The following is a 143,101-nucleotide window of genomic DNA, read 5'->3' as shown; positions in this document are numbered from 1 at the left end:
GATGGGCACTCCTCCCTCTCTTCCAGTGGCGAGTCCTCTAGCCCAGCCGGGTTCTGCCGGTGGGCCCAGCGGCGTCTCCTCGGTGGGGCCCATGGGTCCTCAGAGCGTGGGGAGCGGAGGTCCCAACTCGGCCGTCGGAGCCCCCGCCTCCTCGATGACTCCGCCCAACTCGAGCCGATAACGCCATTTGGCTTGAATGAGGTCCTGTAGACTCCTCGAAATGGGTGGTTTCGGGACACGGAACTCCTGGAGGATCTGCAACTCTCCCGCAGCAAGGAGTTGGGATGGGAACACCGGGCCAGCAGCAGCAGCAACAAGGTGGTACCATGCCTCAACACCACATGCATCAGTTTCAGACGGTGGGTGGAGTGGGCGGGGCGACGGGGACCCCGAACTCGATAGCGGCCGTGTCAGGAAATCTCCCCCAGGCGGCGCTGCGAGACCTCCTGAGGACGCTGCGCTCCCCGAGCAGCAGCAGCAGGTCTTCAACATCCTCCGGTCCAACCCGACCCTCATGGCCGCCTTCACCAGACAGAGAGCAGCCAGGTATCAAGGGGGTCAGGCGGCCGGGGAGGAGCAGGGGCTGTTGCCTCAGGGGCCCCCGGAGGCGTGAGGTTCAAGGGGCCGCGTGGTGCCCCCCGGCGGGCCTGGGGCGAACCAACTGGCGGCCATGGACGGGCAGCAACTGGCATTGAAATAGTATACCATATATTTGCATAATAGGGACTTTTTTTAAACAGGTCTACTGATGCCATTCAAGAAAGACCATTTGCTCACATATTAATAATAATTAAGCAATGTTAAAGCCGTCATTGATCGGCTGGGACTGACTCCGCAGGACCACCAGCGGAGGTTCCGGGAGGCAACGCTGGGACCCAAAGACCGGCCGTTTGCCTACGCACACCAGCTGAAGGACGCCGCCACCAGATGGCTACAGCCCGGGAACTCCGGAGGGGCGCAGGCGGCGGTGGAGAAGGTCGTCAGGAGCAGTTCGTGGAGGGCTGCCGACCGGAACAGCAGAGTGGGTCCGCTGTCACGGCCCCACGTCGCTGGAGGCCGCCATTGCACGGGCGGAGGATCACCTGGCGGTGCACCCCGGCGGGCAGGTGGCCAGCGACAGCTCACTGGCTCCGGCCAGGCCGACGCGACCCATACAGGCCCCAGCAAACACCGGCACCCTTCCCAACCCACAGGTAGTCCCTCAAACGCCAGGGCAGGAGTGTTGGAGGTGTGGGCGGCCCGGACACGTCTGGTGGGAGTGTCCGCTGATGGAGGTGGGCCAGGTGATCCGGGTTGCCGGCTCTCCAACACCCTCCCCAGGTCCGGGAGCGACATACCGCGTACCGGTAAGAATCCAGGGGGGTATACATCAGGCAATGGTGGATTCCGGCTGTACACAGTCTATGATCCACCAGAGCCTGGTTCGACCAGGGGCATTGTGGGTGAAGATAAGGTGTGTGCATAGGGACATTCACGAGTATCCCATAGTGTCAGCGGAAATTAGACACAGGGGGAAAAAGCATAACGTGAAGGTTGCGGTTAGCTCCCGCCTTACGCACCCCTTAATCTTGGGAACCGATTGGCCGGGCTTTGATAAGTTAATGGGGAAGGCTGCGGGGGTGCGTTCACGGCAGACAGGGTCATGCGGTGTGTGCGCCGTGCTCAGCGGTGACGCGAGGTTGTCCGACACTGCAGACAGGGAGGGGGAACCGGCGGAGCCTCCGATGGAGACTCCTCCGGCTCCCGAGTTTCACTCCATGGAAGATTTTCCACTCGAGCAGTCTCGGGACGATACTCTACGCTCAGCCTTTGACCAAGTGATACGAATTGATGGTCAGCTGGTGCGCCCTGACGCAGCGCAGACATATCCGCACTTCACATTGATCAGGGAGAGACACTGGCTGTGGTCGGAGACAATAAAGGACATTACAAAATATCACTGGCTGCTCATTCCATGTGGCTTAAAGGGGGAACCTACCAGTGACGGCTTGACACCTGTCACAATCATTGATTTCAGATCGATAAACAAGGAACAATTTGAGAAGAAGAAGAATGACTCACTGGACCCTGAATTGTAAGTTTCAACTTTTCTGCCATTCGTTGAAAAAGATGAAATCAAATATTTTTCCACGGACGTAATAATGTAATGTTCCTCCTCTCAGGCTCGTTGAATGTACTGACTGCGGCCGCCGCATGCATCAGATCTGCGTCCTTCATCATAAAACCATCTGGCCGTCGGGGTGAGCAGCAACTTCCTCAAGCTTCACGTGGAAGTGCTGATGGCGTTTGCAAAACAATGACGTCACCTTTTTCTCCTCCCTGTAGTTTTGTATGCGACGGCTGCTTGAAGAAGACAAACAAGACCCGGAAGGAGAACAAGTACTCTGCCAAACGTAAGAGGCATCCAGCTCATCCAGATGTTTCTTCTCATTCTGGGATATCTCTCTTCATGCAGATGATGCCCTGAACTTGTGTTAATCCCTCACTCAACCTCATCACATGCCGTCACACCCAAAGTCACCATCACTCAATCTTTTATTTCATACTCAGGTTCCAGAGAGTACGAAACATTCAAATAGAATAGAATACATACACAATCACAAGTTGAATACATAGAACTACGAACGCTTTGTAAAAAGACGGCTGTACCATAATGTCTGGTAGTAGAACTTAACTTTATGATGATTTAATTTTTCGGAGTTATCAACCCGGCAGATAAATTTATACATAAGATTTCTTAAAACGGCTTGTGAAGTGTTGACTCCTGCAGCCACAAACATCTCACTGGCGCTACTCCACCTCGGCCTCTTCATGAATATTCTCACGACATCATTATGAGCCACTTGAAGTCTCTGTAGGCTTTTTTGTAGTTGGAGCTCAAGTGTGCAATGTGCTCTCAACAGAGACATCTTCACGCCGTCTGTACACACTGAACCTGCGTAGAGAACGTTCTCTTGTGCATACGTCATACGACACGGTACCGACTCGACGCAACACGTCAACCTGTCAACACATCTGGATTAAACGGGTTGCTTTTTTTCCTCCCCGCTGTTTTTTTAGCAACCAACTAAACTTGAGGAAATACTTTTTTTTCAGGGTTACCCCAGACGAAGTTGGGCAGTTACTTGTTACTACATTTCACCCGTCCCCGCTCACGCCTCCGTTTCCTGTCCCGTTCTTCGTGATCCGGCTGATCGCGGCGCCCATGGCGAACGCGTTACCCCCCATCTCAGACCCGGATCCCCTGATGGCGTGTGACCTCATGGACGGCCGCGACGCCTTCCTGACGCTGGCCCAGGACAAGCACCTGGAGTTCAGCTCCCTGCGGAGGTGCATGTGGAGCTCCATGTGCATGCTGGTGGAGCTGCTGTACCGTCTGCGAGGTGAGTCGGGGGGACGCGGATACATGTTTCATTAAGACTTATTAGGAGGACCCCGAACTCGATAGCGGCCGTGTCAGGAAATCTCCCCCAGGCGGCGCTGCGAGACCTCCTGAGGACGCTGCGCTCCCCGAGCTCGCCCCTCCAGCAGCAGCAGGTCTTCAACATCCTCCGGTCCAACCCGACCCTCATGGCCGCCTTCACCAGACAGAGAGCAGCCAGGTATCAAGGGGGTCAGGGCGGCCCGGGGGGAGGAGCAGGGGGGGGCTGCCTCAGGGGGGCCCCGGAGGCGTGAGGTTCCAAGGGGCCGCCGGCGTGCTGCCCGGTGTCGGCGGGCCTGGGGCGAACCAACTGGCGGCCATGGACGGGCAGCAACTGGCATTGAAATAGTATACCATATATTTGCATAATAGGGACTTTTTTTAAACAGGTCTACTGATGCCATTCAAGAAAGACCATTTGCTCACATATTAATAATAATTAAGCAATGTTAATTCTTTTTCCCTCACATTTTTTTTTTTTTTAAATGATAAGAGTATAGATAACGGTGCTAGTATGGATACATCGTGACTATACCCGTCCTTAGTCGCCACACCAACGGTTTAAATAGTTTTAAATTCTAACTTTCCAGAGTCTGTTACAAACTGCAGGGCTTTGGTGTCCGATACGCCTTTAAATAAATAACCTGTTAATGCATCTGCACTGCTGTATTCGACGGTGTCTCCGAATATCACTTACTTGCCAGCTACATGGGCGTTCTGGATGAACACCGTGGCCGCCTCGAGGCCTTTGAGCTGAGCCACAACGTTGGGTACTACAGTACCCCTCTCCCGTAGTGCGCATGCTCGAGAGTTCGAGCCCCAGTCCCCACTGTGATGGTTCAAACTGTTGTCCGGCACGAAAACGCCATTTGGCTTGAATGAGGTCCTGTTTAGTTATCAAGCTCCTCTTTTATGGAACCAGCTTCCAATTTCAGTCCGGGAGGCAGACACAGTCACCTCGTTTAAGAGTAGACTTAAGACCTTCCTCTTTGACAGAGCTTATAGTTAGGGCTGAATCAGGTTTGCCCTGGTCCAGCCCCTTGATATGCTGCTATAGGCTTATAGCTGCCGGGGGACGTTTTAGGATGCACTGAGTACCTATCTCCTCTTTTTTCTCTCCTTAAGGATGAATTTTCATCTCTCAATCACACGTTACTAACTCTGCTTTCTCCCGGAAGTCCTTTTGACTTTACGTCTCATGGGGTCATCGGACCCTATGAGACGGCATAGATCCTATCTGCCTGATGGATCGTCTGGGTCGTGGAAATCCTGCTCATGACTACGCCACTGTCCTGTTGAGACTCCGCCCTCCTCCTCCCCACCGCCATCTGCCTGATGGATCGTGGAATATTCCTACTATGAACTATTCATACACTCTGTCATATTCATTGAATGTATTTAACTCTAAATCTGTCCTTCTGTACACATTACATCTATTGCATCTGTCCATCCTGGAGACTGATCCTCCACTGTTGCTCTCTCCAGGTTTCTTCCTTTTTCCCCTGAAGGGTTATTTGGGAGTTTTTCCTGGTCCGATGTGAGGTTTTGGGGCAGGGATGTCTATGTGTACAGATTGTAAAGCACTCCGAGACAAATTTGTAATTTGTGAAATTGGGCTATACAAATAAACTGAATTGAATTGAATTGTTGACTCCTCGGAATGGGTGGTTTCGGGACACGGAACTCCTGGAGAATCCGCAACTCTTGTGCCCGTGCATCACTTCGGTCCGCCACTACGGGGACGAAGAAAAAACTAACAAATAATCCTAACCAGCCAGTGCCAAGAGTTGTTCAACCAGGAGTGGGAACATACCCAAAATTAAAAAGTGTTTGTTACTTTTGGTTGGGGTATTCCTTGTTGTGGCAACAATTGTTTGTTTCCACAGCTTGGGTTTCCTACCCCTTTCTTTGGTTCCTTCCTAAATTTGTTCAGGCCATCGAGCCATTACAAAATTTTAAGACAATCATAGCATTCCGGAGGAATACAAACCTAAAGGACCTTTTGGTCCATGCCTCACTCCAGAGTGGAAGGCCTGCGACCAGGAACCCTCACTTCCCAAGTTCCTTTTCAACCCAAGTTCGGAGTCTCGGGCCCATTCGCCAACTCTTTCACTTAGAGTCGGCGAATCTGGTGTCCTTGCCAAAGCGGCTTGTAAAAATATATATATTGGACAGACAAAGAATACACTCCACCTCCGCCTCAACCAACATTTATATGCAATAAACCGGAGATCCCAGGCCCTATATACCCACTTTTGGGAACACGGGAGGGAAAACCTGGAGATCTCGGGCCTGGAGTCCCGGATGGGATGGTCCGGGTTCCAGAGACTGAGAGCCGAGAGGGAGTGGATCCAGAGGCTGGGAACGATAACGCCATTTGGCTTGAATGAGGTCCTGTAGACTCCTCGGAATGGGTGGTTTCGGGACACGGAACTCCTGGAGGATCCGCAACTCTTGTGCCCGGCCGCACCACGGGTCCGCCACTACGGGGACGAAGAAAAAACTAACAAACAGCACGGTGTGGGAAGAGGGCTGGATTCAGGAGATACTGATAGGCCCCTTGTTTCCTGTGCAGGACACAAAAGGCGACGATAAAAATGCAAAGAAGAAGAACAACAAGAAGACCAGCCTGAGCCGAGCCAATAAGAAGAAGCCGGGATGCCCAATGTGTCCAATGACCTTCGCAGGAACTCTATGCCACTATGGAAAAACACAAAGAGGTATGACTTATACTTATTTAAATTAGGGCTGCAACTAACGATTATTTTGATAATCGATTAATCTGTTGATTATTTTTTCGATTAATCGGATAAAAAAACAAAAACACTAATTTTCAACCCGTTATTCAAAACAGGGTCCGTACGGTCATGGAAAACCTGGAAAAGTCATGGAATTTTTAAATGGCTATGAGCAGGCCTAGAAAAGTAATTGAAAAAAATAAAATCCCAAAATGTTTGGTAAAGTAATGCAAATTTGTTTTATTCAAATGTTAATTTACACGGTATATATACGGTATGCTTTGGAATTCACATTGTTAGTTTAAATACTACATCCTCTCACTTGTTCATGTATACACAGTTTTCATTAAATGTTTAATCATGGAAATTTGGTTTAAATTCCTGGAAAGGTCCGGGAGATCCACTGGTCAGCAGTATGAACCCTGTTCACTGGTCAGCATGTGGATGAACCCTGTCACAAACAGACTGACAGCGGTTTACTCTCCTGAGTTGGCTATTTATGGGTTAAACGCCTAATACGGTGAGTGGGCGTGGCTTATCTCCGTTGCCTTTCTCCATGGAAAAATATTTTCAGCCATCCGCCACGGAATAAATAACCATGTTCTCTACGTTATCCTCTTGTGGAAATGCCACACATGTCGTGACATGTAGCGCCCTGGTGTCTGGGTTCATACCGTCACCCGGAGGCGCACTCAGCTCCGTGAATGTCTCCGACTACGTGAAGGACTTCCGCATCCAGCGCCACGAGAGCAGCAGCAGCCAATTAGATTCATCAACAGCGGAGCAGCTCAGCGCTGATTGGCTCTCACAACGCAGCGTTCCGTCTCTCGCTCCGCTCTGGTTTCTCCTGCGCCGCTCTGCGCTCAACTCAACTTTGTTTACGCTCCGTGACTTATTGAGCACCGTAATAATCGCGAGACACAACGAATCGATAATGAAATTCGTTGCCAACTATTTTAATAATCGATTTGTACCGATTCGTTGTTGCAGCCCTAATTTAAATGTTTGCATCTTATCACTTTTAAGGAATTTACAGGAGGAGAGGAACACGTAGACTGGAAGAAGAAAAAGCTACATTATTGACTTGGAATTTGGTTTTAGAAGAGCACATTTCACCCGTCCCCGCTCACGCCTCCGTTTCCTGTCCCGTTCTTCGTGATCCGGCTGATCGCGGCGCCCATGGCGAACGCGTTGCCCCCCATCTCAGACCCGGATCCCCTGATGGCGTGTGACCTCATGGACGGCCGCGACGCCTTCCTGACGCTGGCCCAGGACAAGCACCTGGAGTTCAGCTCCCTGCGGAGGTGCATGTGGAGCTCCATGTGCATGCTGGTGGAGCTGCTGTACCGTCTGCGAGGTGAGTCGGGGGGACGCGGATACATGTTTCATTAAGACTTATTAGGAGGACCCCGAACTCGATAGCGGCCGTGTCAGGAAATTCAAGATTCAAGATTCAAGATTCAAGATGTTTTATTTGTCACATACACACACAGGGTGTGCAGTGAAATGAAAGTGGCAATGCTCAGCAGGAATGTGCAAGGGCAACAAGTACACACTATTTACAAATAAAAAACAACACAATATTTACAGTAAGTGTGTGTGTGTGTGTGTGTGTGTGTGTGCCTAAGAGGGGCAGTTGTGTGGGTCTATCTCCCCCAGGCGGCGCTGCGAGACCTCCTGAGGACGCTGCGCTCCCCGAGCTCGCCCCTCCAGCAGCAGCAGGTCTTCAACATCCTCCGGTCCAACCCGACCCTCATGGCCGCCTTCACCAGACAGAGAGCAGCCAGGTATCAAGGGGGTCAGGGCGGCCCGGGGGGAGGAGCAGGGGGGGGCTGCCTCAGGGGGGCCCCGGAGGCGTGAGGTTCCAAGGGGCCGCCGGCGTGCTGCCCGGTGTCGGCGGGCCTGGGGCGAACCAACTGGCGGCCATGGACGGGCAGCAACTGGTATTGAAATAGTATACCATATATTTGCATAATAGGGACTTTTTTTAAACAGGTCTACTGATGCCATTCAAGAAAGACCATTTGCTCACATATTAATAATAATTAAGCAATGTTAATTCTTTTTCCCTCACATTTTTTTTTTTTTTAAATGATAAGAGTATAGATAACGGTGCTAGTATGGATACATCGTGACTATACCCGTCCTTAGTCGCCACACCAACGGTTTAAATAGTTTTAAATTCTAACTTTCCAGAGTCTGTTACAAACTGCAGGGCTTTGGTGTCCGATACGCCTTTAAATAAATAACCTGTTAATGCATCTGCACTGCTGTATTCGACGGTGTCTCCGAATATCACTTACTTGCCAGCTACATGGGCGTTCTGGATGAACACCGTGGCCGCCTCGAGGCCTTTGAGCTGAGCCACAACGTTGGGTACTACAGTACCCCTCTCCCGTAGTGCGCATGCTCGAGAGTTCGAGCCCCAGTCCCCACTGTGATGGTTCAAACTGTTGTCCGGCACGAAAACGCCATTTGGCTTGAATGAGGTCCTGTTGACTCCTCGGAATGGGTGGTTTCGGGACACGGAACTCCTGGAGAATCCGCAACTCTTGTGCCCGTGCATCACTTCAGTCCGCCACTACGGGGACGAAGAAAAAACTAACAAATAATCCTAACCAGCCAGTGCCAAGAGTTGTTCAACCAGGAGTGGGAACATACCCAAAATTAAAAAGTGTTTGTTACTTTTGGTTGGGGTATTCCTTGTTGTGGCAACAATTGTTTGTTTCCACAGCTTGGGTTTCCTACCCCTTTCTTTGGTTCCTTCCTAAATTTGTTCAGGCCATCGAGCCATTACAAAATTTTAAAACAATCATAGCATTCCGGAGGAATACAAACCTAAAGGACCTTTTGGTCCATGCCTCACTCCAGAGTGGAAGGCCTGCGACCAGGAACCCTCACTTCCGAATTGCCAAGTTCCTTTCAACCCGCACGCGAGTCTCGGAGCCCCGATTCGCCAACTCTTTCACTTAGAGTCGGCGAATCTGGTGTACGCTATTCGCTGTGCGGCTTGTAAAAATATATATATTGGACAGACAAAGAATACACTCCACCTCCGCCTCAACCAACATTTATATGCAATAAACCGGAGATCCCAGGCCCTATATACCCACTTTTGGGAACACGGGAGGGAAAACCTGGAGATCTCGGGCCTGGAGTCCCGGATGGGATGGTCCGGTTTCCAGAGACTGAGAGCCGAGAGGGAGTGGATCCAGAGGCTGGGAACGATAACGCCATTTGGCTAGAATGAGGTCCTGTAGACTCCTCGGAATGGGTGGTTTCGGGACACGGAACTCCTGGAGGATCCGCAACTCTTGTGCCCGTGCATCACTTCGGTCCGCCACTACGGGGACGAAGAAAAAACTAACAAACAGCACGGTGTGGGAAGAGGGCTGGATTCAGGAGATACTGATAGGCCCCTTGTTTCCTGTGCAGGACACAAAAGGCGACGATAAAAATGCAAAGAAGAAGAACAACAAGAAGACCAGCCTGAGCCGAGCCAATAAGAAGAAGCCGGGGATGCCCAATGTGTCCAATGACCTTTCGCAGGAACTCTATGCCACTATGGAAAAACACAAAGAGGTATGACTTATACTTATTTAAATTAGGGCTGCAACTAACGATTATTTTGATAATCGATTAATCTGTTGATTATTTTTTCGATTAATCGGATAAAAAAACAAAAACACTGTAATTTTCAACCCGTTATTCAAAACAGGGTCCGTACGGTCATGGAAAACCTGGAAAAGTCATGGAATTTTTAAATGGCTATGAGCAGGCCTAGAAAAGTAATTGAAAAAAATAAAATCCCAAAATGTTTGGTAAAGTAATGCAAATTTGTTTTATTCAAATGTTAATTTACACGGTATATATACGGTATGCTTTGGAATTCACATTGTTAGTTTAAATACTACATCCTCTCACTTGTTCATGTATACACAGTTTTCATTAAATGTTTAATCATGGAAATTTGGTTTAAATTCCTGGAAAGGTCCGGGAGATCCACTGGTCAGCAGTATGAACCCTGTTCACTGGTCAGCATGTGGATGAACCCTGTCACAAACAGACTGACAGCGGTTTACTCTCCTGAGTTGGCTATTTATGGGTTAAACGCCTAATACGGTGAGTGGGCGTGGCTTATCTCCGTTGCCTTTCTCCATGGAAAAATATTTTCAGCCATCCGCCACGGAATAATTAACCATGTTCTCTACGTTATCCTCTTGTGGAAATGCCACACATGTCGTGACATGTAGCGCCCTGGTGTCTGGGTTCATACCGTCACCCGGAGGCGCACTCAGCTCCGTGAATGTCTCCGACTACGTGAAGGACTTCCGCATCCAGCGCCACGAGAGCAGCAGCAGCCAATTAGATTCATCAACAGCGGAGCAGCTCAGCGCTGATTGGCTCTCACAACGCAGCGTTCCGTCTCTCGCTCCGCTCTGGTTTCTCCTGCGCCGCTCTGCGCTCAACTCAACTTTGTTTACGCTCCGTGACTTATTGAGCACCGTAATAATCGCGAGACACAACGAATCAATAATGAAATTCGTTGCCAACTATTTTAATAATCGATTTGTATCGATTTTATCGATTCGTTGTTGCAGCCCTAATTTAAATGTTTGCATCTTATCACTTTTAAGGAATTTACAGGAGGAGAGGAACACGTAGACTGGAAGAAGAAGAAAAAGCTACATTATTGACTTGGAATTTGGTTTTAGAAGAGCACATTTCACCCGTCCCCGCTCACGCCTCCGTTTCCTGTCCCGTTCTTCGTGATCCGGCTGATCGCGGCGCCCATGGCGAACGCGTTGCCCCCCATCTCAGACCCGGATCCCCTGATGGCGTGCGACCTCATGGACGGCCGCGACGCCTTCCTGACGCTGGCCCAGGACAAGCACCTGGAGTTCAGCTCCCTGCGGAGGTGCATGTGGAGCTCCATGTGCATGCTGGTGGAGCTGCTGTACCGTCTGCGAGGTGAGTCGGGGGGACGCGGATACATGTTTCATTAAGACTTATTAGGAGGACCCCGAACTCGATAGCGGCCGTGTCAGGAAATCTCCCCCAGGCGGCGCTGCGAGACCTCCTGAGGACGCTGCGCTCCCCGAGCTCGCCCCTCCAGCAGCAGCAGGTCTTCAACATCCTCCGGTCCAACCCGACCCTCATGGCCGCCTTCACCAGACAGAGAGCAGCCAGGTATCAAGGGGGTCAGGGCGGCCCGGGGGGAGGAGCAGGGGGGGGCTGCCTCAGGGGGGCCCCGGAGGCGTGAGGTTCCAAGGGGCCGCCGGCGTGCTGCCCGGTGTCGGCGGGCCTGGGGCGAACCAACTGGCGGCCATGGACGGGCAGCAACTGGCATTGAAATAGTATACCATATATTTGCATAATAGGGACTTTTTTTAAACAGGTCTACTGATGCCATTCAAGAAAGACCATTTGCTCACATATTAATAATAATTAAGCAATGTTAAAGCCGTCATTGATCGGCTGGGACTGACTCCGCAGGACCACCAGCGGAGGTTCCGGGAGGCAACGCTGGGACCCAAAGATGGTAGAGGCACTGGCACGATGGTAGAGGCGCTGGCACGATGGTAGAGGCGATGGCACGATAGTAGAGGCGCTGGCACGATAATAGAGGCGCTGGCACGATGGTAGAGGCGCTGGCACGATAATAGAGGCGCTGGCACGATAGTAGAGGCGCTGGCACGATAGTAGAGGCGCTGGCACGATGGTAGAGGCGCTGGCACGATAGTAGAGGCGCTGGCACGATAGTAGAGGCGCTGGCACGATGGTAGAGGCGCTGGCACGATAATAGAGGCGCTGGCACGATAGTAGAGGCGCTGGCACGATGGTAGAGGCGCTGGCACGATGGTAGAGGCGCTGGCACGATAGTAGAGGCGCTGGCACGATAATAGAGGCGCTGGCACGATAATAGAGGCACTGGCACGATAATAGAGGCACTGGCACGATAGTAGAGGCACTGGCACGATAGTAGAGGCGCTGGCACGATAGAGGCGCTGGCACGATGGTAGAGGCGCTGGCACGATAGTAGAGGCGCTGGCACGATGGTAGAGGCACGATGGTAGAGGCACTGGCACGATGGTAGAGGCACTGGCACGATAGTAGAGGCGCTGGCACGATGGTAGAGGCGCTGGCACGATGGTAGAGGCGCTGGCACGATGGTAGAGGCGCTGGCACGATGGTAGAGGCGCTGGCACGATAATAGAGGCGCTGGCACGATAATAGAGGCGCTGGCACGATGGTAGAGGCGCTGGCACGATGGTAGAGGCGCTGGCACGATAGTAGAGGCGCTGGCACGATGGTAGAGGCGCTGGCACGATGGTAGAGGCGCTGGCACGATGGTAGAGGCGCTGGCACGATGGTAGGCGCTGGCACGATAGTAGAGGCGCTGGCACGATGGTAGAGGCGCTGGCACGATGGTAGAGGCGCTGGCACGATGGTAGAGGCGCTGGCACGATGGTAGAGGCGCTGGCACGATGGTAGAGGCGCTGGCACGATGGTAGAGGCGCTGGCACGATAGTAGAGGCGCTGGCACGATAGAGGCGCTGGCACGATAATAGAGGCGCTGGCACGATAGTAGAGGCGCTGGCACGATAGAGGCGCTGGCACGATAATAGAGGCGCTGGCACGATAGAGGCGCTGGCATGATAATAGAGGTGCTGGCACGATGGTAGAGGCGCTGGCACGATAATAGAGGCGCTGGCACGATGGTAGAGGCGCTGGCACGATAATAGAGGCGCTGGCACGATAGAGGCGCTGGCACGATAGTAGAGGCGCTGGCACGATAGAGGCGCTGGCACGATAGTAGAGGCGCTGGCACGATAATAGAGGCGCTGGCACGATGGTAGAGGCGCTGGAACGATGGTAGAGGCGCTGGCACGATAGTAGAGGCACTGGCACGATAGAGGCGCTGGCACGATGGTAGAGGCGCTGGCACGATAATAGAGGCGCTGGCACGATGGTAGAGGCGCTGGCACGATGGTAGAGGCGCTGGCACGATAGTAGAGGCGCTGGCACGATGGTAGAGGCGCTGGCACGATGGTAGAGGCGCTGGCACGATGGTAGAGGCGCTGGCACGATAGTAGAGGCGCTGGCACGATAGAGGCGCTGGCACGATAATAGAGGCGCTGGCACGATAGAGGCGCTGGCATGATAATAGAGGTGCTGGCACGATGGTAGAGGCACTGGCACGATAGTAGAGGCGCTGGCACGATAATAGAGGCGCTGGCACGATGGTAGAGGCGCTGGCACGATAATAGAGGCGCTGGCACGATAGAGGCGCTGGCACAATGGTAGAGGCACTGGCACGATAGAGGCGCTGGCACGATGGTAGAGGCACTGGCACGATAGTAGAGGCACTGGCACGATAATAGAGGCGCTGGCACGATAGAGGCGCTGGCACGATGGTAGAGGCGCTGGCACGATGGTAGAGGCGCTGGCACGATAGTAGAGGCGCTGGCACAATAATAGAGGCACTGGCACGATAGTAGAGGCACTGGCACGATAATAGAGGCACTGGCACGATAGTAGAGGCACTGGCACGATAGTAGAGGCGCTGGCACGATAGTAGAGGCGCTGGCACGATGGTAGAGGCGCTGGCACGATAGAGGCGCTGGCACGATGGTAGAGGCGCTGGCACGATGGTAGAGGCGCTGGCACGATGGTAGAGGCGCTGGCACGATAGTAGAGGCGCTGGCACGATAGAGGCGCTGGCACGATAGTAGAGGCGCTGGCACGATGGTAGAGGCGCTGGCATGATAATAGAGGTGCTGGCACGATGGTAGAGGCGCTGGCACGATAATAGAGGCGCTGGCACGATGGTAGAGGCGCTGGCACGATAATAGAGGCGCTGGCACGATAGAGGCGCTGGCACGATAGTAGAGGCGCTGGCACGATAGTAGAGGCGCTGGCACGATAATAGAGGCGCTGGCACGATGGTAGAGGCGCTGGAACGATGGTAGAGGCGCTGGCACGATAGTAGAGGCACTGGCACGATAGAGGCACTGGCACGATGGTAGAGGCGCTGGCACGATAATAGAGGCGCTGGCACGATAATAGAGGCGCTGGCACGATGGTAGAGGCACTGGCACGATAGTAGAGGCACTGGCACGATGGTAGAGGCGCTGGCACGATGGTAGAGGCGCTGGCACGATGGTAGAGGCACTGGCACGATGGTAGAGGCGCTGGCACGATAATAGAGGCGCTGGCACGATAATAGAGGCGCTGGCACGATGGTAGAGGCGCTGGCACGATGGTAGAGGCGCTGGCACGATGGTAGAGGCGCTGGCACGATGGTAGAGGCGCTGGCACGATAGTAGAGGCGCTGGCACGATGGTAGAGGCGCTGGCACGATAGTAGAGGCGCTGGCACGATGGTAGAGGCGCTGGCACGATAGTAGAGGCGCTGGCACGATGGTAGAGGCGCTGGCACGATAGTAGAGGCGCTGGCACGATAGAGGCGCTGGCACGATAATAGAGGCGCTGGCACGATAGAGGCGCTGGCATGATAATAGAGGTGCTGGCACGATGGTAGAGGCACTGGCACGATAGTAGAGGCGCTGGCACGATAATAGAGGCGCTGGCACGATGGTAGAGGCGCTGGCACGATAATAGAGGCGCTGGCACGATGGTAGAGGCGCTGGCACGATAATAGAGGCACTGGCACGATAGTAGAGGCGCTGGCACGATAGTAGAGGCGCTGGCACTATAGTAGAGGCGCTGGCACGATGGTAGAGGCGCTGGCACAATAATAGAGGCACTGGCACGATAGTAGAGGCACTGGCACGATAATAGAGGCACTGGCACGATAGTAGAGGCACTGGCACGATAGTAGAGGCGCTGGCACGATAGTAGAGGCGCTGGCACGATGGTAGAGGCGCTGGCACGATAGAGGCGCTGGCACGATGGTAGAGGCGCTGGCACGATGGTAGAGGCGCTGGCACGATGGTAGAGGTGCTGGCACGATGGTAGAGGCGCTGGCACGATAGAGGCGCTGGCACGATGGTAGAGGTGCTGGCACGATGGTAGAGGCGCTGGCACGATAGAGGCGCTGGCACGATGGTAGAGGCGCTGGCACGATGGTATATATTATATATTATAATGTTATGAACACAATAACATAAATCATATATGTACGAATATTATAATAATATTTAACAATAACAGCGTTTAGATGTTCAGCGCTCCTAGCGCTGGATATTTATATGTCTTAATGTGGTGAACAGACACGAGGCGTTCCATGTTCAGACGTGTGTCCTCCACACGGATGAAGCAGAGTGGTTCGGTCTTCATGCTGGAGGAAGGACATCACTACCGTCTTTACGGAAATGAGATTCTTATATGTGCTCATTTTAAATGTAGAGCTGGAAGAATAAGGGAACAAGTCCCAGCAGAAGAATCTGCACCAGAAGATTCAACAGAACACACACTGTGGTCCGCCAGCTCCAGAGGAGACATCGGAGAATGATTGACAGCCGTCTTCTTTGTTTTACAGGTGATCTTTTATTTGCGGTAGTCGGTGTCAGTAACCAACAGAGGAGCCTCGCTGAGCCCAGATCCTGCTTTCTGGTCCAGGCCTCTGGTGTTGGAACCAAGAATCAGGACCCAGTTCCTTCTGGACACGCAGCGCAACAAGAGGACACGTGGACGTGTTGTTCTCTCACAGAGCGTCTGCTTCTCATCTAGAGCAGCACAGACTTCCTGGAGGGAGAAGCAAAGTGAACATGTTAGATTTAAAGTCACGGAGCCTCCAGCTCACACCCATCCGACGGGCCCACCTCTGGTGGCGGTGGGCCACAGCCTTGTGGACCTCCCTCAGCAGAGCGTCCCTGTTGCTCCGGATGTTGTCTTTGGCCGTCTCCAAGACAAACTCCATCTTCTCCTGGCTGAAGGGGAGCTGGAAGGTGGAGAACTTCTCCATCTTCTCTTTGACCTCCTCTGCATCTACAACAGCAGTGCAGACGGAATGAGACCTCCCTCCGGCTGATGTCTCCTGTGTGCGTTTGTGTCTTGTGTGTCGTCTTGTTGGTCTTCCCCTCACGAGCGTCCCCCGTTTCGTCATCTCCTTCTCGTCCTCGTCTTGTCGCTGGTCTTTTGTCAGCTCTGCATTTACGGCCAACAATAATGCGAAGCAGAACTCCATGCGTCTCCAGCTCACGTCACTGGACGACCGTGTTGAGGTGAGAAGGCTGCATGTGGCGGCCTGGAGGTAGAGCGACACGCACGTGTGTCCACAGAGCATCAGAGCGTTGACGATGTTGAATGTTGTATGCGAGTGTCGGCCATATTGTCTGCCAAGAGCATCGTTTCGTAGCTGTTGTTGACATTCCTTATGATGCAAATCCAGGAAAAGCATTCCAGGAGTGTAGCCCGTGTCAGGCCCTGTTCCGTCCCACATGTCTGGTGATGGTTCCATTCCCGTCCCCTGTGGCCCCCAGTCGTTCCCTCGGTCTTCATTAGTGTCTTTGTACATGTCGTCATGTTTTTATTTGGAGTGCTTTGCCAGTCAAAGAGTTTAGCGTTCCTTCAGCCGAGTCCTGTGGTTCCTCTGAGCCCCCCCCCCCCCCGTGACACAGGCGACACCTGGATGTGCGTCTCTCTGTTGCTTGTAGACAAAACATGGTCCTTGAATCCATCTTACTACAACATGAAGTAAGTTACAGGATTTAGTTGTAAGTTTATTATAAAATAGTTTCAGCCATAGTTCATTTTGCTTTCAGGTAGTCTTTGTGTCCGTTAGCGGCTCTGTCGGAAATCTCTTGTCTGTTTGCTTCACTACAATATTAAATATTCATGGTAGGTTGTTCTCATCCAGAGCGGTGTTGCCCGTCAGGAACGTCGTGTGTGTGGAACAGACCTCTGCAGTTCCTCCTGTTAAAGAGCGGCATGTAGATGATGGACGGCTGGCTGCCTTTGCCCTCGAGCACGTAGCAGTCCTTTGGCCACTCCCTCTCCTCCAGCATGTGCTCGTCTATCTCTGGGAACGGCTTCTTCACCGCGGCCGCGTAGTCTCTGGCTAGAGTCAGCGTCTGTGAGGAGGAGCAGAGGGAACGTCATCCTGAGTTACGCTTCATCCTCTGGAACCAAGACCCTGGAGTCAGGAGAGGCGCTCCGCTTCACACGCGAGGCGCTCCGCTTCACACGCGAGGCGCTCCGCTTCACACGCGAGGCGCTCCGCTTCACACGCGAGACCAGGGCTGCTCACACTTTCTCAGCATGCGAGCTACTTATAAAATGACCAAGTCCAAGATATCTACCAGAAGTGGTGAGCGCAAGTGATTTTTAGCGGAGCTCTATGGTAGCGAGCAGGGGAGCCGAGAAGTGGTGCTCACACTTTTTAAGCATAAAAATGACCAAGTCAAAATGATCTACCCACGACAAAAATGTGGAACATATATTTATTTTCAAATATATTGAGGACTATAATGCATGTTGATATACCTTGCATAACCGCATGAGCCAATATTACACAACACAACATAATTAACTGAAATTTTTTTGAAATTACCCAAGTTTACTTTGATGACTTGCACTGAATTGAATCAGCCAGGGATGCATAGTCCGGACAGTAGCTGCTGACAGCCAGCCTCAAGCACAGTCAGTCATGGTGGAACGGGACTTGGATTTAATCATCTTCATGTGGGAAAAGGCTGACTCACATAAATAAGTGGAGCCGAATAAAGCAGTCAAGGAGGTAGCACATTTCCTCATGTTGGGGTACTTTATCTCTGTCAGTAAGTTCCAGAACTGTCCATGAGCTCTGGACTTAAGCTCAATGTCGTCTTGTAGAGTCAAAATCTCATCTTCTACTCTAGAAGAGTTCAGTTGAAACAGTGTTGCAATTTTTGATGCGAGTGAATCAACATCAGCATCTTCCTGAACAGGATAGCACATGAATGTAGCGACTGGCTGGAGCAAAGAAAAGTCTTGAAAGCGTCTGTCAAACTCTGACAGACAATCTGCTCCGTGTAGCGTGCACCGTCACGCTGCACACAGGCCTTCCCTTGCATCACCAGCTCGGACTCCAGGTTACAGAAATTTGCCAAATCATGGCGCTGCAGCTTTGAGGAGATATGTTTCATCTTTCGTTTTAAAGCATTAACTGAGCTGATCATATTGATCACTGTTTTGTCTTTTCCTTGCAGCTCTAGATTAAGGTCACTCAACATGTTTGTCAGATCGGTTAAAAATGCCAAGTCTAACAGCCACTGACCATCATTTAGTTGCTCGTATTCTGCATGTCCAGCTACACGGAAAAACTCCTTAATCTCCGGACAGAGCTCTCGAAATCTTTGCAGGAATTTCCCCCGACTAAGCCATCTCACGTCAGTATGTAGCAACAACTCAGAGTGGTCACAGTCAGCCTTCTCCAGATGTGCACGGAATAACCGTCTTTGAAGACATCTGGCTCGAATAGAACAGGCAATCTTCATTGCCACATGATCTCTTTCATGTTGAGCATTTTAGCGCATAACGCTTGTTGGTGGATTATGCAATGGTAATTCAAGAAGTCTGGGAAAGCATCGTCCTGCCTGCACTTGGCAATAAAGCCATTCACGCGGCCAACCATTGCGGGTGCTCCATCCGTGGTGATAGACACCAATTTGTACACTGGGAGCTGAGTTTTCTCAATAAAGTTTTTAAACGACTGAAATACGTCCTCTCCTCGTGTATGTTCTTTCATGGGAAGTACTGTTCATAGCTCCTCTTTTGCAGTGATATCACTACACACCATACGAATGAAAATGCACACCTGGAAACACTCACAATCTCCGATGTCCTTCCACATTTGCTGGGTTACATCCTCAGCCATGGTTTCACAGCGCCGTGGAACTCTACTTCTTGACAACTGCAAAGTCTTGGAACAATGAGTCAGCTACTTCAACGAATGCCTCTTTTACCATCTCTCCGTCTTGGAAGGACTTCTTGTTTTTAACGATGACGTGACTCACCCGGAACGATGCTTCGGTGGCGGCTTTCGCTTTTGAATTATGGTGCGTGAACAACGACTGCTGACCGGACAACTGGGATTTTAGTTCCTTCAACTTTTTCTTTCTAAGATCGCTTTTCAGCGGGAAGTCGGTGTCGTATTTTCTATGAACAGTCCAAAAATGCCTCTCCAAATTTCCCTTCTTTGGTATTGCGACGGTAGCCCGGCAGATGAGGCAAACGCACTTTGAAAATGACATCGTGAAAAAAAAGTCCACCTCCCATTCCGTGTGAAAGTGATACGTTTTTGTCTTCTTACTACTTGATTCAGCTCCCTCACTCATTTTTGATGACCATAAGCTTTCTTTACTTAAAAAAAAAGCGAGGGCTTATAAATGGAGGTAACTCGCTGACTAGCTTGTTCGTTTTGCTGCTGCACTTAGCGCCGTTGTATGCGCGGTGGGCTGACCGTCAGCCTATCATCCATTAAAAAACAAACAAAACGTGTTGACTTCGTAGACGTCGTAGAGTCGACTCTACGGGAGCATGTGTGAACGTAACCTCGACGTCGCAGAGTCACACGCTCCACTTCACACGCTAGACGCTCCACTTCACACGCTAGACACTTCACAAACGAGGCGCTCCACTTCACACGCTAGACGCTCCACTTCACACGCTAGACGCTTCACAAACGAGGCGCTCCACTTCACACGCTAGACGCTCCACTTCACACGCTAGACGCTCCACACGCTAGACACTTCACAAACGAGGCGCTCCACTTCACACGCTAGACGCTCCACTTCACACGCTAGACACTTCACAAACGAGGCGCTCCACTTCACACGCTAGACGCTCCACTTCACACGCTAGATGCTTCACAAACGAGGCGCTCCACTTCACACGCTAGACACTTCACAAACGAGGCGCTCCACTTCACACGCTAGACGCTCCACTTCACACGCTAGATGCTTCACAAACGAGGCGCTCCACTTCACACGCTAGACGCTCCACTTCACACGCTAGACACTTCACAAACGAGGCGCTCCACTTCACACGCTAGATGGTTCACAAACGAGGCGCTCCACTTCACACGCTAGACGCTCCACTTCACACGCTAGACACTTCACAAACGAGGCGCTCCACTTCACACGCTAGACACTTCACAAACGAGGCGCTCCACTTCACACGCTAGACGCTCCACTTCACACGCTAGACGCTTCACAAACGAGGCGCTCCACACGCTAGACACTTCACAAACGAGGCGCTCCACTTCACACGCTAGACGCTCCACTTCACACGCTAGACGCTTCACAAACGAGGCGCTCCACTTCACACGCTAGACACTTCACAAACGAGGCGCTCCACTTCACACGCTAGACGCTCCACTTCACACGCCAGGCGCTTCACAAACGCAGGCGCTCCACTTCACACGCTAGACGCTCCACTTCACCGCTGGGCCAGACGCTTCACAAACAGGCGCTCCACTTCACACGCTAGACGCTCCACTTCACCGCTGACGCCGCTTCAACGAGGCGCTCCACTTCACACGCTAGACGCTTCACAAACAGGCGCTCCACTTCACACGCTAGACACTTCACAAACGAGGCGCTCCACTTCACCTAGACGCTTCACAAACGAGGCGCTCCACTTCACACGCTAGACGCTTCACAAACGAGGCGCTCCACTTCACACGCTAGACGCTTCACAAACGAGGCGCTCCACTTCACACGCTAGACGCTCCACTTCACACGCTAGACGCTTCACAAACGAGGCGCTCCACTTCACACGCTAGACGCTCCACTTCACACGCTAGACGCTTCACAAACGAGGCGCTCCACTTCACACGCTAGACGCTCCACTTCACACGCTAGACACTTCACACGCTAGACGCTTCACAAACGAGGCGCTCCACTTCACACGCTAGACACTTCACAAACGAGGCGCTCCACTTCACACGCTAGACGCTTCACAAACGAGGCGCTCCACTTCACACGCTCCACTTCACACGCTAGACGCTCCACTTCACACGCTAGACGCTTCACAAACGAGGCGCTCCACTTCACACGCTAGACGCTCCACTTCACACGCTAGACACTTCACAAACGAGGCGCTCCACTTCACACGCTCCACGCTCCACTTCACACGCTAGACACTTCACAAACGAGGCGCTCCACTTCACACGCTAGACGCTTCACAAACGAGGCGCTCCACTTCACACGCTCCACGCTCCACTTCACACACGAGGCGCTCCACAGGGCTGACGCTCTCGCTCTGCAGGGACCACATTGAGAGTGGACATGTGATCTGGGAGTTAAGTGAAAGCTGAAATAGGAACCATGACCGAGGATCTGACATGGTCAACAAACACAGACACTCTGGTGAGAAAGGCAAGGCAGCGCCTCTACCACCTCAGGCAGCTGAGGAAATTTAAAGTTTCCCAGAGGATCCTTCAGTCCTTCTACTCTGGAGCTGTAGAGAGCGTCCTGACAGGAAGCATCACAGCCTGGTTTGGCAACTGCTCCGCTCAGGACAGGAAGGCTCTGCAGAGAGTAGTGCGTTCGGCTGAGCGCACTATTGGAACTACACTCCCCACCCTGCAGGACTTGTACACCAGGAGGTGCAGAACCAGAGCCGGCAGGATCATGAAGGATCCTCACCACCCCAACAACAGACTGTTTCAGCTGCTGCGGTCAGGCAGGCGCCTCCGTAGTCACGCTGCAAGAACAGAGAGACTGAGATTCTTTCCTCAGGCCATCAGGACTGTGAACTCCGACCTCACCAGGACCCCCACATAGACCACACAACTGCCCTCTTAGGCACACACACACACACACACACTTACTGTAAATATTGTGTTGTTTTTTATTGTAAATAGTGTGTACTTGTTGCCCTTGCACATTCCTGCTGAGCATTGCCACTTTCATTTCACTGCACACCCTGTGTGTGTATGTGACAAATAAAACATCTTGAATCTTGAAACACATTTGTTGTTGAAACTTTCACTTTTAATCAGCCAATAAAATCATTCCATTGTTCAAAAAGGGGAATAGAGTCAGGAAGGAACTACAAGAAGAAAGCATCATGCAGCTGATGCGTTTGTTCAGATGTTAGCTGAACAAGTTTGAACTGAAGCGACTGACTGTTCAGCAGGTTTAGCAGTTTGTTTCACGATGGGATTCAACAAATATCTTTCATTGGCTTGAAGTGAGAAACTCTGACGGTAATAGCACTGGCAACAATTACAACCCGACCGCCACTACGACCGCCACTACGACCCGACCGCCACTACGACCGCCACTACGACCCGACCGCCACTACGACCCGACCGCCACTACGACCGCCACTACGACCGCCACTACGACCCGACCGCCACTACGACCCGACCGCCACTACGACCCGACCGCCACTACGACCGCCACTACGACCCGACCGCCACTACGACCCGACCGCCACTACGACCGCCACTACGACCGCCACTACGACCCGACCGCCACTACGACCCGACCGCCACTACGACCGCCACTACGACCACCACTACGACCACCACTACAACCTGAAATGCATCTGATCAGGGCCGTGAGAACGACTCAGGAGGGATCCCTCTTCTGGAACCGAGACTCAGAATGGATGTCTTGTGTACTCAACAACATTATAAAAGGACACAGAGAGAATAGTAAGCCTACCTCGAACACGTTGCCAGCGCTGTACTCTGGTGCGATGATGAGGTCGATGTCCCTCTTCTCTCCCAGGAATGGAGGGTAGGCGACGTTCATCAGCAGCCCCGCGTCTATGAGGTGGAATCTTTCTTGAGCGCGAAGGCAAGTTGGAACCATTGAATCTGCCCGGCAACAGAATGTAATCATTTTTCAATTCAAACACATTTCAGGAAAACTGGTTTTCATGTATGTATCTCCTTCAATATTGTAAAGCATTCACAAATAATGTAACAATGTTTTTTCATGTCACAATTTCCATGATTAAAGAAAAGACAAATGGATCAGTACTCATCCAGAGACATGGAGCACTAACGTGAGTCACATTGGTGGCTGAGCTTCAGGTCTGTTGGCTCGACACAATGAACACCTTCCAATACACATCGTGAACAAGATGCTTTGAATATGTTGACAACCAAAGGGTAAGAAGCCCTCGGGTTCAGGACAGTTCAAGGTCATCATTACTTCAGTGGATCCAAGCGGTCCCTTCACTTCACCGGCACTAACCAATCAGAACACGCGCTGTGCTACTTTGGCATAACAACACAGACAGGGAATCAAGCACCTTCCATTCCTCACAGCAGCTCTCCTGCTCCATGTGTGTGTGTGTGTGTGTGTGTGTGTCGCTCGTCCTGCAGCGCCGATGGTTCATTCTGCAACGCACTCACTGCCTCTCGATGGTTGTGACACACTGAATGCGTGCCTCCACAGCTTTAACACTTTACGGCCACAAGGAAATGGAAAAACAGATTTTCCCAAATATTAAATTTAATAGTATGAATCTTTATGATCTACTAATAACCCCCACAGGGTCAAGCATCGGGTCGAGTGCTCTGTGGACCGGGCGGCGGGCCGGGCAGGGAGCTGTGTGAGCCGACCGCCGGCAGCATGGACGAGCTCCAGGGACCTGGAGCGTCTCCTCGCGAGCGGGGAAGGAGGTGGAGCGGTAACGGCTAGATAGAGTTGGGTGCTATCTCGCTGATTGACTTGTGCTGAACACGGTTTGCCCAGAACCAAGGGGGCTCATGAGTGGACCTGGTACCAGAACACCTTGGGCCGGAGATCATGATGGACTTGTGACCCGTGTGTCTCGGACACTCAGAGAGGAGCAGAGCTGGTGACCACCAGCTGGTGCCGAGTGGACCAGATGGAGTCGGCTACGAAGACCTGGAAGCCCAACGTGGAGTGAACTGGGACCGTCTGGTGGAGGACCCGGTCCAGGAGGTCTTCAACACCTCCGGATGAACCTCACACATCCAGAGGGAGGCTGGGGACCTGGAGACAGAGTGGACCTGTTCAAAGACTCATGTAGACTCAGGCGATAGGAGCTGTGGCAAAGGTAGTCAGTGCCTGTTGCCGCATGCTGCAGAAGGAGGCCGTCAGGCCTGGTGGCTCACGGCTCGTTTGGAGCTGGGGACCTCGTCGGGGGGGGAAGAGCACTTTGACGGACTCCTAAATCAAACCAACATATCGCCTGAACAGGAGGCAGCGACTGAAGACCTGGTGGGCGTCGCCCCCATGAACCCTGGCGGAGGCCGCTGAGCTTGTCAAAAAGCCCCTTGGTGGCGCCGGGCTGGACGGGAGCTGCCCTGTGATGCTGCAGGTGCTGGACATTGGGGGGTCGGGAATGCTCCCATGGACTGGCAGACCGGGGTGGTAGATCCCATTTTCAAGAAGGGGGGCCGTCGAGTGTGATCGAACTATCGTGGTCTCTCACTACTCAGCCTCCGGGGAAAGCTTATGCCAGAGTGCTGAGAGGAGTGGAACCTCAGATTCAAGAGGAGCAGTGTGGATTGTGTCCTGGAACAGTAGACCAACTCTTTACCCTCGCAAGACTACAGGAGGCTTTTTTTATCCAACCCATCTCCATGTGTTTTATGGACTTGGAGAAGACTTTTGACCGGTTCCCTCTGGAGTTTTGTGGGGGGTGCTGCGGGAGTATGGGGTGCATTGCAACAGGCAATCCGGTCCCTGTACGAATGCAGTAGGAGCTGCGTTTGTATTCTTGGCATTCAGTCAGACACGTTCCCGTGGGTGTTGGCCTCGGCCAGGGCTGCCCTGCATCACCGGTCCTGTTGGTGACTGAGATGGCGCGGGGTGGACAGGCAGATCGGTGCGGCTGCAGTGGACCGGGCGGATCACAAAATGGGTTTCCTCCGTAGCTGGTGTGCCTCAGGGAAACGGAAAGAAGCTCAGACATCGGGAGACAACCTAAAGTTAAGGCGCTACTCGACTGTCGAAAAGGAGTCCGCTGAGATGGAGCGGTCATCTTCAGGACGCCTCCTTGGGGCCTCCCACTCAAGTTTGTTTGGCCACGCCAAAACTGAGAGGAGACCCCGGGAAAGACCCAGAACACGCTGGCCTGGGGATCCCTCAAACAGAGGGAAGCCTGGTCAGTTCCACTGTGACCCGATCCCAGATAAGCGGATGGATTCCGTTTTTTAAAGATAAACAAAGTAGCGTTTTTACCAAAGGTAATAGAAACTATTGATGAAGGGCTCTGTCGCTCACCTTGGTATTGGTAGAGAAAGTTGCTGGTTGTTCCCCACTCCCACGCTATAATCTTGGGAAGAACCTTCGTAGTAAGTAGAGAGACTGGTGAGAAACAGACCTCTTGTTAAAATGGGTTTGTTGGAGCCGTCTGGACGTGCATCTGCCGACGCTGACCCTGTGTCCGGAACGCTCCGGCCTCCAGACTCTCGCTCCAGGTCTCGACGGCCGTCAGCAGCTCGGTACGCAGCAGCTGAGAAAGACGTTTTCTTTCCTCCACACTTTTGGGCTCCAGCCACGCCGACTCACTGCGCTTCATCTGGTCTGGAAAAGAGAAGCATCGAGTGGAAGGACATCGGCATTCTGAGTCCGCCTGGACGTTTCATCACAGACCAAAACCCGTTCAGATGGGAAGGTCATGATGACTGATGGCATTTCTTCAGGCCATCTTTAGCTGTGAAGCAGCAGCTGGATCCATGTTATCTGGAGGATGTGAGCGGGGCCTTCGTCACGACTCCCACCTTCGAGTATTTGCTGCAGCTCTCCGAGGTAAGACAGGGCAGTCGGATCCTTCACGGTGCTTCTGGTCAGGGCCACGAGCTTATGAAGGCCACTGTATACACGCAGGTACTCTTCAGCAGCACTGTCTCTCTGCCCAGCCACTGACACACACACACGGCATTAGATTCATCCCTGCTGTGTCTTTAAATATCTTTAGTATGTAATAATGTCAAACTGTGTTTACCATTCAGCCAGGGAGGGATGAACTCCTTCATCGTGTCCTCATGAGCCAACGCACAGCCCAGAACACCTGCACGGTTTAAACACACACTGTGACTAATGTTATGGTACATTTAATACTTAAATACTTGCAGATATATTATCGGTTTTCTGTGAAGCAAAGGCAGAGAGTTTCAGTCGGTCACTGAAGCACACACCAGAGGTTCTATGGTTCACTCGGCTGACATAATCATAAATAGTCATATATTGTTGATATGATACTGACTGGTGTAGCTTTAAGACTCAACTTATATCTTTCTTAAAAATATTGTATTTATTGTACCCAAATATTTGTTGTGCTGTATGTTGGAATCAATGAGGTCATCAGATGTTATGTAATGATGCAATAACTACAACATTACATGATGATCAGTGTCAATAGGAACAAGGAAAACACAGATAGACAAAGAATAGACTGCTCTGCACAAAAGGAGTGAAGAAGAACATCGCCGTGGATATGAAGGTATTATATGGCTGTTATCTCAACAGAAGCCTCCTGCCATAGACTGGTTCTCTAAGAACCAAATATAAAGCATTACTTTGCCGAACAAATGTTTTCAAAGCGTGTGTCGGCACCATGGAGACAATGCCAATGGACAGTCATGAGGACCCTTATGGACACACATGAACCATAAACCAATGGGAAATACGCTCTGAAGGGACATGCAACCAGGACGCTATTTCTTTCAAATAAAAATACCTATTTTATTTTCACCAGTGTACGTAAGCCCCGTCTATGTGTTGTCCTGGCTCCTAGCTGTTTCTATGTGGAGGTACATCAAAGGGAGCCGTCCTTATACGGGCACACACACCATTGGCCAATACAGGGGACTCTGACCTTGGAGTTTGACCATATCCATCTCAGGCGTTTCCTCCAACAGCTCTCCGCTCTTGAATTTGCTGCCCAGGAGAGACGTTTCAACGAAGAGGCCCAGCTCGGTGAAGCCGGCCTCGTGAGGGCTCACCTCGAACCACTGGCCTGGGGAGACGAGCTGCAGTCAGTCACAGAGGCCATGTCATACAGGCGTGAAGAAGACTCCGCCCAGATGTCGCCTTTTCACAAAGCTAAGGGGTGTCTTGGCCCAACAACAGGCGATGTGAAGGGTCCGACAGCTGCCTCAGGACCCAGTGTGACCCGTGCATGTGGACCAGTACCTTCGATGGGACCGGAGGAGAAGCAGTGCTTCTCGATGGCGCTGTAGATGGGGTACGGGTTGGTGGTGTTCCTGCTGGCCTCATCTGAAAGATGCCGTAGGTCCATCTGATGGAAGACAATAAGAACAATCATTGATGCTGTCAAAGGTCCAGTGGGAGGAGGTTGCAGAGGGAGTGGTCATCAGAGGAGGAGGTCATTGTGACTTTGGTTTCTGAGCTGAGATGTGAAGCAGGTTCGTCCAGGTGGAGTCCAGGTATAGTCCAGGTATAGTCCAGGTGGAGTCCAGGTATAGTCTAGGTGGAGTCCAGGTGGAGTCCAGGTATAGTCCAGGTGGAGTCCAGGTGGAGTCCAGGTGGAGTCCAGGTGGAGTCCAGGTGGAGTCCAGGTATAGTCTAGGTGGAGTCCAGGTGGAGTCCAGGTGGAGTATAGGTGGAGTCCAGGTGGAGTCTAGGTGGAGTCCAGGTATAGTCCAGGTATAGTCTAGGTGGAGTCCAGGTATAGTCCAGGTGGAGTCCAGGTGGAGTCCAGGTATAGTCCAGGTATAGTCTAGGTGGAGTCCAGGTATAGTCCAGGTGGAGTCCAGGTGGAGTCCAGGTGGAGTCCAGGTGGCATCTAGGTGGAGTCCAGGTGGAGTCCAGGTGGAGTCCAGGTGGAGTCCAGGTATAGTCCAGGTGGAGTCTAGGTGGAGTCCAGGTGGAGTCCAGGTGGAGTCCAGGTATAGTCCAGGTGGAGTCTAGGTGGAGTCCAGGTGGAGTCTAGGTGGAGTCCAGGTGGAGTCCAGGTATAGTCCAGGTGGAGTCTAGGTGGAGTCCAGGTGGAGTCCAGGTGGAGTCCAGGTATAGTCCAGGTGGAGTCTAGGTGGAGTCCAGGTGGAGTCCAGGTGGAGTCCAGGTGGAGTCCAGGTGGAGTCCAGGTGGCCAGTTGATTGGAGATGGTCTCATGTTAGTTTTTGTCGAGAGAGGAAGAGTCATCATGTGTGAGCGACTGTCCATCAGTGTGAGTGAGCTGACCGCTGTGGTGTCGGTGTGTTCCTGTGAGGTCACAGGGCTTAATCCACTGCTCAAGGAATGTCTTGAGAACGTCACGCAAACACAAAGCAGACGAACATGAAACTCATTCAGAATCCAAGGCCATGTCTGTATTTCTGTGTAAATGTTTACATCACACCGCAGGTTACTTTCTGTTTTGCACAAGTTTCACGTTTTCTTCTTCTAAAAGAAATGCAGTGTAACACTAGTTCACCGGGTCATTAAACGGGTCACTTGCAGCCACATAGTCATTCTGTGCACAGACAACTTTGTTTCCATTGTTTTAACAAAGAGATTGCACATTGTATCGTGTCTGATGGAGCAATCTGGTTTACTTGAAAGTGATTGCAGTTTCTTGATTCCGTTATTTGAACACAGATGAGCAACACGGTTCAAATCAGATTCAGCAAGAACATTATTTAAGTTGTTGGGACATGAACATGTTCCTGCCTCCAAAGTGAGGAGACAAAAGAAGTTTGAGAATCACTGTTTGGTCCATTTAGTACAATGGACCAGTTTGGACCAGTTCCGAGGTCTGTGGGGGAGGGGCTACACGAGGGCTGGAGGGTGGAGAGTGTTTCAGTGAGACAGGGATGAGGGGCAGATGGACTGGATGTTACGGAGAGTCTGTTGGGCTTCTGGATGGGGATGTCCGTGAGGAGGTGGTGGCCCTGGTACCTGTTTCATGATGCCAGCCGAGGTGAAGACCCCCCAGATATCGGTGAGGGAGAAGTTCTCCTCCTTCGCCCTCTCACCCAACCAGGCCAACACCGCCTCCAGCTCCACCCCGGGGCCCGACAGCCTGGCCACCGTGGCGTCGATGTTGATGCTCCACTCCGGGTCACTGTACACGGAGGACATGGACCTGCCAGAGGAGACCTCAGTCAGGATGAGACTTCCTGACTGAACTATTGCAATCACCAAGCTGTTCCTGCCCGATGTCCAGAGATGAGGCTCCAGGTGGATTGGACCCGGTCAGAGCTTTATGACATCTATTGTTCATCTGGTCACATGACATCTAGTCACATGACATCTATTGTTCATCTGGTCACATGACATCTATTGTTCACCTGGTCACATGACATCTATTGGTCATCTAGTCACATGACATCTATTGTTCATCTGGTCACGTGACATCTATTGTTCATCTAGTCACATGACATCTATTGTTCATCTGGTCACGTGACATCTATTGTTCACCTGGTCACATGACATCTATTGTTCATCTGGTCACATGACATCTATTGATCATCTAGTCACATGACATCTATTGTTCATCTGGTCACATGACATCTATTGTTCACCTGGTCACATGACATCTATTGTTCATCTGGTCACATGACATCTATTGTTCATCTAGTCACATGACATCTATTGTTCATATGGTCACATGACATCTATTGTTCATCTAGTCACATCTATTGTTCATCTAGTCACATGACCTCTATTGTTCATCTGGTCACATGACATCTATTGTTCACCTGGTCACATGACATCTATTGTTCACCTGGTCACATGACATCTATTGTTCATCTAGTCACATGACATATATTGTTCATCTAGTCACATGACATCTATTGTTCATCTTGTCACATGACATCTATTGTTCACCTGGTCACATGACATCTATTGTTCATATGGTCACATGACATCTATTGTTCATCTAGTCACATCTATTGTTCATCTGGTCACATGACATCTATTGTTCATCTGGTCACATGACATCTATTGTTCATCTAGTCACATGACATCTATTGTTCATATGGTCACATGACATCTATTGTTCATCTAGTCACATCTATTGTTCATCTGGTCACATGACATCAATTGTTCATCTGGTCACATGACATCTATTGTTCATCTAGTCACATCTATTGTTCATCTAGTCACATGACCTCTATTGTTCATCTGGTCACATGACATCTATTGTTCACCTGGTCACATGACATCTATTGTTCACCTGGTCACATGACATCTATTGTTCATCTAGTCACATCTATTGTTCATCTAGTCACATGACATCTATTGTTCATCTAGTCACATCTATTGTTCATCTGGTCACATGACATCTATTGTTCACCTGGTCACATGACATCTATTGTTCACCTGGTCACATGACATCTATTGTTCATCTAGTCACATCTATTTTTCATCTAGTCACATGACCTCTATTGTTCATCAAGTCACATGACATCTATTGATCATCTGGTCACATGACATCTATTGTTCATCTAGTCACATCTATTGTTCATCTAGTCACATGACATCTATTGTTCATCTGGTCACATGACATCTATTGTTCATCTGGTCACATCTATTGTTCATCTAGTCACATGACATCTATTGTTCATCTGGTCACATGACATCTATTGTTCATCTAGTCACATCTATTGTTCATCTAGTCACATGACCTCTATTGTTCATCTGGTCACATCTATTGTTCACATGGTCACATCTATTGTTCATTTGGTCACATGACATCTATTGTTCACCTGGTCACATGACATCTATTGTTCACCTGGTCACATGACATCTATTGTTCATCTTGTCACATGACATCTATTGTTCACCTGGTCACATGACATCTATTGTTCACCTGGTCACATGACATCTATTGTTCATCTAGTCACATGACATATATTGTTCATCTAGTCACATGACATCTATTGTTCATCTTGTCACATGACATCTATTGTTCACCTGGTCACATGACATCTATTGTTCATCTAGTCACATGACATCTATTGTTCACCTGGTCACATGACATCTATTGTTCATCTAGTCACATGACATCTATTGTTCATCTGGTCACATGACATCTATTGTTCATCTGGTCACATGACATCTATTGTTCATCTAGTCACATGACCTCTATTGTTCATCTAGTCACATCTATTGTTCATCTAGTCACATGACATCTATTGATCATCTGGTCACATGACATCTATTGTTCACCTGGTCACATGACATCTATTGTTCATCTGGTCACATGACATCTATTGTTCATCTGGTCACATGACCTCTATTGTTCATCTAGTCACATCTATTGATCATCTGGTCACATGACATCTATTGTTCACCTGGTCACATGACATCTATTGTTCATCTAGTCACATGACATCTATTGTTCATCTGGTCACATGACATCTATTGTTCACCTGGTCACATCTATTGTTCATCTAGTCACATGACATCTATTGTTCATCTATTGTTCACCTGGTCACATGACATCTATTGTTCATCTGGTCACATGACATCTATTGTTCATCTAGTCACATGACATCTATTGTTCATATGGTCACATGACCTCTATTGTTCATCTAGTCACATCTATTGTTCATCTAGTCACATGACATCTATTGATCATCTGGTCACATGACATCTATTGTTCACCTGGTCACATGACATCTATTGTTCACCTGGTCACATGACATCTATTGTTCATCTAGTCACATGACATCTATTGTTCATCTGGTCTCATGACATCTATTGTTCATCTAGTCACATGACATCTATTGTTCATCTGGTCACATGACATCTATTGTTCATCTGGTCACATGACATCTATTGATCATCTGGTCACATGACATCTATTGTTCATCTAGTCACATCTATTGTTCATCTAGTCACATCTATTGTTCATCTGATCACATGACATCCATTGTTCATCTGGTCACATGACATCTATTGTTCATCTGGCCACATCTATTGTTCATCTAGTCACATGACCTTCATCTAGTCACATGACATCTATTGTTCATCTGGTCTCATGACATCTATTGTTCGTCTAGTCACATGACATCTATTGTTCATCTAGTCACATGACATCTATTGCTCACCTGGTCACATGACATCTATTGTTCATCTAGTCACATGACATCTATTGTTCACCTGGTCACATGACATCTATTGCTCACCTGGTCACATGACATCTATTGTTCATCTAGTCACATCTATTGTTCATCTAGTCACATGACCTCTATTGTTCATATGGTCACATCTATTGTTCATCTGGTCACATGACATCTATTGTTCATCTGGTCACATGACATCTATTGTTCATCTGGTCACATGACATATATTGTTCATCTGGTCACATGACATCTATTGTTCATCTGGTCACATGACATCTATTGTTCATCTGGTCACATGACATCTATTGTTCATCTAGTCACATGACATCTATTGTTCATCTGGTCACATGACATCTATTGTTCATCTGGTCACATGACATCTATTGTTCATCTAGTCACATGACATCTATTGTTCATCTGGTCTCATGACATCTATTGTTCATCTAGTCACATGACATCTATTGTTCATCTGGTCACATGACATCTATTGTTCATCTGGTCACATGACATCTATTGATCATCTGGTCACATGACATCTATTGTTCATCTAGTCACATCTATTGTTCATCTAGTCACATCTATTGTTCATCTGATCACATGACATCCATTGTTCATCTGGTCACATGACATCTATTGTTCATCTGGCCACATCTATTGTTCATCTAGTCACATGACCTTCATCTAGTCACATGACATCTATTGTTCGTCTAGTCACATGACATCTATTGTTCGTCTAGTCACATGACATCTATTGTTCATCTAGTCACATGACATCTATTGCTCACCTGGTCACATGACATCTATTGTTCATCTAGTCACATGACATCTATTGTTCACCTGGTCACATGACATCTATTGCTCACCTGGTCACATGACATCTATTGTTCATCTAGTCACATCTATTGTTCATCTAGTCACATGACCTCTATTGTTCATATGGTCACATCTATTGTTCATCTGGTCACATGACATCTATTGTTCACCTGGCATCTATTGTTCATCTGATCACATGACATCTATTGATCCTCCTCTGTTGCTCTCTAAAACGTTTCTTTCGTTTTTCTACCCTGAAAGTTGTTTTCTATTTCTTGGGAGTTGTTCCTGATCCGATGTGAGGTCAAAGGTCAGGGATGTCAGTGAACAGATTGTAATGCCCTCTGAGGCAAAGTTGTAATTGTTGGCTATACAAAATAATCAGAATCTAATTGAAGACAAGCATGTGTGTTGATGGTAAAGTGTGAATGTTGTTACCATGTGGACCCAGAGACTCCGCCCAGGTAGAGCAAACAGTCCAACAGGCCTTCCTTCTCCATCTGGTAGAGGGAACCCACCAGACCCACAGCTGCCCTCTGACCCCCTCCAGAGGCCAGCAGAGCGATGTGGGGAACAGAATCCTAATTGCAAACAGGAAGGAGAGACGGTGAATTTTAAATCTTATTATTATTTTACAACCTTTACTGTAAGGGTTATTTATGAGGTTATTAGGCGTTGCTGTAGAAACCTGTAGACATCTGTGGTACCCAGGACATTTTCAGGGAAACAATTATTTGCAGAATTCTGATTGTATTATTGTATTACTTTTTATTACTTACACTTCCACTGACCATCGTCTTCTGGTTCTTATAACGGAAAATGCTTTGGGACTTAAAACCTACGTTCAACTAGAGCAGTTGTAGGGCAATACTATCCTTTGCCAACAGGGGGCGTAGCGGCTTTTGCGTGACCGGCGCTGTAATTCTTGTCTTTGAGAAGCAAGTGAGGCCAAACGTCAGGACGGGCGTCAACAGGCAGCAAACAGATGTTCACTTGTTTTCACCGGCGAGTCCTCCAGCGTATGTACATGCACCTCAACTTGGTTTGGATATGTATGTAGGCCAGTATAACAGCCTGTAAGGTGGACCAGTATAACAGCCTGTAACATGGACCAGTATAACAGCCTGTAACATGGACCAGTATAACAGCCTGTAAGGTGGACCAGTATAACAGCCTGTAACATGGACCAGTATAACAGCCTGTAACATGGACCAGTATAACAGCCTGTAAGGTGGACCAGTATAACAGCCTGTAAGGTGGACCAGTATAACAGCCTGTAAGGTGGACCAGTATAACAGCCTGTATCATGGACCAGTATAACAGCCTGTAAGGTGGACCAGTATAACAGCCTGTAAGGTGGACCAGTATAACAGCCTGTAAGGTGGTCCAGTATAACAGCCTGTAAGGTGGACCAGTATAACAGCCTGTAAGGTGGACCAGTATAACAGCCTGTAAGGTGGGCCAGTATAACAGCCGGTAAGGTGGACCAGTATAACAGCCGGTAAGGTGGACCAGTATAACAGCCTGTAAGGTGGACCAGTATAACAGCCTGTAATGTGGACCAGTATAACAGCCTGTAAGGTGGGCCAGTATAACAGCCTGTAAGGTGGACCAGTATAACAGCCGGTAAGGTGGGCCAGTATAACAGCCGGTAAGGTGGACCAGTATAACAGCCTGTAAGGTGGACCAGTATAACAGCCTGTAAGGTGGGCCAGTATAACAGCCTGTAAGGTGGACCAATATAACAGCCTGTAACATGGTCCAGTATAACAGCCTGTAAGGTGGGCCAGTATAACAGCCTGTAAGGTGGACCAGTATAACAGCCTGTAAGGTGGACCAGTATAACAGCCTGTAAGGTGGGCCAGTATAACAGCCTGTAACGTGGACCAGTATAACAGCCTGTAAGGTGGGCCAGTATAACAGCCTGTAAGGTGGACCAGTATAACAGCCGGTAAGGTGGGCCAGTATAACAGCCTGTAAGGTGGGCCAGTATAACAGCCTGTAAGGTGGACCAGTATAACAGCCTGTAAGGTGGACCAATATAACAGCCTGTAAGGTGGACCGGTATAACAGCCTGTAACGTGGACCAATATAACAGCCGGTAAGGTGGACCAGTATAACAGCCTGTAAGGTGGACCAGTATAACAGCCTGTAAGGTGGGCCAGTATAACAGCCTGTAAGGTGGACCAGTATAACAGCCTGTAAGGTGGGCCAGTATAACAGCCTGTAAGGTGGACCAGTATAACAGCCTGTAAGGTGGGCCAGTATAACAGCCTGTAAGGTGGGCCAGTATAACAGCCTGTAAGGTGGACCAGTATAACAGCCGGTAAGGTGGACCAGTATAACAGCCTGTAAGGTGGACCAATATAACAGCCTGTAAGGTGGACCAGTATAACAGCCTGTAAGGTGGGCCAGTATAACAGCCTGTAAGGTGGACCAGTATAACAGCCTGTAAGGTGGGCCAGTATAACAGCCTGTAAGGTGGGCCAGTATAACAGCCTGTAACGTGGGCCAGTATAACAGCCTGTAACGTGGACCAGTATAACAGCCTGTAAGGTGGACCAGTATAACAGCCGGTAAGGTGGACCAGTATAACAGCCGGTAAGGTGGACCAGTATAACAGCCTGTAACGTGGACCAGTATAACAGCCTGTAAGGTGGGCCAGTATAACAGCCTGTAAGGTGGACCAGTATAACAGCCGGTAAGGTGGACCAGTATAACAGCCGGTAAGGTGGACCAGTATAACAGCCTGTAAGGTGGACCAGTATAACAGCCTGTAACATGGACCAGTATAACAGCCTGTATCATGGACCAGTATAACAGCCTGTAAGGTGGACCAGTATAACAGCCTGTAAGGTGGACCAGTATAACAGCCTGTAAGGTGGACCAGTATAACAGCCTGTAACATGGACCAGTATAACAGCCTGTAAGGTGGACCAGTATAACAGCCTGTAAGGTGGACCAGTATAACAGCCTGTAAGGTGGACCAGTATAACAGCCTGTAACATGGACCAGTATAACAGCCTGTAAGGTGGACCAGTATAACAGCCTGTAAGGTGGACCGGTATAACAGCCGGTAAGTCGCTGAGCGTGTCATCTCTGTACAGCTGTCAGTGTGAATGTGTCGAGTCCTTTGAAGTGTCTCTAGCTTCTGTCCACAGCAGATCTAGAATCAGTGGACGGTGTGAAGGACGGTGGATGAAGAGTGTGGTGGGGCCGGTGGATGAAGAGTGTGGTGGGGCCGGTGGATGAAGAGTGTGGTGGGGCCGGTGGATGAAGAGTGTGGTGGGGCCGGTGGATGAAGAGTGTGGTGGGGCCGGTGGATGAAGAGTGTGGTGGGGCCGGTGGATGAAGAGTGTGGTGGGGCCAGTGGATGAAGAGTGTGGTGGGGCCAGTGGATGAAGAGTGTGGTGGGGCCAGTGGATGAAGTGTGGTGGGGCCAGTGGATGAAGAGTGTGGTGGGGCCGGTGGATGAAGAGTGTGGTGGGGCCGGTGGATGAAGAGTGTGGTGGGGCGGTGGATGAAGAGTGGTGGGGGTGGATGAAAGTGTGGTGGGGCGGTGGATGAAGTGTGGTGGGGCGGTGGATGAAAGTGTGGTGGGGCCAGTGGATGAAGAGTGTGGGGGGGCCAGTGGATGAAATGTGTGGTGGGGACAGTGGATGAAGAGTGTGGTGGGGCCAGTGGATGAAGAGTGTGGTGGGGCCAGTGGATGAAGAGTGTGGTGGGGCGGTGGATGAAGAGTGGTGGGGGTGGATGAAGAGTGTGGTGGGCCGGTGGATGAAGAGTGTGGTGGATGAAGAGTGGTGGTGGATGAAGAGTGTGGTGGGGGTGGATGAAGAGTGTGGTGGGGCCAGTGGATGAAGAGTGGTGGGGCGGTGGATGAAGAGTGTGGTGGGGCGGTGGATGAAGAGTGTGGTGGGGCCAGTGGATGAAGAGTGTGGTGGGGCCAGTGGATGAAAGTGTGGTGGGGCCAGTGGATGAAGAGTGGTGGGCCAGTGGATGAAGAGTGGTGGGGCCAGTGGATGAAGAGTGTGGTGGGGCGGTGGATGAAGAGTGTGGGGCGGTGGATGAAGGGTGGTGGGGCCAGTGGATGAAGAGTGTGGTGGGACCGGTGGATGAAGAGTGTGGTGGGGCCGGTGGATGAAGAGTGTGGTGGGGCCGGTGGATGAAGAGTGTGGTGGGGCCAGTGGATGAAGAGTGTGGTGGGGCCAGTGGATGAAGAGTGGTGGGGCCAGTGGATGAAGAGTGTGGTGGGGCCAGTGGATGAAGAGTGTGGTGGGGCCGGTGGATGAAGAGTGTGGTGGGGCCGGTGGATGAAGAGTGTGGTGGGGCCGGTGGATGAAGAGTGTGGTGGGGCCAGTGGATGAAGAGTGTGGTGGGACCGGTGGATGAAGAGTGTGGTGGGGCCGGTGGATGAAGAGTGTGGTGGGGCCGGTGGATGAAGAGTGTGGTGGGGCCGGTGGATGAAGAGTGTGGTGGGGCCGGTGGATGAAGAGTGGTGGGGCCAGTGGATGAAGAGTGTGGTGGGGCCAGTGGATGAAGAGTGGTGGGGCCAGTGGATGAAGAGTGTGGTGGGGCCAGTGGATGAAGTGTGGTGGGGCCAGTGGATGAAGAGTGTGGTGGGGCCAGTGGATGAAGAGTGGTGGGGCCAGTGGATGAAGAGTGTGGTGGGGCCAGTGGATGAAGAGTGTGGTGGGGCCAGTGGATGAAGAGTGGTGGGGCCAGTGGATGAAGAGTGTGGTGGGGCCAGTGGATGAAGAGTGGTGGGGCCAGTGGATGAAGAGTGTGGTGGGGCCAGTGGATGAAGAGTGGTGGGGCCGGTGGATGAAGAGTGTGGTGGGGCCAGTGGATGAAGAGTGTGGTGGGGCCGGTGGATGAAGAGTGTGGTGGGGCCAGTGGATGAAGAGTGTGGTGGGACCGGTGGATGAAGAGTGTGGTGGGGCCGGTGGATGAAGAGTGTGGTGGGGCCGGTGGATGAAGAGTGGTGGGGCGGTGGATGAAGAGTGTGGTGGGCGGGTGGATGAAGAGTGGTGGGGCCAGTGGATGAAGAGTGTGGTGGGGCCAGTGGATGAAGAGTGGTGGGGCCAGTGGATGAAGAGTGTGGTGGGGCCAGTGGATGAAGTGTGGTGGGGCCAGTGGATGAAGAGTGTGGTGGGGCCAGTGGATGAAGAGTGGTGGGGCCAGTGGATGAAGAGTGGTGGGGCCAGTGGATGAAGAGTGGTGGGGCCAGTGGATGAAGAGTGGTGGGGCCAGTGGATGAAGAGCTGAGCAAGAGAGAGAGGCAGCCTGAGGCCCCGAGGGAGAGACCGCCTGGACCTGATGAAGTCTGGAGCCGTGGCGATGCCCCTGCAGTGCGATGCCTTGTGAGGCTACTGCAGGCCACGAGCAAGGCATCTACACACTGAAGCATGAGTGGTGCAACGTAAAGAGCTGGACGCGCATGGCTTTGTTGTCAGTCTGGAGAAACGCCATGTGTATGTCCTCGAGCGCCCCCTGGGGGCGGGCAGCGGTCCAGCAGGCCCCAGTGCAGCTGAACATGCGGACAGCAGCTCTCCCCTGAGAGGCGGGGCTAAAGCCTCCACTGAATCCACTGCAGACGTTGTGGCTGGCCTGCTGCTGCATGGCCACGTCCATGTGTTGAAGGAACGACGACGGCAGAACGCAGCTGGGCGTGTGATCCAGTCACCGAGCCTTTGGACCAACTCTCCTTCAGCCGTGGAAGTTAACGTTGCTGCTGATAAGTGACTACAACATGTCTTCATGTGTGTACACATCAGGCCTTTTGTTTATGACCTAATAATCCATCCACGTTAAAAAACAGAAGGTGGTTTTAATGAATGCGAATCTACTTGTTGTGATTATATGATAATTTCTCCTATCTTGCTCACATGACTTGAAGATGTACTAGAGTACTACTCATTCAAGGTGGTGTCTACAGTGCTCATAAAAGTCAAGCAGATGAAAGACATTTGATTTATGAAAAGAAAAGTCGTCATATATGAAACATGTGAAGAAGAACATGAGCCACTCCAAAGTAACTGTTGTCTCTGCTGAAGGAACCAAAGGAAAGAGACAGGCCATCACCACAGGGGGCAGGCGTCTTTCTTACTGCAGTACAGTTGACGGCCAGGCGGCGGAGCGACTGCAGAACCACTCGTTTCCTCTGGTGAACGTACTCCTGCTCACCAGCACACAGAGACGGGGCCTGGCGGACGGCTTTCTGGAATAATCACAGCTGAATTAGACTAAATAAGAAATAATACATACAAGTAGAGATAATTGACCATAAAAAGCACAAACTCATGTACTATCAGGGTGGGAAATCTGATAAATGGTGCAAGTTCCTGGCAAATAACTTGAGATAGACGGATGACTTAACACATCATAATTATAGCACATCATGCTGTATCCAACCCAAATGCTCTGCGATGCGTCCCTCACCTGAGACGTGGCTGTAGTCCGCTCCATGTCCATGTCCAGTCCTCTTGCTAGTAATACGGAACTACCCAAGCAGAAGCACATCACTAAGCCATGGAAACCTGTATTTCCAGTCTGCATGTTGGAGAGTGGAAGTAACCGTCAGTGTGCAGCATTTTTATTGAGCTGCTCACATGTGGAGGACCCAGAGCCCAGAGCCACGGCGGGGCCAGATCACACAGAACCTGGCTGATGTGGACCATGTGTTGGCTTCTGATGGAAGGAGCCCTCAACACCTTCCAGATGCCACGCTGTCAAGATTCCCAGGCCCGTCACATTCACTCACACTTTGTTTTACTTCTTCTCAAAACCTCTCCAGAATGGAGGGGCGGGCTTTGGCTGGTACTGGGCCCATGTGGTTTACTGGAGTCCTGATGGCTAATCAATCACAAGACCAGGAGAACCGTCTCTGGAATCAACAGGCATCGACCCATGAGGACATCTGCTCAGGTTCAGATCCTGCTTGCAGCTCTGTCTGTTTGGATTGATATATATTTACTTTAGTGATGATTGCAGCAGCTGTGGGGGCGGGGTCTATAATTGGCCTTGGCTGCCGGCTGGTTGCCAATCAGCCAGAGCAGCTGGCTGATTGGCAACCAGCCGGCAGCTGGCGCTGCTCCAATAAAAGAGCAGCAAAGAGTGGAAGGAGGGAGCACCGTTCACTGGATGCCATCTGCCTAAAAACTTTAAAAAATATAAAAAAAGAAGGAATAAAGAATGTTACTGAACCCAACCATGCTGGTCCTTCATGGAGACCTTAGTGCTGATAGAGGACTCATCTCTGTACTGGTCTTGTTAGACCTTAGTGCTGATAGAGGACTCCTCTCTGTACTGGTCTAGTTAGACCTTAGTGCTGATAGAGGACTCCTCTCTGTACTGGTCTAGTTAGACCTTAGTGCTGATAGAGGACTCCTCTCTGTACTGGTCTAGTTAGACCTTAGTCCTGATAGAGGACTCCTCTCTGTACTGGTCTAGTTAGACCTTAGTGCTGATAGAGGACTCCTCTCTGTACTGGTCTTGTTAGACCTTAGTGCTGATAGAGGACTCATCTCTGTACTGGTCTAGTTAGACCTTAGTCCTGAAGGACTCCTCTCTGTACTGGTCTAGTTAGACCTTAGTCCTGATAGAGGACTCCTCTCTGTACTGGTCTAGTTAGACCTTAGTCCTGATAGAGGACTCCTCTCTGTACTGGTCTAGTTAGACCTTAGTCCTGATAGAGGACTCCTCTCTGTACTGGTCTAGTTAGACCTTAGTGCTGATAGAGGACTCCTCTCTGTACTGGTCTTGTTAGACCTTAGTCCTGATAGAGGACTCCTCTCTGTACTGGTCTTGTTAGACCTTAGTGCTGATAGAGGACTCCTCTCTGTACTGGTCTTGTTAGACCTTAGTCCTGATAGAGGACTCCTCTCTGTACTGGTCTAGTTAGACCTTAGTCCTGATAGAGGACTCCTCTCTGTACTGGTCTTGTTAGACCTTAGTGCTGATAGAGGACTCCTCTCTGTACTGGTCTTGTTAGACCTTAGTCCTGATAGAGGACTCCTCTCTGTACTGGTCTTGTTAGACCTTAGTCCTGATAGAGGACTCCTCTCTGTACTGGTCTAGTTAGACCTTAGTGCTGATAGAGGACTCCTCTCTGTACTGGTCTTGTTAGACCTTAGTGCTGATAGAGGACTCATCTCTGTACTGGTCTTGTTAGACCTTAGTGCTGAGAGCTTGTAGTACCATGTTACTCCACTAGAGAGCTTGTAGTACCATGTTACCCCACTAGAGGGCTTGTAGTACCATGTTACCCCACTAGAGAGCTTGTAGTACCATGTTACCCCACTAGAGAGCTTGTAGTACCATATTACCCCACTAGAGGGCTTGTAGTACCATGTTACCCCACTAGAGGGCTTGTAGTACTATGTTACCCCACTAGAGAGCTTGTAGTACCATGTTACCCCACTAGAGAGCTTGTAGTACCATGTTACTCCACTAGAGAGCTTATAGTACCATGTTACCCCACTAGAGGGCTTGTAGTACCATGTTACTCCACTAGAGAGCTTGTAGTACCATGTTACCCCACTAGAGAGCTTGTAGTACCATGTTACCCCACTAGAGAGCGTGTAGTACCACGTTACCCCACTAGAGGGCTTGTAGTACCACATTACCCCACTAGAGAGCTTGTAGTACCACGTTACCCCACTAGAGAGCTTGTAGTACCATGTTACCCCACTAGAGAGTTTGTAGTACCATGTTAGCCCACTAGAGAGCTTGTAGTACCATATTACTCCACTAGAGAGCTTGTAGTACCATATTACCCCACTAGAGAGCTTGTAGTACCATGTTACCCCACCAGAGAGCTTGTAGTACCATATTACCCCACTAGAGAGCTTGTAGTACCATGTTACCCCACCAGAGAGCTTGTAGTACCATGTTACCCCACTAGAGAGCTTGTAGTACCATATTACCCCACTAGAGAGCTTGTAGTACCATATTACCCCACCAGAGAGCTTGTAGTACCATATTGCCCCACTAGAGAGCTTGTAGTACCATATTGCCCCACTAGAGAGCTTGTAGTACCATGTTACCCCACTAGAGAGCTTGTAGTACCACATTGCCCCACTAGAGAGCTTGTAGTACCATATTACCCCACTAGAGGGCTTGTAGTACCATATTACCCCACTAGAGAGCTTGTAGTACCATATTACCCCACTAGAGAGCTTGTAGTACCATGTTGCCCGACTAGAGAGCTTGTAGTACCATGTTACCCCACTAGAGAGCTTGTAGTACCATGTTACCCCACTAGAGAGCTTGTAGTACCATGTTACCCCACTAGAGGGCTTGTAGTACCATGTTACCCCACTAGAGGGCTTGTAGTACCATGTTACCCCACTAGAGGGCTTGTAGTACCATGTTACCCCACTAGAGGGCTTGTAGTACCATGTTACCCCACTAGAGAGCTTGTAGTACCATGTTACCCCACTAGAGGGCTTGTAGTACCATGTTACCCCACTAGAGAGCTTGTAGTACCATGTTACCCCACTAGAGAGCTTGTAGTACCATGTTACCCCACTAGAGAGCTTGTAGTACCATGTTACCCCACTAGAGAGCTTGTAGTACCATGTTACCCCACTAGAGGGCTTGTAGTACCATGTTACCCCACTAGAGAGCTTGTAGTACCATGTTACCCCACTAGAGAGCTTGTAGTACCATGTTACCCCACTAGAGAGCTTGTTACCCCACTAGAGAGCTTGTAGTACCATATTACCCCACTAGAGAGCTTGTAGTACCATGTTACCCCACTAGAGAGCTTGTAGTACCATGTTACCCCACTAGAGAGCTTGTAGTACCATGTTACCCCACTAGAGAGCTTGTAGTACCACATTACCCCACTAGAGAGCTTGTAGTACCATATTACCCCACTAGAGGGCTTGTAGTACCATGTTACCCCACTAGAGAGCTTTTAGTACCACGTTACCCCACTAGAGAGCTTGTAGTACCATGTTACCCCACTAGAGAGCTTGTAGTACCATATTACCCCACTAGAGAGCTTGTAGTACCATATTACCCCACTAGAGAGCTTGTAGTACCATGTTACCCCACTAGAGGGCTTGTAGTACCATGTTACCCCACTAGAGAGCTTGTAGTACCACGTTACCCCACTAGAGAGCTTGTAGTACCACGTTACCCCACTAGAGGGCTTGTAGTACCACATTACCCCACTAGAGAGCTTGTAGTACCATATTACCCCACTAGAAAGCGTGTAGTACCATGTTACCCCACTAGAGGGCTTGTAGTACCCAAATTCAACATGGCCCCCCGCATCCTCAGAACATTCTACACCAGTACCATCGAGAGTATTCTGACAGGTTGCATCACCGTCTGGTACGGGAACTGCACCGCCCTGGAGCGTAGGGCACTACAGAGGGTGGTGCGGTCGGCACAGTACATCGTTGGAGGTGAGCTTCCCTCCATCCTGGACATATACACCAAGCGGTGCGTGGCCAGGGCCAAACGGATGATGAAAGACAATAACCACCCCGGCCACAAACTGTTCACCCTTCTACCGTCAGGCAGGCGATACCGCAGTATCAAGTGCCGCACAAACAGACTGAGGGACAGCTTCTTCAGTCAGGCCATCAGGCTGCTGAACAAGGACTGAGACCCTCATTAACACTACACACCAGAACATATTCTGTGAATATCTATGGCCATGATGTATATTTTATTACATTGTTTTATATATATATATATTGTATATATATATTGTATGTATATACATATATATATATATATTGTCTCAAAAAAGTGTATATTTTATTACATTGTTTTATATATATATATTGTCATGATGTATATTCTATTACATTGTTTTATATATATATATTGTTAATACTTTCTTCTTTTTTGTGTGGATATTGTATAGTTTATTCTCATTCTTATTCTTTTTTTAGTCTGCTACTGCTGTCGGGTGTTTTGCACATAAGAATTTCACAAACCGATTATACTTGTATAAAAGGGGGATGTGACAATAAAAACTTGAAAATTGAAAATTGAATTGAAAAAAAAAAGTTAACCCACTAGAGGGCTTGTAGTACCACATTACCCCACTAGAGAGCTTGTAGTACCACGTTACCCCACTAGAGAGCTTGTAGTACCATGTTACCCCACTAGAGGGCTTGTAGTACCACATTACCCCACTAGAGAGCTTGTAGTACCATATTACCCCACTAGAAAGCGTGTAGTACCATGTTACCCCACTAGAGGGCTTGTAGTACCACATTACCCCACTAGAGAGCTTGTAGTACCATGTTACCCCACTAGAGAGCTTGTAGTACCATGTTACCCCACTAGAGGGCTTGTAGTACCATGTTACCCCACTAGAGGGCTTGTAGTACCATGTTACCCCACTAGAGAGCTTGTAGTACCATGTTACCCCACTAGAGGGCTTGTAGTACCATGTTACTCCACCAGAGAGCTTGTAGTACCATATTACCCCACTAGAGAGCTTGTAGTACCATGTTACCCCACTAGAGAGCTTGTAGTACCATATTACCCCACTAGAGAGCTTGTAGTACCATATTACCCCACTAGAGAGCTTGTAGTACCATATTACCCCACCAGAGAGCTTGTAGTACCATATTGCCCCACTAGAGAGCTTGTAGTACCATATTGCCCCACTAGAGAGCTTGTAGTACCATATTGCCCCACTAGAGGGCTTGTAGTACCATGTTACCCCACTAGAGGGCTTGTAGTACCATGTTACCCCACTAGAGAGCTTGTAGTACCATGTTACCCCACTAGAGGGCTTGTAGTACCATGTTACCCCACTAGAGGGCTTGTAGTACCATGTTACCCCACTAGAGAGCTTGTAGTACCATGTTACCCCACTAGAGGGCTTGTAGTACCATGTTACCCCACTAGAGAGCTTGTAGTACCATGTTACCCCACTAGAGGGCTTGTAGTACCATGTTACTCCACCAGAGAGCTTGTAGTACCATATTACCCCACTAGAGAGCTTGTAGTACCATGTTACCCCACTAGAGAGCTTGTAGTACCATATTACCCCACTAGAGAGCTTGTAGTACCATATTACCCCACTAGAGAGCTTGTAGTACCATATTACCCCACCAGAGAGCTTGTAGTACCATATTACCCCACTAGAGAGCTTGTAGTACCATATTACCCCACTAGAGAGCTTGTAGTACCATATTGCCCCACTAGAGAGCTTGTAGTACCATATTGCCCCACTAGAGAGCTTGTAGTACCATGTTACCCCACTAGAGAGCTTGTAGTACCATATTACCCCACTAGAGAGCTTGTAGTACCATATTACCCCACTAGAGAGCTTGTAGTACCATGTTACCCCACTAGAGAGCTTGTAGTACCACATTACCCCACTAGAGAGCTTGTAGTACCATGTTACCCCACTAGAGAGCTTGTAGTACCATATTACCCCACCAGAGAGCTTGTAGTACCATATTGCCCCACTAGAGGGCTTGTAGTACCATGTTACCCCACTAGAGAGCTTGTAGTACCATATTACCCCACTAGAGAGCTTGTAGTACCATATTACCCCACTAGAGAGCTTGTAGTACCATGTTACCCCACTAGAGAGCTTGTAGTACCATATTACCCCACCAGAGAGCTTGTAGTACCATATTGCCCCACTAGAGAGCTTGTAGTACCATGTTACCCCACTAGAGAGCTTGTAGTACCATGTTACCCCACTAGAGAGCTTGTAGTACCATGTTACCCCACTAGAGAGCTTGTAGTACCATATTACCCCACTAGAGAGCTACGCTCACTAAATGCGGGACTACTTGTAGTTCCGAGAGTCTTAAAAAGTAGAATGGAGGTCTGGATGGTGGAGGTCTGGATGGTGGAGGTCTGGATGGAGGAGGTCTGGATGGTGGAGGTCTGGATGATGGAGGTCTGGATGGAGGAGGTCTGGATGATGGAGGTCTGGATGGTGGAGGTCTGGATGGAGGAGGTCTGGATGGTGGAGGTCTGGATGATGGAGGTCTGGATGGTGGAGGTCTGGATGGTGGAGGTCTGGATGGTGGAGGTCTGGATGGTGGAGGTCTAGATGATGGAGGTCTGGATGGTGGAGGTCTAGATGGTGGAGGTCTGGATGGTGGAGGTCTAGATGATGGAGGTCTGGATGGTGGAGGTCTGGATGGTGGAGGTCTGGATGGTGGAGGTCTGGATGGTGGAGGTCTGGATGGTGGAGGTCTGGATGATGGAGGTCTGGATGGTGGAGGTCTGGATGGTGGAGGTCTGGATGAATATGCCGACTACCAACTCTTCATCCTCTCATCTTCATTGTGTTGTTCCTGTGTTTTAATGTGTGTCTAATGATTCCTTCTGGTCACATGACATCTATTGTTCTGTCCATCCTGGAGAGGGATCCTCCTCTGTTCTCTCCTCAAGGGTTCTGACCTTTGAAGGGTTGTTTGGGAGTTGTTCCTGATCCCATGTGAGGTCAAAGGTCAAAGGTCAGGGATGTCTATGTGTACAGATTGTAAAGCACTCTGAGGGGAATTCGTAATTTGTGAAAATGGGCGACACAAATAAACTGAATTGAAAACTGAATTGAATTACCGCTGTTAGCGCCCTTAGGCTGTTAGCGCCCTTAGGCTGTTAGCACCCTTAGCGCTGTTAGCGCCCTTAGGCTGTTAGCGCCCTTAGCGCTGTTAGCGCCCTTAGGCTGTTAGCACCCTTAGGCTGTTAGCGCCCTTAGGCTGTTAGCACCCTTAGCGCTGTTAGCGCCCTTAGGCTGTTAGCACCCTTAGCGCTGTTAGCGCCCTTAGGCTGTTAGCGCCCTTAGGCCGTTAGCGCCCTTAGCACCCTTAGCGCTGTTAGCGCCCTTAGGCTGTTAGCGCCCTTAGCGCTGTTAGCGCCCTTAGCCTGTTAGCGCCCTTAGGCTGTTAGCGCCCTTAGCGCTGTTAGCGCCCTTAGGCTGTTAGCACCCTTAGCGCTGGGGTCGCAGGGCAGAGCCGTGGAGAGGCAGTCCCAGAGCTCCTGTTTCCCATCGTGTCCAGGATGTCGGAGGCGGGCGTGGTCTCTTCTGATCCGATGTAGGAGGGACGTGTGGTTTCTGTTTGACGCTCCGATGCTGACGTCTGATGTTCCTTTGAGCAACAGATCCTCTTCCCTCCAGGAACGTGCTGCTGCTTGAAGCTGCTGTTCTCTGGACGTCTTCCTGCACCTTTACGAAAGTCAGGAAACATTTGGTTGAGTGGTTTGTCTCCATCAACAGACTCCGCCCTCTTTACCATCTGTTCAATCCTTCATCTACCCTCCTCCATCTTCTGCTACCTATCCCCCACTCCCTCCTTCTTTAGTTACGTATTGATCAGGTTCCCGTGTGTGTGTGTGTGTCTGTGTGTGTGTGTGTCTGTGTGTGTGTCTGTGTGCATATACAAGACTGTGGTCAATAAGAGTCAACATGGTAGCCAGGCACACATCCCCTCCCCCTCCCCCATAACCTCCTGCTCTCCTCCTCAGGTCATCGTTGTCCTTCAAGCTGCTCGTGTGTTCATGTCAGAGACTTGAACCGTCACACAGCTCTCATACGTCATGAGATGGAAGGTGGGGATGGATGGGGGAGGGGATCACCATGGCAACAGTCATGTTGCAGTCAAGACACATTGGACACTGAAGACTTTCCTCTTGATGGTCTGATAGTGAGACCTGAACCAGGTTCACCTGGTCCAGACCTAGAGATGCTGCTGGGGGACGTTTAGGATACACTGAGCTCCTCTCTCCTCTCTCCTTATGGACGTTTAGGATACACTGAGCTCCTCTCTCCTCTCTCCTTATGGATGTATCTTCATCTCTCCATCACACATTAACTCTGCTTCCTCTCCTGAGTCTTTGTGACTTTACGTCTCATTGGGTCCATTGGACCTGCTGGTCTGATGTCATGGCCCTGCTGAAGCCCCGCCCACTCCTCCTCTCTACCTCCATCTGATGGATCATGGAGGTCTGGATCGTGGTCCATGCCGACTACCAACTATTATGGTGGTCTGGTCTGGTGGTCTGATACTTCATAAACCTTGTTACTCGTTTTGATGGACAGGTTAACTTCTCTGTTGCCACATACGTGACGAGGCATTTTCACATGAACTTACCAAATCACGTGAGAGAATAGAGGTCCATGTATTCGTTGAATATTTGAGTTCATGATTAGTTGTTACTTCAAAGCATCAGCATCTTGACCGCTGCTGCCCTCTGGGCTCAGCAACAGGACGCTGCTTCAGGAGCTCCTGGACAGCAGGAACGGACTGGAGCTCAAATACATGCCAGAAAACAGTTGAGACCTGAAGGTAAATATCTTTGTATATTAGAGAATAGACAGCAGCTTCTCACACGGTGGCTGGTGAGCTGTTGAACGCCGGTCATTCAAAGACGGATGCTATTCAAACTAAATGTTAGACTCAGAAGGTACCAGACCGTGAGATGTGGCTCTTATTGGCTGAAACACGTTGATGAAACAAGGAGCACACAGCAGGTGGAGACCTGGAGACAACAGACACATGTATGGATCTATATTTATATCATCTTCCTCTTTGGGACACAGAAGCAGGTAAATAAATCACAGCGCAGGATTCCTGGGCTTCAGTCCTCCGTCTCCTCCGTGGCTGCTGGTCTTTGTCCCTCCTCCTGTGTGTCCCCCCCCCGCCCTCGCAGGGCCAACCAGGACTCTCTGTGCAGCCGCTCGCTCCGCTCCACCTCCTGCGCGGCGGGCGGCGCCGCCAGCTGCATGTGTGGAGGCAGGTGCTTGAACTCCTCCTGGTTCACGTCATAGTTCTTCATCCTGGAGTCCAGCACCCACCAGCGGCCGGCGAAGCCCACGTCCAGCAGCCGCGCGGGCAGCTGCCTCCAGGGCGCGGCCAGGTCGGAGCAGCGGGCTTCGTACAGGGCGGTGTCGGGGGCGTGGTCGGAGCGGTAGACCAGCGAGAACAGACCCGCGCTGGCGTGCCGGAGCCGGCCCTCGTTGCCCAGCTTCACCAGACTCTGCACGTGGCCGTCGGCCGCCCCGCTGCGCGTCCACGCCGACAGCAGGCCCAGCCGGTTGCAGTGCTGCAGCAGGGCGGCCTCGAAGGAGGCGCGGTCGGGCCGGGTGGAGCAGCACGCCCAGCTCCCGGCCAGCAGGGCGGCGTAGACCGAGGCCTTGAGCGGCCGCTCCCACGAGCCCACCGCCATGTCCCGACACGCCTCCCAGTAGTCAGACACCAGGCCACGGCACCAGCCCACTGCAGGGGACACAAGGAGGTCACGGGGTCACCACGGGGTCACCACGGGGAACAGGTCACCACGGGGAACAGGGTCACCACGGGGTCACCACGGGGAACAGGTCACCACGGGGTCACCACGGGGAACAGGTCACCACAGGGAACAGGTCACCACGGGGTCACCACGGGGAACAGGTCACCACGGGGTCACCACGGGGAACAGGTCACCACGGGGTCACCACGGGGAACAGGTCACCACGGGGAACAGGTCACCACGGGGTCACCACGGGGCAGTGACTACTAATAAATTCTAGGTTCTGAGGAACTCCAAAGTGATAAACTAGTGAAGAACTGAATTATACTTTAAGGACTATTTCCCCCACACAGTGACCTTAGTTTACATTCTGTGTGACGGGTCACCTTCATCTGGGCTTCTAGAAAACAACCTGGAACCTGACTCGTACACCCGTTAACCCAACACTAACTAGTATTAGTGCTCTGGTAACCCGTCACTAACCAGTGTTCTGGTAACCCAACACTAACTAGTGTTAGTGTTCTGGTAACCTGTCACTAACCAGTGTTCTGGTAACCTGTCACTAACCAGTGTTCTGGTAACCCAACACTAACTAGTGTTAGTGTTCTGGTAACCTGTCACTAACCAGTGTTCTGGTAACCCACCAGTGTTCTGGTAACCCAACACTAACTATTGTTAGTGTTCTGGTAACCTGTCACTAACCAGTGTTCTGGTAACCCAACACTAACTAGTGTTAGTGTTCTGGTAACCCAACATTAACTATTATTAGTGTTCTGGTAACCTGACACTAACTATTGTTAGTGTTCTGGTAACCTGACACTAACTATTGTTAGTGTTCTGGTAACCTGACTTAGTGTTTTGGTAACCCAACACTAACTACCATTATTAGTGTTCTGGTAACCTGACACTAACTATTAGTGTTCTGGTAACCTGACACTAACTATTAGTGTTCTGGTAACCTGACTTAGTGTTTTGGTAACCCAACACTAACTACCATTATTAGTGTTCTGGTAACCTGACACTAACTATTAGTGTTCTGGTAACCTGACACTAACTATTATTAGTGTTCTGGTAACCTGACTTAGTGTTTTGGTAACCCAACACTAACTACCATTAGTGTTCTGGTAACCTGACTATTATTAATGTTCTGGTAACCTGACACTAACTATTATTAGTGTTCTGGTAACCTGACACTAACGAAGATGGCATTCGGGCCATTTGACTTCTCATGTACCAAACCAGATGTTTCACTTGTACATTACTTATGGTGTTCAAAACAATCAAAACATTAGATATCTTTTCCAAATCAAGACAACCACACAATGGAACCGACTGTTGAAACCAAATGGAACAGCTTTAATTTGAGAAAACAGTTATTCGTAAAAAGACAGTAACAATAGAACCTGTTAACACAACTCTAGAAGGGGAGGTGGATACTGAGCCATTGATGCACTCGAGTATCACCTGGTCCAAATGATGGGGGGGGGGGCTTCGTCTGACAGGAAGTCACTCCCCAGTGTGCCACAGCAGGAAGCAGTTCTTCTTGGCAGAGTAGCAGAGAGGAACCATACACTTGGTGCAGTAAGCCGAGGTCTTGACCTTTGGCATTCCATTGTCCTTGCACCTCTTGCAGGACTTCCGGGTCCTCAGACCCCCGGTGTAGAAGGTGGGCATGCACATGTTGTACGGGTGTGATGGGGTGGGCATCAGTTTGTCTAGTGGGCATCCGGCAAACAGCAACATCTCTTTGGCCAGCTGCTCCGTGAAGGCCTTGTGGGTGAAGGGCTTGGTCTGGGCCGCGTCCTGCCTCAGCTTAAACAGCTCCTTATGCAGAAGGTAGCTGTTGACCACAGCGATGTCCACGAAGTGATTAAAGAAAGTCTTGTACCACTTCATGGTCTTATGGCGGACGCTGTAATACCCGATGAGTGCGTCTGACAAATCCACTCCGCCCATGCACTGGTTGTAGTCGACGATGCAGTCCGGGACCGGGATGCTCTTGCTTTGCCACACCCCAGCCGTCTTCACCTTCCTCTGCACCGTCTGTCCGCTGTAGGCCCCATGGATGGTGGAACACATGGCCACCTCACTTGAGTCCATCCACTTGACAAACAGGAGGTCACCACTCTGGATCCAGCGCATGTCCCCCCTCTCAGCCTTTTTGGGCAGGTCGTTCACAGCGGTCTTTGGGAAGTCGAGACGAGTTCTTTTTATGGTCCCACAGCAGCCGATGTTGCGCCGGTACAGATCGGTGAAGAGCAGCGGGCTGGTGTAGGAGCTGTTCGTGTACACCGAGTAGCCGCTGCCGAGGAGCGCAAAAGGCAAGAGGTCCACCACGGCCGAGTAACTGAGGCTCTGGACTCTGGCGGACTGACTTCTGCCGGTATAGATGCTAAAGTTCCAGGTGTAGCCGACGGAGGAATCGGCCAGCACAAACAGCTTGTAGCCCCATTTGGTGGGCTTGTCCTTGTTGTACTGCTTGAAGCTGATTTGGGCTTTGCTCGCGACAATCCGCTCATCGATGGACAGATTTTGTCGCGGCTGGAAATTCGTTTGGCAGGCGGACACGATATCTGTGTAGAGAGGCTTTATTTTGAAAAGCCGGTCGTACGCGGGAGTGTTTTTCTTCTCGTTGTTTTTTCTTCCGGGTCGCTGAGGTGGAGGGACCACAAAATGGCCTCAAAGCGCTGCCGTGACATCCTGTTCCCGGGGAAGGGGAAGTTGTACGGCCACATGTTCCTCCAGTAGTCCGCCCTGTTGTGCACCGTCACCAGGCCAGTGAAGACGACGATGGAGAGAAAGATATAGAAGTCCTTCACATCCAGCACGTCCCACTTGTACTTCAGCCCACTTCGCTTCCTCCTGGCGGCGTTGGCGTTGGTGTTCTTGATAATCGTTTTGACAACAGACTCTGAGAAGAACAGCTGGAACAGGCCAATAGGAGACCAGGCTTTGCTGCTGTCACATGTGGGGCCCGGGGCCCTTGCAGGCTTGAACCGGAGTCGGGCCGGCTTGATGGCCTCCTCCTCCCTGCCATGCCACCCGTCCTCCTCCTCCGCAGTCCCTGAAGAGGCCCTCCCACCTGCTCCATGCTTGGCTGGGGAAGAAGTTCCCAGAGAGGAGCGCCGTCTCTTCTGACCCGTCTTCTGGTGTCTCTTCCGCGGAGTGGTCTGGGGAGGTTCCAACAACCGGTTGGGTGGAAGTTCTGGGGGGTCCGTGGGGAGAGGAGGTGCTGCTGGGCCTGGATGAGGCTGAAGGAGTTCTGGAGCCGTGGGGGGAGGAGCATCCCGAGTTGTGGTCCCTGGGGCCGATGCACGGGGGGGCTCATGGTACTCAACCTCATCATCAGAACTGTAAACCCAATCGTGAAAGAAATTAATGCATTCAGTGGTTTGGTTATGAAATTGTAATATTTAAACATAAAAGCAATAATGTCATTTATAAATATTTGTATTCATGTTATGAACCAAACACGAGGCGTTAGATGTTCAACGTGTGTGTGATGTCCTCAACACGTGTGAGGCAGAACTACTGGGTAGTTCTTCATGCTTTCCATGGAGATAAGCCCCGCCCCCTCTCAGGCGCGGATGAAGGTCATGGCGCAAATAACCACAACTTGTCAAGCGAGTGTGAACGCAGTACAAGTCCGATTCTACCCCAACAACACGAAACAGAGATAGAACATTGAGAAGACATACCTGTTGCGGGAAGGACAGTAGTCACTGTCCTCGGGGAAGAGCAGATCCTCTTCATCCGAAGAGGAGTCGAGAGGACACGCCTCGTTGCCCTGGTCGGTCTCCAGCATGTCTAGGACTTGAAGCGGATGATAGTCGTTGAGTCCTCCCAGTAGGAGAGTGGTGCGCTCACTGGGATCTCAGCGGGGGATGGGACGACTACGACTAGCTCGTTGGAGCCAATAGAATCGATTGATACTGAGCCAATAGAACCGATTGATACTGAGCCAATAGAATCGATTGGTACTGAGCCAATAGAATCGATTGATACTGAGCCAATAGAATCGATTGATACTGAGCCAATAGAATCGATTGATACTGAGCCAATAGAATCGATTGGTACTGAGCCAATAGAATCGATTGGTACTGAGCCAATAGAATCGATTGATACTGAGTCAATAGAATTGATTGGTACTGAGCCAATAGAATCGATTGATACTGAGCCAATAGAATCGATTGGTACTGAGCCAATAGAATCGATTGGTACTGAACCAATAGAATCGATTGGTACTGAGCCAATAGAATTGATTGGTACTAACCAAGACAAGATTGACAGCACTGGGAGCCAATAGGATACAGAGAGGCGTGGCCATCTGTGGAACCCGATATGCTAAAAGTAACTTCCCTACACCTGACATGCACATCCCCACCTCACGTCTCCCTGTCCTCTCCTCACATCCTCATGTCCTCTCCTCACATCCTCACGTCCTCTCCTCACATCCTCACGTCCCCTCCTCACATCCTCATCTCACGTCCTCTCCTCATGTCCTCACCTCACATCCTCATGTCCTCACGTCCCCTCCTCACATCCTCATCTCACGTCCTCACGTCCCCTCCTCACATCCTCATCTCACGTCCTCTCCTCACGTCCTCTCCTCACGTCCCCTCCTCACGTCCCCTCCTCACGTCCTCATGTCCTCTCCTCACATCCTCACATCCTCATCTCACGTCCTCTCCTCATGTCCTCACCTCACATCCTCAGGTCCTCACGTCCCCTCCTCACATCCTCATCTCACGTCCTCACATCCTCATCTCACGTCCTCTCCTCACGTCCCCTCCTCACGTCCTCATGTCCTCTCCTCACATCCTCACGTCCTCTCCTCACATCCTCACGTCCTCTCCTCACATCCTCACCTCACATCCTCATGTCCTCACGTCCCCTCCTCACGTCCTCATCTCACATCCTCACATCCTCATCTCACGTCCTCACCTCACATCCTCATGTCCTCACGTCCCCTCCTCACATCCTCATCTCACGTCCTCTCCTCACGTCCTCTCCTCACATCCTCACGTCCTCTCCTCACGTCCCCTCCTCACGTCCCCTCCTCACGTCCTCATCTCACATCCTCATGTCCTCACCTCACGTCCTCTCCTCACATCCCCTCATGTCCTCTCCTCACATCCTCATGTCCTCTCCTCACATCCTCATGTCCTCTCCTCACATCCCCTCACGTCCTCTCCTCACATCCTCATGTCCTCATGTCCTCTCCTCACATCCTCATGTCCTCTCCTCACATCCCCTCACGTCCTCTCCTCACATCCTCACGTCTCCTCATGTCCCCTCCTCACATCCTCACATGTCCTCACGTCCCCTCACATCCTCACGTCCACTCATGTCCTCACGTCCCCTCACATCCTCACGTCTCCTCACATCCCCTCCTCACATCCTCACATGTCCTCACGTCCCCTCCTCACGTCCTCACATCCCCTCACATCCTCACGTCTCCTCACATCCCCTCCTCACATCCTCACATGTCCTCACGTCCCCTCATGTCCTCACATCCCCTCACATCCTCACGTCCCCTCATGTCCTCACGTCCCCTCACGTCCTCACGTCCCCTCATGTCCTCACGTCCCCTCCTCACATGTCCTCACATCCTCTCATGTCCTCACATCCCCTCCTCACATCCTCACATGTCCTCACATCCTCACATCCCCTCATGTCCTCACATCCCCTCCTCACATCCTCACATGTCCTCACATCCTCACATCCCCTCCTCACATCCCCTCATGGCCTCACGTCCCCTCCTCACATCCTCATCTCACGTCCTCTCCTCACGTCCTCTCCTCACGTCCTCATGTCCTCTCCTCACATCCTCATGTCCCCTCCTCACATCCTCTCCTCACGTCCTCACCTCACATCCTCATGTCCTCTCCTCACATCCCCTCACGTCCTCTCCTCACATCCTCACATCCCCTCACATCCTCACGTCTCCTCATGTCCTCACGTCTCCTCACATCCCCTCCTCACATCCCCTCATGTCCTCACGTCCCCTCCTCACATCCTCACGTCCCCTCCTCACATCCCCTCATGTCCTCATGTCCCCTCCTCACATCCTCACATCCCCTCCTCACATCCCCTCATGTCCCCTCCTCACATCCTCACATCCCCTCATGTCCCCTCCTCACATCCTCACATCCCCTCATGTCCTCATGTCCCCTCCTCACATCCCCTCATGTCCTCATGTCCCCTCCTCACATCCCCTCATGTCCCCTCCTCACATCCTCACGTCCCCTCATGTCCTCACGTCCCCTCACATCCTCACGTCTCCACCTCACTTTCCCGATAGCACTGAGCTACGTGTCGCTAGTTCCGGAAACTGACAACATAATGATAATATTATTTTAGTTGGTGTTTGAGTTGTGTTGATGGCTTCTTAATTCTTGTAGCCCAAGTTCTCTCGTTTAAACTAAAGTGTAATACACTGTATTTGCTCCCGTTTACTGTAATGTTGACACGGTTCTCGGGTCTACGGCTCTCCCGGTCCGCTGTGTTCGGACACCACACGTTTCACAGTGAATTGTAGAATTAAACAATCCGGCATCCACGAGGACAGCCACGTGTCCTCTAGTAACCACGACAACAGACGCCTCAGCTAGCACGGCCGCCTGTGGACCCGGACCACCGGACGGTGACCCGCCATGGCCGCCCCGCTCCTCACCTGCTTTGCTGCGTTTCATCCGCTCCCAGCGGCTGCCCGCCACCGGGGCCACCGGGGCCGCCGGGGCCACCGGGGCCGCCGCGGAGAACTTCCTCACCAGACGCAGCGCAGCCATCTCCCGGGTTGGGTCTCTGGTCTGCTCACCTTCGCCGTACTGCACGCGCACCACAAGGGGAAATGGCGCCCGGAACGTGACTCGTTTAGAATCGTCCGACAGGAAAGCAACTACTGCGCAAAGGTTCCGCTTGCGGACTCTGAAACCGATATTGCTTTTGTGTTATTAGGAACAAGATTATGGAATTAAATATTTTTTAAACTGAACAGTCATCCGATGTGTAATAACGATGTGTGCATAACTTTGCATTACTGCTGAACAAATAATTATCAACCCGTTGAAAAAGAAACGATCACGTGACATGTTTGTTGACGGGATGACGTGGACCGGAGGAGGAGAGCAGTGAAGACAGCAGTGTGGGACTTCTTTCTGTCAATGCGTCACCTGCATGTGCTGTTAGCTACGTTCATGAAACCAACGACAAGTAAGTGCGAGTGTAATCGAGCCTCACGTTAGCTCGTGACGTCACAGCGGCGGAAGGTGAACCTGCTGTGACGTGGTGCTGCTCCTTAAAGATGCCCTGTTAGCCTGTTCGCGTGTCTGACCCCAGGCTCTCCTCCTCCTAGGCCTGCTGTCTGTCTGCAGCCATGGCGAGTCCTCATGACCTTCAGTTCCAAGGTAACGATCAAAACTGCTTTGTTTTGCTTGCGCTTCTGTTTTCGATGAGCTTGTCTGACATCGTGGCCATCAAAGCAGGGTACGATCACATGACTTCCTGGGACGGATCACCTCTCAACAAGCAGACTAATGGTTTCATCCGGGTTACTGAACACCTCCCGAGGGCCATGCACAGCGGCATGTGGCAAAGGGACTTCCTGGCCCAGGCCTGCAGCGGCACCGTTTCTGTTGCTGCACCACCAGTCTTAACTGCCGTGTCTGTCTTAGAGTTCGAGGAAGCAGCAGAGCTGTTGTCTGCAGACCCGGGGGCCTCCACGCTCAGCATGTCCAACCCCCTCGCCGCAGCAGGGGACGGAGAGGACGTGAAGCTGGACCTCTCCGAGGACGAGGAGGGTCAGGAGGAGAGCTCCGAGGTGTGTCCAGGACACGTGGGGACTTGGGTCACCATGACCCGGTTCTCACCGGTCTTGATGTGTGCTTCCAGCTGTTAGGGGGACAGAAACCAGCTGGAGGCTTCTGGACCTTTGAGTACTACCAGTCTTTCTTTGACGTGGACACAGCGCAGGTACCAAGCCCTCACTCAAGAGTTTACACAGGGGGTTTCTCACGGTCAGGACGATGGCTCTGTTGACACCCATCATGTGCTGCAGGTCCTGGACCGAGTGAAAGGGTCAGTGATGCCATTACCTGGAAGGAACTTCATCAAACACCACCTGAGGAGCAACCCGGATCTATACGGTGAGCCAATGGGGACGGGTTACATCTATTTGATGAGTTCTGCTTCTTTACTTCCTCTGGATGTAAAGACTGTGGAGGTGTGAGCTCAGAGGCTGGACCATGTGGTTAGGTTGTAGCTGCAGGTAGTCAACAGAACTACAGCTCAGTCTGCATGGGTACTATAGGTACAGACACTAAGTCTGCATGGGTACTATAGGTACAGACACTAAGTCTGCATGGGTACTATAGGTACAGACACTAAGTCTGCATGGGTACTATAGGTACAGACACTAAGTCTGCATGGGTACTATAGGTACAGACACTAAGTCTGCATGGGTACCAGGTACAGACACTAAGTCTGCATGGGTACTATAGGTACAGACACTAAGTCTGCATGGGTACTATAGGTACAGACACTAAGTCTGCATGGGTACCAGGTACAGACATTAAGTCTGCATGGATACTATAGGTACAGACACTAAGTCTGCATGGGTACCAGGTACAGACACTAAGTCTGCATGGATACTATAGGTACAGACACTAAGTCTGCATGGGTACTATAGGTACATACACTAAGTCTGCATGGGTACCAGGTACAGACACTAAGTCTGCATGGATACCAGGTACAGACACTAAGTCTGCATGGGTACCAGGTACAGACACTAAGTCTGCATCGGTACTATAGGTACAGACACTAAGTCTGCATGGATACTATAGGTACAGACACTAAGTCTGCATGGGTACCAGGTACAGACACTAAGTCTGCATGGGTACTATAGGTACTGACACAAAGTCTGCATGGATACTATAGGTACAGACACTAAGTATGCATGGATACTATAGGTACAGACACTAAGTCTGCATGGGTACTATAGGTACAGACACTAAGTCTGCATGGGTACTATAGGTACAGACACTAAGTCTGCATGGATACCAGGTACAGTCACTAAGTCTGCATGGGTACTATAGGTACAGACACTAAGTCTGCATGGATACCAGGTACAGACACTAAGTCTGCATGGATACCAGGTACAGACACTAAGTCTGCATGGGTACTATAGGTACAGACACTAAGTCTGCATGGGTACTATAGGTACAGACACTAAGTCTGCATGGATACTATAGGTCCAGACACTAAGTCTGCATGGGTACCAGGGACAGACATTAAGTCTGCATGGGTACCAGGTACAGACACTAAGTCTGCATGGGTACTATAGGTACAGACACTAAGTCTGCATGGGTACCAGGTACAGACACTAAGTCTGCATGGGTACCAGGTACATACACTAAGTCTGCATGGATACTATAGGTACAGACACTAAGTCTGCATGGGTACCAGGTACAGACACTAAGTCTGCATGGATACTATAGGTACAGACACTAAGTCTGCATGGGTACTATAGGTACATACACTAAGTATGCATGGGTACTATAGGTACAGACACTAAGTCTGCATGGGTACTATAGGTACAGACACTAAGTCTGCATGGATACCAGATACAGACACTAAGTCTGCATGGGTACAGACACTAAGTCTGCATGGGTACCAGGTACAGACACTCAGTCTGCATGGGTACTATAGGTACTGACACTAAGTCTGCATGGATACTATAGGTACAGACACTAAGTATGCATGGGTACTATAGGTACAGACACTAAGTCTGCATGGGTACCAGGTACAGACACTAAGTCTGCATGGATACTATAGGTACAGACACTAAGTCTGCATGGGTACCAGGTACAGACACTAAGTCTACATGGATACTATAGGTACAGACACTAAGTCTGCATGGATACTATAGGTACAGACACTAAGTCTGCATGGGTACCAGGTACAGACACTAAGTCTGCTTGGGTACTATAGGTACAGACACTAAGTCTGCATGGATACTATAGGTACAGACACTAAGTCTGCATGGGTACCAGGTACAGACACTAAGTCTGCATGGATACTATAGGTACAGACACTAAGTCTGCATGGATACCAGGTACAGACACTAAGTCTGCATGGATACCAGGTACATACACTAAGTCTGCATGGATACTATAGGTACAGACACTAAGTCTGCATGGATACCAGGTACAGACACTAAGTCTGCATGGATACCAGGTACAGACACTAAGTCTGCATGGGTACTATAGGTACAGACACTAAGTATGCATGGATACTATAGGTACAGACACTAAGTCTGCATGGGTACTATAGGTACAGACACTAAGTCTGCATGGGTACTATAGGTACAGACACTAAGTCTGCATGGATACCAGGTACAGTCACTAAGTCTGCATGGGTACTATAGGTACAGACACTAAGTCTGCATGGATACCAGGTACAGACACTAAGTCTGCATGGATACCAGGTACAGACACTAAGTCTGCATGGGTACTATAGGTACAGACACTAAGTCTGCATGGGTACTATAGGTACAGACACTAAGTCTGCATGGATACTATAGGTCCAGACACTAAGTCTGCATGGGTACCAGGGACAGACATTAAGTCTGCATGGGTACCAGGTACAGACACTAAGTCTGCATGGGTACTATAGGTACAGACACTAAGTCTGCATGGGTACCAGGTACAGACACTAAGTCTGCATGGGTACCAGGTACATACACTAAGTCTGCATGGATACTATAGGTACAGACACTAAGTCTGCATGGGTACCAGGTACAGACACTAAGTCTGCATGGATACTAGGTACAGACACTAAGTCTGCATGGGTACTATAGGTACATACACTAAGTATGCATGGGTACTAGGTACAGACACTAAGTCTGCATGGGTACTATAGGTACAGACACTAAGTCTGCATGGATACCAGATACAGACACTAAGTCTGCATGGGTACAGACACTAAGTCTGCATGGGTACCAGGTACAGACACTCAGTCTGCATGGGTACTATAGGTACTGACACTAAGTCTGCATGGATACTATAGGTACAGACACTAAGTATGCATGGGTACTATAGGTACAGACACTAAGTCTGCATGGGTACCAGGTACAGACACTAAGTCTGCATGGATACTATAGGTACAGACACTAAGTCTGCATGGGTACCAGGTACAGACACTAAGTCTACATGGATACTATAGGTACAGACACTAAGTCTGCATGGATAATATAGGTACAGACACTAAGTCTGCATGGGTACCAGGTACATACACTAAGTCTGCTTGGGTACTATAGGTACAGACACTAAGTCTGCATGGATACTATAGGTACAGACACTAAGTCTGCATGGGTACCAGGTACAGACACTAAGTCTGCATGGATACTATAGGTACAGACACTAAGTCTGCATGGATACCAGGTACAGACACTAAGTCTGCATGGATACCAGGTACATACACTAAGTCTGCATGGATACTATAGGTACAGACACTAAGTCTGCATGGATACCAGGTACAGACACTAAGTCTGCATGGATACCAGGTACAGACACTAAGTCTGCATGGGTACTATAGGTACAGACACTAAGTCTGCATGGGTACCAGGTACAGACACTAAGTCTGCATGGGTACTATAGGTACAGACACTAAGTCTGCATGGATACTATAGGTCCAGACACTAAGTCTGCATGGGTACCAGGGACAGACATTAAGTCTGCATGGGTACCAGGTATAGACACTAAGTCTGCATGGGTACTATAGTTACAGACACTAAGTCTGCATGGGTACCAGGTACAGACACTAAGTCTGCATGGGTACCAGGTACAGACACTAAGTCTGCATGGGTACTATAGGTACTGACACTAAGTCTGCATGGATACTATAGGTACAGACACTAAGTATGCATGGGTACTATAGGTACAGACACTAAGTATGCATGGGTACCAGGTACAGGCACTAAGTCTGCATGGATACTATAGGTACAGACACTAAGTCTGCATGGGTACCAGGTACAGACACTAAGTCTACATGGATACTATAGGTACAGACACTAAGTCTGCATGGATACTATAGGTACAGACACTAAGTCTGCATGGGTACCAGGTACAGACACTAAGTCTGCTTGGGTACTATAGGTACAGACACTAAGTCTGCATGGATACTATAGGTACATACACTAAGTCTGCATGGATACTATAGGTACAGACACGAAGTCTGCATGGATACTATAGTTACAGACACTAAGTCTGCATGGATACCTGGTACAGACACTAAGTCTGCATGGATACTATAGTTACAGACACTAAGTCTGCATGGGTACCAGGTACAGACACTAAGTCTGCATGGATACTATAGGTACAGACACTAAGTCTGCATGGATACCAGGTACAGACACTAAGTCTGCATGGATACCAGGTACATACACTAAGTCTGCATGGGTACTATAGGTACAGACACTAAGTCTGCATGGGTACCAGGTACAGACACTAAGTCTGCATGGGTACTATAGGTACAGACACTAAGTCTGCATGGATACTATAGGTCCAGACACTAAGTCTGCATGGGTACCAGGGACAGACATTAAGTCTGCATGGGTACCAGGTATAGACACTAAGTCTGCATGGGTACTATAGTTACAGACACTAAGTCTGCATGGGTACCAGGTACAGACACTAAGTCTGCATGGGTACCAGGTACAGACACTAAGTCTGCATGGATACCAGGTAGATAGATAGAGATAGATATATACTTTATTAATCCCCAAGGGGAAATTTGTCGAGTCAGTAGCAGCAACACACAAGAATAAAAATAAAAAATAAAAAAACACAAAATATAAGAAGGGTTAGGGTGATCTGGCAAGAGGTGATCTGTTGTAGAGCCTCATAGCCGTCGGCAGGAATGTTCTCCTGTATCTCCTTGTGGCAGCGGAGCGTGAGGAGACGTCTGGAGAAAGTACTCCTCTGTCCCTGTAGGAGGTGGTGGAGAGGGTGGTCCGGGTTGTCCAATATGGACACCAGTTTCTTCAACGTCCTCCTCTCCACCACCTGTTCCAGGTGCTCCAGCTGGCAGCCGATGATGGAGCCAGCCTTCCTAACCAGTTTGTTAAGACGGCTGGTGTCACCGGCTCGATGCTGCTCCCCAGCAGACAATGGCAAAGTGCAGCACACTGGCCACAACCGACTGGTAGAATAACTCCAGCATCTTGCTGCACACGTTGAAGGATCGAAGCTTTCTCAGGAAAAGAGTCGACTCATCCCTTCTTGTACACAGCGTTGATGTTGGCCTTCCAGTTCAGTCGGCTGTCGATGGAGACGCCCAGGTACTTGTACTCCTCCACCATGTCCACGTCCACTCCCAGGACACTCAGAGGGGGAGGAGCTCTTCCTCCTGAAGTCCACCACCATCTCTCTGGTCTTGGCCACGTTCAGCCGCAGGTGGTTCTCATCGGCCCACTTTACAAAGTCACTCACCACTGCCCTGTACTCCTCCTCCCGTCCATCCCTAATACACCCGACCACTGCAGAATCATCAGAGTACTTCTGCAGATGGCATGACTCCGTGTTGTACTGGAAGTCACTGGTGTACAGGGTGAAGAGGAAGGAGACAGAACAGTTCCTGTGGGGCTCAACATCACTGACCACCGTTCCAGACAGCACACGGCCCATTCTGACAAACTGTGGTCTGCCTGTGAGGTAGTCAGTGATCCAGGAGATGGTGGACGCGTCCACACGGCCACGCAGCTTCTCACTCAGCAGCAGTGGCTGGATGGTGTTAAATGCACTGGAGAAGTCAAAGAAAGTGACTCTCACAGAGACACGGTTCCATCCAGGTGCGACTGAGCTCGTTGCAGCAGGTAGATGGTGGCGTCGTCCACTCCCACATGAGGCTGGTAAGCAAATTGCAGAGGGTCCAGCGATTTCACCTGCGGCCGGAGGTGGGCCAAGACCAGCCTCTCCAGCACCTTCATCACATGGGAGGTGAGGCGACCGGTCGGTAGTCGTTGAGGCCAGATGGTGCCGACTTCTTTGGGACAGGGGCCAGGCGCGTCGTATTCCACAGCACGGGACTTCCCCAGCCTCAGGCTGAGGTTGAAGAGGCGCTGCAGGACACCAGACAGCTGGGTGGCGCAGGTCTTTAGGACCCTGGGGCTGATGCCATCAGGACCTTCAGCTCTGCGCTGGTGTAGTTTCTCCAGCTGTCTTCTCACCTGGTCAGTCGTCACACAGAGAGGGGAGGTGGAGGAGCCCATTGTTATTGAGGGCTCGGTGGATGTGCAGCTCAGCAGGGGGACAGAGGGGAGGAGGTGTTTGGGAGGTGTGATGTGGAGGAGACGGGGAGGGCTGTGAACTGAACCTATTGAAAAACAGTTCAGCTCGTTGGCCCTCTCCAGGAGCCCCTGGCTGTCTCCCTCCCACCTTGAAGCCAGTTATCTGCTTCATCCCAGACCACACATCCCTTGTGTTGTTCAGCTGGAGTTTGGCCTCCAGCTTCCTCCTGTAGGAGTCCTTGCCCTCCCTGAGCTTCACCTTTAGGTTGCGCTGGGCTTTCCTCAGCTCATCCCTGTCTCCAGACCTGAAAGCAGCTTTCTTCATGTTAAGAAGCGCCTTCAGGTCCCTGGTGATCCAGGGCTTGTTGTTGGGGAAGCAGCGCACAGTCCGTGATGGGATGGTGGTGTGTTCACAGAACTTGATGTATTCCGTGATGCAGTCGGTCATACTGTTGATGTCCTCCCGTGCGGTCCACACAGCACATCCCAGTCCGTTGACTCGAAGCAGTCCTGTAGAGCGTCGTTAGCCTCCAGAGACCACCTCCTCACAGTCCTGGTGGTCACCGGCAGCCTCTTCACCAGAGGAACATACCTGGGTGTCAGCGGACCAGGTCATGATCAGACCTGCCGAGGGGAAGGGCAGTGGCGCTGTATCGTCCTTAGTATTAGCATACAGCAAGTCCAGAGTTTTATTGTTCCTTGTTGGGCAGTCTATGTATTGATGGAAGGTTGGCAGAGCTTTTTCCAATGTGGTGTGGTTAAAGTCACCAGTGATAGCCATGAATGCTCCAGGCTGATGATTCAGCAGAGCAGACACAGTGGAGTGGATGGTGTCCACAGCTTCCTCAGCGTCAGCTGATGGCGCACGTACCGACAACCACAATGGCGGACGTGAACTCTCTCGGCAAATAGTACGGGCGCATCCCCACGGCCAACAGTTCAATGTTCGGGCTACAGAAGCGCTCCTTCACGCACACATGGTCCGGATGGCACCACCGTTCATTCACATAAACAGCGATCCCGCCCCCCCTCTTCTTACCGCTCTGTGTAGCGTCTCTGTCAGCCCGAACAGTTCTGAAGCCGGGCAAAGACGCGCTGTGATCCGGATAGTCCGCGTGCAGCCACGTCTCAGTGAAACACAGGAGGCTGCTCTCACGGAAGATCCTCTCAGACATTACCAGCGCGCCGAGCTCATCCGTCTTATTCGCCAAAGACCTCACGTTCCCCGTTATGATCGACGGTACCGAGGGTTTGTATCTCCTCGTTTTAGCCCTCCGCTTGACACCCGATCTGCAACCGCGAGCCCTTCTCCGTAGCTCCAGCGGGATCACATGTCTGTCTCCAGGCAGAAGCTTCGGCCTGCACAGCGCGATCAGCTGAGCACGCGAGTAGACGACGGTCCCCGTCATTGTTTTGCTGCAGGCTCTCCGATACTCACGACAAAGTGAACAAAAGCCACAGTAGAATTATCGAAAAAAGTAGTTATGGTCCAGTGTCCGACCGTAACTAAGACAAACGTGAAAGAAAAGAAAAAGAAAAAGAGAGGAAAAGTGCAAAAAAAAGACAATAAAATAATAAGCAAAACGCCACTACTGAAACAAGCAGCCGTTGGCACAGCGCTTCCTCATCCCAGGTACAGACACTAAGTCTGCATGGGTACTATAGGTACAGACACTAAGTCTGCATGGGTACCAGGTACAGACACTAAGTCTGCATGGGTACTATAGGTACAGACACTAAGTCTGCATGGGTACCAGGTACATACACTAAGTCTGCATGGATACTATAGGTACAGACACTAAGTCTGCATGGGTACTATAGGTACAGACACTAAGTCTGCATGGGTACTATAGGTACAGACACTAAGTCTGCATGGGTACCAGGTACAGACACTAAGTCTGCATGGGTACTATAGGTACAGACACTAAGTCTGCATGGGTACCAGGTACATACACTAAGTCTGCATGGATACTATAGGTACAGACACTAAGTCTGCATGGGTACTATAGGTACAGACACTAAGTCTGCATGGGTACTATAGGTACAGACACTAAGTCTGCATGGGTACAATAGGTACAGACACTAAGTCTGCATGGGTACTATAGGTACAGACACTAAGTCTGCATGGATACCAGATACAGACACTAAGTCTGCATGGGTACTATGGGTACAGACACTAAGTCTGCATGGGTACCAGGTACAGACACTAAGTCTGCATGGGTACTATAGGTACAGACACTAAGTATGTATGGGTACTATAGGTACAGACACTAAGTCTGCATGGGTACCAGGTACAGACACTAAGCCTGCATGGATACTATAGGTACAGACACTAAGTCTGCATGGGTACCAGGTACAGACACTAAGTATGCATGGATACTATAGGTACAGACACTAAGTCTGCATGGGTACCAGGTACAGACACTAAGTCTGGATGGATACTATAGTTACAGACACTAAGTCTGCATGGGTACCAGGTACAGACACTAAGTCTGCATGGATACTATAGGTACAGACACTAAGTCTGCATGGATACCAGGTACAGACACTAAGTATGCATGGATACCAGGTACATACACTAAGTCTGCATGGATACTATAGGTACAGACACTAAGTCTGCATGGATACCAGGTACAGACACTAAGTCTGCATGGATACCAGGTACAGACACTAAGTCTGCATGGGTACTATAGGTACAGACACTAAGTCTGCATGGGTACCAGGTACAGACACTAAGTCTGCATGGGTACTATAGGTACAGACACTAAGTCTGCATGGATACTATAGGTCCAGACACTAAGTCTGCATGGGTACCAGGGACAGACATTAAGTCTGCATGGGTACCAGGTATAGACACTAAGTCTGCATGGGTACTATAGTTACAGACACTAAGTCTGCATGGGTACCAGGTACAGACACTAAGTCTGCATGGGTACCAGGTACAGACACTAAGTCTGCATGGATACCAGGTACAGACACTAAGTCTGCATGGGTACTATAGGTACAGACACTAAGTCTGCATGGGTACCAGGTACAGACACTAAGTCTGCATGGGTACTATAGGTACAGACACTAAGTCTGCATGGGTACCAGGTACAGACACTAAGTCTGCATGGATACTATAGGTACAGACACTAAGTCTGCATGGGTACTATAGGTACAGACACTAAGTCTGCATGGGTACTATAGGTACAGACACTAAGTATGCATGGGTACTATAGGTACAGACACTAAGTCTGCATGGGTACTATAGGTACAGACACTAAGTCTGCATGGATACCAGATACAGACACTAAGTCTGCATGGGTACTATGGGTACAGACACTAAGTCTGCATGGGTACCAGGTACAGACACTAAGTCTGCATGGGTACTATAGGTACAGACACTAAGTATGTATGGGTACTATAGGTACAGACACTAAGTCTGCATGGGTACCAGGTACAGACACTAAGCCTGCATGGAGACTATAGGTACAGACACTAAGTCTGCATGGGTACCAGGTACAGACACTAAGTCTGCATGGATACTATAGGTACAGACACTAAGTCTGCATGGGTACCAGGTACAGACACTAAGTCTGGATGGGTACCAGGTACAGACACTAAGTCTGCTTGGGTACTATAGGTACAGACACTAAGTCTGCATGGATACTATAGGTACAGACACTAAGTCTGCATGGGTACCAGGTACATACACTAAGTCTGCATGGATACTATAGGTACAGACACTAAGTCTGCATGGATACCAGGTACAGACACTAAGTCTGCATGGATACCAGGTACATACACTAAGTCTGCATGGATACTATAGGTACAGACACTAAGTCTGCATGGATACCAGGTACAGACACTAAGTCTGCATGGATACCAGGTACAGACACTAAGTCTGCATGGGTACTATAGGTACAGACACTAAGTCTGCATGGGTACCAGGTACAGACACTAAGTCTGCATGGATACTATAGGTACAGACACTAAGTCTGCATGGGTACCAGGTACAGACACTAAGTCTGCATGGATACTATAGGTACAGACACTAAGTCTGTATGGGTACTATAGGTACAGACACTAAGTCTGCATGGGTACCAGGTACAGACACTAAGTCTGCATGGATACTATAGGTACAGACACTAAGTCTGCATGGGTACCAGGTACAGCCACTAAGTCTGCATGGGTACTATAGGTACATACACGAAGTCTGCATGGATACTATAGTTACAGACACTAAGTCTGCATGTATACCAGGTACAGACACTAAGTCTGCATGGATACTATAGGTACAGACACTAAGTCTGCATGGGTACCAGGTACAGACACTAAGTCTGCATGGATACTATAGGTACAGACACTAAGTCTGCATGGGTACTATAGGTACAGACACTAAGTCTGCATGGATACCAGGTACAGACACTAAGTCTGCATGGGTACCAGGTACAGACACTAAGTCTGCATGGATACTATAGGTACAGACACTAAGTCTGCATGGGTACCAGGTACAGACACTAAGTCTGCATGGATACTATAGGTACAGACACTAAGTCTGCATGGATACTATAGTTACAGACACTAAGTCTGCATGGATACCAGGTACAGACACTAAGTCTGCATGGGTACCAGGTACAGACACTAAGTCTGCATGGGTACTATAGGTACAGACACTAAGTCTGCATGGATACCAGGTACAGACACTAAGTCTGCATGGATACCAGGTACAGACACTAAGTCTGCATGGGTACCAGGTACAGACACTAAGTCTGCATGGATACTATAGGTACAGACACTAAGTCTGCATGGGTACCAGGTACAGACACTAAGTCTGCATGGGTACTATAGGTACAGACACTAAGTCTGCATGGATACTATAGGTACAGACACTAAGTCTGCATGGATACCAGGTACAGACACTAAGTCTGCATGGATACAGGTACAGACACTAAGTCTGCATGGTACAGACACTAAGTCTGCATGGATACTATAGGTACAGACACTAAGTCTGCATGGGTACCAGGTACAGACACTAAGTCTGCATGGATACTATAGGTACAGACACTAAGTCTGCATGGATACCAGGTACAGACACTAAGTCTGCATGGATACCAGGTACAGACACTAAGTCTGCATGGATACTATAGGTACAGACACTAAGTCTGCATGGGTACCAGGTACAGACACTAAGTCTGCATGGATACCAGGTACAGACACTAAGTCTGCATGGGTACTATAGGTACAGACACTAAGTCTGCATGGGTACCAGGTACAGACACTAAGTCTGCATGGATACTATAGGTACAGACACTAAGTCTGCATGGGTACCAGGTACAGACACTAAGTCTGCATGGATACTATAGGTACAGACACTAAGTCTGTATGGGTACTATAGGTACAGACACTAAGTCTGCATGGGTACCAGGTACAGACACTAAGTCTGCATGGATACTATAGGTACAGACACTAAGTCTGCATGGGTACCAGGTACAGACACTAAGTCTGCATGGATACTATAGGTACAGACACTAAGTCTGCATGGGTACCAGGTACAGACACTAAGTCTGCATGGATACTATAGTTACAGACACTAAGTCTGCATGTATACCAGGTACAGACACTAAGTCTGCATGGATACTATAGGTACAGACACTAAGTCTGCATGGGTACCAGGTACAGACACTAAGTCTGCATGGATACTATAGGTACAGACACTAAGTCTGCATGGGTACTATAGGTACTGACACTAAGTCTGCATGGATACTATAGGTACAGACACTAAGTCTGCATGGGTACCAGGGACAGACATTAAGTCTGCATGGGTACCAGGTATAGACACTAAGTCTGCATGGGTACTATAGTTACAGACACTAAGTCTGCATGGGTACCAGGTACAGACACTAAGTCTGCATGGGTACCAGGTACAGACACTAAGTCTGCATGGATACTATAGGTACAGACACTAAGTCTGCATGGATACTATAGGTACAGACACTAAGTATGCATGGGTACTATAGGTACAGACACTAAGTCTGCATGGGTACCAGGTACAGACACTAAGTCTGCATGGATACTATAGGTACAGACACTAAGTCTGCATGGGTACCAGGTACAGACACTAAGTCTGCATGGATACTATAGGTACAGACACTAAGTCTGCATGGATACTATAGGTACAGACACTAAGTCTGCATGGGTACCAGGTACAGACACTAAGTCTGCTTGGGTACTATAGGTACAGACACTAAGTCTGCATGGATACTATAGGTACTGACACTAAGTCTGCATGGATACTATAGGTACAGACACGAAGTCTGCATGGATACTATAGTTACAGACACTAAGTCTGCATGGATACCAGGTACAGACACTAAGTCTGCATGGATACTATAGGTACAGACACTAAGTCTGCATGGATACCAGGTACAGACACTAAGTCTGCATGGATACTATAGGTACAGACACAAAGTCTGCATGGATACTATAGGTACAGACACTAAGTCTGCATGGGTACCAGGTACAGACACTAAGTCTGCATGGATACTATAGGTACAGACACTAAGTCTGCATGGGTACCAGGTACAGACACTAAGTCTGCATGGATACTATAGGTACAGACACTAAGTCTGCATGGATACTATAGGTACAGACACTAAGTCTGCATGGATACCAGGTACAGACACTAAGTCTGCATGGGTACCAGGTACAGACACTAAGTCTGCATGGGTACTATAGGTACAGACACTAAGTCTGCATGGGTACCAGGTACAGACACTAAGTCTGCATGGATACCAGGTACATACACTAAGTCTGCATGGATACTATAGGTACAGACACTAAGTCTGCATGGATACCAGGTACAGACACTAAGTCTCCATGGATACCAGGTACAGACACTAAGTCTGCATGGGTACTATAGGTACAGACACTAAGTCTGCATGGGTACCAGGTACAGACACTAAGTCTGCATGGGTACTATAGGTACAGACACTAAGTCTGCATGGGTACTATGGGTACAGACACTAAGTCTGCATGGGTACCAGGTACAGACACTAAGTCTGCATGGGTACTAGGTACAGACACTAAGTCTGCATGGGTACTATAGGTACAGACACTAAGTCTGCATGGGTACCAGGCACAGACACTAAGTCTGCATGGGTACCGCAGGCAGACACTAAGTGGTACAGACACTAAGTCTGCATGGGTACTATAGGTACAGACACTAAGTCTGCATGGGTACCAGGTACAGACACTAAGTCTGCATGGGTACTAGGTACAGACACTAAGTCTGCATGGGTACTATAGGTATAGACACTAAGTCTGCATGGGTACCAGGTACACACTAAGTCTGCATGGGTACTATAGGTACAGACACTAAGTCTGCATGGGTACCATGGTACAGACACTAAGTCTGCATGGATACTATAGGTACAGACACTAAGTCTGCATGGGTACTATAGGTACAGACACTAAGTATGCATGGGTACTATAGGTACAGACACGAAGTCTGCATGGGTACTAGTACAGACACTAAGTCTGCATGGATACTATGGTACAGACACTAAGTCTGCATGGGTACCAGGTACAGACACTAAGTCTGCATGGATACTATGGTACAGACACTAAGTCTGCATGGGTACCAGGTACAGACACTAAGTCTGCATGGATACCAGGTACAGACACTAAGTCTGCATGGATACTAGGTACAGACACTAAGTCTTCACAGACACTAAGTCTGCATGGATACTATAGGTACAGACACTAAGTCTGCATGGATACCAGGTACAGACACTAAGTCTGCATGGATATAAAGGTGCAGACACTAAGTCTGCATGGATACTATAGGTACAGACACTAAGTCTGCATGGTACCAGGTACAGACACTAAGTCTGCATGGATACTATAGGTACAGACACTAAGTCTGCATGGGTACTATAGGTACTGACACTAAGTCTGCATGGATACTATAGGTACAGACACTAAGTCTGCATGGGTACCAGGTACAGACACTAAGTCTGCATGGGTACTATAGGTACAGACACTAAGTCTGCATGGATACCAGGTACAGACACTAAGTCTGCATGGGTACTATAGGTACATACACTAAGTCTGCATGGATACCAGGTACAGACACTAAGTCTGCATGGATACTATAGGTACAGACACAAAGTCTGCATGGATACTATAGTTACAGACACTAAGTCTGCATGGATACCAGGTACAGACACTAAGTCTGCATGGATACTATAGTTACAGACACTAAGTCTGCATGGGTACCAGGTACAGACACTAAGTCTGCATGGATACTATAGGTACAGACACAAAGTCTGCATGGATACTATAGTTACAGACACTAAGTCTGCATGGATACTATAGGTACAGACACAAAGTCTGCATGGATACTATAGTTACAGACACTAAGTCTGCATGGATACCAGGTACAGACACTAAGTCTGCATGGATACTATAGTTACAGACACTAAGTCTGCATGGATACTATAGGTCTGCATGGATACTATAGTACAGACACTAAGTCTGCATGGATACCAGGTACAGACACAGTCTGCTGCTACAGACACTAAGTTCTAAATGGATATACCCACACTATGTCTGCATGGATACCAGAGTACAGACACTTAGTCTGCATGGATACTATAGGTACAGCACTAAGTCTGCATGGGCCAGGTTGAGACACTAAGTCTGGAGGGATGGTCTTTATGTTAGATCTTTCATCCATGGGTACCAGGCATTGTGCATGGGGCAAGGCCTTCTCTGCTGGCCTAAACATCATCAAATATCATTTGGTAGCTTCAAGTGAATGGGAATGATGATGTTGTGTCAACCAATCAGCTTTAGAGTTACCCCCAGGCTCTAGAAGCCTGAACCGGCACAGGAGCAGCTAGCAGGCTTTTGCAACGATTGGATTTACCAATATTGAGGCGGTCTATGGGCAGGTAGATGCAAAACCTCAGAACTAGGAAACTGAATTTGATAAAGGAATTAATTTACGGACTACAAAGCTGTTTTTCAACCCACAATGGCGGAAGGGAGAAGATGTCGATTTGGTCGAAATATACTTTTAAAAGCTTTTCAAGAAGAACTTTTCAAGAAGGAAAGGACTTAGAGGACTTTTTTTTTTTTTTTTTTTCCTCGTTCCGATGCGCGCGATTCTGCAGCGCCATGTAGACGGAGAGCCAGAGAAATGATATGTTGTGTAGATACTATCAACATCAGACGGCTGTTTAGTTTCTTTCTTTTCTCCGTCGATGCGGCGCATTCTGCGGCCTTGTGAGGAGCGGAGAGGCGAAAAAATGTTGTGCTGTTGTGTGAATCGATCCCAGCATCAGGCGGCTGTTTGGTTTAATAAATGAACAAAGACGTGCTATAGAGAAAATGACGGGGGCAGGCCAATTTTTTTTTATGTCATGCGATCTACCAATACTACGCCACGATCGACGTATTGAGCAGCCCTGGTCTAGAGCCATGATAGTAATAAGAGGTGGATTATTAATTTGGGACTGTGCAGGACACTGAAGGCCCCAGGCACAGACACGTCTGCATGGTACCAGGTACAGACACTAAGTCTGCATGGGTACTATAGGTACAGACACTAAGTCTGCATGGGTACTATAGGTACAGACACTAAGTCTGCATGGTATAGGTACAGACACTAAGTCTGCATGGGTACCAGGTACAGACACTAAGTCTGCATGGGTACTATAGGTACAGACACTAAGTCTGCATGGGTACTATAGGTACAGACACTAAGTCTGCATGGATACCAGGTACAGACACTAAGTCTGCATGGGTACTATAGGTACAGACACTAAGTCTGCATGGGTACTATAGGTACAGACACTAAGTCTGCATGGGTACTATAGGTACAGACACTAAGTCTGCATGGTACTATAGGTACAGACACTAAGTCTGCATGGATACTTTAGGTACAGACACTAAGTCTGCATGGGTACTATAGGTACAGACACTAAGTCTGCATGGGTACTATAGGTACAGACACTAAGTCTGCATGGGTACCAGGTACAGACACTAAGTGTGTGTGTGTGTGTGTGTGTGTGTGTGTGTGTGTGTGTGTGTGTGTGTGTGTGTGTGTGTGTGTGTGTGTGTGTGTGTGTGTGTGTGTGTGTGTGTGTGTGTGTGTGTGTGTGTGTGTGTGTGTGTAGGGCCTTTTTGGATCTGTGTGACCCTGGTGTTCTCGGTAGCGATCAGTGGGAACCTGTCCACGTTCCTCAGTGAGATGGGGAACCCCTCGTTCCACTACCGCCCACAGTTCCACCGAGGTGGGTCCTCTTCAGGCTCTCTGCTCCCCGGGACATGATGACATGATGATAACAGACACTGAATGGTGTGTGTTGGTTCCACTGAGTCTGCTCTCTGTCTCTCAAACAGTGACCATAGCGGCGGTGGTGATCTTCATGTACGCCTGGCTGGTGCCGGTTGCTCTCTGGGGTTTCCTGAGCTGGCGGCAGGGGTCCGAGAGGCAGATCGGGGGCTACTCCTTCCTGGAGACGGTGTGTGTGTACGGCTACTCCCTCTTCATCTACATCCCCACCTCGGTGAGTTTGACCAATGGCCGTCAGGAGAGAGCGGCATGGTTGTTGTCTCTGAACGTTAATGTGTCTCTGACTGGCGCCTCTCTGCTGCTAACGAGCGCCACAGCCTGTAAAGATCAATACTCTCCAATCAATGTGTTGGATGATCTCATTGCTCAACAGCCCATCTGTTCAATGTGTGGTGGTGTGTTCAATGTCTGGTGGTGTGTTCAATGTGTGGTGGTGTGTTCAATATGTGGTGGTGTGTTCGATGTCTGGTGGTGTGTTCAATGTCTGGTGGTGTGTTGGATGTGTGATGGTGTGGTCAATGTGTGGTGGTGTGTTCAATGTCTGGTGGTGTGTTCAATGTGTGGTGGTGTGTTCAATGTGGTGGTGTGTTCAATGTCTGGTGGTGTGTTGGATGTGTGATGGTGTGTTCAATGTCTGGTGGTGTGTTGGATGTGTGATGGTGTGTTGGATGTGTGGTGGTGTGTTGGATGTGTGATGGTGTGTTGGATGTGTGGTGGTGTGTTGGATGTGTGGTGGTGTGTTGGATGTGTGGTGGTGTGTTGGATGTGTGTTGGATGTGTGATGGTGTGTTGGATGTGTGATGGTGTGTTGGATGTGTGGTGGTGTGTTGGATGTGTGGTGGTGGTGTGTTGGATGTGTGATGGTGTGTTGGATGTGTGATGGTATATTATGTGGTGTGTTGGATGTGTGATGGTGTGTTGGATGTGTGTGGTGTATGTATGGTGTGTTGGATGTGTGGTGTGTGTTGGATGTGTGATGGTGTGTTGGATGTGTGATGGTGTGTTGGATGTGTGATGGTGTGTTGATGTGTGATAGTGTGGTGTGTTGGATGGTGTGTTAGATGTGGTGGTGTGTTGGATGTGTGGTGGTGTGTTGGATGTGTGATGGTGTGTTGGATGTGTGGTGGTGTGTTGGATGTGTGATGGTGTGTTGGATGTGTGATGGTGTGTTGGATGTGTGGTGGTGTGTTGGATGTGGTGGTGTTGGATGTGTGGTGGTGTGTTGATTGGATGTGGTGGTGTGTTGGATGTGGTGTTGGATGTGATAATGTGGGTGTGTGGTGGTGTTGGATGTGTGGTGGATGTTGGATGTGTGGTGGTGTGTTGGATGTGTCTTGGATGTGTGGTGGTGTGTTGGATGTGTGGTGGTGTGTTGGATGTGTGGTGGTGTGTTGGATGTGTGGTGGTGGTGTGTTGGATGTGTGGTGGTGTGTTGGATGTGTGTGTTGGATGTGGATGTGGTGTGTTGGATGTGTTGGATGTGTGATGGTGTTGGATGTGTGGTGGTGTGTTGGATGTGTGTTGGATGTGTGATGGTGTGTTGGATGTGTGGTGGTGTGTTGGATGTGTGATGGTGTGTTGGATGTGTGATGGTGTGTTGGATGTGTGATGGTGTGTTGGATGTGTGGTGGTGTGTTGGATGTGTGATGGTGTGTTGGATGTGTGTTGGAAGTGTGGTGGTCCAGGTGCGGGGTCTGGTTTGAGGGGTCCCCCGTCTAAAGGAACCTCATGAACAGAACCACAGGTCCAACCCGCGTCTCGGTTCCAGGTCCTGTGGATCATTCCCTTCGAGTGGTTGCGCTGGACCCTGATCCTGGTTGCCATGGTAATCTCTGGCTCCGTGCTGGTGCTGAGCTTCTGGCCCGCCGTGCGCGACGACACCAAGGCGATGTCGGTGGCGACGGTGGTGACCATCGTGGTGCTGCACACGCTGCTGGCCGTGGGCTGTAAGGTGGGTCAGGGGCGCTCAGTGGGACCGGTTCAGCTGGAGCGGGTCCACATGCTCTCCTCTGTTCCAGATGTACTTCTTCCAGACGGCCGTCCACGTACCAGCATCCACCCCGACAGCCGCCCCACTTCCCATCGCCGTGGCAACAGGACCCCACTGACCAATAGGAAGGAGGCAGAGTCTCTGATGTGTTCCTGCTCGGGACCAGCTGCTGATGTGATTGTGTGTCTCCTGATGCTGTGCTGGACTGAAGCAGCTCCTGTTCACTGCAACACGTGGACATGTGTACAGGGAAGACTGATGTTCACAATGATTCATTGGTGTAAGGAAAGTGTAAATGTCCTAAACCAAATGCAAACATTAAACGTGCTGCGGCCACAGCTGTGTTGCTCTTTCCATGCTGCCAGCGTTGGACTGCACGGATTTAGAAATGGATTCCAACGGGAACAATTGGCAGGAAATTTGTTGCAAAAATAAACTTTGGTTTCTGACCAAATACCTGCAAAACAAATCAGATTCTCAAGAGCTTCAGCTGTGCCATATTTATATTATCAAAATGTTCAATCTGTACAGCATACAACCTCCTCTGTGCTTGGAACCTCGCATCCAAAGGTGGCCAAAAAGAAAAATCCTTCTGCTCTCTAGTGGGGTAACATGGTACTACAAGCTCTCTAGTGGGGTAATATGGTACTACAAGCTCTCTAGTGGGGTAACATGGTACTACAAGCTCTCTAGTGGGGTAACATGGTACTACAAGCGCTCTAGTGGGGGTAACATGGTACTACAAGCTCTCTAGTGGGGTAACATGGTACTACAAGCTCTCTAGTGGGGTAACATGGTACTACAAGCTCTCTAGTGGGGTAATATGGTACTACAAGCTCTCTAGTGGGGTAACATGGTACTACAAGCTCTCTAGTGGGTAACATGGTACCACAAGCTCTCTAGTGGGGTAATATGGTACCACAAGCTCTCTAGTGGGGTACATGGTACCACAAGCTCTCTAGTGGGGTAATATGGTCCTACAAGCTCTCTAGTGGGGTAATATGGTACTACAAGCTCTCTAGTGGGGTAACATAGTACTACAAGCTCTCTCTAGTGGGGTAACATGGTACTACAAGCTCTCTAGTGGCCAACATGGTACTACAAGCTCTCTAGTGGGGTAACATGGTACTACAAGCTCTCTAGTGGGGTAACATGGTACTACAAGCTCTCTAGTGGGGTAACATGGTACTACAAGCTCTCTAGTGGGGTAATATGGTACTACAAGCTCTCTAGTGGAGTAACATGGTACTACAAGCTCTCTAGTGGGGTAATATGGTACTACAAGCTCTCTAGTGGGGTAACATGGTACTACAAGCTCTCTAGTGGGGTAATATGGTACTACAAGCTCTCTAGTGGGGTAATATGGTACTACAAGCTCTCTAGTGGGGTAACATGGTACTACAAGCTCTCTAGTGGGGTAACATGGTACTACAAGCTCTCTAGTGGGGTAATATGGTACTACAAGCTCTCTAGTGGGGTAACATGGTACCACAAGCTCTCTAGTGGGGTAATATGGTACTACAAGCTCTCTAGTGGGGTAATATGGTACTACAAGCTCTCTAGTGGGGTAACATGGTACTACAAGCTCTCTAGTGGGGTAATATGGTACTACAAGCTCTCTAGTGGGGTAATATGGTACTACAAGCTCTCTAGTGGGGTAACATGGTACTACAAGCTCTCTAGTGGGGTAATATGGTACTACAAGCTCTCTAGTGGGGTAACATGGTACTACAAGCTCTCTAGTGGGGTAACATGGTACTACAAGCTCTCTAGTGGGGTAATATGGTACTACAAGCTCTCTAGTGGGGTAACATGGTACTACAAGCTCTCTAGTGGGGTAACATGGTACTACAAGCTCTCTAGTGGGGTAACATGGTACTACAAGCTCTCTAGTGGGGTAACATGGTACTACAAGCTCTCTAGTGGGGTAATATGGTACTACAAGCTCTCTAGTGGGGTAACATGGTACTACAAGCTCTCTAGTGGGGTAATATGGTACTACAAGCTCTCTAGTGGGGTAACATGGTACTACAAGCTCTCTAGTGGGTAATATGGTACTACAAGCTCTCTAGTGGGGTAATATGGTACTACAAGCTCTCTAGTGGGGTAACATGGTACTACAAGCTCTCTAGTGGGGTAACATGGTACTACAAGCTCTCTAGTGGGGTAACATGGTACTACAAGCTCTCTAGTGGGGTAACATGGTACTACAAGCTCTCTAGTGGGGTAATATGGTACTACAAGCTCTCTAGTGGGGTAATATGGTACTACAAGCTCTCTAGTGGGGTAACATGGTACTACAAGCTCTCTAGTGGGGTAACATGGTACTACAAGCTCTCTAGTGGGGTAGCATGGTACTACAAGCCCTCTAGTGGGGTAACATGGTACTACAAGCTCTCTAGTGGAGTAATATGGTACTACAAGCCCTCTAGTGGGGTAACATGGTACTACAAGCTCTCTAGTGGGGTAACATGGTACTACAAGCTCTCTAGTGGGGTAACATGGTACTACAAGCTCCTTAAGATATGATGATCACCAATCAAGGCTTTGTAGGTGAGGAGAAGGATTTAAAAAGTGATTCTTGATGTTACAGGGAGCCAGTGCAGAGCAGTCATGTGATCTCTGTTCTTAGTTTTAGTGAGAACACGAAACGGTGGTGGTATGGTCTTAATGTAGTGTTATGGTGATGTTATGGTCTTAATGTAGTGTTCTGGTGGTGTTATGGTCGCACGTGGGGCTCTCGCGCCCTCTAGCGGCTCGTCTGAGCGGCGCGCGGCGCTTTGTTCACAAGCGGAGGTGTCGATCTGTGTTCCGGACACGTGGTGCAGAGGGGGCGTGTCCAGGACGCTGATGTAAACACAGACTACGCCCCCCCCCCCCCCGCCCCCTCTGATAACTCACGGTGGGCGCATTAGCGCGAGCAGCCTCGGTCTGCGGCCAGTCGTCCCGGGAAGGCGGCCGCTGCTCGGCGCCATGGACTTCTACATCAATCTGAAGGTGAATTTCAGAGGGAATTCTAAAAATTTCCTGCTGTCGGGATCCGAGACGAAGAGCTGGGAGTCGATGGAGGCCATGGTGAGAGGTGGGCCCGCGCCCTGTCGGCACTTTGATGTCTGCATTGCTGTCTCCATTGCTCTGTTACATTGCTGTCTACATTGCTGTCTACATTGCTGTCTGCATTGATGTCTACATTGATGTCTACATTGATGTCTACATTGCTCTGTTACATTGCTGTCTACATTGCTCTGTTACATTGCTGTCTACATTGCTGTCTGCATTGCTGTCTGCATTGATGTCTGTATTGATGTCTACATTGATGTCTGCATTGATGTCTGCATTGATGTCTACATTGATGTCTACATTGCTGTCTGCATTGATGTCTGCATTGATGTCTACATTGATGTCTACATTGCTCTGTTACATTGCTGTCTACATTGAGGTCTACATTGCTGTGCTAGCCCAGGGAATAGCCCAGCTGCTCCATATGAGCGTGAGACAACAGGGAGGCCTTCTGTCCTCCGGGGGTCCTCTAGGGGTCCTCTAGGGGTCCTCTAGGGGTCTGCAGTCCTCCAGGGGTCCTCTAGGGGTCTGCAGTCCTCCAGGGGTCCTCCGGTGGTCCTCTAGGGGTCTGCAGTCCTCCAGGGGTCCTCTAGGGGTTTGCAGTCCTCCAGGGGTCCTCTAGGGGTCTGCAGTCCTCCAGGGGTCCTCCGGTGGTCCTCTAGGGGTCTGCAGTCCTCCAGGGGTCCTCTCGGGGTCCTCTAGGGGTCTGCGGTCCTCCAGGGGTCCTCTCGGGGTCCTCTAGGGGTCTGCAGTCCTCCAGGGGTCCTCTCGGGGTCCTCTAGGGGTCTGCAGTCCTCCAGGGGTCCTCTCGGGGTCCTCTAGGGGTCTGCGGTCCTCCAGGGGTCCTCTAGGGGTCTGCAGTCCTCCAGGGGTCCTCTAGGGGTCTGCGGTCCTCCAGGTGTCCTCTAGGGGTCTGCGGTCCTCCAGGGGTCCTCTAGGGGTCTGCGGTCCTCCAGGGGTCCTCTAGGGGTCTGCAGTCCTCCAGGGGTCCTCTCGGGGTCCTCTAGGGGTCTGCGGTCCTCCAGGGGTCCTCTAGGGGTCTGCAGTCCTCCAGGGGTCCTCTAGGGGTCTGCAGTCCTCCAGGGGTCCTCTAGGGGTCTGCAGTCCTCCAGGGGTCCTCCAGGGGTCCTCTAGGGGTCCTCTAGGGGTCTGCAGTCCTCTAGGGGTCCTCTAGGGGTCCTCAGCAGTCCCTCCTCCTCCTCACCAGTCCCTCCTCTTCCTCACCAGTCCCTCCTCCTCCTCACCAGTCCCTCCTCCTCCTCACCAGTCCCTCCTCATCCTCACCAGTCCCTCCTCTTCCTCACCAGTCCTTCCTCCTCCTCACCAGTCCCTCCTCATCCTCACCAGTCCCTCCTCTTCCTCACCAGTCCTTCCTCCTCCTCACCAGTCCCTCCTCATCCTCACCAGTCCCTCCTCTTCCTCACCAGTCCCTCCTCCTCCTCAGCAGTCCCTCCTCTTCCTCACCAGTCCCTCCTCCTCCTCACCAGTCCCTCCTCTTCCTCACCAGTCCCTCCTCCTCCTCACCAGTCCCTCCTCCTCCTCAGCAGTCCCTCCTCTTCCTCACCAGTCCCTCCTCCTCCTCACCAGTCCCTCCTCTTCCTCACCAGTCCCTCCTCCTCCTCACCAGTCCCTCCTCCTCCTCAGCAGTCCCTCCTCCTCCTCAGCAGTCCGTCCTCTTCCTCACCAGTCCCTCCTCCTCCTCAGCAGTCCCTCCTCCTCCTCAGCAGTCCCTCCTCCTCCTCACGCTCTTCGTGCTGTGTAGGTGAAGCGCTCCTTCGGCCTGTGCAGTCTCCAGCTGACGTACTTCGATGAGGAGAACGAGGAGGTGAGCTCTGAGTCTCTGTGCGGCTGCCATTGAGCAAGGCAGCAGTGCTGGGTGAGAATCCCCAGGCCTCCCAATGCAACCCAGAGGCCAGGAAGACATCCCCCCCCCCCCTACTCTCACTGATAATGAACCGGAGGCTCCAGCCAATGAGCAGCTCCCATTCCAACTCTCCTCCTGGAGCAGCTGGCAGCACGATGGACTTCATAAGCAGCGTGTCATGGTTCAATCATCACGATGACCATCAGCACACCGGGGGCGGAGCCTCGTGTCCTTGATGAGGTCACGAGGCTGCATCAGAACTATCAGAACATTAGAACACCACCCAACAGGATGGTGCTAACTTGTAGTGTTCACATGTTCCCTTGTCTTCCTGCAGGTGTCCATTAACAGCCAAGGTAAGCACACACACACACACACACACACTCACACTGACACATACACACACACACTCACACACACTCACACTCACACACTCACACACTCACACACACTCAGGACATGGGATGATGAACCACACGGACCGATGACATCATGACGGCTGCACATTAATGAGATGCTGATGGATGTTTCTGCTTCTCTCCAGGGGACTACGAGGAGGCGCTGAAGGTGAGTTCACTAGAGGAACCTCATCTCCTTACTCTATCTCTAAGGCTCCTAGAGGAACCTCATCTCCTTACTCTATCTCTAAGGCTCCTAGAGGAACCTCATCTCCTTCCTCTATCTCTAAGGCTCCTAGAGGAACCTCATCTCCTTCCTCTATCTCTAAGGCTCCTAGAGGAACCTCATCTCCTTCCTCTATCTCTAAGGCTCCTAGAGGAACCTCATCTCCTTACTCTATCTCTAAGGCTCCTAGAGGAACCTCATCTCCTTACTCTATCTCTAAGGCTCCTAGAGGAACCTCATCTCCTTCCTCTATCTCTAAGGCTCCTAGAGGAACCTCATCTCCTTACTCTATCTCTAAGGCTCCTACAGGAACCTCATCTCCTTCCTCTATCTCTAAGGCTCCTAGAGGAACCTCATCTCCTTACTCTATCTCTAAGGCTCCTAGAGGAACCTCATCTCCTTCCTCTATCTCTAAGGCTCCTAGAGGAACCTCATCTCCTTACTCTATCTCTAAGGCTCCTAGAGGAACCTCATCTCCTTCCTCTATCTCTAAGGCTCCTAGAGGAACCTCATCTCCTTCCTCTATCTCTAAGGCTCCTAGAGGAACCTCATCTCCTTACTCTATCTCTAAGGCTCCTAGAGGAACCTCATCTCCTTACTCTATCTCTAAGGCTCCTAGAGGAACCTCATCTCCTTCCTCTATCTCTAAGGCTCCTAGAGGAACCTCATCTCCTTACTCTATCTCTAAGGCTCCTAGAGGAACCTCATCTCCTTCCTCTATCTCTAAGGCTCCTAGAGGAACCTCATCTCCTTCCTCTATCTCTAAGGCTCCTAGAGGAACCTCATCTCCTCACTCTATCTCTAAGGCTCCTAGAGGAACCTCATCTCCTTACTCTATCTCTAAGGCTCCTAGAGGAACCTCATCTCCTTACTCTATCTCTAAGGCTCCTAGAGGAACCTCATCTCCTTACTCTATCTCTAAGGCTCCTAGAGGAACCTCATCTCCTGACTCCATCTCTCTCCATCTCCCCCTCACTGGTGAACTAGACCCAGAGGTACTTGATCTCCTTCTCTCGGGGCTCTCTGGCCCCCTGGAGGATCAGTCCCCGGTTCCCTCAGGCCACCACCCCTCAGGTGGAGGTGCCGACTCTCATCCCCAAACCTGACCTGCTCCACCATGTCCTCTCAGGCCCCCCCCATGGTGGGGATCAGGAGGATGACTTGGAGAGATGAGGTCATCGATGGTCCTGAGGACTCTGGGCGCTTTGTGGTGTCGTCAGAAGACGGACACGGCTCATTTCTGTTCTTCTCTCCTAGAGTGCAGCGAGGCAGGGGAACCGGCTCCACATGAACGTGTACGAGACTCGAGGCCAGCCGGCCAGGGGCCCCGCCAGCAAGGCCGGCGGCACGGAGCCCAAGAGGGGCTTCAGACCCCCCCAGCACTGCCCCGCTCTGGCCCAGGTGGTCAGCCGCAAAGTCCAGGCTGCCGTTCCAGAGCAGGGTCCGGTACGCTGGCCGCCATGTCCGTGTTGACCTTCAGCTCGCCGTTCCCCGTGGAGGTCACCGGCGTCCTCCATAACAAGAGGGCATCCTGGTCACATGACCACTGCTGCAGCGAGGGCCCTCTGCTCCTCCTGATCTGGTGTCAGGGTCAGAGGTCACAGGAGGTTATGTCAACAGATTGTAACCCCACTCAGAGCTTTGAGTGGGGAACTGCATGAGAACAGACGAGTTCAACAATGTGTTGTTTATCCTCATATTTCATCAGAATGAAATATGAGGATAAACAACAAATACTGACTTCCTTTCTGTTCCAATATGAGAAAAGACGACGTACTTTATTTTAGACTTTGCGGATGACATTCCAGTGACGCTGCTTTATGAAAGACGTTGACCAGCATCTTGTCATATTCACCAGGTGATGCTGAAGGACATGAAGGGGACCAAAGAAGAAGACAAGACTCCTCCAGCCTGGTTCACCTCTTACATGGACAAGGTCAGAGCAACCTGATGACACATTAAGCAGCAGCACAACAACAAGTAATCTCTCCCATCAACCCTCCAGTTTAAGGACCAGGTCGTCCGGGAGGCGGTGGAGAAGATCTGCCGGGAGTTCTCTGGACAGTGCTGCATTCACAAGCCCCTAGGAGGAGCAGCAGCAGGAGGTAGAGGGGAGGCCCAGCAGGTCCCCGATGGTTCCTCCTCCGCTCTGCCCGGAGCTCCATCCTCCTCCACGCCTCCCTGCTCCTCCTGCCGGGGGCGGACCACGGGAGGAGGCTACCAGTGCAGGTATGTGCTGTTGGCAGGAAGCGCCGACTGACTCCTCCGGCTCCTCTAGCAGAGCACTCTGCTCCACGCTGCTCTGGATCCTTGGACTGGTCCTCCTGGGCTCCTCTGCTGACGTTTGGATTCAGGCTGCAGATGCACAGCATGTCCTGGTGCACCTGGTCCATCTGGTCCATCTGGTCCACCTGGTGCATCTGGTCCGTCTGGTGCACCTGGTCCATCTGGTCCACCTGGTGCACCTGGTCCACCTGGTGCACCTGGTCCACCTGGTGCAACTGGTCCACCTGGTCCACCTGGTGCACCTGGTCCACCTGGTGCACCTGGTCCATCTGGTCCATCTGGTGCACCTGGTGCACCTGGTGCACCTGGTCCACCTGGTGCACCTGGTGCACCTGGTCCGTCTGGTGCACCTGGTCCGTCTGGTCCGTCTGGTGCACCTGGTCCATCTGGTCCACCTGGTCCACCTGGTGCACCTGGTCCACCTGGTCCACCTGGTGCACCTGGTCCACCTGGTCCACCTGGTCCGTCTGGTGCACCTGGTCCATCTGGTCCATCTGGTGCACCTGGTCCATCTGGTGCACCTGGTCCGTTTGGTCCATCTGGTGCACCTGGTCCATCTGGTCCACCTGGTGCACCTGGTCCACCTGGTGCACCTGGTCCACCTGGTCCATCTGGTCCACCTGGTGCACCTGGTCCGCCTGGTCCATCTGGTGCGCCTGGTCCACCTGGTCCGTCTGGTCCACCTGGTGCACCTGGTGCACCTGGTGCACCTGGTCCATCTGGTCCACCTGGTCCATCTGGTCCGCCTGGTGCACCTGGTGCACCTGGTCCACCTGGTGCACCTGGTCCACCTGGTGCACCTGGTCCACCTGGTCCATCTGGTGCACCTGGTCCATCTGGTCCACCTGGTCCATCTGGTGCACCTGGTCCACCTGGTGCACCTGGTGCACCTGGTCCACCTGGTCCACCTGGTGCACCTGGTCCACCTGGTGCACCTGGTCCATCTGGTCCATCTGGTGCACCTGGTCCACCTGGTGCACCTGGTGCACCTGGTCCACCTGGTCCACCTGGTGCACCTGGTCCGTCTGGTCCGTCTGGTGCACCTGGTCCATCTGGTCCACCTGGTCCACCTGGTGCACCTGGTCCACCTGGTGCACCTGGTCCACCTGGTCCACCTGGTGCACCTGGTCCACCTGGTGCACCTGGTCCACCTGGTCCACCTGGTGCACCTGGTCCACCTGGTGCACCTGGTCCATCTGGTGCACCTGGTCCACCTGGTCCGTCTGGTGCACCTGGTCCATCTGGTGCACCTGGTCCATCTGGTGCACCTGGTCCATCTGGTGCACCTGGTCCGTTTGGTCCATCTGGTGCACCTGGTCCATCTGGTGCACCTGGTCCACCTGGTCCACCTGGTGCACCTGGTCACCTGGTCCACCTGGTCCACCTGGTCCATCTGGTGCACCTGGTGCACCTGGTCCACCTGGTGCACCTGGTCCATCTGGTCCATCTGGTCCGCCTGGTGCACCTGGTGCACCTGGTCCACCTGGTGCACCTGGTCCACCTGGTCCATCTGGTGCACCTGGTCCACCTGGTCCATCTGGTGCACCTGGTCCATCTGGTCCACCTGGTCCATCTGGTCCGCCTGGTCCACCTGGTCCACCTGGTCCATCTGGTGCACCTGGTCCACCTGGTCCATCTGGTGCACCTGGTCCACCTGGTCCATCTGGTCCACCTGGTCCACCTGGTCCACCTGGTCCATCTGGTGCACCTGGTCCACCTGGTCCATCTGGTCCACCTGGTCCACCTGGTGCACCTGGTCCGTCTGGTGCACCTGGTCCGTCTGGTGCACCTGGTCCACCTGGTCCGTCTGGTCCACCTGGTGCACCTGGTCCACCTGGTCCGTCTGGTCCATCTGGTGCACCTGGTCCACCTGGTCCGTCTGGTCCAGGTGGACCATGGACTCAGCCTGAGGCTGTTCTTAGAGGAAGGCCTTTGGAGCCGGCCTGTAACCAGACCACGGTTCATGTCGTCTGGAACATGATGATGAACATTGTTGGTCCACATTTAGAAAGCTGAGCCTCCGCAGAGCGACACAGGGGCCGACCTCCATGAATGACCTCCACGCTGGACGGGTCCGTCACTTCATATCCAACGACTCTTTATTGACTGTCATATTTATTTTCTTTGTATAGTCCAAAACACAAATGTGACTCAGAGTGCTTAACAACATATAACATCCCTGACCTTTGACCTCACACTGGACACAACAGGAACATCAGTAGAGTGTCATGTGTACAGAATGAACCCTGTAATAATGCTGCTGTCCCCCCCCCCCCCCCCAGTGTGTGTACTTCCTGTACGCTGTGCGAGCCCTGCAGCTTCTCCCATGACCCCAGTCACAACCTGGTGAGGGCCCGGACCCCCCTGTCCATCCCCGAGCACGGCTCCCCGGCCCCCGACCACAGCAGGTATGACATCATGCTAGAAGGACGTTTTTCATACTTTTAAATGTTAGGTTATTTTAATCGGGTTTTGGTTAGATGCCTGAAATCGTGTCTGTGGTTCACACAAACTTAAGAGATTCAACATTGTGTTCGATAAAAACATGTCAGTTCATAAACCTCATGACATTTGAAGCTTAAAAAAGGCAGTTGCTCACAAGTGAATGTGTAGGTCAACAAAAGGAAGGTTGGGATGTAACTCCGGTTCTTTGAGTCCTGGATGACGGCTGCTGCACACGCAGGTCGAGTCTCAGAACGACACCGATGACCCCATGGGTCCGAGCTCCGGCGCCATGCCGAGGTCAGGGTAGTCTCTGGTGAATGTGCTCGGGCAGCAGATTCTCCACTGGCGCCTCTCAGGGTCGCCAAGACGTGGAAACGACTCGGTAGAGCGGCCCTCCAGCACCCAGGGGGACGGGCGCCGCTCTGCAAGGGCTCAGCCTCCTTAGATCCACCAGGACCAACGGCTACGCTGGGGTCACACTGCAGGCTGGGTGAGACCCGAGCACCTTAGGGAGAAACACTGCATGAGGCCACCGTGTGACACCATCCCAGTTCCCCTCAGACTCCCGGACCCACAGGGTGTCGGCTCTGCCCAAGTGACGCAAGATGGAAAACGGTCTTTGCCGACAGCCACCACAGCGCTGCCTCTGCACAGGGTCTGAAGGGGGCGAGCGTCGGGGGTCCGGTCCCCTGGGTGGAGGCAGGAGCCGAGCCCCTTGTTTAAGAAGAGGGACCGCGTCATTGTCGGCTTTGGCATGCTGCCGTGAAATAGCAGCTCTGAAGACCCTCGAGATAGAGGCGGACGTGCCCTTAGCCAGAAGAGTACATTCGGCACTAGTGATGGGGACAGAGAACCGGGGCCAATATGGCAATAAGGCAGCGCATGTCGGGGCTTCCTTTCGGTGCCTGAGCCGATTGAAATTGAAAAAAAATAATATTTTTAACTTCTCTGGTGACTCCGCCCTGTCAGCCGGTCACGAGCCAATCACTGGACTTTGAAAGGAGGCGTACGCCGTGTCTGTCTGAGCCCGGAGCACCTCAGGTCAGGCTGGACGGACGGGAGACCGATGACGAGCAGCCTGACCTCAGAGTAGCACCGGAACGTTGATTAAAGTCTTGCATTCATAAAAGTAGTATGTGACTAGATGAACAATAGATGTCATGTGACCAGATGAACAATAGATGTCATGTGACTAGATGAACAATAGATGTCATGTGACTAGATGAACAATAGATGTCATGTGACCAGGTGAACAATAGATGTCATGTGACCAGATGAACAATAGATGTCATGTGACCAGATGAACAATAGATGTCATGTGACCAGGTGAACAATAGATGTCATGTGACTAGATGAACAATAGATGTCATGTGACCAGATGAACAATAGATGTCATGTGACCAGATGAACAATAGATGTCATGTGACTAGATGAACAATAGATGTCATGAGACCAGATGAACAATAGATGTCATGTGACTAGATGAACAATAGATGTCATGTGACCAGGTGAACAATAGATGTCATGTGACCAGATGAACAATAGATTTCATGTGACCAGATGAACAATAGATGTCATGTGACCAGATGAACAATAGATGTCATGTGACCAGATGAACAATAGATGTCATGTGACCAGATGAACAATAGATGTCATGTGACCAGATGAACAATAGATGTCATGTGACCAGATGAACAATAGATGTCACATGACCAGATGAACAATAGATGTCACGTGACCAGATGAACAATAGATGTCATGTGACCAGATGAACAATAGATGTCATGTGACCAGATGAACAATAGATGTCATGTGACTAGATGAACAATAGATGTCATGTGACCTGATGAACAATAGATGTCATGTGACTAGATGAACAATAGATGTCATGTGACCAGATGAACAATAGATGTCATGTGACTAGATGAACAATAGATGTCATGTGACCTGATGAACAATAGATGTCATGTGACCAGATGAACAATAGATGTCATGTGACCAGATGAACAATAGATGTCATGTGACCTGATGAACAATAGATGTCATGTGACCAGGTGAACAATAGATGTCATGTGACTAGATGAACAATAGATGTCATGTGACCTGATGAACAATAGATGTCATGTGACCAGATGAACAATAGATGTCATGTGACCAGATGAACAATAGATGTCATGTGACCAGATGAACAATAGATGTCATGTGACCAGGTGAACAATAGATGTCATGTGACCAGATGAACAATAGATGTCATGTGACCAGGTGAACAATAGATGTCATGTGACAAGATGAACAATAGATGTCATGTGACAAGATGAACAATAGATGTCATGTGACTAGATGAACAATAGATGTCATGTGACCAGATGAACAATAGATGTCATGTGACCAGATGAACAATAGATGTCATGTGACCAGCAGGTCCAATGGACCCTCTGAGACGTGAAGTCACAAGGACTCAGGAGAGGAAGCAGAGTTAGTAATGTGTGATGGAGAGATGAAGATACATCCATAAGAGGAGAGGAGCTCAGTGTATCCTAAACGTCCATAAGGAGAGAGGAGAGAGGAGCTCAGTGTATCCTAAACATCCATAAGGAGAGAGGAGAGGAGAGAGGAGCTCAGTGTATCCTAAACGTCCCCCAGCAGCATCTCTAGGTCTGGACCAGGTGAACCTGGTTCAGGTCTCACTATCAGACCATCAAGAGGAAAGTCTTCAGTCTCCATGAGGGGGCGGAGTCTCCAGGACTGAAGGTGGAGCTGGTTCATAAAAGAGGAGGAGCTTGATACCTGAAGGCTCTGGCTCCTCCTACTTTAGACTCTAGGAACCACAAGTAGCCCCGCCTCTAGTGAGGCAGCTTTCTAGTGGGGTAACATGGTACTACAAGCTCTCTAGTGGGGTAACATGGTACTACAAGCTCTCTAGTGGGGTAACATGGTACTACAAGCTCTCTAGTGGGGTAACATGGTACTACAAGCTCTCTAGTGGAGTAATATGGTACTACAAGCTCTCTAGTGGGGTAACATGGTACTACAAGCTCTCTAGTGGGGTAATATGGTACTACAAGCCCTCTAGTGGGGTAACATGGTACTACAAGCTCTCTAGTGGGGCAATGTGGTACTACAAGCTCTCTAGTGGGGTAACATGGTACTACAAGCTCTCTAGTGGGGTAACATGGTACTACAAGCTCTCTAGTGGGGTAACATGGTACTACAAGCCCTCTAGTGGGGTAACATGGTACTACAAGCCCTCTAGTGGGGTAACATGGTACTACAAGCCCTCTAGTGGGGTAACATGGTACTACAAGCGCTCTAGTGGGGTAATATGGTACTACAAGCTCTCTAGTGAGGTAACATGGTACTACAAGCTCTCTAGTGGGGTAACATGGTACTACAAGCTCTCTAGTGGGGTAACATGGTACTACAAGCTCTCTAGTGGGGTAACATGGTACTACAAGCTCTCTAGTGGAGTAACATGGTACTACAAGCTCTCTAGTGGGGTAACATGGTACTACAAGCTCTCTATTGGGGTAACATGGTACTACAAGCTCTCTAGTGGGGTAACATGGTACTACAAGCCCTCTAGTGGGGTAATATGGTACTACAAGCTCTATTGGGGTAATGTGGTACTACAAGCGCTCTAGTGGAGTAACTTGGTACTACAAGCTCTCTAGTGGGGTAACATGGTACTACAAGCGCTCTAGTGGAGTAACATGGTACTACAAGCTCTCTAGTGGGGTAACATGGTACTACAAGCTCTCTATTGGGGTAACATGGTACTACAAGCTCTCTAGTGGGGTAATATGGTACTACAAGCTCTCTAGTGGGGTAATATGGTACTACAAGCCCTCTAGTGGGGTAATATGGTACTACAAGCTCTCTAGTGGGGTAACATGGTACTACAAGCTCTCTAGTGGTGTAACATGGTACTACAAGCTCTCTAGTGGGGTAACATGGTACTACAAGCTCTCTAGTGGGGTAATATGGTACTACAAGCTCTCTAGTGGGGTAACATGGTACTACAAGCCCTCTAGTGGGGTAACATGGTACTACAAGCTCTCTAGTGGGGTAACATGGTACTACAAGCTCTCTAGTGGGGTAACATGGTACTACAAGCTCTCTAGTGGGGTAATATGGTACTACAAGCTCTCTAGTGGGGTAACATGGTACTACAAGCTCTCTAGTGGGTAACATGGTACTACAAGCTCTCTAGTGGGGTAATATGGTACTACAAGCTCTCTAGTGGGGTAACATGGTACTACAAGCTCTCTAGTGGGGTAACATGGTACTACAAGCTCTCTAGTGGGGTAACATGGTACTACAAGCTCTCTAGTGGGTAATATGGTACTACAAGCTCTCTAGTGGGGTAACATGGTACTACAAGCTCTCTAGTGGGGTAATATGGTACTACAAGCTCTCTAGTGGGGTAACATGGTACTACAAGCTCTCTAGTGGGGTAACATGGTACTACAAGCTCTCTAGTGGTGTAATATGGTACTACAAGCTCTCTAGTGGGGTAACATGGTACTACAAGCTCTCTAGTGGGGTAACATGGTACTACAAGCCCTCTAGTGGGGTAATATGGTACTACAAGCTCTCTAGTGGGTAACATGGTACTACAAGCTCTCTAGTGGGGTAACATGGTACTACAAGCTCTCTAGTGGGGTAACATGGTACTACAAGCTCTCTAGTGGGGCAATATGGTACTACAAGCTCTCTAGTGGTGTAATATGGTACTACAAGCTCTCTAGTGGGGCAATATGGTACTACAAGCTCTCTAGTGGAGTAATATGGTACTACAAGCCCTCTAGTGGGGTAATATGGTACTACAAGCTCTCTAGTGGGGTAACATGGTACTACAAGCCCTCTAGTGGGGTAATATGGTACTACAAGCTCTAGTGGGGTAACATGGTACTACAAGCCCTCTAGTGGGGTAATATGGTACGACAAGCTCCTTAAGTTATGATGCAGCATCACCAATCAAGGCGTTGTAGGTTCTTTACTGGTGTCCAACCAGGAAGCTTGTGCGTAATGTTACTGTGGAAACCGTCCGTCTGGTCAGAGAAGGAGTGCAGGCACTCTCCTCACTCGACTGGTTGCAGTAATTACTTGTGCCCTAGCAGTAAACATAAGCAACAGCACTGTGCTTGTCTGTTGTGTCTATTGTTTGTCTATATGACTTGTTGGTTGCAAATGACTTTCCCCACTGGGGATTAATAAAGTGTTCTAATCTACTGTGGACCCAGGTTCTGTGGAAACGGTTTATAAAACCGCCCATCTCGTGAGAGGACGTGAGGACACTCTTCACTAGTACGCTAGCTGTATTTATTAGCGTCCCACGAGTAAGCCTGAGCGAGAGCACTGTGCTCCGGTGGAAACGGTTTAGAATACAGCCCATCTAGTGAGAGGAGCGAGGAAACCTCTTCACTCGTCCGGTTACTGTAATTATTGGTTTCCTCCCAGTAAGCCCGAGCGAGCGAGAGCTCTGCTGCTGTGGACACGAGTCCTGTGGAAACGGTCCAGTGAGAAGGGAGCGCTGCGAGGACCCGCTTCACTAGACGGGTCGCTGTCAGAATCAGAGTGGAGACACTCTGGCTAACAGCCACAATGTCATCGAGGTAATGAACACGCTCGGTCTCGACATATGACCTCACTGGCCCAGTTACCTGAGCTAACTCACGGTGGAGCGTCCAGCCGACGCTCTCGTGTTGATGCTACACGTGACGAGCTTCACTTGCTCTGTACAAGTTCAGCTTTAGCTGATGCTGACATGCTAGTTAGCTTGCGTAGCGAGAAGATTACAAAAAGGATCTCAGGATGACGCCGGTACTTATACCGCCTGGGGGTCATCCGAGGTCACAGGTGACTTTGTTGTTCTTAAGACTCGACCTGCGTGAGCACGAGACGGAAGACATCCAGTGCTAAGCGGCCAGAAGGATTCATAGAACGAGCCCACATGGTGCATACTTGTTTACATTAGCCTTTTACTTACTCCAATTATGTCCAGGCTTCAAGAATCCTAAATGTGGTGGTGATTTGTAAAGATTATCTTGCTGAACGTAGTGTGTAAGTATCATAAAATTGTGTTTACCACAGAGCTCATTTTCTGCAATAATCCAAAATCCAATGGGAAAGTCGAGGGAACCGGTGCGCTGCTAACTTCTGGGTTGGCCAACAAAAAATTCGTCGTCCCTGCAGCACATTGGACAAAACTGCCAATAAAACGGAGGGAAGTCACAAATGTTACGCGGCCGTGGAGAGACGGGAAGCAATCCACAAATGTGTCCTTTCATGTGAACTAATGGATTCACAAATGCATATATATATATATCACTTTGTGTGTCAATTGAAATGAAACTCAAATTTGTGTTGACAGTCATTTATGCAAAGTGCTCTGTGTTTTTGGAGATATGACTTTATATCACTCAAATAAAAGTACATGTTTGTGTATAGTGATGTATTTTTGGATCGTGGTACACATTTTTGGATTGTCTTCTGTGAGTTACAACTGTAAAACTATCCTAGTGATTATTAAAGCAGTAATGAAGAGTCCGTAGTGAACGCTGTGATGTTACCGTGTTGTCTTCACCGGGACCTCGAGTCCGGCCGTGGCCGCCATCTGTCGTGTAATGCTGTAATGTAATTGTTCATGTTCTTCATATTCATTATTGCTATCAGTCCAATGTAGTGCAGTAGAAGAATGAACTGATCCTTTCGTGAGAGGAGAAGGGAACCCGAGTTAACGGGGACCGCGTTGTCTCTAACGTACATATGAAGATGTCAATGTTCATATATCAGTGCGCTAAAGTGTCAGGTGATCAGGGGAAGTGTCCCTGGGCCTGTGGTGTGGGACCGGATGCTGATTCAGGTGATTCAGATATTGATGTGTTACCCCTGAAAGTATAACGTGGGGATTCCAAATATTGGCACCAAAACTCCGGACAGCAGCTGTAAGCGATAGTTTGTCTGTTCTGAAGTGGATTTATATGAAGTACTTATCCTGAAGCTGAAGTTATAGACAGCTGTTGGCAATACATAAGCCCATCTAAAATAAATCAATATCAGTATGCTTTTTTAAGAATATTTTAGTTGCTTTGCCATGAGGTCATTTATTGGAAAAAAGAAACATATTTTTCCCAGCAGAATATGGTGGTTGTTATTGTGTGACTTATTGTTGTGAATCCAAACTAGCAACACTAACCTCACTAGTACCTGATGCCACCACACTCACAACACGGTTAATGTACAGATGTCTCCGGATATGCCAAACTGTTGGCGTCCATTTTATGTGTGCCAGGACTTTGTGTGAACAGAACTGGAATAAATGTTAATGACGTTTTAATATAAATAAATATATACTACAGTGAATGGGACACTTGGTTGTTGTCATAGGGTCAGGGTACCATCAGATAATATAGGGGTAGTGGTCCTCCACACAGGGTACCATCAGATACTATAGGGGTAGTGGTCCTCTACACAGGGTACCATCAGATACTGTAGGGGTAGTGGTCCTCCACATAGGGCCAGGGTACCATCAGATACTGTAGGGGTAGTGGTCCTCCACACAGGGTACCATCAGATACTGTAGGGGTAGTGGTCCTCCACACAGGGTACCATCAGATACTGTAGGGGTAGTGGTCCTCCACACAGGGTACCATCAGATACTATAGGGGTAGTGGTCCTCCACACAGGGTACCATCAGATACTGTAGGGGTAGTGGTCCTCCACACAGGGTACCATCAGATACTATAGGGGTAGTGGTCCTCCACACAGGGTACCATCAGATACTGTAGGGGTAGTGGTCTTCCACACAGGGTACCATCAGATACTATAGGGGTAGTGGTCTTCCACACAGGGTACCATCAGATACTATAGGGGTAGTGGTCCTCTACACAGGGTACCATCAGATACTATAGGGGTAGTGGTCCTCCACACAGGGTACCATCAGATACTGTAGGGGTAGTGGTCCTCCACACAGGGCCAGGGTACCATCAGATACTATAGGGGTAGTGGTCCTCCACACAGGGTACCATCAGATACTGTAGGGGTAGTGGTCCTCCACACAGGGTCAGGGTACCATCAGATACTATAGGGGTAGTGGTCCTCCACACAGGGTACCATCAGATACTGTAGGGGTAATGGTCCTATACACAGGGTCAGGGTACCATCAGATACTGTAGGGGTAGTGGTCCTCCACACAGGGTACCATCAGATACTGTAGGGGTAGTGGTCCTCCACACAGGTTACCATCAGATACTGTAGGGGTAGTGGTCCTCCACACAGGGTACCATCAGATACTGTAGGGGTAGTGGTCCTCCACATAGGGTACCATCAGATACTGTAGGGGTAGTGGTCCTCTACACAGGTTACCATCAAATACTGTAGGGGTAGTGGTCCTCCACACAGGGTACCATCAGATACTGTAGGGGTAGTGGTCCTCCACACAGGTTACCATCAGATACTGTAGGGGTAGTGGTCCTCCACACAGGGTACCATCAGATACTGTAGGGGTCGTGGTCCTCCACATAGGGTCAGGGTACCATCAGATACTATAGGGGTAGTGGTCCTCCACACAGGGTACCATCAGATACTGTAGGGGTAGTGGTCCTCCACATAGGGTCAGTACTAACAGATACTATAGGGGTAGTGGTCCTCCACACAGGGTACCATCAGATACTATAGGGGTAGTGGTCCTCCACACAGGGTACCATCAGATACTGTAGGGGTAGTGGTCCTCCACATAGGGTCAGGGTACCATCAGATACTGTAGGGGTCGTGGTCCTCTACACAGGGCCAGGGTACCATCAGATACTATAGGGGTAGTGGTCCTCCACACAGGGTACCATCAGATACTATAGGGGTAGTGGTCCTCCACACAGGGTACCATCAGATACTATAGGGGTAGTGGTCCTCCACACAGGGTACCATCAGATACTGTAGGGGTAGTGGTCCTCCACATAGGGTCAGGGTACCATCAGATACTGTAGGGGTCGTGGTCCTCTACACAGGGCCAGGGTACCATCAGATACTGTAGGGGTAGTGGTCCTCCACATAGGGTCAGGGTACCATCAGATACTGTAGGGGTAGTGGTCCTCTACACAGGGCCAGGGTACCATCAGATACTATAGGGGTAGTGGTCCTCCACACAGGGTACCATCAGATACTGTAGGGGTAGTGGCCCTCCACACAGGGTCAGGGTACCATCAGATACTATAGGGGTAGTGGTCCTCCACACAGGGTACCATCAGATACTATAGGGGTAGTGGTCCTCCACACAGGGTACCATCAGATACTGTAGGGGTAGTGGTCCTCCACACAGGGTCAGGGTACCATCAGATACTATAGGGGTAGTGGTCCTCCACACAGGGTACCATCAGATACTGTAGGGGTAGTGGTCCTCCACACAGGGTCAGGGTACCATCAGATACTGTAGGGGTAGTGGTCCTCCACACAGGGTCAGGGTACCATCAGATACTGTAGGGGTAGTGGTCCTCCACACAGGGTACCATCAGATACTGTAGGGGTCGTGGTCCTCCACATAGGGTCAGGGTACCATCAGATACTAGGGGTCGTGGTCCTCCACACAGGTTACCATCAGATACTGTAGGGGTCGTGGTCCTCCACACAGGGTACCATCAGATACTGTAGGGGTCGTGGTCCTCCACACAGGGTACCATCAGATACTGTAGGGGTAGTGGTCCTCTACACAGGGTACCATCAGATACTGTAGGGGTAGTGGTCCTCTACACAGGGTACCATCAGATACTGTAGGGGTAGTGGTCCTCTACACAGGGTACCATCAGATACTGTAGGGGTAGTGGTCCTCTACACAGGGTACCATCAGATACTGTAGGGGTAGTGGTCCTCTACACAGGGCCAGGGTACCATCAGATACTGTAGGGGCCGTGGTCCTCCACACAGGGTACCATCAGATACTGTAGGGGTAGTGGTCCTCCACACAGGGTACCATCAGATACTGTAGGGGCCGTGGTCCTCCACACAGGGTACCATCAGATACTGTAGGGGCCGTGGTCCTCCACACAGGGTACCATCAGATACTGTAGGGGTAGTGGTCCTCTACACAGGGTACCATCAGATACTGTAGGGGTCGTGGTCCTCCACACAGGGTACCATCAGATACTGTAGGGGTAGTGGTCCTCCACACAGTATGCATGTGAAATGGAAACGTACTAAGATGGCCGTGTGATGCTTTAAGGGTCCTTGTCGATGTGGCACACCAACCCTTCAGGTTCTACCGGCGAGGCGACCGCAGCTTCAGGAAGGCGGAGAAGCAGCGGCTGAAAGCGGAGAAGGGCCTTCTGAAAGCAGAGGTCAAGGAGATCCGGAAACAGCTGAGGATGGAGAGGCGGGGCATACAGTGGAGCTCCTCCCACAGAGATGGAAGCTCCTCCCCTGTCCTGCTGCAGCCTCGAGCCACCGAGCACAGCAGCCCTGAGTAGGTCACTGAAAACCACTCGGTCCAACCAGGTCACACACACCCAGGCAGAGTCCTGAGGTCAGGGATTCTGAAGCAGATGTATTCATAATCAGAGGTGGAGTAGTTCAATGTGCTCTCTTATAAAGTACATATATACATTAAATCCAACTCATTGCATAGATAACTACACGTAATAGATTAATAGTAAAGATAGTTTGCTTTAACTTTTACATAAATGGTGAAAATAATGGACAAAATGTAAATAACTAGCTGCATGTAATCTGATTGACGTTAGTAAAGGGGCCTTTAGGGGCCTTTAGTTGCCTTCAGTTGCCTTTAGGTGACTTTAGTTGCCTTTAGGTGCCTTTAGGGGCCTTTAGGGACGTTTAGTTGCCTTTAGGGGCCTTTAGGGACGTTTAGTTGCCTTTAGGGGCCTTTAGGTGCCTTTAGGGGCCTTTAGGGACCTTTAGTTGCCTTTAGGGGCCTTTAGTTGCCTTTAGGTGCCTTTAGAATAGAATATACACTTTTATTTATCCCCAAGGGGAAATTAGTTCTCTGCATTTAACCCATCCTTAGTTATTAAGGAGCAGTGGGCTGCGGTGAAGCGCCCGGGAAGCAACTGGGGGTTCAGTGCCTTGCTCAAGGACACTTCGACTTGCAACTAATGGGGAGAGCGGGGATCGAACCCACAACCCTGCGGTTGCAGGACGGCCCTCTTACCCCACTGAGCTAAAGCCGCCTAGTTGCCTTTAGTTGCCTTTAGGGGCCTTTAGGTGCCTTTAGTTGCCTTTAGGGGCCTTTAGTTGCCTTTAGATGCCTTTAGTTGCCTTTAGGGACCTTTAGTTGCCTTTAGTTGCCTTTAGGTGCCTTTAGATGCCTTTAGTTGCCTTTAGGGGCCTTTAGGTGCCTTTAGGGACCTTTAGGGGCCTTTAGGTGCCTTTAGTTGCCTTTAGGGGCCTTTAGGTGCCTTTAGGGACCTTTAGGGGCCTTTAGGGGCCTTTAGGTGCTATGGCGTATAACTGACAAGAAGGTTTGGCCACCAAATGTGTCGCTAACGCCAGGAACACAAACCTGGTTCCGAGGAACATCGGCCGGACTAAAGGACTTTGCTTCCTGCCAGGCGGCCGAAGCGTCCGTGTCCCCTGGTGGCTCCGGCCATGACGGCGGCCTTTCTGGACGAGAACCTTCCCGATGGAACCCGACTGCGGCCCGGGACCAAGTTCATCAAGTACTGGAAGATGAGGAACACTGGATCCGTCTGCTGGAGCGCGGACACCAAGGTACTCTTCTGTTGGAGGATAAGCAACGGGTCGTTCTCTGGGGAGAAGGAATGGTCTCGACCGATATCTCCGTCTGACGGCCTCTTCGAGGGCCAATCAGAGGGCAGACGTATCTCATCTTCACGGCTCCAGTGATGTGCAGTCGACCCCTCCACAAGGAAGTCTCTGGGCCTATATGTGGTTGTTGGTTATGATGGTTCGGTCACATTTGAGGTTCCCTGAGGATGAACCTCATCAACTTGAACCTTGACCTTTCCCTCTACCATCACTATGAGCTTGACATGTGTTATTTAAAGGCTCACCATACATGTTGAACAGACATCATGGCTTTTAACCAATGGAAGACAGGCCGTGCAGCGTGTAGGCGCTACACAGGCTGCTCCACTGAGAGGAGGAGCACCAATCACAAAGCAGTGTGTGTGACATGCATCTGTTCATCACTGTGACACCTCTCACTGGGCACAGTGTTGACTCCCCGTGTTGGACCGGTCACAAGCAGAACCGTGTGAATGGACCTTGTGTTTCTGCCGCCAGCTGAAGTTCATGTGGGGGAACCTGGCGGTCGGCTCTGGAGCCCGCTGGAGAGAAGTGTCGGTTCCCTTCCTGCAGCCAGGACAGGTGAGAGCCGCTTCTCACTCACACTGGAGAGCACCTGCAGGTGTCCTGGTGGTCAGGGGGCGTGTCCCGTACGCGGTGACAGCACTTCCTGTGTGCAGGTTGGGATCGTGAGCGTGGCGCTGTGTGCTCCGGCCGTGGAGGGCTCCTACACCTCCCACTGGCGCCTGGCCCACGCGGGGGAGCAGCTGGGCCCCCGGGTCTGGTGCAGCGTGGTGGTGGATGCCCTGGCCCCGGCGCCCGTGATGGCTGATGGGATCCTGGTGTCGCCGTGCGTCACGCCGCAGGTAGAACCCATGAGGGGACCAATGGAAACGGGAATGTCCCGACTTGAAGTGTGAGCCTGAATGAACCGGTCCTCACGCTTCTTAAACAAGCATATATTAATACATGCTACCTTAGCCACACATTCTCCACCAAGCTAAGCAATACAACTTTCATATACAGCTTGGACGAGGTTAACGTTAGCTCGCTATGCTAATGTTGTTTACACACGTTAACGCTAGCTCGCTATGCTAATGTTGTTTACACACGTTCACGTTAGCTCGCTATGCTAATGTTGTTTACGTGCGCTTCTTCGCTATGCAATGTTGTTTACACGTTCACGCATTCAGCTCGCTATGCTAATGTTGTTTACACGCTCACGCTAGCTCGCTATGCTAATGTTGTTTACACACGCACGTTAATGCTATGCTATTATCACGTTAGCTCGCTATGCAATGTTGCTTTACACACGTTAGCCAGCTCGCTATGCTAATGTTGTTTACACACGCCGTTAGCGCTTCGCTATGCTAATGTTGTTTACACGTTAACGCTAGCTCGCTATGCTAATGTTGTTTACACACGTTAATGTTAGCTCGCTATGCTAATGTTGTTTACACACGTTCACGTTAGCTCGCTATGCTAATGTTGTTTACACACGTTAGCTCGCTATGCTAATGTTGTTTACACGTTAACGTTAGCTCGCTATGCTAATGTTGTTTACACACGTTAAAGCTAGCTCGCTATGCTAATGTTGTTTACACACGTTAACGTTAGCTCGCTATGCTAATGTTGTTTACACACGTTAATGCTAGCTCGCTATGCTAATGTTGTTTACACACGTTAAAGCTAGCTCGCTATGCTAATGTTGTTTACACACGTTAACGTTAGCTCGCTATGCTAATGTTGTTTACACACGTTAACGCTAGCTCGCTATGCTAATGTTGTTTACACACGTTCACGTTAGCTCGCTATGCTAATGTTGTTTACACACGTTAAAGCTAGCTCGCTATGCTAATGTTGTTTACACACGCGTTGCTAGCTCGCTATGCTAATGTTGTTTACACACGTTAATGTTAGCTCGCTATGCTAATGTTGTTTACACACGTTCACGTTAGCTCGCTATGCTAATGTTGTTTACACACGTTAAAGCTAGCTCGCTATGCTAATGTTGTTTACACACGTTAACGTTAGCTCGCTATGCTAATGTTGTTTACACATCGCGCCAGCTCGCTATGCAAATGTTGTTTACACACGTTAATGTTAGCTCGCTATGCTAATGTTGTTTACACGTTAACGCTAGCTCGCTATGCTAATGTTGTTTACACACGTTAACGCTAGCTCGCTATGCTAATGTTGTTTACACACGTTAATGTTAGCTCGCTATGCTAATGTTGTTTACACACGTTCACATTAGCTCGCTATGCTAATGTTGTTTACACACGTTAAAGCTAGCTCGCTATGCTAATGTTGTTTACACACGTTAACGCTAGCTCGCTATGCTAATGTTGTTTACACACGTTAACGTTAGCTCGCTATGCTAATGTTGTTTACACACGTTAACGCTAGCTCGCTATGCTAATGTTGTTTACACACGTTAACGCTAGCTCGCTTATGCTATGTTGTTTACACACGCAAAGCCAGCCGCGCATGCTAATGCTGTTTGGCTTGTTTACACAACGCTAACGCCAGCTCGCTATGCCAATGTTTACACATCGTTAATGTTAGCTCGCTATGCTAATGTTGTTTACACACCGTGCTAACGCTATCGCCGCTGTGTTGTTTACACACGCTACGTTAGCTCGCTATGCTAATGTTGTTTCGCACACGCGTTAGCTCGCTATGCTAATGTTGTTTTACGCTAACTAAAGCCAGCTCGCTATGCTAATGTTGTTACACACGCACATTAGCTCGCTATGCTAATGCTGTTTACACGCTAAAGCCAGCTCGCTATGCTAATGTTGTTTACACACGCTATATGCTAATGTTGTTTACACACAATGTTAGCTCGCTATGCTAACGTTGTTTACACACTAACGCCAGCTCGCTATGCTAATGTTGTTTACACACGCACCAGCTCGCTATGCTAATGTTGTTTACACGTCGTTAGCTCGCTCGCGATAATGTTGTTTACATTAACGCTAGCTCGCTATGCTAATGTTGTTTACGATATATGTAATCATTTCAGTTTATGTTAACGGTCGTTTGCTAACGGCATTAGCCCAACGAGCTAACGCCGTTAGCAAACTCACCAGGTTGGGACTAATGATTGACACGTTATTGGTCATGGTGGTAAATTGTTTCTTCACATCCTGCAGTGAGGGGTGAGGGGTTCAGAGTTCTGCTCAAAGCACTTCAAGGTGAACTTTGCTGCTTGCTCTGCCAAAGCCAACTGAACATCACGCCAGCTCGCCATGCCAATGCTGTTACACGTTCAAACAAATAGCTCACGCACGTTAGCCCATGCCAATGTTGTTTACTTAACGCAGCTCACAGATGAAGTTTACACACCTCTGAGGCGGCTCGCTATGCTAATGTTGTACACACGCCACTCCTATGCTAATGTTGTTTCTCGCTGATGCGTTGTTGTTTACACACCACACACACATGGAATGACAGACGCTTCAACGCTTAGTCGGCCCATGGACCACTGCAGGGACATTAAAGTGTATTTATTGTATTTATTGGCACATGCAGTGAAACTGCTAATGTTGTTTACACAACGGAAAGACTCGTCATTGGCATTATTGACGAGCTAACGTGGCTAGCAAACTCACCAGGTTGGGACTAATGATTGACACGTTATTGGTCATGGTGGTAAATTGTTTCTTCACATCCTGCAGTGAGGGGTGAGGGGTTCAGAGTTCTGCTCAAAGCACTTCAAGGTGAACTTTGCTGCTTCCCGTTCGATACTAAAGCTAACTGAACATATCACGTCGTGTTGCTGGACCTGTTCAAACAAATCAACTCATGCTGTGGTTGGGTAACTTACAGCAACGATCACAGATGAAGCAGAAACCTTCTGAGGCGGAACGACGTGATGAGAACACCTCTCACTCAGTGACGTGTTCTGGATGTGGGGGTCCGACTGAGTCCAGGCTCCGCCCCCCTGTGGTGGGGAGCAGTGCTCTGAACCTGTGTGTCTGCAGGGGAAGAACCCGGTGGCCACGGAGGGAAAGGCGGCCAGAGAGCCGCCCCTGATGTCCGTGGACCAGGAGGAGAACTACATCCCCTCTGTGGACCTGCTCACTGCCCAGGTAACTCAGGCCGGCAGCCAATGGCTGACTCCGGTTTGACCGCGAGCGCGACCACACACCAGGACACGTCATGCGTTGTTTGTTTTATGTTTTCATCAGCCTCATAATCACAGTTTTAATATTGTACACTCACACACACACACACACACACTCTCACACACTCACTCTCACACACACACACTCACCACACTCACCTCCTCCACACCTTATACTCTCACACACACTCACACCTTATACTCTCCTCTCACACACACACACACTCGCACACTCACTCACACTCACACACACTCCTCACACACTCCACACTCTCACACTCACTTCTACCTCCTCCTCTCACACTCACACACACACTTATACTCTCACACACACCTCACACTCTCACACACTCCACGCCATCACACACACACCTCACCACACACACATGGAATCCTTTAATAACAAATGGACCACTGCAGGGACATTAAAGTGTATTTATTGTGTATTTATGGAAACTTCAAATCCGTCTTCTTCCAAACCCCAAATGTTTTGTTCAATAGTCCACACACACACACGTGTAACCACACAGAGAGAAGGCTGCCCTCCTCTGCCAGCTCACAGGTTCTCATACAACAAACCTCATGCTGTAAGGTAAGATGAAGCAGAGGCCACGGAGGGAAAGGCGGAGAGATGTCCGTGACCAGGAGACTCCACACACTCACACACTCTCACACACTCACTCTCACACACTCACACACACACTTATACTCTCTCACACACACACACACTCACACACACTCTCACACACACTCACACACACTCACACTCTCACACACACACACACACTCACACTCTCTCACACACTCACACAATAACAACAGACGCTTCAACCCTCCTGGTTTCCAGTAGCGGCCCATGGACCACTGCAGGGACATTAAAGTGTATTTATTGTGTATTTATTGTGAAGCACATGCAGGAAACTTCAAATCCGTCTTCAGAGGAAAGACATCGAGCACATTAACAGAACCTTTGAGGACTTTTCTGATTCCAAACCCCCCAAATGTTTTGTCTCGTCAATAGTCCACACACACACAGTCAGTGTTACCATGGCAACCACACAGAGAGAAGGCTGGAGCAGCAACACTTTGTAATCCTCTCTTGATGAAGACTCCTCTGTATGAGAGGGGTCTGAAGGTGGGAGAGTCTCAGGCGACCAATCAGAGCCCAGAGCAGCAGCTGTGACGTCCTCGTCTCCTCAGCCCTTACACACTGCCTCCTCTGTCCCAGCATGCACCTCACAGGTTCTCATTCGCTCTGTGTTCCTCCCTCAGGATCTTCTGTCTTTTGAGCTGCTGGACATCAACATCGTCCAGGAGCTGGAGAGTGACCCCAACAACCCCCCTGCTGGTAAGAGTGAGACAGGGAGGGAGAGAGAGAGACAGGGAGGGAGAGACAGGGAGGAGAGAGGAGGAGAAGGAGAGGGAGAGAGAGAGAGGAGACAGGGAGGAGAGAGAGAGGGAGGAGAGAGAGGAGACAGGAGAGGAGAGAGAGACAGGGAGGGAGAGAGACAGAGGGAGAGACAGGGAGACAGGAGAGAGAGACAGGAGGAGAGAGAGAGACAGGAGAGAGAGAGACAGGAGGAGGAGAGACAGGGGAGAGAGAGACAGGGAGGAGAGGAGAGAGAGGAGGGAGAGAGAGACAGGAGGAGAGAGAGACAGGAGGGAGTGAGACAGGGAGGGAGAGAGAGAGAGAGGAGAGACAGGGAGGAGAAGGAGAGAGAGAGACAGGGAGGGAGGGAGAGACAGGAGAGAGAGGAGGAGGGAGGAGAGAGAGGGAGGAGAGAGACAGGAGGAGAGAGAGACAGGAGGGAGAGAGAGACAGGAGGAGGGGAGAGAGGGAGGAGAGACAGGAGGGAGAGATGAGGAGAGAGAGACAGGGAGGGAGAGAGAGACAGGGAGGGAGAGAGAGAGGGAGGGAGAGAGAGACAGGGAGGGAGAGAGAGACAGGGAGTGAGAGAGAGACAGGGAGGGAGAGAGGGAGGGAGAGACAGGGAGGGAGAGAGAGAGGGAGGGAGAGAGACAGGGAGAGAGAGACAGGAGGAGAGACAGGGAGGAAGAGAGAGAGACAGGGAGGGAGGGAGAGAGACAGGGAGGCAGAGAGAGAGACAGGAGGAGAGAGAGACAGGAGGAGAGGAGGAGGAGAGACAGGAGGGAGAGGAGGAGAGAGAGAGACAGAGAGAGACAGGGAGGAGAGAGGAGGGAGAGAGACAGGAGGAGAGAGGAGGAGAGACAGGAGGGAGAGAGGAGGGAGAGACAGAGGGAGAGAGAGAGACAGGGAGGGGAGAGAGACAGGGAGGGTGAGAGAGAGACAGGGAGGGAGAGAGAGACAGGGAGGGAGAGAGAGACAGGGAGGAGAGAGACAGGGAGGGAGAGAGAGACAGGGAGGGAGAGAGAGACAGGGAGGGTGAGAGAGAGACAGGGAGGGAGAGAGAGACAGGGAGGGAGGGAGAGAGACAGGGAGGGAGGGAGAGAGAGACAGGGGGAGAGAGAGACAGGGAGGAGAGAGAGACAGGAGAGGGAGGAGACAGGAGGAGAGAGAGACAGGAGAGAGAGACAGGAGGAGAGAGAGACAGGAGGGAGAGAGGAGAGAGGAGACAGAGAGACAGGAGAGAGAGAGACAGGAGGAGAGAGAGGAGGAGAGAGAGAGAGGAGAGACAGGAGGAGAGAGAGACAGGAGGAGAGACAGGAGGAGAGAGACAGGGGAGGGAGGAGACAGGGAGGAGAGAGAGACAGGGAGGAGAGAGACAGGAGGAGAGAGGAGAGAGAGAGAGAGACAGGAGGAGAGAGGAGAGAGACAGGGAGAGAGAGAGAGAGAGGAGGAGGGAGGAGGAGACAGAGGAGGGAGAGAGAGGAGAGAGACACAGGAGGAGAGAGACAGGAGGAGAGACAGGAGGGAGAGAGGAGGAGACAGGAGGAGAGAGACAGGAGGGAGAGAGAGAGAGACAGGAGGAGAGAGAGAGGAGAGACAGGAGGAGAGAGAGACAGGAGGGAGAGAGAGGGAGGAGAGAGAGACAGGGGAGAGAGACAGGAGGACAGAGGAGAGAGAGGGAGGGGGAGAGACAGGAGGGAGAGACAGGAGGAGGAGAGAGAGAGGAGAGAGAGAGACAGGAGAGAGAGAGACAGGAGGAGGGAGAGAGAGGAGGGAGAGACAGGGAGGAGAGAGAGACAGGGGAGAGGAGACAGGGAGGGAGAGACAGGAGAGAGAGAGGGAGGGAGAGAGAGAGGAGGAGAGAGAGACAGGAGGAGGGAGAGAGAGAGACAGGAGAGGGAGAGAGAGGAGGAGAGAGAGAGACAGGGAGAGGAGGGAGAGACAGGAGGAGAGAGAGAGAGGAGGGAGAGAGGAGGAGGAGGGAGGGAGAGAGAGAGACAGGAGGAGACAGAGAGAGACAGGAGGAGAGAGGGAGACAGGGAGGGAGAGAGGAGGAGAGAGACAGGGAGGAGAGAGGGAGGAGGAGAGAGAGACAGGAGGAGAGAGAGGAGGGAGAGACAGGGAGGAGGAGAGAGAGGAGAGAGAGACAGGGATAGAGAGAGACAGGAGGGAGAGAGAGAGGAGAGACAGAGGAGAGAGAGAGACAGGAGGAGAGAGAGACAGGAGGAGAGAGAGACAGGAGGGAGAGAGGAGACAGGAGGGAGAGAGGAGAGACAGGGAGGAGGGAGAGAGACAGGAGGAGAGAGGGACAGGGAGAGAGAGACAGGAGGAGAGAGGGAGGAGAGACAGGAGAGAGAGGAGGAGAGAGGGAGAGAGACAGGGAGGGAGAGAGAGAGACAGGGGGGAGGAGAGAGAGACAGGAGGGAGGGAGAGAGAGACAGGGGAGGGAGAGAGAGAGGGAGGAGTGAGAGAGACAGGGGGGGGAGAGGGACGGAGGAGGGAGAGAGACAGGGAGGGAGAGAGAGACAGGGAGGAGAGGAGAGACAGGAGGAGAGAGACAGGAGGAGAGAGAGACAGGGAGGAGAGAGAGAGACAGGAGGAGAGAGAGAGACAGGAGGAGAGAGACAGGAGGGAGAGACAGGAGGAGAGAGGGAGAGGAGAGAGAGGAGAGAGAGAGGAGGGAGAGAGAGACAGGGAGGGAGAGAGAGACAGGGAGAGAGAGACAGGGAGGGAGAGAGAGACAGGGAGGAGAGGAGAGAGAGGACAGGAGGAGGAGAGAGAGGAGGGAGAGAGAGAGAGACAGGAGGGAGAGAGACAGGGAGGGAGAGGGAGACAGGAGGAGAGAGACAGGAGGGAGACAGGGAGAGAGAGGAGAGAGAGACAGGAGAGGAGAGAGAGACAGGAGGAGAGAGAGAGACAGGGAGAGAGAGACAGGGAGGGAGAGAGGGAGACAGGGAGAGAGAGAGACAGGGAGGGAGAGAGGGAGGGAGAGACAGGGAGAGAGAGACAGGGAGGGAGAGAGGGAGGGAGAGAGAGAGAGGAGGAGAGAGAGGAGAGACAGAGAGACAGGAGAGAGAGAGAGACAGGAGGAGAGAGAGACAGGAGGAGAGAGAGAGACAGGGAGGAGAGAGGAGGAGAGACAGGAGGAGAGAGAGGAGAGAGAGAGAGGAGGAGAGGAGAGAGAGGGAGGGAGGAGACAGGGAGAGGAGGGAGAGACAGGGAGGAGAGAGGAGAGAGAGACAGGGAGAGAGAGACAGGGAGAGAGAGACAGGGAGAGAGAGACAGGGAGGGAGAGAGAGACAGGGAGAGAGAGACAGGGAGGGAGAGAGAGGAGACAGGGAGAGAGAGAGACAGGGAGGGAGAGAGAGGGAGGAGACAGGGAGGGAGAGAGAGAGACAGGGAGGGAGAGAGAGGGAGAGAGAGACAGGGAGAGAGAGACAGGGAGGGAGAGAGGGAGGGAGAGAGAGACACGAGGAGGAGAGAGAGACAGGAGAGGAGGAGAGACAGGGAGGAGAGAGAGACAGGAGGGAGAGAGAGGAGAGGAGAGGGGAGGAGAGAGAGACAGGAGGAGAGAGACAGGGAGAGAGGGGGAGACAGAGAGAGACAGGAGGAGAGAGGGGGAGACAGAGAGAGACAGGAGGAGAGAGGGGGAGACAGAGAGAGACAGAGGGAGAGAGAGAGACAGGGAGGGAGGGAGAGAGGAGGAGAGAGAGAGACAGGAGGAGAGAGACAGGAGGAGAGAGAGACAGGGAGAGAGAGAGAGAGACATGGAGGGAGAGAGAGACAGGAGGGAGAGAGACAGGGAGGGAGAGAGAGACAGGGAGGGAGAGAGAGACAGGGAGGAGAGACAGGGAGAGAGACAGGAGGGAGAGAGAGAGGAGGAGAGAGAGAGACAGGAGGGAGAGAGAGACAGGAGGAGAGAGGAGGAGAGACAGAGAGGGAGAGACAGGAGGAGAGAGACAGACATGGAGGAGAGAGAGACAGGAGGAGAGAGACAGGAGGGAGAGACAGGAGGAGAGACAGGGGGGAGGAGAGAGAGACAGGAGGGAGAGAGAGACAGGAGGGAGAGAGACAGGGAGGGAGGAGAGAGACAGGGAGGGAGAGAGGAGGGAGGAGAGAGGGAGGGAGGAGGAGAGAGACAGACAGGGAGGAGAGAGACAGGAGAGAGACAGGAGGAGAGAGAGACACAGGGAGGAGAGAGACAGGAGGAGAGAGAGAGGAGACAGGGAGGAGAGAGACAGGAGGGAGAGAGAGAAGGAGAGAGAGACAAGAGGAGAGAGACAGGGAGGGAGGAGAGAGACAGGAGGAGAGAGAGACAGGAGGGGAGAGACAGGAGGAGAGAGAGACAGGGAGGAGAGAGAGAGGGAGGAGGAGAGAGACATGAGGAGAGAGGGAGGGAGGAGAGAGACAGGGAGGAGAGAGAGACAGAGGGAGGGAGGAGAGAGAGAGACAGGAGAGAGAGAGAGACGGGGAGGGAGAGAGAGACAGGAGGAGAGAGACAGAGGAGAGACAGGGAGGGAGAGAGAGACAGGGAGAGAGAGAGACAGGGAGGGAGAGAGGGAGACAGGGAGGGAGAGAGAGAGACAGGGAGGGAGAGAGGGAGGGAGAGACAGGGAGAGAGAGACAGGGAGGGAGAGACAGGGAGGGAGAGAGAGAGACAGGGAGGGAGAGAGAGACAGGGAGGGAGAGAGAGACAGGGAGGAGAGAGAGGAGGAGAGAGAGAGGAGGAGAGAGAGACAGGGGGAGGGAGAGAGACAGGAAGGGAGAGAGACAGGGAGGGAGAGAGACAGTGATGGATAGAGAGGGAGGGAGGCAGAGAGAGAGGAGGGAGAGACAGGGAGAGAGAGACAGGGAGGGAGAGAGAGACAGGGAGGGAGAGAGAGAGACAGGGAGGGAGAGAGAGAGACAGGGAGGGAGAGAGAGACAGGGAGGGAGAGAGACAGGGAGGGAGAGAGAGACAGGGAGGGAGAGAGAGAGAGGGAGAGAGAGACAGGGAGGGAGAGAGAGACAGGGAGAGAGAGACAGGGAGGGAGAGACAGGGAGGGAGAGAGAGAGACAGGGAGGGAGAGAGAGACAGGGAGAGAGAGAGAGACAGGGGGGAGAGACAGGGAGAGGAGAGAGAGACAGGAGGAGAGAGAGAGAGGAGAGAGACAGGAGGAGAGAGAGACAGGAGGAGAGAGAGACAGGGAGGAGAGAGAGAGACAGGAGGAGAGACAGGAGGAGAGAGACAGGAGGGAGAGACAGGAGAGGAGAGAGAGAGACAGGAGAGAGGAGGAGAGACAGGGAGGAGACAGGAGGAGAGAGACAGGGAGAGAGAGACAGGTGGAGAGAGAGAGGAGAGACAGGAGGAGAGAGAGAGACAGGAGGAGAGAGGGAGGAGGAGAGAGACAGGGAGGAGAGAGGGAGGAGGAGAGAGGGAGGAGAGAGAGAGAGGGAGGGAGAGACAGGGAGGGAGGAGAGAGGGAGGAGGAGAGAGACAGGAGGAGAGAGAGAGGGAGAGAGACAGGAGGAGAGAGAGAGAGACAGGGAGGGAGAGAGAGACAGGAGGAGAGAGACAGGAGGAGAGAGAGACAGGAGGAGAGAGAGACAGGAGGGAGAGAGAGAGACAGGAGGAGAGAGAGAGAGAGACAGGAGAGAGAGACAGGAGGAGAGAGAGAGACAGGAGGGAGGGAGGAGGAGAGAGACAGGAGGAGAGAGAGACAGGAGGAGAGAGAGAGGAGAGAGACAGGAGGAGAGAGAGGAGAGACAGGAGGAGAGAGAGACAGGAGGGGAGAGACAGAGGAGGGAGAGAGGAGACAGAGGAGGACAGGAGGAGAGAGAGACAGGAGGAGAGAGAGACAGGAGGAGAGAGAGAGAGGGAGGGAGGGAGAGACAGGGAGGGAGAGAGAGACAGGGAGGGAGAGAGAGACAGGGAGGGAGAGAGAGACAGGGAGTGAGAGAGACAGGGAGGGAGAGAGGGAGGGAGAGAGACAGGAGGGAGAGAGAGACAGGAGGAGAGAGACAGGAGAGAGAGACAGGGAGAGAGAGAGACAGGGAGGGAGAGAGAGACAGGGAGGAGAGACAGGAGGAGAGAGAGGGAGAGACAGGGAGGAGAGAGAGACAGGAGGGAGAGAGAGACAGGAGAGGAGAGGAGAGAGACAGGAGGGAGAGAGAGACAGGAGGAGAGAGAGGAGGAGGAGGAGACAGGAGGACAGAGAGAGACAGGAGGAGAGAGAGACAGGGAGGAGAGACAGGGAGGAGACAGGAGAGAGAGACAGGAGGAGAGACAGGAGAGGAGACAGGAGGAGAGGGAGGAGAGAGAGACAGGAGGGAGAGAGACAGGGAGGAGAGAGACAGGAGGGAGAGAGAGAGGACAGAGAGGAGAGAGAGGGAGGAGAGGAGACAGGAGGAGAGACAGAGGAGAGAGGGACAGAGGGAGAGGGAGGGAGACAGGAGGAGACAGAGGGAGACAGAGGACTCAGAGGACCCAGAGGAGAGACAGGAGGAGAGAGGACCCAGAGAGAGAGAGAGACAGAGGACTCAGAGGAGGAGAGGAGAGACAGAGGGGAGAGAGACAGAGGAGAGAGAGACTCAGAGGACTCAGAGGACAGAGGACCCAGAGGACTCAGAGGAGAGAGAGAGGACCCAGAGGACTCAGAGGAGGACTCAGAGGACCCAGAGGACTCAGAGGACAGGAGGACCCAGAGACAGAGGACCCAGAGGACCCAGAGGACCCAGAGGACCAGAGACTCAGAGGACCCAGAGGACTCAGAGGACAGAGGACTCAGATGACTCAGAGGACCCAGGACCCAGAGGGACCAGAGGACCCAGAGGACCCAGAGGACCCAGAGGACTCAGAGGGACTCAGAGGACTCAGAGGATTCAGAGGACTCAGAGGATTCAGAGGACTCAGAGGACTCAGAGGACCTAGAGGACTCAGAGGACCCAGAGGACCTAGAGGACTCAGAAGACTCAGAGGACCTAGAGGACTCAGAGGACCCAGAGTACCTAGAGGACTCAGAGGACTCAGAGGACTCAGAGGACTCAGAGGACTCAGAGGACTCAGAGGACCCAGAGGACTCAGAGGACTCAGAGGACTCAGAGGACTCAGAGGACCTAGAGGACTCAGAGGACTCAGAGGACCTAGAGGACTCAGAGGACTCAGAGGACTCAGAGGACCTAGAGGACTCAGAGGACTCAGAGGACCCAGAGGACTCAGAGGACCTAGAGGACTCAGAGGACTCAGAGGACTCAGAGGACTCAGAGGACTCAGAGGACTCAGAGGACTCAGAGGACTCAGAGGACCTAGAGGACTCAGAGGACTCAGAGGACCTAGTGGACTCAGAGGACCCAGAGGACCCAGAGGACTCAGAGGACCCAGAGGACTCAGAGGACCCAGAGGACTCAGAGGACCTAGAGGACTCAGAGGACTCAGAGGACCTAGAGGACTCAGAGGACTCAGAGGACTCAGAGGACCCAGAGGACTCAGAGGACTCAGAGGACCCAGAGGACCCAGAGGACCTAGAGGACTCAGAGGACTCAGAGGACTCAGAGGACCTAGAGGACTCAGAGGACTCAGAGGACCCAGAGGACTCAGAGGACCTAGAGGACTCAGAGGACTCAGAGGACTCAGAGGACCTAGAGGACTCAGAGGACTCAGAGGACCCAGAGGACTCAGAGGACCCAGAGGACCCAGAGGACCCAGAGGACCCAGAGGACTCAGAGGACCCAGAGGACTCAGAGGACCCAGAGGACCCAGAGGACTCAGAGGACCCAGAGGACCCAGAGGACCCAGAGGACTCAGAGGACCCAGAGGACCCAGAGGACTCAGAGGACCCAGAGGACTCAGAGGACCTAGAGGACTCAGAGGACCCAGAGGACTCAGAGGACTCAGAGGACTCAGAGGACCCAGAGGACTCAGAGGACCTAGAGGACTCAGAGGACCCAGAGGACCCAGAGGACTCAGAGGACCTAGAGGACTCAGAGGACTCAGAGGACCCAGAGGACTCAGAGGACCTAGAGGACTCAGAGGACTCAGAGGACTCAGAGGACCCAGAGGACCCAGAGGACTCAGAGGACCCAGAGGACTCAGAGGACTCAGAGGACTCAGAGGACTCAGAGGACTCAGAGGACCCAGAGGACTCAGAGGACCTAGAGGACTCAGAGGACTCAGAGGACTCAGAGGACTCAGAGGACCTAGAGGACTCAGAGGACTCAGAGGACTCAGAGGACTCAGAGGACTCAGAGGACCCAGAGGACTCAGAGGACTCAGAGGACTCAGAGGACTCAGAGGACCTAGAGGACTCAGAGGACTCAGAGGACTCAGAGGACTCAGAGGACTCAGAGGACCCAGAGGACTCAGAGGACTCAGAGGACTCAGAGGACTCAGAGGACTCAGAGGACCTAGAGGACTCAGAGGACTCAGAGGACCTAGAGGACTCAGAGGACTCAGAGGACTCAGAGGACTCAGGACTCAGCTGTGGTTCTACATGCACAAGAAGAACTGCACTGACTCTCATTGGTCCGCAGATGTCCCTCAGGGGGCGGAGTCTGGAGCAGAGGGGGGCGGAGTCCCAGCTCAGGAGGAAGGGGAGGAGGACATCAGCGGGACTCAGTTTGTCTGTGAGACTGTGATTCGCTCCATGGCGCTGGAGGAGGCCCCTGACCACGCCCCTATGAGAGGTGAGGGCCCCGGGCTGACCTTAAGTGACCCCTGACCAGTGGGTCACATGGCCTCAGGGTCACCGCCGCACGCCGGCCCGTTCCTCCACGCGTCCTGAGGGGCCTTTAGCGTCGTGGAGACGTGGGCGTGTCTCAGCTCACAGACCAGATGCTCCTTCACAATAAGAGCCTGTGGCCTGTGACCTGTGGCCTGTGACCTGTGGCCTGTGACCTGTGACCTGTGGCCTGTGGCCTGTGGCCTGTGACCTGTGGCCTGTGGCCTGTGACCTGTGGCCTGTGACCTGTGGCCTGTGACCTGTGACCTGTGGCCTGTGGCCTGTGGCCTGTGACCTGTGACCTGTGGCCTGTGACCTGTGACCTGTGGCCTGTGACCTGTGACCTGTGACCTGTGGCCTGTGACCTGTGGCCTGTGGCCTGTGGCCTGTGGCCTGTGACCTGTGGCCTGTGACCTGTGACCTGTGACCTGTGACCTGTGACCTGTGGCCTGTGGCCTGTGACCTGTGGCCTGTGACCTGTGGCCTGTGACCTGTGGCCTGTGACCTGTGACCTGTGACCTGTGGCCTGTGACCTGTGGCCTGTGGCCTGTGACCTGTGGCCTGTGACCTGTGACCTGTGACCTGTGACCTGTGGCCTGTGACCTGTGACCTGTGACCTGTGGCCTGTGACCTGTGACCTGTGGCCTGTGACCTGTGACCTGTGGCCTGTGGCCTGTGGCCTGTGACCTGTGACCTGTGACCTGTGGCCTGTGACCTGTGACCTGTGGCCTGTGACCTGTGGCCTGTGACCTGTGGCCTGTGGCCTGTGACCTGTGGCCTGTGGCCTGTGACCTGTGGCCTGTGACCTGTGACCTGTGGCCTGTGACCTGTGACCCGTGTGCCGTGTGTAACACTGGACTTCCTGTCTGCCCAGCGGTGCGTCTGGCTGCTCCGGGCTCCTCCTCTTCCTGTGTGAAGGGTCGAGCGGGGACCGACGGCAGCCGCTCTCAGAGCCCCGTGAGGCCCCCGGCGCCGAAGGCCTCCCTGCCGGCTCCGCTGCATGTGGCCTCCGGCCTGGGCCCCGGCCCCAGCCCCGCCCCCTCCTCGCTCATCGCTCCGCCCGGGCCCTTCGCTCTGCAGCAGCACTCAGGTGACAGCAGCACACACAACGACGGAGCTGACCCCAGCAGCCTGGGGGGGACACCTGGTCCAGAGTCAGGGGCCAGGGGCCAACACCTTATGTTGAGGCTCATTCATCATCTTCACGTGGCGCCTCCATTCCTTGTGAAGCACAAGTGCTTAAACTTGCATTATTTTTAAAGGTTCAAACAGCAGTCCATGAACCAATGGGTGGCATCACATAGACCACGCCCACTTCTCATCTCCACTCAGTTAGAGAGCCACTGCCTTCACAGCACCACGTCTACACCTCTACACACCTCCACCTGTTGTTCATCCCTCCACAGCGGAGGGGGAGGCGCCCCCCACGGAGAAGGAGGGAGTGGAGAAGAGAGAAGGGACGAGGAGTCGCTCCTCCTCCACCTCGGAGGAGGATTACATCATCATCCTCCCCGACTGCTTTGACACCAGCCGGCCACTGGGGGAATCCATGTACAGGTACGCGATGTCACGCCGTGTGGGAAGAGGCTCACCTCTCTCCGCTCACAGCGCCAGGACCAGAACCACCCAAACCAGGGAACTCACCGCGTGGCCGAGGCGTCCGGCCATCAGCTCAGTGTTGGTGTGAAGTGGTGTGACCGGCAGAAAGCATCCGGTTGGTTCTGGACATGTCTGGACATGTCTGTTCTGGACATGTCTGTTCTGAAGATGTCTGTTCTGAAGATGTCTGTTCTGGACATGTCTGTTCTGAAGATGTCTGTTCTGAAGATGTCTGTTCTGAAGATGTCTGTTCTGAAGATGTCTGTTCTGAAGATGTCTGTTCTGGACATGTCTGTTCTGAAGATGTCTGTTCTGAAGATGTCTGTTCTGAAGATGTCTGTTCTGAAGATGTCTGTTCTGAAGATGTCTGTTCTGAAGATGTCTGTTCTGAAGATGTCTGTTCTGGACATGTCTGTTCTGAAGATGTCTGTTCTGGACATGTCTGTTCTGAAGATGTCTGTTCTGAACATGTCTGTTCTGAAGATGTCTGTTCTGGACATGTCTGTTCTGAAGATGTCTGTTCTGGACATGTCTGTTCTGGACATGTCTGTTCTGAAGATGTCTGTTCTGGACATGTCTGTTCTGAAGATGTCTGTTCTGGACATGTCTGTTCTGAAGATGTCTGTTCTGGACATGTTCTGGACATGTCTGTTCTGGACATGTCTGTTCTGAAGATGTCTGTTCTGGACATGTCTGTTCTGAAGATGTCTGTTCTGGACATGTTCTGGACATGTCTGTTCTGACCGGACATTGCACTAGATTTAAGATGCCCCGATGTGTCTGGCCACTGGGGGGCGCTGTTGTCTCATTCCCTTTACCTCCCCTTGCAGCTCCGCTGTGTCCCAGCCGGGGGACGTCCCAGCCAAGACCCCCACAGACACAGACCCCCCCGCCCCACAGGGGGAGGAGCTTGGAGAGGCAGAAGACCCCAACAGCGCCAACGACATGCTCTGTACCTCTCAGACGCTGGACGACGAGCCTCTGACCCCTGAAGTGGTGGCTCCGCCTCAAGCCCCGCCCACGCAGAGGTCAGTATGGAGGGGGCACTCAGACGCAGCAGCGTGCAATGCAGAGGGCCTCCACCGGGGTCTTGGTATTGACCGCTCGCTGCGGGGTCCCGGCTCGCGGGGAGGGTTGGGGTTAATGTGGGCGTTGCTCAGCACCATGGTGCGCCCCCTGGTTCTGGACACTTCCTGTTGGGTCAATATGAAGACATGCTTCAGGGGCCAGGGCCAGCGGCGGAGAGGAGCCTCTGGGGCCTCTGAGCGGGGACACATCTCTGACTCCAGACCTGTTGCTAGAGAGCCCCGGAGGGCCTGTGGGAGGAGCTACACAGGATGCTGGATGTTGTGCTGGAACACACCTGTTGTCTTGATGTCGTGCAGTCCAGGGAGCGGAGCAGGAGGAGCAGGAGGAGCAGGAGGAGCAGGGCCAGACGTGGCCCCTGCCGTGGCCCCTGCCGTGGCCCCTGCCGCCTGTGGGCAAGGAGCAGAGGGCTCTGAGGACGGTAAGCAGGGCTCAGGCCTCCCAACAGTTCTCCTCTGTGTGGCGTGTGATTGGACGACAGCAGCTGAACCCAAAGGCCTCTCCACATGGAGATGGCCTGGCAGAAGCCCCCAGTGGGAGGGGCCAGGGCCACAGTGGGACACGCCCACATCACCTGGTGCAGCCAGATATACCATGTACCATCCTTGTGTTGTCCCTCAGTCCCTGAACACACCATGTCTCCTCTCTTGTCCCTCAGTCCCTGAACACACCATGTCTCCTCTGTTGTCCCTCAGTCCCTGAACACACCATGTCTCCTCTTGTCCCTCAGTCCCTGAACACACCATGTCTCCTCTTGTCCCTCAGTCCCTGAACACACCATGTCTCCTCTTGTCCCTCAGTCCCTGAACACACCATGTCTCCTCTTGTCCCTCAGTCCCTGAACACACCATGTCTCCTCTTGTCCCTCAGTCCCTGAACACACCATGTCTCCTCTTGTCCCTCAGTCTCTGGCCCTGAACACACCATGTCTCCTCTTGTCCCTCAGTCCCTGAACACACCATGTCTCCTCTTGTCCCTCAGTCCCTGAACACACCATGTCTCCTCTTGTCCCTCAGTCCCTGAACACACCATGTCTCCTCTTGTCCCTCAGTCCCTGAACACACCATGTCTCCTCTCTTGTCCCTCAGTCCCTGAACACACCATGTCTCCTCTTGTCCCTCAGTCCCTGAACACACCATGTCTCCTCTCTTGTCCCTCAGTCCCTGAACACACCATGTCTCCTCTGTTGTCCCTCAGTCCCTGAACACACCATGTCTCCTCTTGTCCCTCAGTCCCTGAACACACCATGTCTCCTCTGTTGTCCCTCAGTCCCTGAACACACCATGTCTCCTCTTGTCCCTCAGTCCCTGAACACACCATGTCTCCTCTTGTCCCTCAGTCTCTGGCCCTGAACACACCATGTCTCCTCTCTTGTCCCTCAGTCCCTGAACACACCATGTCTCCTCTGTTGTCCCTCAGTCCCTGAACACACCATGTCTCCTCTTGTCCCTCAGTCCCTGAACACACCATGTCTCCTCTTGTCCCTCAGTCCCTGAACACACCATGTCTCCTCTTGTCCCTCAGTCCCTGAACACACCATGTCTCCTCTTGTCCCTCAGTCCCTGAACACACCATGTCTCCTCTGTTGTCGCTCAGTCCCTGAACACACCATGTCTCCTCTTGTCCCTCAGTCCCTGAACACACCATGTCTCCTCTTGTCCCTCAGTCTCTGGCCCTGAACACACCATGTCTCCTCTCTTGTCCCTCAGTCCCTGAACACACCATGTCTCCTCTGTTGTCCCTCAGTCCCTGAACACACCATGTCTCCTCTTGTCCCTCAGTCCCTGAACACACCATGTCTCCTCTTGTCCCTCAGTCTCTGGCCCTGAACACACCATGTCTCCTCTCTTGTCCCTCAGTCCCTGAACACACCATGTCTCCTCTGTTGTCCCTCAGTCCCTGAACACACCATGTCTCCTCTTGTCCCTCAGTCCCTGAACACACCATGTCTCCTCTTGTCCCTCAGTCCCTGAACACACCATGTCTCCTCTTGTCCCTCAGTCCCTGAACACACCATGTCTCCTCTTGTCCCTCTGGCCCTGAACACACCATGTCTCCTCTCTTGTCCCTCAGTCCCTGAACACACCATGTCTCCTCTGTTGTCCCTCAGTCCCTGAACACACCATGTCTCCTCTTGTCCCTCAGTCCCTGAACACACCATGTCTCCTCTTGTCCCTCAGTCTCTGGCCCTGAACACACGCAGACGGATGACGCTGAAGTGACTGAAGACACAGAGGACGACAGCCCTGAGGACCCCAGGTCTCAGGCGCAGTAAATACACAATGACACCCACAATAAGACGCCCGACGTCCTGCTGGCTGCATCACAGCCGAGCTGACGAGATGGTGGCGCTGGTTCATCGGTGAACTATTAGCTGGGGAGCTAACGCAGCAGCTAGCTGGAACAAGCTAGCGCTAGTCGGTCACAGAGCACCAGATGTTCTCCTGGTTCCTTTTCTACATCGAGCATTTAGTTCTGAGACATTATTATAAACAACGCTTTGTTTTGACCTAGAAGCTGGCTAGTTAGCACTGTTCACATTGTTAACGTTCACCCTCATGATCAGTGGAAAAGATCCTCTAGTCTGTCCTCTAGTCTGTCCTCTAGTCTGTCCTCTTGTCTGTCCTCTAGTCTGTCCTCTTGTCTGTCCTCTAGTCTGTCCTCTTGTCTGTCCTCTAGTCTGTCCTCTAGTCTGTCCTCTTGTCTCCTCTAGTCTGTCCTCTTGTATGTCCTCTAGTCTGTCATCTAGTCTGTCCTCTTGTCTCCTCTAGTCTGTCCTCTAGTATGTCCTCTAGTCTGTCCTCTAGTCTGTCCTCTTGTCTGTCCTCTAGTCTGTCCTCTAGTCTGTCCTCTTGTCTGTCCTCTTGTCTGTCATCTAGTCTGTCCTCTTGTCTGTCCTCTTGTCTCCTCTTGTCTGTTCTCTTGTCTCCTCTAGTATGTCCTCTTGTCTGTCCTCTTGTCTCCTCTAGTATGTCCTCTTGTCTGTCCTTTTGTCTGTCCTCTAGTATGTCCTCTAGTCTGTCCTCTAGTCTGTCCTCTTGTCTGTCCTCTTGTCTCCTCTTGTCTGTTCTCTTGTCTCCTCTAGTATGTCCTCTTGTCTGTCCTCTTGTCTCCTCTTGTATGTCCTCTAGTCTGTCCTCTAGTTTGTCCTCTTGTCTGTCCTCTAGTCTGTCCTCTAGTCTGTCCTCTTGTCTGTCCTCTAGTCTGTCCTCTAGTCTGTCCTCTTGTCTGTCCTCTTGTCTCCTCTAGTCTGTCCTCTTGTCTGTCCTCTTGTCTGTCCTCTTGTCTGTCCTCTAGTCTGTCCTCTAGTCTGTCCTCTAGTCTGTCCTCTTGTCTGTCCTCTAGTCTGTCCTCTAGTCTGTCCTCTGTCCTCTAGTCTGTCCTCTAGTCTGTCCTCTGTCTGTCCTCTTGTCTGTCCTCTAGTCTGTCCTCTAGTCTGTCCTCTTGTCTGTCCTCTTGTCTGTCCTCTAGTCTGTCCTCTAGTCTGTCCTCTTGTCTGTCCTCTAGTCTGTCCTCTAGTCTGTCCTCTTGTCTGTCCTCTTGTCTCCTCTTGTCTGTCCTCTAGTCTGTCCTCTTGTCTGTCCTCAGCCTCACAGTCCTGTCCTCTAGTCTGTCCTCTTGTCTGTCCTCTTGTCTCCTCTAGTCTGTCCTCTTGTCTGTCCTCTTGTCTCCTCTAGTCTGTCCTCTAGTCTGTCCTCTAGTCTGTCCTCTTGTCTCCTCTAGTCTGTCCTCTAGTCTGTCCTCTAGTCTGTCCTCTTGTCTGTCCTCTAGTCTGTCCTCTTGTCTGTCCTCTAGTCTGTCCTCTTGTCTCCTCTAGTCTGTCCTCTTGTCTGTCCTCTAGTCTGTCCTCTAGTCTGTCCTCTAGTCTGTCCTCTAGTCTGTCCTCTAGTCTGTCCTCTAGTCTGTCCTCTAGTCTGTCCTCTTGTCTGTCCTCTAGTCTGTCCTCTTGTCTGTCCTCTAGTCTGTCCTCTTGTCTGTCCTCTTGTCTGTCCTCTAGTCTGTCCTCTTGTCTGTCATCTAGTCTGTCCTCTTGTCTGTCCTCTTGTCTGTCCTCTGTCTGTTCTCTTGTCCTCTAGTATGTCCTCTTGTCTGTCCTCTAGTCTGTCCTCTAGTCTGTCCTCTTGTCTGTCCTCTAGTCTGTCCTCTTGTCTGTCCTCTTGTCTCCTCTAGTCTGTCCTCTTGTCTGTCCTCTAGTATGTCCTCTTGTCTGTCCTCTTGTCTCCTCTTGTATGTCCTCTAGTCTGTCCTCTAGTCTGTCCTCTAGTCTGTCCTCTTGTCTGTCCTCTAGTCTGTCCTCTTGTCTGTCCTCTTGTCTGTCCTCTAGTCTGTCCTCTAGTATGTCATCTAGTCTGTCCTCTTGTCTGTCCTCTTGTCTCCTCTAGTCTGTCCTCTTGTCTGTCCTCTTGTCTGTCCTCTTGTCTGTCCTCTAGTATGTCCTCTAGTATGTCCTCTTGTCTGTCCTCTAGTCTGTCCTCTAGTCTGTCATCTAGTCTGTCCTCTTGTCTCCTCTAGTCTGTCCTCTTGTCTGTCCTCTTGTCTGTCCTCTAGTCTGTCCTCTAGTCTGTCCTCTTGTCTGTCCTCTAGTCTGTCCTCTAGTCTGTCCTCTTGTCTGTCCTCTAGTCTGTCCTCTTGTCTGTCCTCTAGTCTGTCCTCTAGTATGTCCTCTTGTCTGTCCTCTAGTCTGTCCTCTAGTCTGTCATCTAGTCTGTCCTCTTGTCTCCTCTAGTCTGTCCTCTTGTCTGTCCTATTGTCTGTCCTCTGGTCTGTCCTCTTGTCTGTCCTCTAGTCTGTCCTCTAGTCTGTCCTCTAGTCTGTCCTCTTGTCTGTCCTCTAGTCTGTCCTCTAGTCTGTCCTCTTGTCTGTCCTCTTGTCTGTCCTCTAGTCTGTCCTCTTGTCTGTCCTCTTGTCTGTCCTCTAGTCTGTCCTCTAGTCTGTCCTCTAGTATGTCCTCTTGTCTGTCCTCTAGTCTGTCCTCTAGTCCGTCCTCAAGCCTCACAGTCATGTCCTCTTGTCTGTTCTCTTGTCTCCTCTTGTCTGTCCTCTAGTCTGTCCTCTAGTCTGTCCTCTTGTCTGTCCTCTAGTATGTCCTCTTGTCTGTCCTCTTGTATGTCCTCTAGTATGTCCTCTAGTCTGTCCTCTAGTATGTCCTCAGCCTCACAGTCCTGTCCTCTTGTCTGTCCTCAGGCTCACAGTCCTGTCCTCTAGTCTGTCCTCAGGCTCACAGTCCTGTCCTCTTGTCTGTCCTCTAGTCTGTCCTCTAGACTGTCCTCTAGTATGTCCTCTTGTCTGTCCTCTTGTCTGTCCTCTTGCCTGTCCTCTAGTCTGTCCTCAGCCTCACAGTCCTGTCCTCTTGTCTGTCCTCTTGCCTGTCCTCTTGTCTGTCCTCTAGTCTGTCCTCAGGCTCACAGTCCTGTCCTCTTGTCTGTCCTCTAGTCTGTCCTCTTGTCTGTCCTCAGCCTCACAGTCCTGTCCTCTTGCCTGTCCTCTAGTCTGTCCTCAGCCTCACAGTCCTGTCCTCTTGTCTGTCCTCAGGCTCACAGTCCTGTCCTCTAGTCTGTCCTCAGGCTCACAGTCCTGTCCTCTTGTCTGTCCTCTAGTCTGTCCTCAGGCTCACAGTCCTGTCCTCTTGTCTGTCCTCTAGTCTGTCCTCTTGTCTGTCCTCAGCCTCACAGTCCTGTCCTCTTGCCTGTCCTCTTGTCTGTCCTCTAGTCTGTCCTCTAGTCTGTCCTCTTGTCTGTCCTCAGCCTCACAGTCCTGTCCTCTTGTCTGTCCTCAGGCTCACAGTCCTGTCCTCTAGTCTGTCCTCAGGCTCACAGTCCTGTCCTCTTGTCTGTCCTCTAGTCTGTCCTCTTGTCTGTCCTCAGCCTCACAGTCCTGTCCTCTTACCTGTCCTCTTGTCTGTCCTCTAGTCTGTCCTCTAGTCTGTCCTCTAGTCTGTCCTCAGGCTCACAGTCCTGTCCTCTTGTCTGTCCTCTAGTCTGTCCTCTAGTCTGTCCTCAGGCTCACAGTCCTGTCCTCTTGTCTGTCCTCTAGTCTGTCCTCAGGCTCACAGTCCTGTCCTCTTGTCTGTCCTCTAGTCTGTCCTCTAGTCTGTCCTCAGCCTCACAGTCCTGTCCTCTTGTCTGTCCTCAGGCTCCCGGGCCTCACCAGCGGCCTGGTGAAGGGAGCGCTGTCGGTCGCTGCGTCTGCCTACAAAGCCCTGTTCACCGGACACGGCCCCACGCAGGTCAGGTGGCTTTGTATCTGTTCATCTTCTGTCGTACCTCGTGTTGTTCAGGCTAAAACTCGGGGAGCCAGATGCAGTTTCCTGTTGGCCGTCATCAGTCCTTCAGTTGTGGAGCGTCCAGGGCCAGAGCTTCAGGTCCTTTAGTCTCCACACAGAGCGACTCATGGGGGCTCAGGGTAACCAGGGCAACGAGTGGGTCTGAGTCCCTCCGGCCCGGAGAGCCGCTAGCATTAGCCTCCTAGCATACAGGAGTCATCCCACAGTCGTCAGTACTACACACACTAAGTTATAAACGCATCACTTTCTTTTTTAAATGTTTTATGGGGGTTAGGGTTTTAGGGGTTTTCTTTAATCCAAATGTTGAGTGATATAAAGAACCTTTGTTCGTCCAATCAGAACAGTAGGCCCTGCATGGCTCAGTCCCTGTGAGGTCCGACATCCCAGCACGACAGCCACACATCGTTAACACGGCTGCTGGTCAGCATGTGGAGACGTCATGTCCCTCTTGTTTCTGTGCAGCCTCCACTGGACGCCTCCACCCAGGAAACCATGATGGCCGTGCTGGTTGAGATGGGTTTTGGGGACCGGCCGCTAAACCAGCGGCTGCTGAAGAAATACAACTACAACCTGCTGGACGCGGTCAACGAGCTGGTTCAGATGACCGACAACGACTGGTACTCGACCCGCTACTGACATGGAGGGAGAGAGGAAACCAGACGTCCACCTCTCCTCTGATTGGTCCAGTTGAGATCAATCGTCTCTAAGGACATTCCAGCTGGAGCTTCAAACACTGTGTAGTGTAACTGTCCGCTTGGAGGGAAGAGGACGGAGACACGTTCCGCAAGCCTCAACAGAGCTATGTGTAGCATTAGCATTGGCCAACATGGAGTCCCACTGCAGCCGCACGGCCGAGGAGCAACACCTCTGAACTGAGACACAGGAGGCCAACACAGCTCAGTGGTCATCACCATTGTTGGCATGCTACACAGAGCTCATGTCATGCTACACAGAGCTCATGTCATGCTACACAGAGCTCATGTCATGCTACACAGAGCTCATGTCATGCTACACAGAGCTCATGTCATGCTACACAGAGCACATGTCATGCTACACAGAGCTCATGTCATGCTACACAGAGCTCATGTCATGCTACACAGAGCTCATGTCATGCTACACATAGCTCATGTCATGCTACACAGAGCTCATGTCATGCTACACAGAGCTCATGTCATGCTACACAGAGCTCATGTCATGCTACACAGAGCTCATGTCATGCTACACATAGCTCATGTCATGCTACACAGAGCTCATGTCATGCTACACATAGCTCATGTCATGCTACACAGAGCACATGTCATGCTACACAGATAGCACATGTCATGCTACACATAGCTCATGTCATGCTACACAGAGCACATGTCATGCTACACATAGCTCATGTCATGCTACACATAGCTCATGTCATGCTACACATAGCTCATGTCATGCTACACAGAGCTCATGTCATGCTACACAGAGCTCATGTCATGCTACACAGAGCTCATGTCATGCTACACAGAGCTCATGTCATGCTACACAGAGCTCATGTCATGCTACACAGAGCTCATGTCATGCTACACAGAGCTCATGTCATGCTACACAGAGCTCATGTCATGCTACACAGAGCTCATGTCATGCTACACAGAGCTCATGTCATGCTACACAGAGCTCATGTCATGCTACACAGAGCTCATGTCATGCTACACAGAGCTCATGTCATGCTACACAGAGCTCATGTCATGCTACACATAGCTCATGTCATGCTACACATAGCACATGTCATGCTACACAGAGCTCATGTCATGCTACACAGAGCACATGTCATGCTACGTATAGCACATGTCATGCTACACATAGCTCATGTCATGCTACACAGAGCACATGTCATGCTACACATAGCTCATGTCATGCTACACATAGCTCATGTCATGCTACACATAGCTCATGTCATGCTACACAGAGCTCATGTCATGCTACACATAGCTCATGTCATGCTACACATAGCTCATGTCATGCTACACAGAGCACATGTCATGCTACACAGAGCACATGTCATGCTACACAGAGCTCATGTCATGCTACACAGAGCACATGTCATGCTACACATAGCACATGTCATGCTACACAGAGCACATGTCATGCTACACATAGCTCATGTCATGCTACACATAGCACATGTCATGCTACACAGAGCTCATGTCATGCTACACAGAGCTCATGTCATGGTACACAGAGCACATGTCATGCTACGTATAGCACATGTCATGCTACACAGAGCACGTCATGCTACACATAGCTCATGTCATGCTACACATAGCTCATGTCATGCTACACAGAGCACATGTCATGCTACACATAGCTCATGTCATGCTACACATAGCTCACGTCATGCTACACAGAGCACATGTCATGCTACACAGAGCACATGTCATGCTACACATAGCTCATGTCATGCTACACAGAGCACATGTCATGCTACACAGAGCACATGTCATGCTACACATAGCTCATGTCATGCTACACAGAGCACATGTCATGCTACACAGAGCACATGTCATGCTACACATAGCTCATGTCATGCTACACATAGCTCATGTCATGCTACACATAGCACATGTCATGCTACACAGAGCTCATGTCATGCTACACAGAGCACATGTCATGCTACACATAGCACATGTCATGCTACACAGAGCACATGTCATGCTACACATAGCACATGTCATGCTACACAGAGCACATGTCATGCTACACAGAGCTCATGTCATGCTACACAGAGTACATGTCATGCTACACAGAGCACATGTCATGCTACACATAGCACATGGCATGCAACACATAGCACATGTCATGCTACACAGAGCACATGTCATGCTACACAGAGCACATGTCATGCTACGTATAGCACATGTCATGCTACGCATAGCACATGTCATGCTACGTATAGCACATGTCATGCTACACAGAGCACATGTCATGCTACGCATAGCACATGTCATGCTACGTATAGCACATGTCATGCTACACAGAGCACATGTCATGCTACGTATAGCACATGCCATGCTACACAGCACATGTCATGCTACACAGAGCACATGTCATGCTACACATAGCTCATGTCATGCTACACAGAGCACATGTCATGCTACACAGAGCTCATGTCATGCTACACAGAGCACATGTCATGCTACACAGAGCACATGTCATGCTACACAGAGCACATGTCATGCTACACATAGCTCAGTGGTTAGCACTGTCGCCTCACAGCAAGAAGGCTCTGGGTTCGAATCCCGGTTGTCCTGGTCGTTCCAGGTCCTTTCTGTGTGGAGTTTGCATGTTCTCCTCGTGTTCTCCTCGTGTTCTCCTCGTGTTCTCCTCGTGTTCTCCTCGTGTTCTCCTCGTGTCTGTGTGGGTTTCCTCCGGGTCCTCCGGTTTCCCCCACCATCATAAAGACATGCACCGCAGCCTCACCCCGGTTCGGATGGATGTGAATGAAGTTGGTGGTGGGGGAGGGGCCGTAGGCGCTGATTGGGGGAGGGGCCGTAGGCGCTGATTGGCTGCCACGCTTCCGTCAGTCTGCCCCAGGGCAGCTGTGGCTACTGATGTAGCTCCACCACCACCGGGATGACTGTGTGTATGACTACTGGACTCTGTAAAGCGACTTCGGGTGCCTTGAGAAGCGCTATATAAAATAAATGATTATTATTATTATAGCACATGTCATGCTACACAGAGCACATGTCATGCTACGTATAGCACATGTCATGCTACACATAGCTCATGTCATGCTACGTATAGCACATGTCATGCTACACAGAGCACATGTCATGCTACGTATAGCACATGTCATGCTACGTATAGCACATGTCATGCTACACAGAGCACATGTCATGCTACACAGAGCACATGTCATGCTACGTATAGCACATGTCATGCTACGTATAGCACATGTCATGCTACGTATAGCACATGTCATGCTACACAGAGCACATGTCATGCTACGTATAGCACATGTCATGCTACACAGAGCACATGTCATGCTACGTATAGCACATGTCATGCTACTCAGAGCACATGTCATGCTATGTATAGCACATGTCATGCTACGTATAGCACATGTCATGCTACACAGAGCACATGTCATGCTATGTATAGCACATGTCATGCTACACAGAGCACATGTCATGCTACGTATAGCACATGTCATGCTACTCAGAGCACATGTCATGCTATGTATAGCACATGTCATGCTACGTATAGCACATGTCATGCTACGTATAGCACTTGTCATGCTACACAGAGCACATGTCATGCTATGTATAGCACATGTCATGCTACACAGAGCACATGTCATGCTACACAGAGCACATGTCATGCTATGTATAGCACATGTCATGCTACACAGAGCACATGTCATGCATAGCACATGTCATGCTACTCAGAGCACATGTCATGCTATGTATAGCACATGTCATGCTACGTATAGCACATGTCATGCTACGTATAGCACATGTCATGCTACACAGAGCACATGTCATGCTATGTATAGCACATGTCATGCTACACAGAGCACATGTCATGCTACGTATAGCACATGTCATGCTACTCAGAGCACATGTCATGCTATGTATAGCACATGTCATGCTACGTATAGCACTTGTCATGCTACACAGAGCACATGTCATGCTATGTATAGCACATGTCATGCTACACAGAGCACATGTCATGCTACTGTAACCCACTGATTGGCTCAGGGAGGAAAGACTTTTAATTGGCCAATCCAGGACCCGAGTCCTGATAAATATCCGGGTCAAGGGAGGTCACTTCCTGTTCTCGTGTGGGTGCAGACAGCGGTGAGTGCAGCGAGAGTTTACCTCCATTACTTTGAAGTTAATTTTGTGTTGTAGTCTGTGCAATGTGCTGAGAATATTGTGTGTAAATGTTAGACCTCCATTTTGTTAAATTACATGGTTTTATCCTTTTCTTTTGTATTTCCCTGACTGTCAGCGCTTTTGGTTACTGCTGTTAACATTTGTTTGTGTTTTGAATCAACTGTTTTGTGACCTTGTGTACAGGTCAGGTTTTTGAGATACCAACTTTGTATCCGATGAAGATGGCGAGCTACCCACGAGATGGATGAATACAATGCCCACTGTGAAAGTTTCTTTTCATTATACATATGTTTACTTGATTTATTTTTATGTTCAGTAAAAGCCCTTAACTTCAACTATTTGATTTTGTGTTTTTTCACACACGACTTAAGCTCCATAGCCGAATCTGGAGACAACATTTTAGACATTAGAAATTAAATCTTGAAATTGAGCCACAGGTTACAAACGTGGCGAGCTAGCCAGGAGCTCAATTCGTGTGGGAAAACAATTGTGTTTTGATGGTGAATATTGGCTACCAAGTTGGAGTCTATTCAGCAGTTAGGGGTGGATGTAAGAAGTTCTGTGATTATTAGTGGTGTTACCAATACAAGCACCGATGATGAAATCATTGAGTGTTTAAAAAGATATGGGTCTATTAAGAAAGTATGTACAGTTGATGATTCCACCAGTGTATATTACAAAAACCTGATCGTTGAATTTGAATCTAGTTCTGCTTTAGCAGCTTTAGAGCCACTGTTGCCGTACACACATCCTTCACGTGATGTGCCAAACGTCATATACAGGACTGTCTCAGAAAATTAGAATATTGTGATAAAGTTCTTTATTTTCTGTAATGCAATTAAAAAAACAAAAATGTCATGCATTCTGGATTCATTACAAATCAACTGAAATATTGCAAGCCTTTTATTCTTTTAATATTGCTGATTATGGCTTACAGCTTAAGAAAACTCAAATATCCTATCTCTAAATATTAGAATGTCATGAAAAAGTATACTAGTAGGGTATTAAACAAATCACTTGAATCGTCTAATTAACTCGAAACACCTGGAAACACATTTTCAAATGTTTGATTTTGTTTTGCTGTTATAAATCTTTTTTTTAACTTGGTCTGAGGAAATATTCAAATTTTATGAGATAGGATTTTAGAGTTTTCTTAAGCTGTAAGCCATAATCAGCAATATTAAAAGAATAAAAGGCTTGCAATATTTCAGTTGATTTGTAATGAATCCAGAATGCATGACATTTTTGTTTTTTTAATTGCATTACAGAAAATAAAGAACTTTATCACAATATTCTAATTTTCTGAGACAGTCCTGTATAGCGTCAATACGTTTTTAGAAGAGTATACCGCTACAGTTGGTAGAAGCTGCACAGCAAACTACCTGAGTGAGTTAAGACAACTAGCAAGGGAGGGTTGACAGAGTTTTGAGGGAGTATTAAAAAACATGATTAGTAGGATGAGTGAGGAACTGGATGAGCCGGAAGGTAGCATCAGTGACACTGGAGAGCCATCAGTTCAAATATTGGACTCCCCAGAACCTCAGGCATCAGAGTCTGCCCAGCCCATTCCCCAAACAAACCCAAATCGCAGAAGAACTGTCTCTCTCTCAAAATGACTTGTACCCACCTGATGTGCAAAGAGTTGTGGTTGAACATATTGTGAGGAGGGAAGACATAAGTTCTCACTCACTGTCTCCACTGCGACTTCGCTCTTTCTCTGGGAGATATCCTAAACCCAGTAATGAAGTAGACTATGAAACTTGGCGCTCTCACGTTGATTTACTTCTCGCTGATCCTAGTCTGTCTCCTTTACAAATCACCAGACGGATTCTGGAGAGCCTGCTGTCTCCTGCAGCTGATGTAGTCAAAGGTCTTGGTCCTGATTCCCTGCCTACCATTTACTTGCAGGTTCTTGACTCAGCCTTTGCTACTGTCCAAGATGGAGAGGAGCTTTTTGCTCGATTCCTGAATACCCTTCAAGACCCTGGTGAAAAGCCCTCGGCCTACCTACAACGGCTGCAGCGCAATGGGATTTCTGCTGTCAAAAGAGGAGGCATTGAAGTAAGTGAAATGGAAACACACCTAGTGAAACAATTCTGCCGTGGATGTTGGGACAACACAGTTATTTCCAATCTGCAACTAGAACAGAGAAAAGGAAATCCTACATCTTTTGCTGAGTTACTACTTTTGTTGCGCACCGAGGAAGATAGACAGCTTTCAAAAGAGACACGCATGAAGAAACACATGAGCTCATCCAAACAACGAATTAACTTAAATTCACAAACTACTTGTGCTGCAACCTCAGAGCACCATTCAAATGAGATGGAAGATCTCAGAAATCAAATGAAGAAGTTGCAGAGCCAACTAACATCTCTGATTTCTCAGAATAAGACGCACTCTGTGCCACGGTATGAACCGTGTCAAGTGAATGCATCACGGTCTGGAGCCGCTCGAACTGTTGCACCAAAGAAACTTAGCAAACCAAGACCATGGTACTGTTTTAAGTGTGGTGAAGATGGGCACATCTCTACATTATGCGACAACGCAGCCAACCCAGATCTGGTGATGTCAAAACGAAGGGAGTTGCAACAAAAGCAACACATGTGGGACGAAAAAAACACTTCCCGCAACCCATCAAACTGAAGGCAGCTTCTGCAGAGGGACAGGCAGCGGCTGCAGTGACTCAATGTCCCAGAAAATGGCCTCCATCACAGTGCACTTATCTGTGCAAGTTACCAAAAGGACTAATTGGCACCAAAAGCACAGCACAAGTGAAGATGAAAGGAACAGTATTCAATTGTTTATTGGATACAGGTTCACAGGTGACTACGGTCCAGTGGTGTATAGTAACGAAGTAGAAGTACTTCGTTACTTTACTTAAGTAGTTTTTTTGGGTATCTGTACTTTATTTTACTACTTATATTTCTGTTTACTTTTACTTTTACTTCACTACATTTTGCAATGAAAACTTGTACTTTTACTCCGATACATTTCCCCTGAAACAGTATCGTTACTCGTTACTACGGAAAAAAATAATCATGAGAAACATCGGGGACTGTTGTGGAACACGCCGCAGCGCACCTGAACGCAGCACGAGCACCAGGTTGGGGATCAGTGGTCCTTGCCGCGTGTTTTCTCTTCCCAGTGATGCCCAGGATGCTAGCGAGCGAGCGGCTACAGATACGACTCATTTCATGTGGAGCAGCAATGGAAGCTACTCGAACAACCACGGGGACCAAGATCAACGTCCGTGGCCATATTTGGGCGAACTCTTTTCTTTGGTCGGAGTGAAAGTTTCTTCCTACCGGATGAAGTGCCTCTTATGCCGACCGAAAGCTACGGAGATACTGGCCTTCAACAACTCACCAACCTCAGGAAACACATTGAGGTAAATTAAGATTAACCCCATGAGCCGCAACGTTAATGTTTAGTCATCATAAACCTGTTAAGATATCTAGCAGTGTTGTCCTCAGGATTGTAGTAAGTTATATCTTTGGCAGGAGAGGAGACAGGTGTCTGATTGTCCTCCGCATGTTGTATGTTAGGCTAACGTTCGCTAGCTATCGTCAATTAAATGAGACAATTAGCGTGAGTGGAGTAGACGGATCTCTAGCGAGTTAATGAGCTGAAGAAGTGTTGACAGTTGTGAGAATTTGTTGATTTGAGTCGTAGCTATAATATAATGCTAATCATTACAGCATTATTATAATTATTTGTATTAATATTATAAGAGTGACGGTCCAGTAATGGCGACGATATTGATTTGGGACTGTTGTTGTGTTTAACTACAGAGATACAAGTACATATTCACAAATCAACTCTGGATGCACGGACAGTGCATGAAACTAAATGTATAAACTTCAAATTAAAACAAACTATTGTACAAAACTGTTGGTTGGGGTCATGACATGTTAGGAAGTGTTATTAATTCTATCATGTCTGTAATACTCTCACTTTATTTCAGGAATGGACTACATCAAGCAGCACATGGAAGAACCCTCCCTGCAGCTATGTGATGCCACCAGGTCCAGTTCATCTGATGAAGAGGACTTCTTCTTCGTCATCTCAAGCGCATGAAGCAGCAAACAGCTGGATGGAGACGTGGATCACGTTGACTTGCTGAAATGCTTCCCAACTGTGTGCTGCTGTCTGTGAAGCTAGACACACTCTACCTGCATCAGGGCCTGTGAAGCTAGACACACTCTACCTGCACCAGGGCCTGTGAAGCTAGACACACTCTACCTGCATCAGGGTCTGTGAAGCTAGACACACTCTACCTGCATCAGGGTCTGTGAAGCTAGACACACTCTACCTGCACCAGGGCCTGTGAAGCTAGACACACTCTACCTGCACCAGGGCCTGTGAAGCTAGACACACTCTACCTGCACCAGGGCCTGTGAAGCTAGACACACTCTACCTGCACCAGGGTCTGTGAAGCTAGACACACTCTACCTGCACCATCAGGGCCTGTGAAGCTAGACACACACTACCTGCATCAGGGCCTGTGAAGCTAGACACACTCTACCTGCATCAGGGCCTGTGAAGCTAGACACACTCTACCTGCATCAGGGTCTGTGAAGCTAGACACACTCTACCTGCATCAGGGCCTGTGAAGCTAGACACACTCTACCTGCACCATCAGGGCCTGTGAAGCTAGACACACTCTACCTGCATCAGGGCCTGTGAAGCTAGACACACTCTACCTGCATCAGGGCCTGTGAAGCTAGACACACTCTACCTGCACCAGGGCCTGTGAAGCTAGACACACTCTACCTGCATCAGGGTCTGTGAAGCTAGACACACTCTACCTGCATCAGGGCCTGTGAAGCTAGACACACTCTACCTGCACCATCAGGGCCTGTGAAGCTAGACACACTCTACCTGCACCATCAGGGCCTGTGAAGCTAGACACACTCTACCTGCACCATCAGGGCCTGTGAAGCTAGACACACTCTACCTGCATCATCAGGGCCTGTGAAGCTAGACACACTCTACCTGCACCATCAGGGCCTGTGAAGCTAGACACACTCTACCTGCATCAGGGCCTGTGAAGCTAGACACACTCTACCTGCATCAGGGCCTGTGAAGCTAGACACACTCTACCTGCACCAGGGCCTGTGAAGCTAGACACACTCTACCTGCACCATCAGGGTCTGTGAAGCTAGACACACTCTACCTGCATCAGGGTCTGTGAAGCTAGACACACTCTACCTGCACCATCAGGGCCTGTGAAGCTAGACACACTCTACCTGCACCAGGGCCTGTGAAGCTAGACACACTCTACCTGCACCATCAGGGTCTGTGAAGCTAGACACACTCTACCTGCATCAGGGCCTGTGAAGCTAGACACACTCTACCTGCACCATCAGGGCCTGTGAAGCTAGACACACTCTACCTGCACCATCAGGGCCTGTGAAGCTAGACACACTCTACCTGCATCAGGGCCTGTGAAGCTAGACACACTCTACCTGCATCAGGGTCTGTGAAGCTAGACACACTCTACCTGCATCAGGGCCTGTGAAGCTAGACACACTCTACCTGCATCAGGGTCTGTGAAGCTAGACACACTCTACCTGCATCAGGGTCTGTGAAGCTAGACACACTCTACCTGCACCAGGGCCTGTGAAGCTAGACACACTCTACCTGCATCAGGGCCTGTGAAGCTAGACACACTCTACCTGCACCATCAGGGCCTGTGAAGCTAGACACACTCTACCTGCATCAGGGCCTGTGAAGCTAGACACACTCTACCTGCACCAGGGCCTGTGAAGCTAGACACACTCTACCTGCACCATCAGGGCCTGTGAAGCTAGACACACTCTACCTGCATCAGGGCCTGTGAAGCTAGACACACTCTACCTGCATCAGGGCCTGTGAAGCTAGACACACTCTACCTGCATCAGGGTCTGTGAAGCTAGACACACTCTACCTGCATCAGGGCCTGTGAAGCTAGACACACTCTACCTGCACCATCAGGGCCTGTGAAGCTAGACACACTCTACCTGCACCAGGGCCTGTGAAGCTAGACACACTCTACCTGCATCAGGGCCTGTGAAGCTAGACACACTCTACCTGCATCAGGGCCTGTGAAGCTAGACACACTCTACCTGCACCAGGGCCTGTGAAGCTAGACACACTCTACCTGCACCAGGGCCTGTGAAGCTAGACACACTCTACCTGCACCAGGGCCTGTGAAGCTAGACACACTCTACCTGCATCAGGGCTGTGAAGCTAGACACACTCTACCTGCACCATCAGGGCCTGTGAAGCTAGACACACTCTACCTGCACCAGGTGAACGGCTCTTCAGCATCGCAGGACTCGTCTTCAGCCCCAGAAGAGCGACACTGAAATCTGTCCATTTTGAAAATCAACTTCTTTTGAAGATGAACAATACATTTTTCACTTAAAAATGATGATTCTGGTTGTTACTTTTGGTTCTGCTTTTTTCTGTGTTAATCGTGTTTTTATATTTTAGTAATTTCATAGTATTCATATATTGCTAAGTTCATCCTAGCTCATACTCCTTGTTCATGGTGGCCACAGCACCCAAACAAATAAACTTCATAATTCTCAAAATTCTGACCCTTTGTTTTTTTTATTAACAGCATTTACTTTTACTTTCAATACTTAAGTACATTTAATATCAGAAAATTACTTTTGATACTTAAGTACAAAAAAAATCAGATACTTTAATACTTTTACTCAAGTAGTATTCTCATAGGTGACTTTTACTTTTACTTGAGTAATTTTCCAGTCAAGTATCTTTACTTTTACTCAAGTATGACTTTTGGGTACTTTATACACCACTGCTATGGTCCCACATTCTTTTTACTGTAGAAACCTATTTGATCAGGAAATTAAGCCTTTGAATGACATTGTTGGAGTAGAGGCGGCTAACGGCCAAGCTGTGCCCTATATGGGTTACATTGAGCTTGATATCACATTCCCAACTGAGTTCCTTGGTACATCAGTTGAGGTACATACTCTTGCCTTGGTGGTGCCTGATGTTAAGACGACTCCGTCTCCTGTGCTTATTGGCACTAACACACTCGATGTCCTTTATGAGAAGTACGTGGAAGACATGTCCGTTCATCACCCGCTTCCATATGGATAAAGAGCAGTCTTGAACATTCTGGAATTTAGACATAAACAGACACTTAACAGTCATCATGACATTATCAGAATGCATGGAATAACCCCACAAACTATCCCAGCTGGGAGAACTGTTGTGTTGGAAGGGATTACAGCTACATCTTGGCAATCGGAGAGAAATGTCATTGTTGAGCATCCGTCTTTTATCATCCCTGCTAGAGCTGTTATTGCAGAGATGAGTGCAATCCAGAACATAATTTCCAGCGAACACATGGTTGGTGACACAGGCGAATCGCAGCATACATCCCTAAAACCAGGGGTGAGTTTCAATTTTGGCGACTCCCCACTTTCACCCGAATGGAAGGATCGCATTGCAACCAAACTCGGCAGTATGCCGGAGGTTTTTGCACAACATGATCTTCACTTCGGCAGAACTCAGAAAGTGACTCACCACATCAAACTTACAGATGAAACCCCGTTCAAGCACAGACGAAGACCTATTCATCCCCATGACATTGACGCTGTCCGTAAACATATTCAGGAACTCCTGGAAAGCGGAGTCATTCGTGAATCTGAATCTCCTTTTTCATCACCTATTGTGGTGGTCAGGAAAAGGAACGGCAGTGTGCGACTTTGTATTGACTATCGCAAGCTGAACTTGCAAACCATCAAAGATGCTTCTGCTCTTCCTAAGCTTGAGGACACTTTCACCGCACTCTCTGGGTCTAAGTGGTTCTCAGTACTTGACCTAAAGTCTGGTTACTATCAAATTGAAATGGAAGAAGCAGACAGACCTAAAACTGCCTTTGTATGTCCTTTAGGATTCTGGGAGTTCAATCGCATGTCACAAGGCATAACAAATGCACCAAGCACTTTCCAACGTCTTATGGAGAAGTGCATGGGTGAAATGAACCTGAAAGAAGTCCTTGTCTTCATTGATGACTTGATTATTTTTGCACCAACCTTGGAAGAACATGAAGCAAGGCTAATGAAGGTGTTGGCTCGGCTGAAAGAGTTTGGTCTGAAGCTGTCTTTGGAAAAATGCATATTCTTCCAACCATCAGTCCGTTACCTGGGACACGTAGTTTCCCAAAACGGTGTTGAAACTTGAGCTCCATAGCCGAATCTGGAGACAACATTTTAGACATTAAATCTTGAAATTGAGCCACAGGTTACACTACGTATAGCTCATGTCATGCTACACAGAGCACATGTCATGCTACGCATAGCACATGTCATGCTACGTATAGCACATGTCATGCTACGTATAGCACATGTCATGCTACGTATAGCACATGTCATGCTACACAGAGCACATGTCATGCTACGCATAGCACATGTCATGCTACGTATGGGCAGCACGGTGACTCAGTGGTTAGCACTGTCGCCTCACAGCAAGAAGGCTCTGGGTTCGAATCCCGGTTGTCCTGGTGGTTCCAGGTCCTTTCTGTGTGGAGTTTGCATGTTCTCCTCGTGTTCTCCTCTTGTTCTCCTCATGTTCTCCTCGTGTCTACGTGGGTTTACTCCGGGTCCTCCGGTTTCCCCACCATCATAAAGACATGCACCGCAGCCTCACCCCGGTTCGTATGGATGTGAATGAATGTTGGTGGTGGGGGAGGGGCCGTAGGCGCTGATTGGGGGAGGGGCCGTAGGCGCTGATTGGCTGCCACGCTTCCGTCAGTCTGCCCCAGGGCAGCTGTGGCTACTGATGTAGCTCCACCACCACCGGGATGACTGTGTGTATGACTACTGGACTCTGTAAAGCGACTTCGGGTGCCTTGAGAAGCGCTATATAAAATAAATGATTATTATTATTATAGCACATGTCATGCTACACAGAGCACATGTCATGCTACGTATAGCACATGTCATGCTACATATAGCACATGTCATGCTACGCATAGCACATGTCATGCTACGTATAGCACATGTCATGCTACGTATAGCACATGTCATGCTACACAGAGCACATGTCATGCTACACAGAGCACATGTCATGCTACACAGAGCACATGTCATGCTACATATAGCACATGTCATGCTACATATAGCACATGTCATGCTACGCATAGCACATGTCATGCTACGTATAGCACATGTCATGCTACGTATAGCACATGTCATGCTACGTATAGCACATGTCATGCTACACAGAGCACATGTCATGCTACACATAGCACATGTCATGCTACACAGAGCACATGTCATGCTACACAGAGCACATGTCATGCTACGTATAGCACATGTCATGCTACACAGAGCAAATGTCATGCTACGTATAGCACATGTCATGCTACGTATAGCACGTCATGCTACACAGAGCACATGTCATGCTACGTATAGCACATGTCATGCTACACATAGCACATGTCATGCTACACAGAGCACATGTCATGCTACATAGCACATGTCATGCTACACAGAGCACATGTCATGCTACGTATAGCACATGTCATGCTACACAGAGCAAATGTCATGCTACGTATAGCACATGTCATGCTACACAGAGCAAATGTCATGCTACGTATAGCACATGTTATGCTACGTATAGCACATGCTCATACACATAGCACATGTCATCATGCTACACAGAGCACATGTCATGCTACGTATAGCACATGTCATGCTACACAGAGCATGGTGGACCCTTCCCATCGTGAGACATGATCAACACACATTCCTTAAGGAGGAGCTAAGCCCAGGAAGCTATCCGCTGCTCTTCCTGGTATGATCTCAACATCAGGTTCACATTGCGCAACATTCTAAATCCCAAATGAAGATGTTCCCGTTGGTCGTGAGGACCTGGACCTCAGAGCCTCCAGGCCCACTTGGAGGAGAGTTAGGCTTCGGGGGGCTCACATTTCATTTGTAAAGAAAGTTTCAATGTTGTTGTCTTGACGTGTGGGCCGGAGCTCGCAGAACGACCGGGTTCAGGGGCCAGGGGCCGGGTCCAGCTTCAGGGCCCCGCGTTCGGCCATTTTAAAGAGGGAAGCATCTTGTAAATGTTGACTGTTGTGTCGGCCGTTGTTGTACATCGGTGCTCTTTGCCAATCCATCTCCAGAGTGGTGTCCCTGTGATCCTAGAGCTGCGTCCCCCTGGTGGACCCACGGCAGGTCATGACCTCTGAGCACCAACAGGTGAGCTGGGCTCATTTAGGGTCTCACATGCAGGACGCCATTATTACCTTCGCATTGGAAATGTTTTAATCGCCATTTATTTATTTATTTGTATGCGTGTTACTCGCATAACACAAAAAGTATTAAACCGAATCGCATGAAATTTGGTGGGATGATTGGTTATTATCCGGGGACCATTTGATTAGATTTTGGTATCGATCGGGTCAAAGGTTACGGTCAAGGTCTTCTTTTTACCATAGCACGGTCAATTGTTATCCAATTGGCAACTAATGCCAACATGTTCATAATGCAATGCCCCATCTTGTGACATGTGAAGGTATGAGCTCCACAGAGGGCCCTTCTAGTTCCTCTTGTTATTGTTTTATGACGTGTCCAAATCACTGGAGCATAGGAAGGTTTACACACCTCTCACGGCACAGTATGTACAGTACACACACTGTATGTACAGTACACACACTGTATGTACAGTATGTACACTGTATGTACAGTATGTACAGTACACACACTGTATGTACAGTATGTACAGTACACACTGTATGTACAGTATGTACAGTACACACTGTATGTACAGTACACACACTGTATGTACAGTACACACACTGTATGTACAGTACACACTATGTACAGTACATACACTGTATGTGCAGTACACACACTGTATGTACAGTATGTACAGTACACACTGTATGTACTGGATATACAGTATGTACTGTATGTACAGTACACACTACACAATATATATATGAATATATAGTATCCATATCCAGTACATAATGTGTGTACCATATTTGAGGTCATTCCAAACTTAAACTGACTCGTGTTCTGATGTAAACGTTTTGTGTTTTCCCTTCACAAACACATGATTATGTCAGTTGAGGGTCAGTTGGCGGTCAGTTGAGGGTCAGTTGAATGTCAGGTGAGGGTCAGTTGAGGGTCAGTTGAATGTCAGTTGAGGGTCAGTTGGCGGTCAGTTGAGGGCCAGTTGGCGGTCAGTTGAGGGTCAGTTGGCGGTCAGTTGAGGGTCAGTTGGCGGTCAGTTGAGTGTCAGTTGAGGGTCAGTTGAATGTCAGGTGAGGGTCAGTTGAATGTCAGTTGAGGGTCAGTTGGCGGTCAGTTGAGGGTCAGTTGAGGGTCAGTTGAGGCGCCCTGCTGTGAGCTCATGTTCCTGCTGTAGAGTCCAGTCCACAGAGCAGCTCTGGTACATCTGAATGTCTGAATAGGAGCTCCAACAGCTGCTGCAGAGCGAACACAGAGCGCCATGGAGGGGTTAATACACCTCCATGGATATGTCTGGAGAGGAGTTTCAAACTGTTCCCGAGGTCCTGCTCTGTCTACAGAGGTCAAGGGTCAGACTGGTTCCTGCCATGAGGTTCACATGATGTATCCATAGAGAACATTCGGGGTCATATCCACTGAGTTCCCTGAAGAGGCATCATGTCCCCGCAGAGAGGCTCCGCCCCCCGGTGAGGCCCACGGGACCGTCTACCAGGCTGTGTAGTCGATGGCAGAGAGCCGGTGCGTATCGAGCTGCTCGTGCCGAACATTCCCGTCGCTTCATGGAGCTTCACGAACGTCATGCGCTCCCTTTTGGGTGTCTCGTCTTTCTAATGACGCATTTTAACATACTTCAAACGTTTTATGACAAAATAAGACCAAAATCATAAGATGCGTGGTCTCTGGCGCTGAGGAAGGGGCGGAGCCTCTTCAGCGAGCCCTGCTTTTGGTTTGTGGTGAAGAGGACCTGGCTGAGCGTGTCACGTCGCTTCATGTCGTGGTCCATCTGGGACATGAAGCGACGTCTTCAAGGAGGGAGAGGGAAGACGGGGCGCTTGAGCTTTTCTTCTGTGTTGCACTTTATCACCATGGTTACGATGTACTAATTAAATCACTACACCAAGGAGCGACTTGTGGCTGTGTTTTCTTTAAAAGACATGGAGACAGAAGACTCTCCCAACAATGAGGTCATGGCTGATGACACAACTGACAGGTGTCTACGATGCTCCCCTTCCTCTATCTAAGGCTCCTAGAGGAACCTCATCTCCTTCCTCTATCTAAGGCTCCTAGAGGAACCTCATCTCCTTCCTCTATCTCTAAGGCTCCTAGAGGAACCTCATCTCCTTCCTCTATCTCTAAGGCTCCTAGAGGAACCTCATCTCCTGACTCTATCTCTAAGGCTCCTAGAGGAACCTCATCTCCTTCCTCTATCTCTAAGGCTCAAAGAGGAACCTCATCTCCTTACTCTATCTCTAAGGCTCCTAGAGGAACCTCATCTCCTTACTCTATCTCTAAGGCTCCTAGAGGAACCTCATCTCCTTACTCTATCTCTAAGGCTCCTAGAGGAACCTCATCTCCTTACCCTAACTCTAAGGCTCCTAGAGGAACCTCATCTCCTTACTCTATCTCTAAGGCTCCTAGAGGAACCTCATCCCCTTCCTCTATCTCTAAGGCTCCTAGAGGAACCTCATCTCCTTCCTCTATCTCTAAGGCTCCTAGAGGAACCTCATCTCCTTACTCTATCTCTAAGGCTCCTAGAGGAACCTCATCTCCTTCCTCTATCTCTAAGGCTCCTAGAGGAACCTCATTTCCTTACTCTATCTCTAAGGCTCCTAGAGGAACCTCATCTCCTTCCTCTATCTCTAAGGCTCCTAGAGGAACCTCATCTCCTTCCTCTATCTCTAAGGCTCCTAGAGGAACCTCATCTCCTTACTCTATCTCTAAGGCTCCTAGAGGAACCTCATCTCCTTCCTCTATCTAAGGCTCCTACAGAGGAACCTCATCTCATTACTCTATCTCTAAGGCTCCTAGAGGAACCTCATCTCCTTACTCTATCTCTAAGGCTCCTAGAGGAACCTCATCTCATTACTCTATCTCTAAGGCTCCTACAGAGGAACCTCATCTCCTTCCTCTATCTCTAAGGCTCCTAGAGGAACCTCGTCTCATTACTCTATCTCTAAGGCTCCTAGAGGAACCTCATCTCATTACTCTATCTCTAAGGCTCCTAGAGGAACCTCATCTCATTACTCTATCTCTAAGGCTCCTAGAGGAACCTCATCTCCTTCCTCTATCTCTAAGGCTCCTAGAGGAACCTCATCTCCTTCCTCTATCTCTAAGGCTCCTAGAGGAACCTCATCTCCTTCCTCTATCTCTAAGGCTCCTAGAGGAACCTCATCTCCTTCCTCTATCTCTAAGGCTCCTAGAGGAACCTCATCTCCTTACTCTATCTCTAAGGCTCCTAGAGGAACCTCATCTCATTACTCTATCTCTAAGGCTCCTAGAGGAACCTCATCTCCTTACTCTATCTCTAAGGCTCCTAGAGGAACCTCATCTCCTTACTCTATCTCTAAGGCTCCTACAGAGGAACCTCATCTCATTACTCTATCTCTAAGGCTCCTAGAGGAACCTCATCTCATTACTCTATCTCTAAGGCTCCTAGAGGAACCTCATCTCCTTACTCTAAGGCTCCTAGAGGAACCTCATCTCCTTCCTCTATCTCTAAGGCTCCTAGAGGAACCTCATCTCCTTACTCTATCTCTAAGGCTCCTAGAGGAACCTCATCTCCTTACTCTATCTCTAAGGCTCCTAGAGGAACCTCATCTCCTCACTCTATCTCTAAGGCTCCTAGAGGAACCTCATCTCCTTACTCTAAGGCTCCTACAGGAACCTCATCTCCTTCCTCTATCTCTAAGGCTCCTAGAGGAACCTCATCTCCTTACTCTATCTCTAAGGCTCCTAGAGGAACCTCATCTCCTTACTCTATCTCTAAGGCTCCTAGAGGAACCTCATCTCCTTACTCTATCTCTAAGGCTCCTAGAGGAACCTCATCTCCTTACTCTATCTCTAAGGCTCCTAGAGGAACCTCATCTCCTTACTCTATCTCTAAGGCTCCTAGAGGAACCTCATCTCCTTACCCTATCTCTAAGGCTCCTAGAGGAACCTCATCTCCTTACTCTATCTCTAAGGCTCCTAGAGGAACCTCATCTCCTTCCTCTATCTCTAAGGCTCCTAGAGGAACCTCATCTCCTCACTCTATCTCTAAGGCTCCTAGAGGAACCTCATCTCCTTACTCTATCTCTAAGGCTCCTAGAGGAACCTCATCTCCTTACTCTATCTCTAAGGCTCCTAGAGGAACCTCATCTCCTTACTCTTTCTCTAAGGCTCATAGAGAGGAAGCTCATCTCCTTCCTCTATCTCTAAGGCTCCTAGAGGAACCTCATCTCCTCACTATATCTCTAAGGCTCCTAGAGGAACCTCATCTCCTCACTCTATCTCTAAGGCTCCTAGAGGAACCTCATCTCCTTCCTCTATCTCTAAGGCTCCTAGAGGAACCTCATCTCCTTACTCTATCTCTAAGGCTCCTAGAGGAACCTCATCTCCTTACTCTATCTCTAAGGCTCCTAGAGGAACCTCATCTCCTTACTCTATCTCTAAGGCTCCTAGAGGAACCTCATCTCCTTACTCTATCTCTAAGGCTCCTAGAGGAACCTCATCTCCTTACTCTATCTCTAAGGCTCCTAGAGGAACCTCATCTCCTCACTCTATCTCTAAGGCTCCTAGAGGAACCTCATCTCCTCACTCTATCTCTAAGGCTCCTAGAGGAACCTCATCTCCTTACTCTATCTCTAAGGCTCCTAGAGGAACCTCATCTCCTTACTCTATCTCTAAGGCTCCTAGAGGAACCTCATCTCCTTACTCTATCTCTAAGGCTCCTAGAGGAACCTCATCTCCTTACTCTATCTCTAAGGCTCCTAGAGGAACCTCATCTCCTTACTCTATCTCTAAGGCTCCTAGGGCAACCTCATCTCCTTACTCTATCTCTAAGGCTCCTAGAGGAACCTCATCTCCTTACTCTATCTCTAAGGCTCCTAGAGGAACCTCATCTCCTTACTCTATCTCTAAGGCTCCTAGAGGAACCTCATCTCCTTACTCTATCTCTAAGGCTCCTAGAGGAACCTCATCTCCTTACTCTATCTCTAAGGCTCCTAGAGGAACCTCATCTCCTTACTCTATCTCTAAGGCTCCTACAGAGGAACCTCATCTCCTTACTCTATCTCTAAGGCTCCTAGAGGAACCTCATCTCCTTACTCTATCTCTAAGGCTCCTAGAGGAACCTCATCTCCTTACTCTATCTCTAAGGCTCCTAGAGGAACCTCATCTCCTTCCTCTATCTCTAAGGCTCCTAGAGGAACCTCATCTCCTGACTATCTCTAAGGCTCCTAGAGGAACCTCATCTCCTTCCTCTATCTCTAAGGCTCCTAGAGGAACCTCATCTCCTTACTCTATCTCTAAGGCTCCTAGAGGAACCTCATCTCCTTACTCTATCTCTAAGGCTCCTAGAGGAACCTCATCTCCTTACTCTATCTCTAAGGCTCCTAGAGGAACCTCATCTCCTTACTCTATCTCTAAGGCTCCTAGAGGAACCTCATCTCCTTACTCTATCTCTAAGGCTCCTAGAGAACCTCATCTCCTTACTCTATCTCTAAGGCTCCTAGAGGAACCTCATCTCCTTACTCTATCTCTAAGGCTCCTAGAGGAACCTCATCTCCTTACTCTATCTCTAAGGCTCCTAGAGGAACCTCATCTCCTTACTCTATCTCTAAGGCTCCTAGAGGAACCTCATCTCCTTACTCTATCTCTAAGGCTCCTAGAGGAACCTCATCTCCTTACTCTATCTCTAAGGCTCCTAGAGGAACCTCATCTCCTTACTCTATCTCTAAGGCTCCTAGAGGAACCTCATCTCCTTACTCTATCTCTAAGGCTCCTAGAGGAACCTCATCTCCTTACTCTATCTCTAAGACTCCTAGAGGAACCTCATCTCCTTACTCTATCTCTAAGGCTCCTAGAGGAACCTCATCTCCTTACTCTATCTCTAAGGCTCCTAGAGGAACCTCATCTCCTTACTCTATCTCTAAGGCTCCTAGAGGAACCTCATCTCCTTACTCTATCTCTAAGGCTCCTAGAGGAACCTCATCTCCTTACTCTATCTCTAAGGCTCCTAGAGGAACCTCATCTCCTTACTCTATCTCTAAGGCTCCTAGAGGAACCTCATCTCCTTCCTCTATCTCTAAGGCTCCTAGAGGAACCTCATCTCCTTACTCTATCTCTAAGGCTCCTAGAGGAACCTCATCTCCTTACTCTATCTCTAAGGCTCCTAGAGGAACCTCATCTCCTTACTCTATCTCTAAGGCTCCAGAGGAACCTCATCTCCTTACTCTATCTCTAAGGCTCCTAGAGGAACCTCATCTCCTTACTCTATCTCTAAGGCTCCTAGAGGAACCTCATCTCCTTACTCTATCTCTAAGGCTCCTAGAGGAACCTCATCTCATTACTCTATCTCTAAGGCTCCTAGAGGAACCTCATCTCCTTACTCTATCTCTAAGGCTCCTAGAGGAACCTCATCTCCTTACTCTATCTCTAAGGCTCCTAGAGGAACCTCATCTCCTTACTCTATCTCTAAGGCTCCTAGAGGAACCTCATCTCCTTACTCTATCTCTAAGGCTCCTAGAGGAACCTCATCTCCTTCTATCTCTCAGGATCCTAGAGGAACCTCATCTCATTACTCTATCTCTAAGGCTCCTAGAGGAACCTCATCTCCTTACTCTATCTCTAAGGCTCCTAGAGGAACCTCATCTCCTTACTCTATCTCTAAGGCTCCTAGAGGAACCTCATCTCCTTCCTCTATCTCTAAGGCTCCTAGAGGAACCTCATCTCCTTACTCTATCTCTAAGGCTCCTAGAGGAACCTCATCTCCTTACTCTATCTCTAAGGCTCCTAGAGGAACCTCATCTCCTTACTCTATCTCTAAGGCTCCTAGAGGAACCTCATCTCCTTACTCTATCTCTAAGGCTCCTAGAGGAACCTCATCTCCTTACTCTATCTCTAAGGCTCCTAGAGGAACCTCATCTCCTTACTCTATCTCTAAGGCTCCTAGAGGAACCTCATCTCCTTCCTCTATCTCTAAGGCTCCTAGAGGAACCTCATCTCCTTCCTCTATCTCTAAGGCTCCTAGAGGAACCT

The 143,101-nt window shown here is 50.3% G+C and overlaps 6 protein-coding genes and 2 long non-coding RNA genes across 20 annotated transcripts; 6 read left to right on the top strand and 2 right to left on the bottom strand.

The window, feature by feature from the left end:
• Positions 1-1,011: 1,011 nt before the first annotated feature.
• Positions 1,012-2,257, top strand: LOC130189286 (uncharacterized). Its single transcript, XR_008830741.1, has 3 exons — positions 1,012-1,346; positions 2,018-2,074; positions 2,163-2,257. It is a non-coding gene; the product is annotated as an uncharacterized LOC130189286 (long non-coding RNA).
• Positions 2,258-3,247: 990 nt separating this feature from the next.
• LOC130189280 (histone acetyltransferase p300-like) lies at positions 3,248-7,592 on the top strand. The gene is given in 6 exon segments (XM_056408060.1): positions 3,248-3,252; positions 3,299-3,383; positions 5,997-6,078; positions 6,081-6,098; positions 6,101-6,143; positions 7,308-7,592. Coding segments are annotated over 6 exon segments (477 nt in total). The 3' UTR covers positions 7,552-7,592.
• An 8,056-nt stretch (positions 7,593-15,648) lies between these two features.
• On the bottom strand, positions 15,649-39,575 carry LOC130188979 (cytosolic phospholipase A2 beta-like). 8 transcript variants are annotated; one of them, XM_056407563.1, is made up of 14 exons: positions 39,373-39,525; positions 39,041-39,151; positions 33,370-33,512; positions 28,943-29,129; positions 27,236-27,341; positions 26,919-27,059; positions 26,046-26,111; positions 25,822-25,962; positions 25,478-25,624; positions 25,322-25,405; positions 22,781-22,884; positions 17,026-17,197; positions 15,947-16,112; positions 15,649-15,869 (listed from the first exon to the last, which is right to left on the bottom strand). In XM_056407563.1, the coding sequence occupies exons 1-14, from the start codon at positions 39,487-39,489 to the stop codon at positions 15,851-15,853; spliced, it is 1,704 nt and encodes a 567-aa protein (XP_056263538.1). In that variant the 5' UTR covers positions 39,490-39,525; the 3' UTR covers positions 15,649-15,850. The 8 variants fall into 8 exon arrangements, with proteins under 8 accessions (XP_056263538.1, XP_056263537.1, XP_056263544.1 ...); XM_056407562.1 differs by having other exon boundaries at positions 22,781-22,935; positions 39,373-39,520; XM_056407569.1 differs by lacking the exon at positions 17,026-17,197 and having other exon boundaries at positions 25,322-25,385; positions 39,373-39,575.
• Positions 39,576-48,434: 8,859 nt separating this feature from the next.
• On the bottom strand, positions 48,435-56,187 carry timm29 (translocase of inner mitochondrial membrane 29). Of its 3 annotated transcripts, XM_056406833.1 has the most exons (3): positions 55,841-55,932; positions 52,863-52,977; positions 48,435-49,151 (listed from the first exon to the last, which is right to left on the bottom strand). In XM_056406833.1, exons 2-3 carry the CDS (start codon positions 52,915-52,917, stop codon positions 48,514-48,516), a joined length of 693 nt encoding a protein of 230 aa, XP_056262808.1. In that variant the 5' UTR covers positions 52,918-52,977; positions 55,841-55,932; the 3' UTR covers positions 48,435-48,513. The 3 variants fall into 3 exon arrangements, with proteins under 3 accessions (XP_056262808.1, XP_056262806.1, XP_056262809.1); XM_056406831.1 differs by lacking the exon at positions 52,863-52,977 and having other exon boundaries at positions 55,841-56,187; XM_056406834.1 differs by lacking the exons at positions 48,435-49,151; positions 55,841-55,932 and adding an exon at positions 50,495-52,515 and having other exon boundaries at positions 52,863-52,952.
• Positions 56,188-56,295: 108 nt separating this feature from the next.
• On the top strand, positions 56,296-76,122 carry yipf2 (Yip1 domain family, member 2). The gene is made up of 9 exons (XM_056406830.1): positions 56,296-56,379; positions 56,522-56,573; positions 56,841-56,986; positions 57,058-57,138; positions 57,224-57,311; positions 73,618-73,734; positions 73,844-74,010; positions 75,565-75,747; positions 75,815-76,122. The coding sequence occupies exons 2-9, from the start codon at positions 56,543-56,545 to the stop codon at positions 75,902-75,904; spliced, it is 903 nt and encodes a 300-aa protein (XP_056262805.1). The 5' UTR covers positions 56,296-56,379; positions 56,522-56,542; the 3' UTR covers positions 75,905-76,122.
• LOC130188460 (uncharacterized) lies at positions 64,329-67,862 on the top strand. 2 transcript variants are annotated; one of them, XR_008830621.1, is made up of 3 exons: positions 64,329-65,492; positions 66,145-66,704; positions 67,293-67,862. It is a non-coding gene; the product is annotated as an uncharacterized LOC130188460 (long non-coding RNA). The 2 variants fall into 2 exon arrangements; XR_008830620.1 differs by lacking the exon at positions 67,293-67,862 and having other exon boundaries at positions 64,329-65,334; positions 65,367-65,492; positions 66,145-67,239.
• A 2,557-nt stretch (positions 76,123-78,679) lies between the features above and the next one.
• Positions 78,680-122,014, top strand: nbr1b (NBR1 autophagy cargo receptor b). 3 transcript variants are annotated; one of them, XM_056407511.1, is made up of 22 exons: positions 78,680-78,861; positions 80,609-80,671; positions 81,048-81,066; positions 81,255-81,277; positions 82,592-82,780; positions 83,193-83,270; positions 83,340-83,563; positions 85,903-86,028; positions 96,312-96,518; positions 97,621-97,780; positions 98,315-98,398; positions 98,497-98,682; positions 101,806-101,913; positions 103,221-103,296; positions 111,826-111,978; positions 112,888-113,103; positions 113,420-113,570; positions 114,443-114,640; positions 114,998-115,119; positions 116,879-116,957; positions 120,831-120,924; positions 121,444-122,014. In XM_056407511.1, exons 1-22 carry the CDS (start codon positions 78,760-78,762, stop codon positions 121,615-121,617), a joined length of 2,832 nt encoding a protein of 943 aa, XP_056263486.1. In that variant the 5' UTR covers positions 78,680-78,759; the 3' UTR covers positions 121,618-122,014. The 3 variants fall into 3 exon arrangements, with proteins under 3 accessions (XP_056263486.1, XP_056263487.1, XP_056263488.1); XM_056407513.1 differs by having other exon boundaries at positions 78,826-78,861; positions 80,609-80,950; XM_056407512.1 differs by lacking the exon at positions 80,609-80,671.
• Positions 122,015-127,154: 5,140 nt separating this feature from the next.
• LOC130188927 (paraneoplastic antigen Ma1-like) lies at positions 127,155-129,894 on the top strand. Its single transcript, XM_056407492.1, has 2 exons — positions 127,155-129,243; positions 129,820-129,894. The coding sequence occupies exon 1, from the start codon at positions 127,329-127,331 to the stop codon at positions 128,496-128,498; it is 1,170 nt and encodes a 389-aa protein (XP_056263467.1). The 5' UTR covers positions 127,155-127,328; the 3' UTR covers positions 128,499-129,243; positions 129,820-129,894.
• Positions 129,895-143,101: the final 13,207 nt, after the last annotated feature.

Source organism: Pseudoliparis swirei, chromosome 23 (assembly GCF_029220125.1).
Source record: "Pseudoliparis swirei isolate HS2019 ecotype Mariana Trench chromosome 23, NWPU_hadal_v1, whole genome shotgun sequence".
Classification (NCBI taxonomy): domain Eukaryota; kingdom Metazoa; phylum Chordata; class Actinopteri; order Perciformes; family Liparidae; genus Pseudoliparis; species Pseudoliparis swirei.
This window is presented reverse-complemented; position numbering and strand designations above follow the sequence as displayed.

Excerpts from the sequence above, each read along its gene's own strand:
- LOC130188979 (XM_056407562.1), bottom strand. The coding sequence starts at position 39,489 with ATGCAGACTGGAAATACAGGTTTCCATGGCTTAGTGATGTGCTTCTGC. Across the intron at positions 39,152-39,372 it reads GGACTACAGCCACGTCTCAG|AAAGCCGTCCGCCAGGCCCC; the intron begins GTGAGGGACGCA and ends TGATTATTCCAG. Across the intron at positions 33,513-39,040 it reads TGGCCGTCAACTGTACTGCA|GATTCTGTTCCCCACATCGC; the intron begins GTAAGAAAGACG and ends GTTTGCAATTAG.
- timm29 (XM_056406831.1), bottom strand. The coding sequence starts at position 55,955 with ATGGCTGCGCTGCGTCTGGTGAGGAAGTTCTCCGCGGCGGCCCCGGTG. Across the intron at positions 49,152-55,840 it reads GATGAAACGCAGCAAAGCAG|TGGGCTGGTGCCGTGGCCTG; the intron begins GTGAGGAGCGGG and ends TGTCCCCTGCAG.
- yipf2 (XM_056406830.1), top strand. The coding sequence starts at position 56,543 with ATGGCGAGTCCTCATGACCTTCAGTTCCAAG. Across the intron at positions 73,735-73,843 it reads CCGCCCACAGTTCCACCGAG|TGACCATAGCGGCGGTGGTG; the intron begins GTGGGTCCTCTT and ends TCTCTCAAACAG. Across the intron at positions 75,748-75,814 it reads TGCTGGCCGTGGGCTGTAAG|ATGTACTTCTTCCAGACGGC; the intron begins GTGGGTCAGGGG and ends CCTCTGTTCCAG.
- nbr1b (XM_056407511.1), top strand. The coding sequence starts at position 78,760 with ATGGACTTCTACATCAATCTGAAGGTGAATTTCAGAGGGAATTCTAAA. Across the intron at positions 114,641-114,997 it reads CAAGCCCCGCCCACGCAGAG|TCCAGGGAGCGGAGCAGGAG; the intron begins GTCAGTATGGAG and ends GATGTCGTGCAG. Across the intron at positions 120,925-121,443 it reads CCGGACACGGCCCCACGCAG|CCTCCACTGGACGCCTCCAC; the intron begins GTCAGGTGGCTT and ends GTTTCTGTGCAG.
- LOC130188927 (XM_056407492.1), top strand. The coding sequence starts at position 127,329 with ATGAGCCGGAAGGTAGCATCAGTGACACTGGAGAGCCATCAGTTCAAA.